The sequence below is a fragment of the Ixodes scapularis genome, unplaced genomic scaffold, assembly GCF_016920785.2.
Source record: "Ixodes scapularis isolate PalLabHiFi unplaced genomic scaffold, ASM1692078v2 PGA_scaffold0__279_contigs__length_252992795, whole genome shotgun sequence".
Lineage (NCBI taxonomy): Eukaryota > Metazoa > Arthropoda > Arachnida > Ixodida > Ixodidae > Ixodes > Ixodes scapularis.
Window position 1 is genome coordinate 168,905,349 of NW_024609835.1, and position 144,179 is coordinate 169,049,527.

Sequence of the window (144,179 nt, forward strand, 5' to 3'; positions counted from 1 at the left end):
GTAGGAGGTTGTTGTTCTCGACGTATGGCTGGAGCCGGTTGAGTATCACGTGCTCGAATAGCTTCCCAATACATGAAGTGAGAGAGATGGGCCTCAGGTTCTCCAGTTTGGGTGGTTTGCCGGTCTTGGGGATCAGGATGATATCGGCATGTTTCCACTCTGCCGGTAATGTGCCTTCCTCCCAATGCTGATTAAAGAAATTGGTGAGGGCTTGGATGGAAGGGTCGTCTAGGTTTCGAATGATACGGTTTGTAATCTTGTCCGCACCGGGGGTGGTATTGCGGGTAAGAGCCTGGATGGCTTGATTCACTTCGGCCAAAGTGATGGGATTATCAAGGTCTGCGTTGGGGGCACCACGGTATTCCATGGGCTGAGAGGGCGGATGTTGTTGCCCTATGTACTTGTCCCGCAGAGCGTCGAGAATGTCCTTGCTTGTCCCTGGATATTGATGTAGGAGTTTTGTGATGATATGCCGGGTGGCTGACTTGCTCTTGGTGGGGTCAAGCAAATGGCGCATCAGAGACCAGGTTTTGGCGGTGCCCAGGGTGCCCTGTAGGCTGTTGCAGAACTGTTGCCAGTTCTGTTGCATGAGGTCCACAGCGTAATCAGCGGCCTCCTCTGTGAGCCTTGCTATCCGAATCTTGAGGGTCCTGTTGTGCTTCTGCCGACGCCATCGCTTGATCAAGCTTCGTCGAGCTTCCCGCAGATGGAGTAAGTGGGGGTCAACGGCTTGTCGTTCGTCGGTTAACATGATATCTTTGGCATAAGCGGAGACGTCGTGTTGTAGAGCGCTCACCCATTCGTCGAAGGAAATGATCTCCGAAGTGGAAGTGGTTTCTCTCTGCTTACGAAACTCGTCCCAATTAACGAGTCGTGTCTTTTTGATGTAGGAGTTCTTGCGAATGAGGGGGACCGTAGTGATGAGAATGAAGTGGTCACTTCCGAGCCTTTCCTCGGTGTTGCACCATTCAGCGTCTGCGAGCCTCTTGGTCATTGTCAAGTCGGGGCACGTGTCACGCGACACACTGTTGCCAATCCTGGTAGGGCAGGCAGGGTCTGTGTGTACTGTGAGGCCCTGTTGATGGATGAGCTCCCACAATTTATTGCCTTTCACGGTCGCCTGGCCGTATCCCCAAGCTGGGTGCGCCGCGTTAAAGTCGCCCAGGATGACGACGCCGTTCTGCTTGGCTAGTTTGAAAGTCGCGGCGAGCAGGTAGGCAAAATTCTCCTTTCGTCGACTTGGTGGACTGTAGACATTGAGCACGAAAATACTCATCTGACCCCTTTTTGCAGGCAGGATCTCGATAAGGTTATGGTCGATGTTACTGCCATCAATTTGGTGCAGAACAGTGGTGAGTGATTTGGCAGTGAGAGTGGCGATTCTACTATCGGCGGAGGTTGTGTGACAGTTGTAGCCGGATTGCGATGGGACCGATCCGGTTTCTTGAATTGCTATGACATCAGGGGGGGTTTCGGCATCGCATATGTATTGACGAAGAGAGGCATGTTTTTGTTTGTACATACGACAATTCCATTGCCAAATGGTTAGGTTGTGGGAAGTTTGTTGGGCCTGATTATTCATCATGACCGGGTGTATGAGTAGGAAGGGAGGGGGATTCTAGGTTGGGTACTAGTTTTGCTTTTTTGCGGTTTGCGTGGTCAGTATCTTCAGTGTTAATGAGAGTATGAAGGTGCTGGAGCGCCTGTTTCATCTCTTGCAGCTGTTGTTGGGACTGCTCTTGGGACAGCTGCATTTGCTGCTAGATCTGAATGATTTGCTGTTGCATTTGTTGTTGTGACTGTACGAGTGTTTCTCCTAGTCCTGTTTCTATTTGCGAGGGCATGGGGGCAGTGGTTTCGGGGATTACAGCCACTTCATCGGAAGCTGACACTGGTGAGGTTGTTTTTTTCCCCGATTGTGGTTTGATTGCGGGTATGACTTGGGAGGGGTCTGGGAGTGGCGAGGATCTTGAAAGGGTAAGGAGTGTTCGGAGTTGCCTATTCTCCTCTCTAAGTTGCCGACTCTCCTCTTTAAGTTGTTGATTCTCAGCCCTTAGTTCCTTTAACTGGTTTAAAATTTCGGTTAGCTTCTGACTAACATCCGGCGCGCAGGACGAAGAGGAAGTGGTCTGCTTCTTTTGGTTGTTTTGTGGGAATAGCCGCGCTGCCCAGCTCACCCTGTTGTTGTCTGTTGGTTGACAGAGTGCTGCTGGTGCCTTGTCGCATTGTGGGTTGCTTGATCGTGACCTGGAATTGGACCTTGGTCTTGAGGAAGACCGTTGCCTCGGTCCTGTCCTTTGTGATCCTCTGGAGCGGGAGCGTGACCGGAAGTTGACGCGAGTGTCCTTTCGTCTTCGGTGATGGTTCGAGACAGATGTTGGTGGGCGGTGAGCCAGCTTTTTAGGGCACTCCTTGGAGCCCGTAGGGTGGGCGCCTGTGCATAGAGCACATCGGGGCGTACACTCGTGGCCTTTCGTTGGGTTGGAAACACCACACATCACGCACTTAACAGTGTCCGGGTTCGGGCAAACATCAGCGCGATGACGGATCTCGTGGCATATGTAGCAGGCGTGACGGGTAGGTAGATACCAACTGCATGGAAGTGCTGCGTGCTCGAAGATGACATATTTTGGTAATTGCTTGCCGGTGAAAGTAATAAGAGCTGTCGATGTTTTCCCGATCATTCGGGCTGAAAGAATTTCATAGCCAGGCGAGTAGAGATTGTCGATTAGTTCTTGGCCAGTGGTCTCGGGCGGGATGCCACGCACCACGCCGTGAGCCGAGTCGTCGGGGGCGGCAATATAAGCGGTAACTTCATATTCGTTGTCACCAAGACGCAGGGTTGGAATGTCTCTGATGTGTCGGGCCAGGTCTTCACTTGGGGTGCTTGCGATGGCGATATTTTGTATTCGGTTCATGCGGACTTGGAATGTTGTCGAGTTTGGTCGGTCGCGGGTATGTTGCCGAGTTTTCTCCGCGATGGCGCGAGAGAGGTGGATAGTCTCGAGGTGGGCAAGATTTAAGGCTCCTCGCGGGCGAATAATAATTTTGAAATCGTCTCGAGGGAGCGGAGGTAGTCTTGGTTGTCTAGTTAGGGCCCTCTGCGACGTCGGTTGAGAGACTGAGATTGTGGCCTCGGTATTTTGTGGCTTGACCTTTTTGGATCTTCGCCTGCGTATTTCTACCCAGTCGTCTCGTTCGGGTTGTTCTTCTTGGAGGGGGATGCCCGTAGCATCGCTTGCCTCCATGGCCGTTGCCATGCTTGGGTTGTGAGCCGGAGGCGGCGTGGGGCGAAGGCGCGTGCCTAGCGCACGAGCACCGGGTAAAATGCTGCGTACCTGATTAGTAGGCTTAGCGTGGCGGCCGTCGCTTGGGAACTTCGAGAAGCGATATTTCCGAGGGAAATTCACTCACGCGCTGGATGATGGTGTGCACTTGTTCCTTGCGACGAACTGCGTTGATTGATACCAGAATTGCTGTTGGATTATACCTTTTGCCGGTGATTGAGATCTCTGAAAGCGGGAGCCCGTGAATGGTACATCAGCGCCAGTTGGCCCTCGTCTTCTTTTTTTCCATCTGCACGATGAATCCCCGCTGTTCTCAAGGAAGGAGACTTCTACTAACGAGATTAAGCTGGCGAGACATCGAATCTATGATTCGAATCCCTCGTGCCATCAAGCGCCGAAGCTTCCTTTCCAAACGCGGTTTGCTGGATATTTCCAACGTAGAAAAGAAGCCCTTTAGGAAGCTATCCTGCTTAAAAAAGGACCTGGCTGCTCTGCATGCGGGCCTCCAAATACCAGCGCCCGACAAATCGGCGCAGGGTGTTGCCAATCTGGCGAGACGCTTTGCATGGTTCTTCCTCGACTGGCCTATCCCAACCGTCTGTTCGTACTTGGATGAGCGTTTTTTACAGAACTTGTCAGTGTTCTTCAGTTCTGTGAACCTCATCGGTGGGTCACATTAACGTGAGGTTCGGCCACCTGCTCGCTGACATGAACAAACATAGGTGGTTAACCCTGGCGAAACTAGAGCTGTGCTCACAGGCGAGACCCTGCATGGTTTGTGTAAATTTCGCGTTTCCATTGTTTCTAGCACAGCTGCTCTGTCTGGTGAAAAGTTACTTTTTTCTATTCACCAAAGGTGTACATGGGCAGTGTCAGGACAAGTCACGACGAGCGCGTTCGTAATCTGTGAGTATTAGTAGGCCACTTTCATGAGCCCTCTTTGCTCTACTTTAACCTCTGCGAGAAGCATCGTCCCCACCGCGCATGCGTGGCCCGCTCTGAGTTGGAGCGTATAGTTAGCGGAGTGAGCGTGCGCTCCGCTTCACAAGTTGTAGAGACAGACAGAGGCAAAAGACAGCGACAAGCCTCAAACCCATGCAGCATGCTCGTGATGGCACCTTTGGCAGGCGTTTAGTCGTTCGGTGCTCGCGAAGTAAGCACGAGCGATTGCAAGCCTGCCAAAGATACCCTCGCGTGCATGATGCTCGTGTTTGAGCATAGCCTCCGTTACTCTACAAAGCGTCTCAACTCGCGAAGGACTCTGGTTTGAGGCTTGTCTTTGTCTTTTGTTTCTGTATGTCGCTTTAGTGGGACTATGGTGCCTGGAGCGCGTCTTCGACTGGTGTGTTTAGCGTCCTATCCCGCCCATGCATCAAAAGTGGTCCCGATGTGGCAACAAATGACGCGAGTGTCATGCTGTTGCCTGTCGCGATCCAGGCGGTTGGCCGTAGAAATGCTGGCAAAAAGCACGAGCGAACGCGAGTGTCGCTGTCGTCACGGCGTCCCTTTAGGCGTCCCAACTTCCGGCTGCACTAGCTTCCGTGAGGTGTCACAGTGGAAAGCGACCTGCAGCAGAACAGGCATCTGCTACATACACCATATTTGTTGAGACGCCACCAGGGTCGCGACCGGTGACAGCATGACGCTTCTATGACGTCATCAGGCGGAAATTGAGGGACCACTTTTTTGGCCGCGGTAAACACACCAGTCGGAGACGCGTTCCAGGCACCATAGTGGGACACGGGTATTAGCGTGATCGCTTAGATCTCAAGATGGCTGCCCTTACTCAATACACGTCGATGTTTTTGACCGTGACCTCAGCTTGAAAGAGGTCGAATCAAGAAGTACAGCGTACGCCCCGCCCGTAAAAAGTAAACCATTCGATTTGAGTTCTATGTAACACAAAACAGCATAATCAAACGAAGTGAACGAGAGTAATGTTTCTTGTCGATCGTGGAGTGCTGCGCTGGCTGGAGCGTGGCTTCTTTCCGGTGGCTTCAGGGATGCTCAGGACTCGTTGATTGAGTAAATAAATATATATTTACAAATGACGAACAACTCTTTACAAAACAAAACAGGAAAACGTCGCGCTGCTGATGCCGCTCGCGGCAACCCAACGCCAACAATGGCGCGCCAAGTTCCTTGCCGCGCACGGCAAGGCCTCTGTCTCGCGAGACAGAATACGCGGAGCCCTCGGGACCGCGGGAGAATAACGTCTTGCTCCGCGGACGGGCTCGTTCAGACTCCACTTTTCCAAAAAGGCGCACCGACATTCCGAAGGGAGGCCGGACCTCCCTCTCTCCCCCGAAGTCGCCGACATGGCCCCGACAAGGTCGCCTCCCCAATTACCTCGGCGGCAAGGGCGACCACCCGCGAACAGAGGTTTGTTTACTTCCCACGCGGGGAAATCTGCTTCCACTTTCGGGAGCTGGCCTCCGCTTGCCGCCAAAGGGAAAGACAAGACATCGGGCGCCTCCGAAGGACGCTTCGGGTGACCGCGCCGCCAATTCCCCGAGCTCTTTCGGCTAAGCCCCTTCGGCCATCCCTACACGTCCCCCCGAAAACTGCGCTAGAACTTCTGGACTAGCCAGCAGTCACAAAACAGGATGGCCGAAAACCCAAAAAGAACACAAAAACAACCCGCTTAAACTGAAGCGAAAAATAAAACAACAAAACGCATGGCTAGAAATTACCAAGCCAGGCCCCCTTAGCACCGAATGCTACATAAAAAATGAGAAAAAAAAAGGACAACACTTCTTACTATACTCCGTTTCTCAGCAGGCCTCTCGAGGACCTGGATCGCTCGGAACAACCGACACCTCTGGTGCCGCAAGAGCTTCCGCAAACAAAAGACAAAAACATCAATAAATCCCCATAAACCAACAGCAAACGAAAGACTGAAAACGCTTGGTGAACACTGAACAACGCAGGAACGTTCGATTGCACAGAACCGCGGCAGTGATTGCCTCCCGAACTGACAGCATTCCCGTATAGAGAGAGCGAAAAATAAAACACAGCCACGCTCCTCTAGCGCGACCTGCTAAATGAAAATTAAAAAGAGGAACAACACTTCTTTCTGCTCGTGGAGGCAGAACCTTGATCACACACTCAGCTAGACTCCAGCGACACCAAGAACGCTGCAAGCCGTTGCCGTAAAAAAAAAGACAACAAAACTCGAAAAGCGCGGCAAACGCTATCAGTAAGTGTGAGCTGCAATGGCACCTCGCAAGGGCCGCGGCAGTGATCGCTTCCCCACATGCACGCCCGCTGACACCGCGTGTATGAGCGCGACAAAGCGCTCCCTTGCCGCCATACAATCACCCCCTACTCGGGCACCTGTGTCGACTGTCACGAGGACAGCGTAGCTCGCCAGAGCTTCATTAGGCCCACCAAGGCGTGCTCGGCTCGGCCTCTCCACGGAACCGCGTTCGGTACTCGCTTCGCAGTCGGCTCGGTCAGAGGAAGGACCAACTCTGCGCCCATGGCGCGCCATCGCCGTCCCCGCTCCAACATTGCCGCCCCACGGCGATTCGTGCTCCTGCACGTGCACCTCCCCGCGCCGCCCACTTGGTGGCACCCACGGTGTCACACCCTCACCACAAGGCCCGTCGTGGGGACACCGAAGTCCAATCTGAACAACTGCAGTAGTCCCCCTCGCGACATCGGCATCTACCAGCCTCCCCAGTACCGGGACCGACCCCTGGCTCTCCGGGAGCTCCTCCCTTCCAGCTGCCCGAACGCAGGAAGACCCTGGTTCGCAAGCGGCCCGATCGCCCTCAGACCCCACGGCAGTCTCCGGTCCCAATACGGCACGATCGGCCTCGAACCCTACGACAGTGTCCGGTTCCTGGAGAGCGCAATCGGCGTCGGACACCACGGCAGTCAGCGGTGCCAGTACGGCACGATCGGCATCGAACCCTATGACCCTGTCCGGTTCCTGGAGAGCGCGATCGGCGTCGGACCCCCCGGCAGTCTCCGGTCCCAGCACGGGACGGTCGGCCTCGGACCCCACGACTGCCTGCGGTCCCGGTACGGCTCGATCGGCCTCAAACCCTACTTCTTGGACTTCTTGGAGAGCACGATCGGCGCTGGACCCCACGGCAGCCTTCGGCTCCTGAACGTCACGATCGGCCCCGGACCCCACGACTGCCTCCGGGTCGCCTCGCGCGTCCGGTTCTGTCTCCTTCACCACCCGAGCCTCGGGCGCCGTGTCTTCCGCTGTCCGATGCTGCGGCTCTTCACGGCGCTGCCCTAGGAGCCGCGCTCTCGCTCTCCGCTCCTCCGCCCGGAGTTCTGCCTGTCGCACCTGCCGCTCCAGCTCCTTCGTTTTCTCCCTCGCAAGGGCTAACCGAACGCTCATCGGAATCGCTTCCCTATGCGACCTCTCGTCGCCTCCGTCCCTAGGGCTCCCCCTCCTACGCAAGCTACACTCCGCCATGCAACTAAATACGCGGGTGTCAGCCGGCGACGAAAGGGAAAGCGACCACGTACCTGGCGGTGCTGTAGAGCCCACGAAAGTCGTTGACGCCGCCGAACTCGCGAGTCCCGGCGTCGATCACCGCACGCAGAGTCTGTTCAGTGAGACCCGGCTGCCGCCGCTGAAGGCCTCCGGTGTCGCCAAGCTGCTTGTTGACAGCTGCTCGTTGTCTCGGCAAGTCCTGGACACCGCCACACTCCGCGCCAGCACTGGCCTCGTCGTCTTCCTGGCACACGATGTTGTCGAAGTGGCCGACGACGTCCACGATCCTGTCGGCTGCGCCAGTAATGTTTCTTGTCGATCGTGGAGTGCTGCGCTGGCTGGAGCGTGGCTTCTTTCCGGTGGCTTCAGGGATGCTCAGGACTCGTTGATTGAGTAAATAAATATATATTTACAAATGACGAACAACTCTTTACAAAACAAAACAGGAAAACGTCGCGCTGCTGATGCCGCTCGCGGCAACCCAACGCCAACAATGGCGCGCCAAGTTCCTTGCCGCGCACGGCAAGGCCTCTGTCTCGCGAGACAGAATACGCGGAGCCCTCGGGACCGCGGGAGAATAACGTCTTGCTCCGCGGACGGGCTCGTTCAGACTCCACTTTTCCAAAAAGGCGCACCGACATTCCGAAGGGAGGCCGGACCTCCCTCTCTCCCCCGAAGTCGCCGACATGGCCCCGACAAGGTCGCCTCCCCAATTACCTCGGCGGCAAGGGCGACCACCCGCGAACAGAGGTTTGTTTACTTCCCACGCGGGGAAATCTGCTTCCACTTTCGGGAGCTGGCCTCCGCTTGCCGCCAAAGGGAAAGACAAGACATCGGGCGCCTCCGAAGGACGCTTCGGGTGACCGCGCCGCCAATTCCCCGAGCTCTTTCGGCTAAGCCCCTTCGGCCATCCCTACAACGAGTATCACTTTGCAACCAGCACGGCGTCGGTAAAGTCGTCGCGTTTTGTGGACGTCCTATGGCTATGCAGTCAGATGTACGGGTGCGCGTGTTTGAACGCCGATTATATCTGTGCATGCGCCCTCCTGTCCAAAAATGCCACTGAAAGCTGACCACGAGCATAGCGCTCGCATGCTGCACCAAAGAAACCATTCCCCTCTCAGCTTTACTTATTCGCACTCGCTCGCAACTTTTGAATTGTTTAACTTTCCTCAAGAAATGTTTGCATTGGATTTTCTTGGTAGATTTAGAAACTAATAGAAACTTGAATGCAGCCTTCTTAGAAGTGCAACCCATTGTGCCGGTAGTCTTCGAGGCCGCCTTATTTTGGCCAAGTGTCTAGGGAGCAAGAGAGCTATGTCATTGTTTGTCGCGGATGCAAGTCTAAATGAATTAGACACGAATGCTGCGTCAATACTGAATATGAAATGGGTTCTAGTCACAAGTCTCGCACTAAAAGCGATGCCCAAAATATGGCGGCCGAATATGTTACCCGGTGGTGTTTTGGAAAGAGTTACCAATGACGGTCAAAAGAATATTCCGCGTCAATTTTTTTTTTTTTTTGGTGAAAACCAGACAGGCATAAACAATGCAAAATTTAGCAAACACAACCCTGGACTTCTAAGCAATAGTGGTAGATTAGAACAGTTTTCAGAAGTTTCGTTTTGAATTCTGGCGTAGCGGGCCTCGCATGCACAGTTTGACGGCCTCAAACCTTAGCAGAATTAAGGAACAACTATATATATATATATATATATATATATATATATATATATATATATATATATATATTAATTTACGATACCCAGTTTTTTAGAACCCTACAATGGAAATACGCTTATCTTAGAGGAGTAACAAGTCCCATACCACATGTTTTGGTAGTGTTTAAATACTGCCGCGTTGTAAGAGTGTTTTTCTTTGTCTTTTTTCTTAGGCCGTCAAGGACAAGGGAACACTCTTGAACAACTGTTGGGGTTTTGTTGACCGCACAGCATGCCCATATGCCGTCCATCAAAAAAATTAGAAGAAGACCACAAGACGGTGCTCGTCGTGAAGCACCAGGCAGTGATGTGCGCAGACGGCATAGTTTGACGGCTGGACGAAACCTACAAAGACCATGGGCCTTTTTTTGTTTGTTTGATATTAGAATGCATAAACTTATCACAGTAAATCATGTTCAAGCTTTTGTACTGAGCGAAATACCTGTCCAACTGGGCTGAAAGGCACCTAGAAATATTTTAATAAAAAACGTTTACTAACGACTCCCATTTTACTTCTCAGATGTGGATGTGAATATTGCATCTAACCAAATTACAGTGTTACTGTTGAATTCAGCATTGTAAGGGTAGACTATGTTGCGTGGCCTTCTATTGCAAGAAAAGACCGTAGCACAAGTGAGGCAGAAACTGGGCAGGAGCTTAAGCTGAAAAACGCACTTTCATAAACACACAAAAGAAATAAAAAAAAGTGTATAGTCAAGCAAACTGGTTTCATGTCACCCCCAAGGCAGATACATACACTGCGCTCCACTGTTAAAGGGGCACTCAAGTGGATTCTGAGATCGTCTATTTATTGTCATAACTCAATCTGCGGGCTCTAAGCATCCTAGAAATCCCAAAATTACATTCAAGGGCGGCCGATTTTCCTATTAAAAATCCAATCAAAGATCGCTGTTCTGCGCCTTGGCGCACGCCGTCAGGGGCGCTGTCGGACGGGAAGGCAGCAGGGAAGGGCGTGCGCCATCCAATCACGAGTGACGGCTTCCCGGCGGATTGATCCTTCGAACCGGCGGAGTGATCTTCCGAATGTGCGCGTATTTGATGGATTCTCGTTGGGACTCATTTTGTTTACTTCGGGTCTTGCGTCGTGCGGAGATGGACCTGCCAAATCTAACACCGTTGGAGGTGGAAATTCTTCGGCGGACGGCAGATATCAGCTCAATCTCCTACGACGCCACTCCTACGCGCGACGCCGATGCCTCGAACGCGACGGACTCGGACGACAGTTCGCGATGCTCAATGTCGACACCGGAGGAAGACGACGAAACCGACGACGCAACCCAGCGGCTTGGGAACACCAACTGGTAGGTGATGAGCTGTTTATTATACCTCTCATATGTATAGCTGATGCTGGTTTTCTGTTTTAAGGTGCCAATGCAGTTGCTGCGTGCCGATGGAAACCGTCGCAGAGTGTGTCTGCTGCCGTGACTACCCGGCCGCCGTTCGCAAGCAGCAGGGCCGGCAGAGCTGCGTGACAAGCCACCCGGATTTCCAGGGGCTGTGCCTCGATCCGGGTGTGCTACAGCTGGCCTTGTTGAACATGCGCTACTATGGTGAAAGAAACATGGGGGCAACCTCGAACAAGTGAGTACAACTTCGTGTACCGGTCGCGAAACTTGCTGTTCTGCCTCGGCCCCCGTTTTTCTTGCGTACGCATTGAAGCGGCGTGATAGCTTTGAATAGAAATCATCATTAGCGTTCAACTGCTTTTGAATGTTTTTCGCTTTGCGTGTCTGCTTTTTTCTTGTTTGCCGTGCTTTTTTGGTTCCATGCCCATGCCTCCCAAGCCGCGGGCCGAGGATAAGGACGGGTAGCTTTATGACAGCGTCTATTCGCCCGGCAGCTGGGAGAATAATTTTTCGAAATTCTACCGACGATCGCCTCCCATTGGTTGTCTGAAATCATACAACTGCCGGTAGAATGCTGATTTTCTTGTTCTTCCAACATCTCATGGAAACACGTTTCCTGGACAACTTTTCCTGGACATGTATTGTCGACGCTGACGTTTCATCGACACTCGTTACGCGAATTGCACGCTGTAGGGACACTTCATCGCGCGTGTATCCCTCGGGCCAGTGTTAAACCCCCCCTCTTCGCCTCGGCTTTCCCTTGGCGACAGTCAATGGTCCAATGGGAGTCAACTGCCGGTTGAATTTCGGGGAAATTATTCTTCTGGCTGCCGGGAGAATAGATGTTATGTGGCTTTATAGACTGACATGGAGTCAGAGTTGGACTACTGTCTCTCGTCGGTTCTTGAGGCTGCTCAAGTAGTCAGACATTGCAAGGAAAACGTAGTCAACAATTCAAACGCAAAAAAATACAAGGGGAGTCACACAGACGCCGGCAACATCGGATTTCAATGGTTTGTTTATGGGCAAAGGCGAGCTTCTTGCCCGCACTCCATTGCGCATGCGCGGCGCCGGTGGCGTCTGCTAGGGGCGCTCCAGTTTGTTTATAAACATGAGTTGGTGTATAGTTAGTTGTGCCGATCATTTGTTTGTTTGCAAATACATCACATGCACAGCGAAAGGAAACATAAAAGAGAACCATAATGTATGATGGTTTTTCCGGGGAAACAATCACAAGAGAGGTGTAGATTTCAGAGTAGCGAATATTGCTTATTACATCTGATTAGTCTGGTCATTGCCTCAGGTGTATGGCTGGTGGGTGTTCCTCACATTCAATAAATGTGGACATTGTTTCAGGCGCTTCCGGTTCGCTGCCTATAGGCAGTGTGTGCTTTGGCTGTGGCGAAGACTTGGACAGAAGAACAGGCGACCACTGCCCTCCTGCATGGTCAAGGCAATTAGAGGTCACTTTGCCAGCGCCACCTACTCCGGGTTTCGGTACCCCTCCCTTTAAAAAAATAAAAGCGCTAAACAATGCATTGCCCAGCAGTCGTTCTTCGCCCAAATGTAATGTTAGGCGTTAGAACCAGATGACAACTTATTTTTGTCCAGTTCAATGTCATTATCGATTTTCATGTTTCAGCGAGAACATTGGGAGTTTTCATTGGCTGCCATCTTCTTGGCGCCTTTGAGCACTTACTGCTATACTCCGTGTCACCTAACAACCGACTGCTGTGGATGCTACGAGCCATTGAGGCGAATCCAAGGCACTTTGAGAGTTTCCCATAACCTTTGAGAAAAAGCACGTTTTTTCAAGATAATTTTTTTTACCGACTTGACGGATTTTGTGAATAACACATTATTTTTGGAACAACGCCACTAGATACAGACGAAGGGAAAGACTGGAGAACACGAGCATGGACAGATTGTTTTCATGTAAAGCCTAGCCAAGTGCTGTGTTCTCGGAGCCAAATTGGCTAGGAAGACTCCGAACACTAATTAGGAATTCTTGCTCTTATTCCTGCAATGCACCTACAAGTTACCCAGTAAAAAGGCATCTTTACTTGACATTCTTTTCAGCTGAAATTGGATCTTTTGCTAACACACAAAGGAGCCTCGGGAAGATCCTCTTCCTTATCGTTCTCGCGGCGAGATAAGCTGCGAGCCACGCGCTTTCCAAGACGGAGCCGTGTCGCCGCGTGGGCACATCACTCCCGCGTAACAAGGCGAGGAGAAAACGTAGTTCGCTCTTTTTCAAACAATAATAGCTGTATTACGTCACCTACAGCCAAAAATTTGACGTTGTTGTCAAAATATAATGTGCATGTGCCTAAAAAGAGCAATAATAACAACTTTAGCAATCTTTTCGCAGTTCGCTATTTCTATTGGTCCAATTCTATGGAGGTGGTGGAGACACGGGATGGACCCCGCAAGAGGATATAGTGCCTGTGTATTTCTATTGCTGTGAGTTTACTAGGGCGCCTTGCCATTTAGAACTGGTCATTTTTATTGACTGAAGCCCAACAAACAATATGCTTCCAAAAACAAGCTTCCCCAAAAAGCACTTGAGTGCCCCTTTAACACGAACACGAAAAAAATCGCTTTTATTTGCAGTTTATTTCTTTGACAGCTATTGAAAAAGCTGAAAATTTGTCGCTCAGATTAGTGCCCCAAACGAGCGCTTTATTCCAGACCAATAGGCAAATGTCAGCCCCTCGAATTTAAGGTGAAAAATGAAAACAGGATATTGAATGCTCCCGCTAACAGTGTCGCGCAGTGTACATAAACACCAAGGCGAACCGAAGCATACAAAGAAGAAAAGACTCATTTCATTGGGGAAAAAAAAAGTAGAGATATAAATGGAGCACTCGCTTTCGTTAATTTTCACTGTCTTGCTGCCTGAAGTAACCAAACAAAATATCTGTCCGTTTGCCGACTGCTTTAGTCTTTGGTCTTTAACCTTTAATTTTTGGCTCTGGAGAGCCGCGGCATCGCGGAAAGCAGCAGCCCGTACCACCGAGGCCCGCGGTGCCGCGTCTAGGGAACATGGTAATGTGATGAGTATATACGTGCAAGATGACGACGACATGGGTTGTTGGTATTGGGGAGGGTGGCAGTCCGATTCGCAGAAGTCCAGACTTCATGGAGGCGGGTTGGGCGGGTGAGCAGGGAGCTATAAGGATCTTGCACGCCGTTCGATCAGTGCATGAAGGAGCACCAGGAACATAATGGCGCTATTGCTCACTGGGGTCCACTGGTGTCAAAGAATCATACTCCAAGGAGGTAGTCCAGCCGAAGTAGAAGCTGCCGCCTCCGAGGAACCGAGGCCCAGGGCTCACATTGAGACACCGCCGTTGCCCGGTATGTCACCCTCTCAACGTCGTCGTCGTCATCTCGCATAGAAATATCGAGCCCGCTGGCTTAGACAAGGCAGCACCTGTACCCACCGTTCAGGGGCCTTGAAAGGATTGCGGCCAGCGATTTCTCGAAGCAGCCAGAGGTACTTGACTACCGTGAAACGTTTTCTGGGGGACGCCTTTTCAAACAAAGTCTGCGCAGCTTCTTAGTGCAGCGAGGTTCATAAGGGTCAAGCGCGCTCCCAAGCATGATTTCAAATAGCGAGCACCCAACTTTCCAGAAAAGCACCATCTAGTGAACCTTTACTGAGAGTGGAACGTACCTCTCAAAATGGTGACGATAGCGGAGCTGACGCTCCACGCTCAAATCCCAGAGCGGGTCGCGCATGCGCGATGGCGACTCCGCTTTCCATAGAGCGGAGCGGGAAACCGAAAACGGTCTACTAAAACTCTCTATTATTATGATTATGCAAAAACGCTGCCAGCGGAGTGTGTGTGTATGTTACTTGCGACTCTCTGTTTTGCATTTTTCTTCCTCCGTTCAGCTGGCGTATCTACAAGTGAAGCAGAGAATAGGCGAAAAACAACATACAGGAATGACGCAGACTAAAAACTGTGTAATTTCTTTCTCATCTTTCTGCCTCCACGTCGCCACACAGCCAAAATATGTTTTTTTTCACAAAAGGGTGCTCGTGGAGCGAAAGCTCGCGCTGCAGAACCCAGGGAGCCTGGGTTTAACCCCACCCCTGCCCGTGTCCATTTTAATGAGCATCGCACCGGCGTGCAACCGTGAATCACTACTGCGTAGTGCACGTAAAAGACCCCAGGCTAGCGGTTGTACCACACTGGCTAAATTGCTTATCTACAGGCAACAATGTCGCCATGTTTTGGAATGTTCTGCCGTATAAACAACTGACGACCGATTTGTTTGTCGAAATACGCTGTGGAGGGAAAAAGATGAGAAAGAAATTACACAGTTGTTAGTCTGCGCCATTCACCTATACCCGTTTTCACCTCAAGAACCGTAGTAAAAAAAGTTCGGCTCCTCGCGGAGCATTACTAATTTGCCTCGTTATGCTGAGAATTGAGACATATGTAGGTGTATTTTAGATTAGAGATGTGTTCTTTTATCAAGACGTACACGTTACAAACGCAAAAAGTACCGCTCCTGCGTCCGACGACCAAATCTTGTGAGAACTACTTCGCGCGGCGCACGAACATTGAGCTAAACTTCCTTTTTTCTTGAGGTGAAAACGGGTATAGATTGCTTCTCTTGTATCCTCTGTTTTAGTTTAAATCTTATCAAGTGCGTTTTTCTTTGCATCTACGCAGCGCAGCAAACCATTACAATAATCGTAAAAGCCGGTAGGTAATGATAAATTGCGTTCTTGGTTGACGATTGCCGTAGAAACAGATTTGTTTCTAGGATTCACTTTGTAGAATTTGTTTGTAGGTTTTACCACGGGGACGACGGTTCATTCACGGCTCCATCACCTCAAGCCCGGTTTGCCACGCAGTTCAGCCACCTTACCACATACTTCGAGAGGCGATAGTGTTGCTGAAAATCAACGTCGTCTATGTCAAACACAGTGGCGTGGCTTAAGTACGTACGCCGACGGCGAAACATACACAAAAACGCTGCCATTTTGGACGCGCCTCCCTCATCTCCCGCCCAACTCGCCCAAACTCGCCTAGGTCGGAGCTGGCAAGCTTTTCCTATCCGCGGCGGCTTTTGCCACGTCACAATGAAGTCTGAGCATCTCGCCGCGAGTTCTGAATATGCCATTCTCCGACCGCCTCAAACCCTCCGTTCTGACGTCATGATCTAGAGAGTGACGGCGCGTGTCGTCATGCATGGCGCCGACCAATCGCGGCGAGCGCCGAGTTCGGCGGAGAACTCGCCTTGATCTCTCCGAGCCGAGCTTAGCCCCCCTGATCTCAACTGTTTGCTCTCTCTTCCGTTTGCGAAACCGATTCACCGGTGACGAGAAGCTAAGCTTCTCGTCACCGTTGAATTGCTGGCCACCGGGGATATGTCGAAATCTCAATGCTGTCGGCATACTGTCGGCGCACTGAGAACAAAAAAAAAAAAAAAAAACAGTACAATGTTTCAGCTGTTCACCCGGAACGAAGACTTTATTGAGGATAACCTCCTTTCTCCGCAAAGTAATCGCCGCTCACGAGTTGCCGTGCATAGTGTAACAAATTAAACGTCTTAGTATAAATATTGTAGCGTGAAAATAAATGAGTTGCCGATGGTGGTACGCGGCGGGCCGCTTGCTGTGCTCCCCTTCCCTAAAACCGGTCGTCGTCACAGCGGAGACGGGCTCGACTCGCTCCGGCCTTGGGGGCCCGCCGGTTCCTGAACACGTGCACCGCGCATGCGACGAAGTCCCCCGGGCCGGAGGGAGGAGGGAAGTGGTTTGGCGAGTTTCGCCGCTGGGACAAGGCAGTCGGGACTCGGGAGGCAGGCCGGTAACCGGACCGTCGTTCCACCAGCGGAAAGTTTTGTATCCCTAACCCTTGTCATTCAGTGTCCTACACTTACGGATGTTACAAGTGGTGGAGGTGCGGGGTAGGTCCAAACTCTACGATATGACAGCGGTTTCAAAGCTGGTGGGGCACCTTCAGTCGACGCCATCGACACCACGGACGGCCTAGAAGGAGCGGCCGACTCCCGGGTTCTGCGGAGCGGGAGGATCATCAACACGGCGGCGATGGCCACGAACCAGACCCCAGAAGCCGGAACACCGGGAGCTGCGGCGTTCAGGTCTATGTTTACGCCACCGGTGTTTCAAGGCAATCCGGAAGATGACGTCAGCGACTGGCTGCTGTTCTACGAGCGGGCAGGGGATTTCAACGGTTGGGACGGAACGCGCCGTGAGCAGTACCTGTGCGTTGCTCTTGGTGGAAATGCTCGAAAATGGTACTCCACGACACTGCGAGGGACCAACGCACCAACTACCTGGGAAACGTGGAAGGCAGCGCTCAAGGAGACCTTCGGGAACCGCAGCATGCGGGAGTGGGCCCATCTGCGGCTCAGCCAGCGGTTCCAGCTGCCGTCGGAGCTACCGGAAGAGTACTTCTACGATGTACTCCAGCTCTGCGCTCGAGTCAACGAGGCCATGACAGAGGAGGAAAAGCTCCGACAGCTGACCCGCGGCCTCAGGCCAGAAATGCTGGAACGAGTCGTTCTGGCCAACCCGCAGACCACGGCCGACTTCCTCGGCACACTCCAGCGTCTGACCCAAGCAAGCGAGATGGCCAAACATAATATGTGGGCCATGCCGTCCCATCCACTGCCGGGATTTAACACTCGGCCGTCGCAACACGCGAGTCAGGAGGTACGAGCCAGCCAAGCTTTCTCGGGCCCCCAAGGAGCAACGCCACAAGGGATGACAGCACCGGGCTTCTACCAACAGCCGTCTGCGCCACCGCCTGAGGTTACGTCGTCGCCAGATCTGCAATCGGAGGTGGGCAACTTCTTCAAAACTCTGACCGAAGTGCTTAGACCGCTCACCGAGCACAATGCCAGAAGGCCCACATTCCCCGCGCGCACGACACGCGCCGCCAACGGACAGCCTATCTGCTTTAAATGCGGAAGAGTCGGACATATCCAGAGGAGCTGCCCAAGACGCGACGTTCAGTCGGGAAACGGACCCGCCCGGGACTAAGGCCGCCTCCCGGGGAAGCAAAGGGTGAGCCACTTCTCGCGACTCTCGCAAAGAGCCACCTGGCTATGCTGCCGGCAACAGTGCATGGCGAGAAGACGTCTCTCATTCTCGACACGGGATCGGCAGTAAATGTGATTTCGGGAAGATTTCTCAACACGATCAAGGCCCCTTTGAAGTGCAGCCCCTCGGGTATAAGTGTGAGGGTGATCAGCGGCGCAGTTATAGTGCCGCGAGGCGAAGTTGAACTTGAGATAACAGTCGGGGTCAACAAGCTTTGGGAGCGTTTCCTCGTAATCGAAGGGTTTGACTACGACGTGCTTTGCGGCCTGCCATTTTGTCGCACTGCGGGCGTGGTACTGGATTTCCCTGACAAGTGCATTTATTTGCTGGGACAAAAGTTCGGGCTTACCGGTCATGAATCTACCACTACAGGAGACGCGCCCGTATACTGCTGCGAAGAGGTTTGCATGCCGCCACGCTCTGAGGCCGTGGTGTTGGTGAGAGCTGACATGAACGGACTGGCCGTGATTGAACCTGCGACTGGCAACCACTCTAAACAGCGTCCAGTGATTGCTCGTACCATCACTGAACTTTCCGGAGGTATCGGATGCGTGCGAGTGGCCAATCCTGGCGGTTCTGAGCTTTTTATTGCTAAGGGCACAAAAATGGGAAACGCGATCCCTATCGCCGATGTTCAGCTGGGCGTCGCCGCTCCACTGACCTCGGAGACACCTGGAGCCAGGGAAGGCGTGTCGTTCGGAGAGACCTTGGAGCCAAGCGAAAGAGAACACCTGCAGAATCTTGTGAGTGAGTACAGTCATCTCTTCGCATCGCCTGATTCTCCGCCTGGAAGGACTCATGTCGTGACTCATGGCATCGACACAGGCAGCGCGACCCCACTTCGACAGAACCCGTACCGGCACTCCCCGTATGAGCGAACTGTGATCCAGGAGCAAGTCTACGAGATGCTCGGGAACGGCGTGATTCGCGAATCGTCCAGCCCTTGGTCATCGCCAGTGGTACTCGTCAAAAAGCGGAATGATACCTGGAGGTTTTGCGTTGATTTTCGACGAGTGAATGAGCTCACCAAGAAAGATGTTCACCCGTTGCCAAGGATCGACGACATTGTTGACGCCCTGCAGGGAGCAAGGTACTTCACGACGCTTGACTTGGCCAGCGGATATTGGCAGGTCGCCATCGATGAAAAGGACAAGGAGAAGACGGCGTTTTCGTGCAGTTCAGGCTTGTACGAGTTCAATGTAGTCCCATTCGGGCTCTGCAATGCACCGGCCACCTTCCAACGCATGATAAACAAAGTCCTGTCGACAATGCTGTGGAGGGTGTGCCTCGCATATCTGGACGATATCGTGGTCTACTCCAGGACGATCGAGCAGCACCTGTGTGATCTTCGGGACGTCTTCGGGGCCCTCCACGAGGCCAACTTGCGCCTACAGCCCTCCAAATGCACATTTGGTGCCGAGGAGATTCGATACCTCGGACATGTGATCAACGGAGTGACTGTTCGACCTGATCCTGAGAAGCTGAGAGCTGTGAGCGACTTTCGAGTGCCGAGGTCAAGGCGCGACGTACAGAGTTTTCTCGGCCTCTGCAATTACTACAGACGATTCATACGTGACTTTGCAAGCATCGCTAGACCCCTCACCGACCTCACGCGAAAGCAGGTCACTTTCCATTGGGATGATGACTGCAATCGGGCATTCGAGGCTCTGAAGAGGTGCTTGACCACGGCTCCCATTTTGTGTCACTTCGATCCAGACTTGCCCACTGAGGTTCACACCGACGCCTGTGGGTATGGGATCGGCGCGGTCCTCGTTCAGAGAAAGGACGGCCAGGAGAGGGTGGTGGCGTACGTGAGTCGACATCTCAATCGAGCGGAGCAGAACTACTCTACGGTGGAACAGGAGTGCCTCGCGGTTGTGTACGCGTGCCGACAGTTTAGGCCGTATATTTTCGGAAGTCATTTTACGATTATCACGGATCAGTCTAGCCTGACGTGGCTAATGAATGCCAAAAATCCTAACGGAAGACTCGTCCGATGGAGTATTTTGCTGCAGGAATACAACGCAACCGTGACGCACCGCCCGGGCAGAAAGAACATGAACGCCGACGCTCTCTCACGACTACCAGTAGAGCAGCAGACCAACGACGATGAGAGCGAGCACCCGCTGCTGGCCTTGCGAGAAATCGACGTGCCAAAAATGCAAAGAGAGGATGGCTTTTTCAAGACGCTCATCGACCACCTCGAAGAGCCGGAGGCACCCGTCGCAGCGAAAACCAAGCGCGTTGCCCGGGCCTTTCACCTCCTCGATGGAGCACTGTATCGCCGGGCAAGAGGGTTCGAGAAGTTCCGGTCAGCCTTGGCTGTCCCCCGCCAGCTACGTAAAGAAGTCTTGTTATCGTGCCACGATGATTTGACCAGCGGGCATTTGGGAGTCAAGAGGACCTGGGAGAGAGTGCGCCAGAGGTATTACTGGCCGAGGATGTTTCGAGCCGTGCGCAGCCATGTGCGGTCATGCCCTGATTGTCAGACGAAGAAGACGCCACCCTTGATGACTGCAGGAAAGCTACAGCCGATACCGCCCAGCCCCAAGCCATTTCAGCAGGTAGGGATGGACTTCCTGGGGCCCCTTACCAGGACGACTGATGGCAATCGCTACGTTCTCGTCATCACGGACTACCATACCAAATGGGCGGAGGCGGTCGCAACTCCCGATGCGACAGCGGCAAGCGCCGCAACACACTTTTTGGAGCGTGTCGTGCTTCGACACGGAGCTCCCCTAAGCCTGATCACCGACAGGGGAAGGCACTTCGTTGCGGATATGATAGAAGAGCTCTTCCGATTGACCGCCACGAATCACCACCGGACCACTGCCTACCACCCGCAGACGAATGGGTTGTGCGAGAGATTTAACCGCACCCTCTCGCACATGATAAGCATGTACGTGTCGGCTGATCATCGGGACTGGGACCGTTTTCTGCCATACGCGACCTTTGCCTACAATACCTCTGTGCATGACACGACGAAGTTCACGCCCTTCTTCCTTTTGCACGGACGAGAGGCAACGCTACCCCTTGATGCGGCACTAGGAGTACAGTCCGACGAGGTGCGGGCCCCAAGCAACCAAGAGGTGCTGCAGAGGTGGCAAAGAGCCAGAGAGCTTGTTTCCACTCGTGAGCTGGAAGCACAGCGGAAGAACAAACAGAGGTATGACGTCAGCAGAAGGGAGGCCACTTTTCGCACAGGAGACCTGGTCTACATTCGGACGCCCATCCGCAAACGCAATCGGACCACGAAGTTCCTGCACCCTTTCCATGGACCCTTCAGACTGCTGCGCCAGACGGGAGCGAACAACTGGGAAATCGTCGACCGCACCGGGCGCCGGAAGGACATTGTGAACGTGGCACGGCTAAAACCGTACTACGAACGTCCGGGAGACCCCGACGGGGACGGTGAGATTGGGGAGGATGGCTCGGCGGGGCTTGACCAAGCTAGTGATGAGAGTTCGGAGGACGAGTTCTTTGATGCCGTGGACGTACCGAACACTCCGGAACCGTCGAGAGCTCAAAGTGCAAGTGCTAGTACAGTGACCACAAACCCGGCAGATCATGGACTCCGACGCAGTGCAAGACTTGAACAAAGGAAGGGTCAGGTGTGACAATTGTATGTGCACTAAGTCCTCCGTTGCCGCTTATTTCTTCTGGCATGAAGTGCTTGTGTGTTCAGATGCTGCGCTTGCGGTTTTCTTTGGTGTATAATTTATGTGCGTGAAATTCTTGGTGTGCGTCGCGGATGTTAATGCTGAGATTGGGACCTCTTCAGCTGAACAGGGAGGAATTTGTAGCGTGAAAATAAATGAGTTGCCGATGGTGGTACGCGGCGGGCCGCTTGCTGTGCTCCCCTTCCCTAAAACCGGTCGTCGTCACAGCGGAGACGGGCTCGACTCGCTCCGGCCTTGGGGGCCCGCCGGTTCCTGAACACGTGCACCGCGCATGCGACGAAGTCCCCCGGGCCGGAGGGAGGAGGGAAGTGGTTTGGCGAGTTTCGCCGCTGGGACAAGGCAGTCGGGACTCGGGAGGCAGGCCGGTAACCGGACCGTCGTTCCACCAGCGGAAAGTTTTGTATCCCTAACCCTTGTCATTCAGTGTCCTACACTTACGGATGTTACAATATGTACCAACATTCGTTCACAAAACGTTTTCTTACTCACCATAAAAACACTTGCAAGGCTTATGTACCGTCATATGTGTTGGATCCCGGACTTCTGAAGAGTGATGCGTTCGCGGAATGTTGCCGTCGGTTAGTTTAGTAGTCCCTCTGGACTATCGCTTTGCTTGACGTGCTAATAGGTTGATGGAGAGTCATTAATATAACAGACAGATCGAAATGAATGTTCAGCAGAACCAAGCAGAACTATTAGCCCTCATTAAGCGACGCCGCGGCCATTTTTCTTCTAGGTACTGCTCCTCCCTCGGCGCCCCTGCTCTCCCAGTAACGTGACCTGGAATTCCCCCTTTTATAAACAATAGTTAACTTTAAACCACGGTTCGCGTTCGAGAAAACGGGCCCTGGTGCAGGTGACAAGGTTGGGCGAAATTCCCGTGAGTCAATACGTACGTCACAGGTTTCGCGCGTCAAACCACGTGTGAACTGGCCGATTTCGCGAAATCTCGGTTTCGCTAAACTGAGGCGCGTTAAAAAGATCTCTCGTGTGAACAAGGCTAATAGACCTTTCCGGAAATATGTTGTGGCCCCTGTGGCTGCTTTGGCCATTGTAGCGTTCAAATGTACGGCACATGAAATTATCCAAGAAGCGAAGACGAAGTTGACGTTGGTTTGAACAGTTGGTGATTTTAGAACGCAGAAAACGCTGAATGAAAGCAAAATAGAGAATGTGACGCCTTTTGTGTGTGTTTAAAGCACGCTGTTGCCAGCCTCTGCAACACTTTTGAAAATGCGATTTCGCCGCATGCAAGATGGCCGTCTGGTGTAGAGTGCCTTCATACACACGCGCGCTTTCCTAGTCTGGTGGCCGCAGTCGCGCCGCAGCGACCAAGCGGAGAAGCACGATCCAGCAATTGTCATAGAAATCAGTGGGGCGAACCCAACGTGGTAGGGAACCTTAGAACGATAGGCTGGAAGCTGAAAGTGACCCCCAATTGGCTGCCGTAATGTCGCACATTTTTGACTAGACACGTGACCCTATGGTTTTACGTCTAGGTTTTAACGAATTACCGCGCACAAATAATTGCGTATTAATCTTTAATAACAGTAGTGAAAGGATAAGATATGTTGCATTTCTTTTAAGTCCAACATGTGCTTCTACGACAAAACTGGGGCAGCTTCGCAATGCCTCCGCTAGATGCCGTCAGCTGCAGTGCTGTATTTTGGGTTTTTATCGAAGCTAGACACTGATCTCTGGAGCTAACAGTATAGTAAAAAACATTTTTTATGTTTTATACACCGTTCGCAATACAAATCTCCGCTCAGTTTTGCGTAAAGGCGTCAGGATTTGGTACGGTCGCGTGTCTATATAGTGGTCAAAATTGTACAACATGGCGGCGTCCATGAGAGGGGGGGGGGGGGGAATACCTGGTGAACGGTATACCACTTTATCGCCCTAAGCAACTCTACCTCGCTGGGCGAACCAGAGCCGTGTATAGAGAGAGTTTAGTCAATGGGAGGAGCGGGGCAGATTCAGGGCGTGCGCCAGACGCAGAGAGAGGACTTGGCATGTCCTTTTGGCCAACCAGAAGCCGAAAAGAATCTTCTAACGATGGTAGCGTGAAACAGTTCTAATAAGAGCGTAAGGGTTAAATGAAGTAATTTCTAATGATTGAAAATATGATGCACGTGCTTTTTTCCATTGTGGTCATGCAAAAAGATGTAAGAAACGAATGCGCTGCTCAAACTGTGTTTTTCTCAGAAGAGTGTGACCGCTCGGACGTCAGATTCCTGTACCTCGGCATGTGGCGTACGGATTATGTCGATTGTTCCGCTAGTGACATCTTCCACTGTAATTCTGGATGACCGTGACTGAAAGATCACCTGCAGCATATTTTCAGTCATTGAGAGTTACTCCGACGCACTTGTTAATTTTGTTTCTAGTGACCACCACCAGGGTATTATTTCCGGCTTATGGTCGGCCACATTCGAATTTGTCAAGACGCCCTGGAACTCGCCGAGCCACCTTTCGGCCAATGGCGTCTTTTCATTTGCCTTCCATACTTCCCAATGAATGGCCAAACTCTCTCTAAACGGCTCTGGGACGAATCACTGACCTCTGTGATTATTTGATGGATCGCGTTTGCCCAGCTCCGCCTACGTACAGGAATCTGGCCAACGTTGAATGTGGCCACGATCGGCCGTCTTATTAATAGAGTTATATTATCCCTAGCCATAACAGTAATATGACGGACAGCGCTGTGGCGGCAGGCTCTGAGTCTAGTAGACTGTACTGCGGGTGATATTTCGTGCTTGATTGAAGTTGCCCGACGAAGCAGGTTCTTGAAGCTCAGTGGATATGACAAAGGAAGATCGACTATTCTGTCATGTTGTGCGGAGCGCTTTTCAAATCGTTCCAGTCACGAAAACACAACAACTTACCAACGGTAAGTATTCAGTGTTTTGTGGCTATCCTGGTGCACAGAAATACGTTCGGTGAAAACATTTATTTGTACCTAAGGTTTTCACGAAGTCGCCCCGACATCCTTCAGCTGTGAGTGAAAAACGTGTTCCCTATCTAGCGGGCGGTACATTGCGCAACCATACTGCAATGGTGTGGCAACAGATAATATAACTCACCCAAAAAGATGGCCGACCATGGCTGTATTCGCGGAGCGGACAAACACGAACCAACAAATAGTCATAGAGCTCAGTGAGGCGAACAACCCCCATCAGTTATGCTCAGTTTTACCTTATTTTATACCTCAGCCAAGGCTAGAAGTGCGAGTTCATAGCGTTGGCAGCTGCCGTCAATGCACAAAAGCTTGTGCTGCCGAGATGTGCCCTATAGCAAGGAGCTCGTGCTTGTAGCCTTTCCTGCGGTACCTCATAAATTCATAAGGTGAAATAGAGTATAGCTGACGTAGGCCAGCTCAGTAGAGCTCAAAGATCGTTAGCGGCTCAATGGCAGTTGGCGACGCGGTGTAACTGCGGCCGGTCGCGATCGCGTCAACTGTCGTAGAGGTATTGTAACAAGTGTATAAGTGACCTTCCGTAGAACGATCCAGGGAGGCCAATATTTGCTTGTTCGTTTGGCTGTTCTATCTAGGCTAGGGTCACGTGGTATGTCAAACGCAAAGATAGAAATGAGTTCTATGGGTGTAGCTGATCGCCCGAACCCTTCAGCAAGCCTTAGGCTGACGAGTTTTAGAATAGGTAGTTAGGGATCTTAACTCAGGACAACCTCTGTACGTCATGTATGACGAATACCAAGTGACCCAGTTTTTGAACTTATTACCGAATAGTCTTTAAAGTTTGTGAGAAGTTTGTTTCTTAATATCTTCCCGACTAACGCATAAATTAAGAGGGCAAGTGCTACCCTTTACCGCATAGGCCCTGCCTTAACTTACTGTGGAAATTTGTTCTTTCTCATCATCATTATAAAATGTAGTTAAAAACAATTTGCGCGTCGTTTTTTACTTGCAAAAAATGATGTAAAATATTTTTGTTCCTCTACGTTCTTCTTCAAGCTATTCAACTTTTTTAAAAGCGTTAAATTGTGAAGCATCCGTGATACCCCTAGCAGTTGTTCGTAAATCCGAGCATCTAAACTTTTCAATCAAAACATTTTCGTGTTAAATTCCCCAAGAACACGACATATTTATTGTCATGCCTTTATTTTTCCTCCTAAATGTTTCACAAAATATGGCACTTTATTCACTGCTGGGCAGTGTTTCAAAACATAAACAATTACTTAAAGCAGAGCTTGCTCACAGCATGCCCATCCTTACACTAAGAAAAACAGTACATTTCATTCATCATCATTGAAAGCAGTGAAAGTCGAACACGTATCAGTATCCTTCCAAGGTCTTGCCGAGGCTCGAACCTGCGCGCAGCGAAACCACCTTTGAAACCCACGAGATCATGGCCACATCTTTTTGTGCTGTCGTGCTGGAAAACAGACTAGAACACCAAGCGCAGAAAGTACCCTACACGGCCGATACGCCCATTTAACCGACCATCACACATAGAATTTGCCAGCGCAGAGTTCCCGTTCAAAAAGAAACCTGCCCTGCCGTCACAATCCGCCGAGTCCGTTGCTGAAAACCTTCTTGAGTACCTCCATGAACACGGCGCGCTCCTGAATCTCCGAGCGGAGCCTGAGTTCGCGCTCCTGGCGCTCGATCTCGAAGCGCGCCTTCTCCAACGACAGCTTGTCCTCCTGGAGCCTGAGCTTGGCCCTCTCCAGCTGCACTTCCTCGCGGCGGATCCGGAGCTCCCTGTCACGCAGCGCCGATTCCCTGAGCTGGCGGGATAGCAAGAAGGTGACCACCTGCGTAGGAAAGTCGGCGGCCCCGTTTCCCATCCTGGCCGTCGACCGGATGGTCTCCAGGAGGTGGTCATCCTCCGTGGTACGAGCTCGCTTCACCGGACTGGCCTCCTCATCTCTGTCGTGTTCGCTGCTCCCCGCGGGGTCCGGGACTGCGGTTAGGCCATCGAGATGTGAACGGCTTGAAGCATACAGAAGATCATTGGTTTTCTTTCTATTTGCCTAACTGGATAAGAAAGGCAAAGGAGCATTAGCGGAAAAGGCGGTGTACCAAAGAGAATCCGCTGGGTTCATTCTTCTCGTAAGATAAACAACTACACGAATACAGCAATATATGGAAGTAATACCTTGAGAACGAATCCCATCGGAGGACTTAAAAGAGAAGCCGATGTTCAGATCGAAAACTCGGATTTATAGGGCAGAATTTATCATGAAGGTATATCCCTAATACAATTGCATCGGCTATCATTTTCGAGATGAGAATAATGTTAGTTCATTTCAAAATATCCATTACAGTTCGACATAATGCGTTGGCAGATGTGCTTGGCGTTTTGAGTGATACTCTGCCTTTGTAAAATCTTTTTTACAACACGATAATGCTGGTTCGCTTATTTCAAGCACTTTTCTTATAGCACATCCCAGCGCGACCTTATGGTGCGTTTACACTTGCGAAAACATCGCGGCCGCTGAAGCGGACTCGGCGGAAGCGGAAAATAGGAGGTGTTCTGTCACCGGTGGCAGTTGCTCTCGAAGCTTCGCGTCTGCAACAAGAGGGCGCGAAATTTCTCGTCGTCAGCTGCTCTCGGCAACTACTGGCAAGCTCTCGGAGTCGCTCGGAGTGCGTACGGTACGAGCAGGACGCGCTCGTTTCACCAGACGTGAAAAGCCGCGCGGAGGTGGTCAAGTTCTACCGCAAAGGAGCCGAGGCTACGACGATTCGGTGTTTTCTACTCGGACTGTAGCAGGACATTCAGCGCAAATAAAAGAAGCAGCGGTGCACCGTCGTTGACGGCGGTTCGCCCCGCATCCCGGATGAACGTACGACCCCTTGTTTCAAGTGGACTCTTCCCGCATGTAGAGCTGACTTCATTTGGGGATCCGCTGGTTTTTCTTTGTTTCTTCGTCGTTCCAGTGTTATTTCTTATGTATGTAGAGCGCTGTGGTGTTTGAATTATGTGTGTTTTGTTCAAGCTGCGAGGTGCCGGACTACACTCTTAGAAAAAAGTAAAGTAAAAAACGACAATCAGAATGTTTGAAACAAAATCAAGCAAGAGGTACACAATGGAAGTCTTATCGGCACCGACATTACAATGGCCGCCCTCGCCGAGCTTTGACTTCCCCGACGTGCCGTGATCGTTCTAGTGGCGATCGGGTCCCGAATCATACCTCTTCGGGCTATATTTGCTGTTAAGATACTTTCTAGGTGTCGGCGGCGTATAGCGTGATCGCCTTCTCTGTTCTTGAGTATCGGGTTTTATTAGCATGAATCACCACCAGCTAGCTTGTTTTTAAGTATTGTTGCAGTTACTCCCCCAGTCTTCCCCAATAGTAAGTGCGACGGCACTGGCCATGGGCGGCGACGCAGCGGACGCAGCCATCTTTAGCACTATTGGGGCGAACTACTTAGCTAAAAAGGTATTTTCACACAATGGATCTTGTTGGCGAATCCTGTGTCGCGAAACGAGGTTTCGAGAAACAGATTCTTCATATGAACGCGACCGAAAATATGGCGCGCCTCCCAAAAAAGTGGCGCGTGCATGCTCTTTGCTTCTGGACACGATGGAATACATTTAGGTGATGACTCTGGCTAGGGTGCCTACATGTCTGTCTGTCTCAGGGTGAAGACATCCATTGTTGCCCTGAATCATGGTGTAAGATACACTCTTTAGGTGAAGACACGGCAGGGCTGAATGCGAGGGGCGAGGAATCAGATAGCGTTCGTGCGACGGGCATCCAAGAGGCTGCATCGTTCCGCGGCCACCGTGCCCGCGGCTGGCAGTGTCGCCGGCGGCCAAACGGCGAAACTGTGTGACAGCGAAAAAAAATAACTCGTTGCCATGACAACCCGGTACACCGTGGCATACCATGGTCTTTCTGCACGTGCGACAACCTCGCTGGAGCTCTGCGCGTGTGGATCATGAGGCGGCACGAGCTGTCTTGTGCACTGCTGCCTGCTTCCTGCGTCTTTCTTAAACTCTCAGAAAAAAGGGTATGGATAGTCCTCCCTTAGGAGTGGAACGGTCTTGTAACCTATGTTTTTTTAGAAAGGGAGAAGCTTTCCTCCCTGAAGCAGGGGAGGAAGTTCCTCCGTCACTTGCATCTCAATATGGCGGCCCCGAATCGAGCAAATCGAGCCCAATAAGGCTTAACGAGGACGCTACGTCTCTTGTACGGGACGAGAGGAGCAGCAAATAAAAGCGTAACACGAGCTTTCCGCGAACTGTGTTTATTTCCGAAGCCAGATTCCCCCACAGGTACAGAAACTTGCGTTTCGAAAGCAGTTACTCAGTCTTCTCGTCGACAGCACTGCGATGTGAAACGGGGACAACGGATACCCAGTTACTTCGCGCACTTTGCGTCTTACCTTTGGTGTTCCTCGAGTCACAATTCCTTCGTCAACCGCACATCACAAAGAAGAGCAAACTCAATCCGCGAAACACAAAGCCGCTCTCGAAAGAACAAACTCGAAGCCACTGTTTATCGCGTAGCGTGAAAGAAGGTTAAATCGCTAGCCACCAGATGGCGGGGTCAAGCAGAGTAATTGCAAGTAGCTAGGATAGGTGGCGCTAGGTACCGCCCAATTCATGTTCTACAAAAAAAAAATAATTTGCTTTTCTCAGGCCACTACTGCGCTTGGGGATCCTTCTACTATACACGCATTACGCTTATTACAAGCTTCAGGTGAACATACATTGAGCACATACACGGCATACACAAATATCAATACAATGGAACACCACACTAACCCGGACACTACACCCGTGCTCAGAGTTTTCGTCTTTTATACTGGCCGTTTTGAACGTACGGAACTTTTCGGCGACTCCCTAACAGGGTTGTAAAGTACCTAGGTACAAGTAACTGAAAATCGGTATCTAGGTACTTTCGTTGTACCTGAGGTACAAACCTAGGTACTTTCATTTCTCAGTATCAGTATCTGTATCTTAGGTACATTTTCCAGTAACTTGTAACTAAATGAAGTTACTTTTTTCAGGTACTTTTCTATTTACTTCGTCAAAATCGTTGAAAATACAATTTAACATATAACTGAAAATAAATTATAATTACAGTCGTAAAGCAATTTAACGTCACGTAGTGTTTCCACGCAATAAATCGAACTCAAATTTTGCACTTTACAAAACTGAAAATGTTTGTGAAGAAAAAAAACTGGGAGGACGATTAACCTTCGCCTTTAAGAGTTGAACGCGATAGAGTTATCGGGCCCCGTTCGCATGGCCTTCTCAATCGCTTCTCATGCTCTTGAGTCACACAACGACCTAGTTCTTATGATACAACACTCCCGGCGCGATCGAGGAGCTTTTGCCAGTGCTTTGATGCCATTTTACCCGCAAGGTTAATTTATGCGTTTGCTCGGCACGTGCTAACAACACTCAATGCGATAATGCCTTTACCCTGACACAGACAGACATCGAGGCACTCCAATGACGGCAGGATCGCAGTGCCATTCCCAAGCCCTCCGTTGCCTAGTCGGTAGCATGTCTGGATCGCAACCGAAGGGTCGTGGGAGCGATCCTGCGTAAATTCTTCAAATTTCTTTTTTCAGGCAAATGAATTAGTTTATCATGTAGGATCATTTGAAACATGCGGCGACCATTAATTCGTGTGTCTTTAACCACCTTCGTTCCACGCGTAACGTCACGTTTCACATGAGCGTTGTGGGTTGTTTGAAATTCCTGCGCGAATTCATGTGGCTGTGACGTCACGACTCTATCGACCATTCACGGATTCACCGTCACGCCACCGACGCCACCGCCATCCGACGGATTTTCTGTGACACGAGCTCCTAAACGCGCTCGCGATAAAATATTAACTTTCTTCCTAAAAACATTGACACCAATAAAGCACGTTTATCAAACTTGTTTTTGTGTACATCCCAGTATACAAAGGATTTACTTCCAATAGTAATGTGACAAATTTGAGGAAAATACTTGACGTAAAAATGAAAAGTATCTTTGAAGCAACTGTACCTGTACCTAGGTACATTTGTAAGCGAGTAGCTAGATACGCACCTAGGCATATTTTCGTATGAGTAACTGTAACTGTATCTTGGGTACATTTTTAAAGTAACTTTTACAACCCTGCTCCCTAAGCACTAAAAAAATATTCCCAGCATGTTGATTTTTTTCCCAGCAATGTCATACATCTGAAAGTATTTTGAATGGCTCAGGGGATGAATCTCTTATTAAAAAGTAAACGCTCGATCATGCCGTAATTATTTGAAAGCCAATAAATCAAGCCGCTCCAATGCGGTTCGAAGCCATGAGTTTGTTTCCCCACGCGGCTCGTCGTAGCCTGTATTTCTATTGGTTTTTCTATTTGTGCTGTTCGCGCAAAGCTGCAATTGCCGTTTTGAATTAATTTCTGTAGAGCGGATATTCACTCAGCTGGAAGTGATGCTTCACGGGCTGAGAAATCGCTTTTCGATCAACTTGAATGCAGCCAAAGCCGCGACTTGCGGCAGGTGTTAAGTGTACGGAGCTACGCCGTGGCGAGCCCGAAAACTTCTAGCGCTCATCCCAGCGCGCCACTTGGAGGGCAGTTTCTCCAGGAACCGTAGTATATTTAAACAGCAAAATAAAGGGTAGCTTTTTTTTTATAATTAACCTACTATTGTTTTTTAATGCTAAAATTCCACATTGTAAATATACGTACTTTCCGTCACGATTTCGTACTGTTGTCATTGCCCCAGAGCACAATCGCTCTCGGGGACGAGACAACCGAGAGTCACATTGGCCGCTGTACGATAGGAGCTTATACTGTTCAGACCAGCGTTCCAACATGACTATCCGCACGTTGATCGATTGCGTGTAACCCCTCAAGTGGCATTAAACTCTTTAATGTAAAGCGAAATGCCAACCTGCGACACCCCGCCCCCTCCGATCACGGCCCGACCAGCGGCATCAATGCCCGACAGGTTAGTGTTACGCCATATCATCTTGTTGTTACACCACTGACACGCGAACACACGGTCACATCGGCGATAATTCCAGTCTTCTGTTCACAACCCACAACACTGCCATCACGATGTTGCAGCTATGTTGCTGACACGCACAAATACAGAACCACGTTGAACGCCGGTTGCACTCGACATCGGAAAACAGAACCGAACTCAGCACGGAAGGCACCCAGGTAACTGAAATAATACTTAAAAAACAAGGGAGCTGGTGATGATTCATGGTAATAAAACCCGAGACTCAGGAACACAGAAGGGGACGAACACAACACAACGTCTCAAACACAGCTGAACGTTTATTTTTCAGACCTTCGTTTAAAAAGGCGAGCCCCCCCGGTGCCCCCGCCCGACATCCACAGTCCCGAAGGTCAAGCCGCTTCCTCCCGTCCAGTCCACGTCAGCAGCCCTTCTCGCACACACAGCCATCCACATGCCCTAGGCGCCACAGAGTCGATGAGAACGTCCACGCAGTTGACTTATCACCCTCCACTGTCACCACTGCTAATCCCCCACTCCCTCGCAACGCTTCCTTGCCCCCCGCCGACGAATCGTACACAAGCACAGCACACAGATATTCCCCTTCCCGTCCCCCCCCCCCCCCCCCCCATTTACAGTTGCCGGCGTAAACACAAACCTCGAAAACACATGGGGAGAGCCACCCAGTGAGCTCAAATGCGCCCCAAAGTAATCTCAAAGCCTTACAGTTCGTGCCGCTAACCGCCGGTCCCCCCTTTTTTATGTACTTCCTCATGTTTAATTACTGTTACCAACACGCTCGTTTTGTACTTACTTATCCCCGACCTTCCCAAACCCCCCCCCCCCTCTTTCCCTTTATTTCAGTCTCCTTCCAGTGCCTTAAAAAAAAAAAAAAAGATTATTTTGTTCTTTGCTTTTGCGTTGGAACTCACCCGTAATGGAGGCGAAACTCCGTTTCTGATATAGGACCAGGTTAGGTTGTCTAACGAAACGGAAGGATTGTTTATGCAGATGCAATGCGACTAAAGGAATATTGAGGGAAACCATTAGAATAGGGAGTATTGGGAACTGCATAAGCAATCCTTCCGTTTCGTTAGACAACCTAACCTGGTCCTATATCAGAAACGGAGTTTCGCCTCCATGACGCGTGAGTTCCAACCCAAAGGTTAAGTAAAACTTAATCCTTTTTTTTTAAGGCATTGGAAGGAAACTGGGATAAAGGGAAAGGGGGGGGTTTGGTAAGGTCGGGGATAAGTAAGTACAAAACGAGCGTGTTGGTAACAGTAGGGTGATTCCACGTCAGTTCATGCAATGATGGTCCGGGTCATAATTTAGATATTTTTGTTAAAAATATATATGAAAGCCATGTTCTTGGGAGGAACATTCAGCTAGATATGAACGCAGTAACAATTTTTTTCGCTGAGAAATAAAATAGAGAAGCTTGAGGCGTGGAAATTGAGAAGATTTCACAATGCTACTTTGCACAGTCGTCATTTCCTTATCGAATCATTTCACGGCACCATAACTTTTTTAATAGGTTTTAAAAAGGTTATACAACACATACATAAAACATTAAAAATATCCATAAAATATTTCAATGCAAACAAAAATATCAAAGATGGCACAAAAACGCGTTTTAGAGACATATTCACAATTTTTTTGCAAATAAACCATCTTTCATAATACTTCACAAAACATATCAAAATGCGCGTATTTAAATATTCTTTACGAACATATAAAGATAATATGCCCACCCTTAAACATATTTTTGCTATCAACGCGGAAATTCGGCTGATTTCTCAAAATGTGGCAAGATTGGGCGTCGATATTTAAAAAACCTCCATCTTTTATTTTCTTTAAACTCCCCTTGGCACTTTGCAGTGACTTGAACTAACCTGTGATGGCAAAAGATTGAGTAAAATATGACCTCCAAGCGGGAAAAGGTACGACAAACCTTCACTCGGAGCGAGCCGACGTCTTCGTCATAGCGGCTTTGCCGCACAGCACCAAACGTTTGGGCGTTAGTTATGGCATGTATTTTATATTATTAAAATTCTTTTTTTATTCGCGGTGAGTATTAGTGACGTGAAAAGGAGCTTTGAGCTGGAATACCATTAATTAGCTTACAATTCCCAGGAATAAAACGGCCCCACTGTGCGAATTCGCTAACTATGCATAGATAAGCTTAAAACTCTCAGTTATGAGAGTGGCCATGTATACATCCGGCCTCTCGGCATGTGATGACTTCCACAGATGAGAAGCCTGGATTCCTCTCACAGGTTTTATGGTGGTCCACTCTGCTTGCTTTACCGCACGAAACTCTCGAACTCGAAGACAGTTGTGAGCACTGCGCAGAGTGGTTTGACGCGTTTTGCTAAGTGCTGAAGGCATGTAGTTCCCACCAGGAACGCAAGCGATTGTACGTGCTTCTGCCACCAATCATCCTGAAGAAAACAATATTGCGTCTGGTGTCGGGTGCGACTGCCTACATGATTGATCAAACATGAAAACTGAAGCGCAAATGTGGTGTTTGGGCAACCCCTGATCCCTACATGGGGAAAAAGGCGAATGCCGAAGACGTGGGGGTTGCAATTGAGTACTACACACGCGACGACCTCGCATGCTCTGTTCAAAGCCCCGACAAAAAGGACGTCGTCAAAGCCATGATCAACGACATGTTCAAAGTCGTAAAAAGGTTTATGACCCGCTCTATTAAGGAAGCTTAGCAGCTGTTTAGGAAGGACCATCCCCAACCCGAACTAGGCATCTCCAAATTTTATTCCCTACGACCAAAATGGGTAAAAAAAAAAGTCCCGAGCACGAGGTGTGTGCATGCATATATTGCGTCAATTTTCAGTTGCTTTTAACGGCAATAACAAATGCCCCAAAGAAGGCATTTACTGAAGACGACCTCAAGCGCATCTACCTCTTCTGCGCTCCACAGAACGATTGCTTTCTGCGCCGTTGCGAAATTAGGTAGCGAATTTGCAGAGTGGGGCCGTTTTATTCCTGTGAATTGTAAGCTAATTAATGGTATTCCAGCTCAAAGTTCCTTTTCACGTCACTAATACTCACAGCGTATAAAAAAAGAATTTTAATAATATAAAATACATGCCATAACTAACGCCCAAACGTTTGGTGCTGTGCGGCAAAGCCGCTATGACGAAGACGTCGGCTCGCTCCGAGTGAAGGTTTGTCGTAGCTTTTCCCGCTTGGGGGTCATATGTTACTCAATCTTTTGCCATCACAGATTAGTTCAAGTCACTGCAAAGTGCCAAGGGGAGTTTAAAGAAAATAAAAGATGGAGTTTTTTAAATATCGACGCCCAATCTTGCCACATTTTGAGAAATCAGCCGAATTTCCGAGTTGATAACAAAAATATGTTTAAGGGTGGGCATATTATATCTATATATTCGTAAAGAATATTTAAATACGCGCATTTTGATATGTTTTGTGAAGTATTATGAAAGATGGTTTATTTGCAAAAAAATTGTGAACATGTCTCTAAAACGCGTTTTTGTGCCATGTTTGATATTTTTGTTTGCATTGAAATAGTTTATGGATATTTTTAATTTTTTATGTATGTGTTGTATAACCTTTGTAAAACCTATTAAAAAAGTTATGGTGCCGTGAAAGGTTCGATAAGGAAATGACGACCGTGCAAAGTAGCATTGTGAAATCTTCTCAATTTCCACGCCTCAAGCTTCTCTATTTTATATCTCTGCGAAAAAAATTGTTACGGCGTTCATATCTAGCTGAATGTTCCTCCCAAGAACATGGCTTTCATATATATTTTTAACAAAAATATCTAAATTATGACCCGGACCATCATTGCATGAACTGACGTGGAATCACCCTGCAGTCGCTTCATCTCGACGAAGACCAAGAGATCTGTTTCGCGTTATGGGACGCTGGCGAACTCGTCAAAAAGGTTATGGACACTTCCGCCTTCCTGCGGCAATAGGAGAGCGAAAAGTATATAAGGCATTCTTACATCCTTGACCTTGAACGGAGCCTGATACATGACACAAGAACCGCCTTACCACCCAAGGAAGTGATGTTCCACTTCGATTTTGCGGAAAAATGGACAGTACTCTTTGCAACCGAAGTGCAGAGTTTTCATTGAAAAAAAAAACTCAAGTGTCTCTCTCCACAAGTGTGGTTACGTCCACGCAAGGCACGCAAAGCTTTGCCGTTGTCACCGATGGTACATGAAACATGACACAGCTCACGCTCTTTTAGCCACATAGGCCATAAAAGAGTATGTTAATGTTCATTTCCCAGTCTTTTTTGAAATAATTTTTGTATCAGACGGAGCGGCGGCGCATTTCAAGAATTGCTTCAAATTCCACGAATTGTCTCGGAAGCCGCACTCTTCGGCAAGATGGATCTTTTCAGCCACTGGACACGGAGAAAGCGCTTGTGATGAAGTAGGTGGAAGAACCAACGCTCACCAAGTTGAGATCTTCGCTCAACTCAACGATTGCCACCGCAAAAGACTTTGTGGAAGTGCTACGTAAAAAAGTAACAAATGTCTGCATGTTCCACCTGTCTGTGGAACGGGTTCGAGAGTTTCGTGCGGTAAAGCAAGCAGAGTGGACCACCATAAAACCTGAGAGGAATCCAGGCTTCTCATCTGTGGAAGTCATCATATGCCGAGAGGCCGGATGTATACATGGCCACTCGCATAACTGAGAGTTTTAAGCTTATCTATGCATAGTTAGCGAATTCGCACAGTGGGGCCGTTTTGTTCCTGTGAATTGTAAGCTAATTAATGGTATTCCAGCTCAAAGTCCATTTTCGCGTCACTAATACTCAGCCCTTATGAAAAAAAATAATTTTAATAATATAAAATACATCCCATAACTAACGCTCAAAACGTTTGGTGCTGTGCGGCAAAGCCGCTATGACGAAGACGTCGGCTCGCTCCGAGTGAAGGTTTGTCGTAGCTTTTCCCGCTTGGAGGTCATACGTTACTCAATCTTTTGCCATCACAGGTTAGTTCAAGTCACTGCAAAGTGCCAAGGGGAGTTTAAAGAAAATAAAAGATGGAGTTTTTTTTAAATATCGACGCCCAATCTTGCCACATTTTGAGAAATCAGCCGAATTTCCGCGTTGATAACAAAAATATGTTTAAGGGTGGGCATATTATATTTATATATTCGTAAAGAATATTTAAATACGCGCATTTTGATATGTTTTGTGAAGTATTATGAAAGATGGTTTATTTGCAAAAAAATTGTGAATATGTCTCTAAAACGCGTTTTTGTGCCATGTTTGATATTTTTGTTTGCATTGAAATATTTTATAGATATTTTTAATGTTTTATGTATGTGTTGTATAACCTTTGTAAAACCTATTAATAAAGTTATGGTGCCGTGAAAGGTTCGATAAGGAAATGACGACTGTGCAAAGTAGCATTGTGAAATCTTCTCAATTTCCACGCCTTAAGCTTCTCTATTTTATTTCTCAGCGAAAAAAATTGTTACGGCGTTCATATCTAGCTGAATGTCCCTCCCAAGAACATGGCTTTCATATATATTTTTAACAAAAATATCTAAAATATGACCCGGACCATCATTGCATGAATTGACGTGGAATCACCCAGTAATTAAACATGAGGAAGTACATAAAAAAGGGGGGGACCGGCGGTTAGCGGCACAAACTGTAAGGCTTTGAGATTACTTTGCGGCGCATTTGAGCTCACTGGGTGGCCCTCCCCATGTGTTTTCGAGGTTTGTGTTTACGCCGGCAACTGTAAATGGGGGGGGGGGGGGGGGGGGGGGTACGGCAAGGGGGTATATCTGTGTGCTGTGCTTGTGTACGATTCGTCGGCGGGGGGCAAGGAAGCGTTGCGAGGGAGTGGGGGATTAGCAGTGGTGACAGTGGAGGGTGATAAGTCAACTGCCTGGACGTTCTCATCGACTCTGTGGCGCCTAGGGCATGTGGATGGCTGTGTGTGCGAGAAGGGCTGCTGACGTGGACTGGACGGGAGGAAGCGGCTTGACCTTCGGGACTGTGGATGTCGGGCGGGGGCACCGGGGGGGGCTCGCCTTTTTAAACGAGGGTCTGAAAAATAAACGTTCAGCTGTGTTTGAGACGTTGTGTTGTGTTCGTCCCCTTCTGTGTTCCTGAATCTCGGGTTTTATTACCATGCACCCAGGTAGCCGGCAGCAAAACCTGCCTGTTTTCAACGCAGTTCCTGCGATTTCTATAACGTCGAAAACGTCGACACAGTTCCGCGTGGTTTCGCTACTGTAGGACTGTAGTTCCGTGCCGCGTGAGTCCCGCAATCCGGAGACGGCCATCCTACCCCATAGAGATTATACATACTAACTCTAGAGGAAAAGGTCCGCCATTTTCCCATGCACTCTGGCTGCCGCAAGCGGCGGAGCATGCAGGCAGACCCTCAGGGTCCCACATGGTTACCAACTGCCTTCGATTTCACAAATATATCATCAGATCAGTGTCATGATCTTCAACAATCCACGAACTTACCGGTGGAAAGATATTCGCGCTCCTTTCGAAGCTTTCTTTTTGAATAGCGCGCAGACGTACGGCCTCGCGTCAAAGCTAAACTAAACCAGATACCCGGCTTCGCCGGTGGGCGCGGGTGGGCGCTGTTGAGGAATACGAAACTGCGCAACTGCCAGATTTCTGAGATTTCAACAGAAGGGAAGTTAATGCAGCGTAAAGACTATATTGCTTTTTATAAGCGTTAGAATAGCTCAGAATTTAGTTTACAACGTTAAATTATCACTGTTGATATTGCTGAGAGTTTTCAGTCTTCGCGTTTACCATCGCGACTATCGTCCTTCAGCTGGCAACGTTGCTTTCTTTTGTGTTCTGTCGCTCTCTTTCGCGATCTTTCACTCGGGACGCCGGGTGTAGGCGCACGGGATTTGCCACTCCTCCTCACCCACCTTTACCCCCCTGTCCTACCCAGTGTACGTGGCGTTGCTGGCACTGCTCCGGAACTTCGCTGTTTCTAGCGGTTTCGTTCGCTCGTTTGGTAAAAATAGTGATAAAAACGTCAATGCATCCGAAATGTTCTGCACGTTTAGACTAGAAGACGGAATTACAGGCGGCCTTCGCTGCCGCTGAAGCTCAATCAACTCAACAGCTATTTATTAAACAACGTGCGCGACCTGCTCGAAAAACGAAACCGAAAGAAGATGAGTAGGGAGTGCGAAAGCTTTCTCCCGTCTGCCTGGAGAAGGAGAAAAAATTTTCGTTCCTCCCCTTTTCTTGCGCCCGCTTGGGGGCGCGTAAGTAGAAGGGAAAAAGACGCGCCGTTGGTACTTTTTTCCTCCATATTTTCTTAGAGTGTACAGCATGTCGGACGCAGCCGCTCGTCGCAAAGTGATGGGGTTCTCATTTGTATAGAACTGAAATGAACATGACACGGATTACACTTCATCGTAAGGTACATACGTTTTATTACGTGAGAAACTTTTGTCGAGGAGGCGACGGGGATCGAAATGTAGACACGGGCGATCATTTTATCTACGCGATCAGGCTAACAACTTCCAGGATCACGAGAATTTATTTTCTGTGCGCCTACTTGTTGTTTAGCAGGAGACACATCGCCACCAAAGCAGCAGCGCTGCCGTTGATGGTGGTGATAACGTCCATGCCGCGAAGAGATTGAATGTCTACGCTACCTCCTTCCTCGTCCTGAAAGGTGAATGTTTCTTGAGCCGTGAGGGACGCCATTGCTACAAACCAACAGGAATCGCCGAAAGAACGCACTGCGCAACGCAACTGACGGCAAGAGCTGATTGGCTTGCGACAGAAAAAATGTATCGCTGGACGACAAAGATTGCTCTTGGACCGTTCCAAAAAATCCACCGTCGACGAGCGGAGAACACCTCCCGGAGCGAGGATACGCTATTCGCCGAGGCAGCTACGCCCTCGGAATCACAAGTGCAAACGGGCCATTACTCCTTCCTGATAAACAAAACGATTACGGCCTGAGTAGGTGAGCATCTCGTGGACAACCACAGGCCGCGAAACAGCCGCTAGCGGTGGTAATAAGCTCTAAAAATGCGACTTGTCTACTTTAAGCCCTTTTGGCGTTTCTAGAGTAAAAGGTGTAGCTCTTGGTGACTGAAAACTTGGCGCATGTGAGGCTTTTGTCACGTCCATATTCAACAGCGAAATAAATGAACGCACGTTCAAACCAGAGCAAACTGCGTAATTGCGATCATTGCTGCTGCGAGATTGAACACTTCTATATCACCCTTTAAAGGAATACTTAAAAAAAAAATTTTAATTTATCCGTCCTGTTCCGAAATAGACAGAATATGATCCACAATATTTGTGAATGACAATTGCACGTTTGTATTTGGAGCCTGATAACTGTCTTTTCGTTATAAACAGTCCACTCTGGCGAGCGCCCGGAGAGCAGCCAACGGAGAGCACTTTACACCCGGCGCAATCGTGACGTGATTTGTATCGGGATGAGCAAAACTGCGGCTAGGCTGACTTCGTCAGGATGCCCTAGCCGTTCCAGCCACCGAAGAGATCGAGGCACGAAAGCGATCGGGCCAGCGCAACTAAGCGCAAAGCTATTTTTGCGTGAATTTTGAGTCACTGGTTAATCTTCTGTAACCTCGTAGAGGGAGCAGAGCGACGTCTGGGACACACTAAAGTCACTGGATCTGGGAAAGTAGCGCCATAGCCTTCCTACCTGCTAGCCGGACACAAACACAAACATAGAGACAACAAAAACTCTCAAGGTGATTGGCTCATCGCTGTCGGTTGCCATGGTGATCACCATTTTGGTCACTTTGAAAGCATCGACGCTTCGAAAGGGTTGTTAAAACCAGTCGTACCAAGATCGCTATACACCAAGTCATATTTACAAACAAACCGGAGCGCCCCTAATGGACGCCACCGGCGACGCGCATGCGCGGTGGACGGTGGGCAAGGAGCTCGCCGTCGCCTCTAAACAAACCATTGAATTGCGTTGTTGTCGGCGTCGGTGTGAGTCCCCGTGCTCTTTTTTCGCGTTGGAATTGTTGATTCTACGCCCTCCTAACAATGTCTGACTACTTGAACGGCTTCAGCAAAATTAACGGGGCTCGTTACACCGCAAAACTTTGCGTGAATAATGAGACGTGCGGCGATTCATTTCACGTGGACGCCGCAGAATGGGCGCTAAAGCCTGACTCCCACGATGAGATTCATCTCGCTATTTTCAGTCGCAACGTCGCTCGGGCTGCAAAAGCGTGGATTGTAGCTGAGATGGTGGACGTTGATACTGAAAACCGCAACTAGAATCAGGCATTACAAGTCGGTGAGGGCCACTGGTAACAATGATCAACATCTTGCATCTACTGTTAACACTTAGCCTACTTACCCCAACCAACCTTCCAAAGTGTTTTGAGGCCTGCACTTACTTCTTATCGCAATTAGCGGGTCAACGTTTGGTTTACGGGCAGCTGTCGTTTGAACGAGCTCACGACGGAAAGCAGACAAGTTTGAAAGAGCAGACGACAGTTAGAACGGATGCGCAATGGAGTGCGGGCAAGAAGCACCGCGTCCCGCGTCAACAAACCACCGGAATGTCACGTCGTCGATGTCTGTGCGAGTCTGCATACTCTTTTTCGCGTTGGAATCGTCGATTCTACGTCCTCATAGCAATGTCTTACCACTTTAATCGCCTGAGCGAAATTATGAAGGTTCGTTACGCCGCTAAACATTGCGTAAATAATTTGACGTGCGGCGATTCATTCGCATGAACGCCGCAGAATGGACGCCAAAACCGTGATGAGATTCTTCTAGCTATTTTCGGTTGCAACGTCGCTCGTGCTGCAGAAGTGTGGAAGGTATACGGCGATGATCGACGTCGATGTTGAAAATTGGACGCGGGAACAGACCAAGCGTAGCAAGTCGGGGATGGCCACTGGTACCAATGATCAACATCTTGTGTCTACTGTTTGTACCGAGACAACTTAAGTCTTTTGAGGCCTGCAATTACTTCTTATTGCAATCACCGGGTCAAAGTTTGGTCTATGTGCCGCTTTTGTTTGAACGAGCAGACGACAAAAAGCCGACAAGTTCGAAAGGGCAGACGAAAGTTGGAACGATCAGGCGGCCGTGTGAATTTGAAGACGCACTGAACCCGCAGGTGGTCCGGACAACTTGGCGGTTTTCTCTCGTTCATGTTGGAACACAACTACATCTGGCGAGCACAAAGTGTTGCCCGCACAAGCAATTGTAGCTCGACAGCGTCTGGTTTGCCCTTGTCACGGTACTAACCACGTTCTCGGACGAACGGAGGGGGCAGAAACACATGAAAACTGATCTCCAAACCTTTCCAGACTCTCTTGGTACAGTCCCCGTCGCAGCATTTCAACGAGAAGGCAGGTTTTTTGTGTCTGGTTTCTCTCAAAAGAACGCAGGAATGCATGTCTCGCACCGCGACTTCTGCCCACCACCTCAGAACGGAAGTGCGCCCGATGCGCCACCACCGCGGCGTGACGTAGGATAGTTGAGTTCGTGTGTTGAGCATCATCGTACTGAAAGCGTTCCTCGGCCAATACGATCGCCTTTGGCACTGTGCATGCAATAAACGTATCACTCGTGATTATTTCCCTAGATCTCTTATAATTACCTTGCTCTTCTTGTGTGTTTAAAGACAGTAACATTATTTTTCAATGACCCAAAACACCGACGCCGCATGCGATGACGTACAGCTTCGTACCGCCATGACACACAACGTCAGTGCTTGGAGGCATTCACAAATAATTTCACTGCCTCGAAACGCGCAAGAAAAGCAACATAATTGTAAAGGATTTGGGGAAATAAGCGTGAGTGATAAGTTTATTTCATGCACAGTGCAGAAGAGGCTCATAATAGTCGAAGAACGCTTTCAGTACGATGAAGCTCCATAGCAATTTTGGTACGACAGATTTTAACGACCCTTTCGAAGCTTCGATGCTTTCAAAGGGTCCACAATGACGATCACCATAGCAACCGACAGCGATAAGCCAATCACCTTAAGAGGTTTTGTCATCTGTATGTTGGTATTCGTTTGTGTCCGGCTAGCAGGTGGGAAGGCAATGGCGCTGCTTTCCTAGATCCAGTGACTTTAGGACACACAAAAGAAAGTCCTGTTGAGTGGAGAGTTCCTCACTACCCTCTTCTCTGGCTTAAAGCATGTCGGGAGAGCGTCAGGTTCAAAGCATGCATTGCTCTAGGCGAGACAGTTGTCGTCACTACCTGTCAAGGTTCCTAGAAGGGCATTACAAACAAGGCTTTAGCGACATCGATCAGGTGCTCTTTGCGAATCATTTCATTTGTTTTAACATTCACTTGCGTGTCTTTTTTAACGAGATATTGGTGTGTACGATGTGATGCTGCTCCTTGGAATACGTATAGTCCAAAAAGATAAGCGCCACAGTTTTGTTGTGGTATCTCTTTAGATGTCGCTTCTAAAATAGCGACGTCGAGGTCTGCTGATTGGCCGACGCCGTGTCGCACTTTTAGTTTACGATCTAACCGCGGGGAAAATATTCGACGGTGGTGGTGGCCTTTGCTCCGTCCGTTGGACTAACTCCCCAAATATGCGGCTTTGCTCCCTGGACGCGGCGTACGCCATCTGTCGGTAGAAGTACTCACTCGTCTGCGAAGTGTCGGCGGAGATTCCCAAAACAGGTTTCTGTTTTAATTTTTTTTAACGAGGTAAGTTTAGTTTTTACTTTTTCACTGTACATTTTCGGTGCCTCCTTGAATCTTTCTAGTCAATCGCAGCGCAATACGTTCAGAAATCGCCTTTTGTGGGCTGTCTTAAGTGTTTTAAATGCGTTAGTTTACATACTGTATAAACGGGGGTCTCTAAACCGGCGTTCGGCAAAATAAGCTTCGGTAAAATGAATGCCTACTCATCTTGTAATGTCGGAATAAAAATGACAGTGGGTCATTCGGTTGTTCCACCGCTTGCGCGAGCTCCCTAGTGTTCATAGAAGTTTGGAATCAGCTTTGAGTGTGCGCCGTAGTCAAAGTATGACTGAAGGCAGCGAGCTCGTGCTGGAGGCCGAGAGTGCCAAAGGGACGCACTGAACTCGTCCTGTTAGTGACCTTAAACATAAAATAAGGTATAGCGAATCTCTTCCACACAGCCTCGCCATTATCTGGCTCTAAGCGCTCTACCGTTTTTTTTTTGTTTTTGTTTTTTTGTTTTTTCCTGAGTAGCTAGATTACGATGTGGCCCAGTACCGAGAGGCGCCGAGCGAAGTTGTGCCATGCCAGTGAATATCAAAGTATTGGTACGTACTGGGAAGGAGATATAAAGAAGGTGCGTACACTCGTGGGATTACGTCAGGGTGTAAAATTTTTTTTAAATATCGAATAAAGCAAAACAAGAAGAAAACCCAAGTGCACGTTTAATGCGTGTGCCCCACAATTATTATCGGTGCTCGCAAGATACGCAGAACATACATTTTATCAAGAGCTTTGTTTGCCGAGCTTCAAAGGCCAAGTGGTATTACCAGATTAGCGACATAGCGGGGGCGTGACGGGGTCGTATAGAGGGTTATCTGACGGCACGGACTCCGACGTTCTTTCGTGATGGAACATCGGTGCTCAGTTCATGCAGCCTTCTTGCAATGGGGAGTTCTATTGTTTATTTAGGTTAGAACCCATACACAATTGACGTCTCACATGTGGCCATTGTGGTGGCTTTGCTGCTGAACGTGTATTTCCTGCGCCCTACCCCCGCGGAGAATATGAGCTGAAACTCCAGCTCTGCCCTTGTTCTGCGTTTTACGTCCCCACAAACTGTATTATCTCTCAATTTGTCAAATTGCTCGAAGTTTGGAACCTCGGATTCGGAATCTATTCCTAATTCGGACCGCACTTGTTTAAAAAACTGGCAGGCACGCCTTGAAGCCTGAACGACTGTTTGTGCTCACATTGTTCAGAATAGTACATGTCGCATCACTGAAGTTTTTTTTTTCTTTAAGAACAAGCAGCAAGAACCACTAGTAAAATTTGATAACGTCACGTGGAAGCTACGCATACACTAGTGCGTAAGCCAGTTACCTGCGTCTTCTCGCAACACATGATTTAGATGTATAGCGTGCGGTACTGTGAGCTGGAGCGGCACCGTTTAGATCGGGAAAGCACGAAAACCGGATACGTTAAGCTACTGGGGGAAAACAAAACAATATTTGTTTCCCCTATCGTCGCAGTGTGGCAGTTGGCTTTTATAAGTTAGCATGTAGGAGGCACCCCATTCGGCAATTTACCCCCTTTGGGTTGCATTATAGTCTGAGTGAGCTCATTTTTGCAGAATGTACAGATTTTTTATGCTTGTTTTTGAAGCCAATACCCAAAGAAGAATAGCTAGTCACGTTGCCTCTGAAGTGTACAGGAGTGATCACCCGAAAGAAGCCCTACCCCGTAAATGAAAACACGTGTCCAGGAGGCTCTAATAAATTCTAACTCAAGAGCCGTTTGTTATGGACGCCGTCACTGCTCAAATGTTTGCAAGATGGTAGGTGCGCAATCAGAAGACGATTCCGTCATAAGCAGTTCATCACTATGTCCTTCTTGCTAGAAATATTATATTACCTATGACTATAAAAGAAGTGCTACCAAGTCTAGGGCACACGAGTTCCTGAGACTCGACTTCACGTTCAGGCCCACTCCTGCAATAGCTTTCCTTGTAATTTCTTTCACACAATCTTAGCTAAGACTTTGTCTCCAGCAATTCGACCCAATTATTCAAGCCGTTCGTGGTTTCAACAGTTCCTTGCTCAAAGGCTCCAGATAATGTGCGTCACTTTCTAACACTGGGGAGTGGTTAATCGTCTACTGTCGACTCACTTTCTGGACTGGGAGAATGTTCGGGCGTCAATTCCTCCTGGAGGATGACCCTCGGTCTGATCTTGTCAAGGTCAAAGTCGTCGTCGTCGTCATTGTCGTCGTGCGGTGCGGCCGTTCCAGACGCCACGATCCCGATTCGAGAACTGTAGCCTCCTGCGCCGCTCTCGTACTGCTGCAGAACCTGGGACAACCAATGCGCCGCTCTCAGCTATCAGATCAGGGCAATAAAACATTCCGGAAATATATCGTGACCCCATCGTATGCTTGACGAATTATGACGATCTGATATGCGGCACGAAAAAGGTGACACTGGAATAAAACACAAGTAGAAGCGCAAGCCAGCCTTGTGCACTAAAAATGCAGTTGACATTTACATACAAATACTCAACCCACAAGGGAGTGCACCATCTTATTCAATATGAGCTAAAACGTGGCACAGCATGCAGCGCGTAGTATTCGCAACTCTCAGCTATGGTGAAACCGCGGTGTGAGAATCGCGCTTTCTAGCTCCTGGAAGATCGGCCTCAGACCGAAAACGCACGCTTCCACCTTCCTAACGTGGAGGCATGAGACAAGGCTCCTATATCACTCGTATTTCACGAAACTAGAATTACGTACGCGTCACAGCCCAACCTCGTGCTAGTGTTTTACAACAATCATACAAATGACAGCCCTTTTTATACTAAGCAGTACGCCCCTATAGACCGTGAAAGTTACCAATACAGCTTTCCAAGAAGGACTCAGCGCAGGGACAAAAAAAATGTTTTCCTAAAAATACTCACTGGGTTTGAGACCGGTCTCTCCTTGCATCCTTGTAGCCCTTAACGAGCGAGCTGTGATTTCGCAAGCTGCAGCGTACGTAGACGCAACTTCAGACACTGCTGGCGGCGAAACTATCGTGTTTTTTGTAATCTTTTTCGCGTTTCATGGCGTATATAAATTCTTGAGGCAATTGAGAAAACCTTGTGCTATCTCTGGTAGTGTAAACAAACTGTGAGGTATTTTTGTCGAGTACTCGTGCAACAGTAAGAATGCGACTACAATGTCTGCATTAATTTACAGTATTGTTTTACACCGCCACCCACTCAGCCGTGCCAATCGACAAAGTTCTTAAATGTAGAAAATAGTTGTCCACAAAAGATTGTAGAAAGGCCTGGTATTCGCCGCGCACATAATGTGTATTTACCGATATATACGACAGGACTCACACGTGAAAGCAGACTTGTGCTTGTTACTTGAAAAATGTCATGAATTACAGTTACAAATTACCGAGCCTCAAATGTAATGGATCACCGCTACAAATTACTTTCGCTGAAAAGTAACGGATTATTTTACTCGTTACGCTACAAATTACTTTCAGTTACTTTTTCCTTACACTTCTCCAAAAAACAAAAGTAAAAATTTTGATATTTTTCAAGAATGTTCTGCAACACTACCTCTCAATTCGTATACGCCCGTATTATATCAGTCATTGTAAAAATAAAATATATTTATTTAAAGGACAACTCCGGTCCATACTTTCGATTTTGGGATTATGACTGTTTTTAGTGCAGTCAGCGTCCCTAAATTGCAAGGTGTAGCTTTTTTCTCGTTATTGTGCGTAGTTTTAAAGATATCGACGCCTCAAAGTTTTGTTTGGGGCGCAGCCAACAAACCCGCAACTAGCCGCTTCAGGCCCCGGCAACACTGGAAATCATCCGCTATGTGAAAGTGACGTCAGGATCGTTTCCGTTCAACGAGTACGCAGGCCGAGCGGCACCTATCTCTGTTACGCTAGCCGTCTAAATATAGGAGATAAGCTGATTTTGTTTTAATTCTGAGTACGTGGTAGTTATCCAGCATATGTAGCAAGAGTTAGTGCGTATACCCAAAAGCTAGCGACTGGAAAACGAGTGAACTCGTTCGGTGCCGTACTCGGCGGCTTCTGCCGTGTGTGCGGTCTTTCGTACTCGTTGCTAGGCCTAAATTGTCATCGGGGCTCCGTGGATGGAGCGGCGTTGCTCTAAGCCGCGCTGCCAGTGACGTACAGTACTGGGGGCCATCTCGCTTTCGCGCTGCGGGTCAGTCCCAGACACGATGCTTTGAGGTTCTCCGGCGCGGGCCGCGGCGCCCGAACACACGTGGGCTGGGCTGTAGACGTCTCTCTTTTTTTTTTTTTTTCGTTATTTTTTCCTCGGGTGCGTAAAAGCCGAAGTCCAAAGTCCACTCGTCCAACAGCGTTCACCCACACCTTCTCCAATTTCCGGTCCGTCGGACACTTGTGAAAAAGCACCTGCATGTTGCGCAGAGGGTTGTTTGAGCAGCTCACAGGGCTACAAGTTGTACTCGGCATATTTCGAGGAACAGCTGGGCAGTCCTGGGCGCACCGAGTTGCTCGCTAAAACGAGTCTTGGAGTCCTCACAAGCAAATGAACAAAAGGCTATACCAAAGCTAGACGGGCTACAGATAAAAGCAACGGCTAAACACGCCAATCACAAGCCGAAGTAGCGGTGGTAGCGGCTCAAAGAAACGCACTCCGCGCAACGCCCGGACTAGCGCCACTAAATAAGCTACGCTTCAGAGTAACGACTCTTAGCCATATTGTGGCTTAAAATCATGGTTGCCAGTTATCTGAAGCTTTATCTGAAATCACAGGAAACTCTTTACCGCCGTCCACAAACGTTTATACAGTTTGCAACAGAGCAAAGCAATATTACAAGAGCTTCCTTACACCGAATCTAATGCTGAGGAAGTCGCACGTTTGAGTCATGACGATATGCAGTGGCGTCTGCCCTGCACAAGCCCCAGAATGGCGGCGCCCACAACAATGTCGTGGAACGCAGTACCGATACTCTAAGCGCAAACCGGAGGAAAAAAAGAGAACGATACTGACGTCACGGCCCAATGTTGCTTTAGCGATTGGCAACCCGCTGGCCGCCCGCTAAGGATCGGCGGCTCGCAGCGGGTCGCATTTTTATTATCGGCATAAGTTGAGAACGCGGCGGCCCACGGGCGTAATATTTTGGCTGGGGTCGTATTTTGTGTCACTACAGTGATACCAGTAATTTGTTTTATTTTGAGTTTTGGCCGGAGTCGCCCTTTAAGAGAAAAGTGTAGGTGCACTCTGTTCACCTGTAAGCTGACAAGGCACCGAGAGCTGCAACCACACCCGCCATCCCGCTAACTTACGGCATCCGAAAATGATCTATGAAATTGTGCAGATAAAGCTAGCGGTGCGCATGCTCAGGCGCCGCGTCTACCTCCGCTACGAGATTCGGAGCTAAAGAAGCGTTCTGCGAAAGCTACGTTTTGACCCGGGTGTTTCGCCTGTTATTCACAAGAAAAGAAAGACTTGGTTCTAACGTTATAATGTATAGCCAATGCAGAATACAGGTGTACCAGATTACCTTGATGTGTTTTTCGTAGATTAGAGTTTGTTCTTCTTGCTGATGACAATGTGTGTTTCCTTTTTTTTGGCAAGCAAAGTATGCATTAAAACTCTAGGTTTTCGTTCTCCTTACTGCATTGAATTTTGAACATCTCATTAAGAGATGGCCATGGAGACGACAGACACTCTATGACCGAAGACTCGACCAGTCAGAGAAAAATTGGCAGTTATGGGTTATGGATCGTTCATCGGTTCTCACTTTCATGCTAATTTGAGAGGAGGCCAGGGGAGGGGCGGGCATAGAGAGCGAGAGAAGCGGTGGCCATCGGTCTCACAAAACAATAGAGGATCACACCACTTCTACGCGTTCTCTCTCTCTCTCTGTCAACACTCTTTAGATTATCTAACCGCCGCTCCCCTCCTTCTTTCCTCCTTTTATGTTGACAGTTGACCGTAAAGTGAGGGGTGGAGTCGACCACCATACCCCGACAAGTAAACCAAAAAAGTATCGTCCGTACCCTTGAATACGATGTGCTTAGTCTCGCGCCGCGTGCTTTTCAGCCGTGCTTCAAGAGCATGGCCAAAATACAGTAGCGCACATCAAAGACAAAGATAATTCGACAACCTCGCGCGAAGCTACATCGTCTGTTACGCGATATGTGAACCCGCGAATCGAGGGGGTTCGGACCCGTGTTTGATGCTAGTGCAGGCGGCGGGGGACATCGAAGAAGTTGGAAAAAGTGAAAAGGTCTAAATGGCAAAAACAAATAAAGGCGAAGAGATTTCTCCTGCCCTAGAGAAGCCGAAAAACAAGATGGAAGCGACCGAGAGCCCACTCGGCGTTGTCTTACTTGATCTCTGTCTTTCGTAAATTGGTACGTGCCTTGCCCGTTCTTCGTGGTTCTAGTGGCCGGTCATACAAAAAATCGTGTCCGCGATAGTCGCATTTGGTAAATCATAATCAGGAACATGGCGGCGTGCTAGGAGCGTTTTTTTGAAAGTGTATGAAGGGCTCTGGCAGCGCAGTGGTCCCAATGCCACCTGTCGAATGCTCGACAATGCTAGAAGCGCGTTGGAGACAAACCCAAATACCTGCGCTAGTTTCGCCATACTCAATGTTTGCTTCACAGGCAGAATGCCACCTTGATGGTGTAATATTCAACAGTAGTGAAGGTTGTCACACCACCGCCGTGACTTTGCGGCTACAAAAACAATTCCTTCCAATTCTCTAAAGTGTTGAAAGCAGCACAGAGGGCATGAATGCTCGAGGTACACGCACTGTCCAGCCCCTGTGAAGGAATGGTGGAGTGCATGGTGTCCAACCTAAATTTTCATCGGTTTGGTTCGAGTTCGGCTTCATAGATTTCGCTTCAGTTCCGGTTCAGTTCCAGGAAGCCAAAATATCGGTTCAAACCAGTTCGAAGAGCTAGAATGATCACTCATTTTTTGTGCTGTTTTATTTCCGCCGTGGAACGACCAACTATATATATATATGTGTATATACATATACATTTTTTTTTTACGTCCGTACAATCAACTTTTATTTTGAGGTACCAAATACAATAAAATTGTTTGATTTAATTTCGACGCTACAATAAGACAGAAAGCAAAATTGACACTCAAAAGATCATGTTTATACCAACGATTATTTATTTCGTTACCTTATTCACATATAGTTCACCAGAATCAAAAGTTTGTCACGAAGTATAATTTCTCGTCTAAAATACCTATCATTAGGACAACTTTACGTCGCACCAGTTAAAGGTTAATCGTATAGTTGTGCTCATCAACTAAAAAATGAATTAGAGTGCATAAAATCACGAAATGGCCACCTTGTCGCCATACAAATCGTGAAATATAGTTTGCCAAATATCTTTTAGCCTATATACATATGATGATGACCACGCAACTGAGCTAAAGGAAATAAAATTTTCAAAATGTGACTTAAGATTTAGGACGAGCCCTTTCAGTCTACTTTTTTATAAAAACAATTAGCGGCAATCAGAAAGGTTGTTTTCCTACCAAACATTGTTTACATCCAGCAAATTGGTGCAGGCAAAGGATCACACAGAAAGGAGCGATCAAAATTGGCCATCCTAATCTGTACGAACATTCGTGTTCAGATAGAATCTGATATAAAATATACTGGATAAACTACCTTGCTGTTGAGGTTTTTTCTTGACACGATGCCGGTGAATTCAATTTGCAAAGAAGCACCGCACTTGCTAATTGTTATGCTTATTTTTAAATAGAACTAGAAACGTTTTATTGTTCCACTTGACATTGCAGCGGCTTAATTGGAAACTTCCTCCCGGTCTGTTTATGTAATCCTCATAGTTCCGCCAAGCGCCCCTGTACACTTTGTTTTCGTCTAGCCCGCAAACACATAAAATTGCTGCCAATCAGATAAAAGATGAAGTACTTCATTGGAAACTTCCTCCCGGTCTGCCTGTGCAATCCCCATAGTTCCGCCAAGCGCCCCTGTGCACTTTGTTTTCGTCTAGCCCACAAACACATAAAATTGCTGCCCATCAGATAAAAGATGCAGTACTTCTATATGGTTGAGAATACATACATATGCCAGGAAAACAACTTTTCAATCAACTTCAAAATCAAAAATTTGATTAAGGCTCTCACAAACTACCTATACACTCGACTCGGGCTCATGACAACCAAATACGTGATGGTGCGCAGTCGCACGTCATGTGACATTATGGTGTCAACAACGATAATAAATCTACCAATTTTCTCAATTTATATCGGTTGGAGGCAGTGAGTCACTTGACGACGTCCTGTGACATTGACCGAGAGCATGTCTTGACACTATGACGTCACGTGATCACATGAGACGTGAATAATCATAGTGCCAATGCAAAAGCGCTACGAAAACCCACGATTTCACATATGCAATAGACTTATTACAACACTCGAAGCGCCGGATCGCGGCGTAATGCCACGTTATGCATTCTGAGAATCAGTGGGTAGCAAAATCCATTGGTAATTACAATTTCGACGTCCACCTAAAAAAGCAAAATATTTTGAATGATATTTTGACGTTTGTTAGCCACTTCATAAAACGTGAAAAGATTTTGAGAATCATTTTGACGTCCCCCGCCAAAATATTCGTTTCTCCTTATATTGGCATCTCGAACAAATGTATAGAGCTTTGCAGCTTCGGAGTTCAAACTGGAAGGTGATCGAAAGTGGCGGTCAAACAAATATCATCTTGCTTAGGGGTCGTTGCGGTTCAACAAGCAATTTCTGAAAATAAATGTGCAGGCGACCGCAATTTTTAAGTGATGTGGAATGCAAAAAGTTATTAAAGTACAAAATCAGCTATTAGGCCCCACGTAACGTTTGCTTGGTTGTACCCAAAATTACAGAATGTGGCACCGTTGCTTTACTCGATTTATTTAACGTATTTATTTAGACAAAGAAGCTGGATCTCGTGCACTAAAATATGCACTTGGAAAATGCGTGCATCTCGTACAACCTCGCCAGAAACTTTGTTCGTTCGCACCGGTCGAGAAACATCAAGGAGGCAATGTTTGCATTCACAACTTTGTATTTTACATCTCGATTGTTTCATAGTTGACCCGCTTGTTATGCACGAATTACAAAAAAATCTAAACTACACAGTGAACTTACAAAACTGTGTTAAAAACAAGGCCGTTGTCAGATGCAAAGCGAAACTATAGTCATTAAAGGCGCGCGTGCACGATACGAAAACATAAAAAGCGTGACAAAAATTTTTTTGTTGGTAGTGTAGGCGCTTACATTTCTTACGTGCAGACGAGACAGAGAAATATCCAGCTCGCCTATGTTGCAGATTCAAGATTTATGTGAGGCGCGTGCCGAAATGACGTGCGAGAGCCCAGAACATCGCTTCAGGCGTGTCACATCCGAAAGGATCAACTGTCGAGCCGGTTCCACACATACGCTGAAGAAGACATTTTCACTGCCAACTAAAAGTGAAACTTCTTAGGAACGCTACACGTGACTCAATGTTGCGTCCAACACAACACCGACACCACCATCAGAAACTAAATAGAACGAAACGACGAAACCGCGAAAGGGCCACCAGTGCAACTGCTGCCTTGACGGGGGCGGGGGACGTCGAAGCAATAAGCCTCACAAAGCCACTATTTTGACATTTTACGGAAGTGACGTCATAGACCTCGAAATTATATTTATGATATTTTGAAGGTGGATGTCGAAATAGTCCAAACTCCATACACGCTCAGCTCTTGGGCCACAGGTTCCCAGAGTGCAACGCGCGCGTTGATGGATTTATGAAAGTACGTCTATTTTCTATATGACGATTTCATCAATACATTAATATACAGCTGCCATTTTTGATTCTAAAATATTCATTTTGTAACACTAACAAAAAAAAAAAAAAACTACCGTGAACCGTTTCGAACCGGTTACCGTTATATCTTTTTCTAATTAAATTACGGTTGAGTTACAAGATGGTGGCAAAAATTTCGGTCCGGTTCAGTTCCGGTTCGGCCAAAAATAACGGTTCTGTTCCGGTTTTCGGTTCGGTTTCGGTTCGACGCTCTGGTGGAGTAGCACATGATAGGAGTAGAAACTGTAAGAGATGGGAGATCGCAGCGCGCGCGGGCTTTGGAGAATCGAGCTCTGGTTGAAATGATCAGTGCATAGACGCAAAACTAGCTGCCTTTGTGTCTACTGAGCGTTCGAAGGCGTTCGAAGGCGTTCGAACATATTCGGAGAGTGAGTACAGACAAAGGAAGCTAGCTTGGCGTCTACTAATCATTTCAGAATGAAGCCCGGCTTTTTGGCGTCACCGCGAGCGCTCGCCTCTTCCTCTCTCCCAGAGTCTACCCGCATAGCCACTGACGGGATTGAAACTGCAAAGCGTCTCTGCCCGGCCTTGAGCACGCGCTGCTTGCCTTCCGTCGTGCTTTGGCTGTGCGTTCACGCTCGGAGCTCAGGACACGCCGAAGTATCGTGGAAAGTAGGAAGTTCCCGTTGGAGACGGGGACGACAGAATACTTCCCTGCCGTTCTTATCCCGTATCCGTCTATAGGATGCTGTAATATGAACAAGCTGCGGAGAGATAAAAAAACAACCACCGATTGCGACCGGCTTCAGGCTTGAACCGCCGTATCTGCCTTAAGGTTTCAAACTGCTTACACATATCGTACAAAAGGCAGTCTGGAAACAGGTGTCACCTCAAAATCGGGGGTTCGAATTCCGCGTGCCAAGCTTTTCTCCTTGAACATATTGCCATGCGGCACTCGAAGCGCGAATCTCGCGGTGACTCGCGTTCGAATCTGTATCAGAGTGTTTTTATACGATGTACAGGGTGTCCCCCCAAAACATTGACAGTGCTTTTTTCACCGCAAAAATAAGCTGTGCATCGCTGAATGATTACATCTGCTTAGATGTTGCGCCAGAGGTCCGAACCAGATGCGAAAATTTGAGCACAACTCGTTCCCTTATTCAAAAATTATAAGTGATTTTCTGAAATTTTGAATGTGAAAATGGGGTCCACATTCGCTGCTTTTGCTAACTGGCGCCATCGAGCTTTATGAATTCGAGAGTTTTGTCGACCGGCATTTTACTATAAAAAATTTTAGAAAACCACTTAAAAGGTGGTTCGTGACATGATGCATAATTTGACAGATCTCTGTCAAATGTTTACTTTTAAATTTTTTAATAATAATAATAATAATTTGCTTTGCTCTGGAGCAGTTGATTTTGCGTTTCAGAGCTGGATTTTTTAGCACTAACAAGGGTACATTTTACTGGCCTATATAGTTATACACTGGCCGTGTGACGCCGTGATTAATACATATCAAGTAGCTTGGCGAAAAGCAGTACATTGAACATTTTCCGATTTATCACTTTTACAAAAATAGAAAGAACACTAGAAGTATATCTTATATAATAGTGCACAATACTTGCAGCATATTAACTGCACTTCTGGTATACCTTTATTGTATGATTGTTAAAATAAAGTGGGGCCCTGAGCTCGTACATGTCCTCCCTCCTGCAGCAAGAAAAACCCATTTGCCCATTCAGTTTTGGCGTTAGTGCTATGCCCATATTTGCCAGACACACATTATTTTGAAGGAGGGGATAAAAGAAACGTTAGTTTCTTTTATGATACTAAGAAATATTGTTCTGGTCAATGTGAATTCTGCAGAGAAGCCTTGAACAGTATTGTCCAATGGGTCTTTCATATCACAAGAGGCAGTATTACTATTTTGTCGCTACCGACTCAGTCTGGCAGGTATGGTATATATGTACATACAAAGTAAGTTTTCAATATTAGAACGGTAAGCTGCCTCCTGAATAATACATTTTTCTTTAACAAAACTGCAATATTAGTACCCATCTTTTATCGCTTTCCGTAAAGGCGTATATAAAAAGAGCAACTTTTAGTCGTAGTTGAGTAATGCAGGCGCTCTAGGGGGGTTTTACGAGAAATAACGCGGGGCCTGCGTCATCAGCATTTGTGTAACAATGAAGCGTCAAACCTTTATCCGAACGAGTATGTGCCCACATTTTCCTAATTCCGTATATTTATGCGTGTATTCGTCCATTCGAATTGGAGGAACTTGGAAGGATGGCGACGACGACGACGGACTCGTGGCCCGCAGAATGGTTTCGCGCCAGACACCGCTATACACCAATAGAGTGTTTACAAACACGCCCGTGTTTCCTACAACAGGTCTGGGCACTGCACGTGCTCAGAAACCAAATTCGAGTGGAGTGAAGCGTTTGCGCTTGCGCAGTACCGACAACAGCGCCACCGCTGGAGCGTGACGTCAGTGAGTTGACTTGGGGCCCTAAACTCGTCAAATACAAAGTTGGAGGCAAAGTTGACGGAGCGCGCCGATTGGACGATCACGACAATGACTTCGCGTTTTTCTCGTCGACGTCCAATCGGCGCGCTCCGCCAACTTTCGGCTACAACTTTGTATTTCACGAGTTTAGGGCCCTTGGTCTCTATTCCGTTTCACAATAAGCTCGACCGCAGCCAACGCTATGGTCTCATGGAGGCGATCACGTAGCCGAAAAAGTGCATTGTGATGGCGCTCGTCGTCTTGGTGCGTCTGTTACCACCGGGTAAATCAATCATGCAAAGAAAAAAGCGCATCACCACGGCGCATTCCCTGTGCACGTTTGGTATAGCCGACGAGAGCAAACGCACGAAGACAACGAGTGCCGTGAGGATACACTTTTGGCGCTGCTTAATTGCATCTTTCGGATTGTGGCGTTTGTTTTGGTCGGACTACATGTGAAACGCTGTGCAGCACGGTTTGTCCTCAATCGGAGATGACAGTCTTTATTTCGTCACCACCAGCACCACCTGTCGTCATCGGCAGCCGGCCACGGGGAGTTATCATTATGAAATCGTCCACTTTCTCTGAAGATCCTCGGTCGAGGTGCTTAAGACCCCGGAAATCAAGAGATCACATCTGAGGATGTGGCAATGAGTTCAGGAAATCCAGCTTTCAGCGGACACACATTGCTCCAAGGATTGTCTGTAATCCCTCAATTTTACCAAAAAAAAAAAATAATAAGTCGCCCTTTGACTGGAACGTTTTTATAGTGTTATAGTGTTTATAGTTTTATATTAAAGAGTCAGTGCGTCGATTTTAACTCTGCATACAGTCGCAGCCTTGATTTATTATATTGTTTGTCTTGGCACAAGAAAGAGAAAACACGCAACCATCCTCGAATATACTGCGATTCAACAAAATATTTACCGATCGGCAGCTGCGTGTGGCTGCCGATCAGGAAATGTAAACCTAGGTCCCACGTTATTTCGGCGCCATCTACTCGATGTAAACAAACCCATTCCCTCGTCGCTGTCACGCTCTCCGTCGTCCTTTTAGTGGAATTGGATGAACTGTGTTTGTTCGACGAACAAAGAATCTGCACCACCGTTCTTTCTTTTGAATCGCCGTCGCCCGCCCACCGCGACCTCAGGCAATGCAAAGCCGGACCATAAAAAAGTTGATAATTCCGAAATTTGAAACCATGTGGTCCCCAACCCCCCTTTTTCGTGACGTCACTGCTCACTTCACTTGAACGAGGGTGGAAGATTTAAGGGACGCAACAAATTTCGATTTGTTTTACTCTTGTAAATAATTACTAACGCACGTACGCAAAAAAAAATTATTTTTTTTGTTACTCGCTTTAAAGTGACAACGACCGATTCCGCCAATTAATTGGCAACAGCGCGTGCCTTGTTTTAATTACGCTTCTTGCTTGAAGATTCACTATGATGCGTTTTCATCGCCAAAGAGGGATCCGTTTGAGCCTGGTATCGTTTTCGCTTGTCACTTCCTGTCTATTTTCAGCGTTGAATTTTTTAAAACTTTGTTCCTACCTGTTGCAAGAGCTGCTCCTTAACGGCGAACTCCTCCTTGGTGCAGAACCGCTGGAGACTCGGGTAGTCACCCTTGATGAACTGGTCGAGCATCAGGATGGTGCGCTCCCGGCACCTCCTGGAGCTGATCGCGAGCACGCTCTCTAGGTTCCGCGAGATAGACGCCCAGGCCGTGGTGGGAGGCGTGTCCTTGAAGGGGTTCAGGTTCACCACCTCCTGCAGCAGCTGAATGTCGTGCTGCCCGGCAAATCGCAGGGGACGCTTCCGCTTGTCCGAGGGCAGGTCACCCTGGTCCCCGCTGCCGCTGCAAGATGCGCCGGAGCAGGTCGCTTGTCAGTCCAGGGAAACGGTGAAAGTACACGGGTATCACCGATCGGGCGCAATAATATTCGGCATATATTCACGAGTATTGTACTGCAGTATCACGTCCTAACGAAAGCTAACTCACATTTCGTGTTCTATCTTGGCGTGAGTGGCACAGCACGTGGCCTTACGCCCTGTGACGTCAGGTCACGTGAAGTCACAGACTCACGGGACTTGCAAGCAAGGTCCTAGTTTCATCTCACGTTATTGTGTCAAGAAAATTGTTGGATCTACACTCCGTTTTATACATAGCGTGTAACGCTGTCAAAGCTAGCCCGGCGCATTGCGCTGCCTGAATGCACACCACAAAATGGTACATCACCTTTGAAGTAAAACGATTAGAAAATGCGGTGCGTTCAGAAATAGTAACTAATGCTTATTTTAGTATCCTAATAAAAGAAAATATACTGTTGATGAAACATCTAGACACTGCAAGTACTTTTTGTTTGGTTTTCCCTTTTAGTCACAATCGCGCTTTCCTCATCCAGGCATCCCGGCAAACGTCTGCTCGATCGGATGGCGCCAGTTTTGAGAAACGTTTGCAAAATTACGGGGTTTTATATTATAAAATAACTGAAACGTCCAATTTTGTGAGTTGCTATCTGCTAAATTCCTAAAATGTGTACATCGTTTCTATACCAAAATATAAAAGAAAGAAAAAAAAAAATGAAGCCCCATTGGTGGATTCAAACTTCGACCGTCCGTGCAATCCTGATCGCAAGAGCAGCTGGTTGCTCCCCTGAGCCACGCAACTTTCTTTCTTTTTTTTTCCAACGCCCTATTTGCCTATTTTTTTCAAGCGTTGCGCACTAAGTATGGAACGCAACATAGTAACGACGGGTGTTTGTCAAGGTGCAACCTGACCTCACATTACGTGACTACGTCGCGTGACGTGACGTCAAGTGATACAACAAATCGACAACATGAAGTCATGTGACTGTGTACCACTTGTCGTGACATTCTTTGATACCACGACTTCACACTCGGAGTCACGTGACCCTGAAGTGTATCATATGATAACTCAGAACGAGCCAATGAAAGGAACATCTTGAAAACCCACCATTTCTTACATATTGAATTTCCACAAATACGTTTTAAAGATGAATAGAAATACAGCAGCACTTCTTTTTCAGTAAGGAAGTAATCCCAATTTTAACCTGCCCGTTTCTGCGGTCCTCACTAGTGTGCTTTTTTTTAACCCATACGGAGGGTCTTATGCAGATGCATATTGTCACGGGTGGTGACCAATAAACAAGAAATAAACATAAATAAATAAACGTTTAATGTGGCGAACGCGTGCCAAAAATAAAGAAGGAAACAGAAGAAAGCGGAGCGTCGCGGGCGTCGAAGTCGGCGTGTCAGCAGATTCGAACGCTGGGGCGAAACTGACTCGACAAGGTCGCGGGCGGCCTCTTATCTAGAGTGCGTCGCAATCTCGAAGATTCGGCGAAAGCGGCTCGAGCGCCGCGTGATCGGGCGAGAATGAACACGCACTTTCTAGAAAACAAAAGCAGGAATAAATGATAGAAGTTACGTGCGGTACATGAATAAACGAGAACTTTCTGGAGGTTCGTGACCGAGCGTTGCTTTCTCAGCCCTGGGCGCGGCATTATCCCCCCCTTTAAAAGTGCATCGTCCCGATGCAGCACAAAAACGGAAACAAAAAAACAAAAGGAGTGCAGAATTGCTAGCCGGACGTTCCTATCGTTCGTAATACGGCTTCAGCCGGACGACATGCACCACCTCGGGTCGCGGCTGACGTCTTGCAGATGGGCGCGTTCCGTCGGGTAGAACTTCGTAGTTCAGATCGCCGAGGCGTCGGATGATCTTGTAGGGCCCAAAGTAGCGCTTCAGGAGTTTTTCGCTGAGACCGCGACGACGAATCGGCGTCCACACCCAAACTCTGTCGCCGGGCTGGAAGAGGACGTCGCGGCGACGAAGATTATATCGGCGAGCGTCGACATGTTGCTGGTCTTGAATTCGTAGTCTGGCTAGCTGGCGGACCTCTTCTGCCCGTTGAGCAACCACCTGGGCGTCATCACTCCCGTCGTCGACTGACTCGTGCGGCAACATAGAGTCTAGCATAGTCGTCACCGTCCGGCCATACACCAGCTGGAAGGGCGTCACTCCTGTGGTCTCTTGCGCTGCTGTGTTGAAGGCGAACGTGACGTAGGGCAGCACTCCGTCCCAGGCCTTGTGCTCCACGTTGACGTACATAGAGACCATGTCGGCGATTGTTTTGTTGAGCCGCTCCGTCAACCCGTTGGTCTGCGGATGGTATGCTGTTGTTCGACGGTGTTCCGTGTGGCTTAGACGCAGGATCTCTTGGGTCAACTGTGCCATAAACGATGACCCTCGGTCTGTGAACAGTACTTCGGGGGCGCCATGGCGGAGGACGATGGACTCGATGAAGAACTTGGCGACTTCGACAGCAGTCCCCGAAGGAAGGGCTTTCGTCTCGGCGTAACGAGTAAGATAATCGGTGGCGACGATTATCCAGCGGTTCCCCATCGTCGACGGTGGAAAAGGACCCAGCAAATCCATTCCAATTTGCTGGAAGGGCTTGGTTGGCGGGGTAATCGGCTGAAGGAGACCTGCTGGCTTTGACGGTGGTTTCTTGCGTCGCTGGCACTCATGGCACGATCGTGTGTAGAGATGGACGGTCTTCGGAAGCTTTGGCCAGTAGTACTTGTCACGAATCCGGGCAAGGGTCCTGCTGTAGCCGAGATGTCCGGCCGTTGGGTCGTCGTGGCACGCTTGAAAAATTTCTTCTCGGAGGCTGGCGGGGACAACCAGTAGCCAGGGGGTTTCGCTGGTTCCGAAATTCTTTACTGAAGAATTCTCGGTAGGTCCCGACAAAAGACCCGTGGGACAGAGCCTCCTCGACCTTCGAGGTTGTCGATCACGGAGCTAAGTTCCGCGTCGTCGCGTTGTAGTGCCCGCATGTCGGTAGCGTTAACTGCGCCTAGAAAACGGGCGTCGTCATCGTCGTCCGCGCCGGAGATTGGAGGTTCGACTGGAGCCCTAGACAAACAGTCAGCGTCATTATGCTTGCGGCCGGACTTATGCACAATGGTTACGTCGAATTCCTGCAGTCGAAGGCTCCAGCGGGCGAGGCGTCCGGACGGATCCTTGAGGTTTGCGAGCCAGCAGAGGGCGTGGTGGTCTGTGACCACGCGAAACGGGATCCCGTACAAGTACGGGCGGAACTTGGTTATCGCCCAGACGACAGCAAGACATTCTTTGTCGGTCGTTGAATAATTTTGTTCTGCTTTAGACAGCGCCCGACTTGCGTAAGCGATTACTCTCTCTGCCCCTTCTTGTCGCTGAACGAGTACCGCACCGAGACCGGTATTGCTGGCGTCCGTGTGGATTTCAGTCTCCGCCGACTGGTCAAAATGTCCGAGGATAGGGGGCGACTGGAGCCTTCGCTTGAGTTCGTCGAACGCTTGCTCTTGCTCCTCTCCCCACTGGAACTGCACGTCGTCTTTCGTCAGATGCGTCAGCGGTGCAGAAATTTGCGCAAAGTCACGAACGAAACGTCTGTAATAGGCGCACAGTCCAAGGAACCTTCGAAGGGTCTTCTTGTCTGATGGCTTCAGGAACTCGGCGACAGCGGACGTCTTGGCGGGATCAGGGCTTACACCCTGAGCACTCACGACGTGGCCCAAACATTTCAGCTCACCATAGGCGAACCGACACTTGGAAGGCTTGAGGGTCAGCCCAGCAGCTTTGAAGGCCTGTAGCACGGCTCGCAGTCGTCTCAGGTGCTCGTCGAATTCGCTTGCGAAGACCACAACATCGTCGTGTTAGACGAGACAGCTTTGCCATTTCAAGCCGGCAAGGACGGTGTCCATAACGCGCTGGAAGGTTGCCGGCGCTGTGCACAGCCCGAACGGCATTACTTTAAACTCATACAGTCCGTCCGGCGTGACGAAGGCCGTCTTCTCACGATCTCGTTCGTCGACCTCAATCTGCCAGTACCCGCTCTTCAAGTCCATCGACGAAAAGTATCGGGCGTGGCGTAGCCGGTCCAGGGTGTCGTCGATGCGTGGCAGTGGGTAGACGTCTTTTTTTGTTACGGCGTTCAGTCGGCGATAGTCCACGCAGAACCGAAGAGTCCCGTCTTTCTTTTTCACCAGGACTACCGGTGAAGCCCACGGACTGCTTGAGGGCTGGACAATGTCGTCGTCAAGCATTTCTTGTACCTGCTGCTGGATGGCTTCCCTTTCTTTCACGGAGACCCTGTACGGCGGCCGATGCACAGGGAGTGCGTCGTCATCAGTAATTATCCGATGTTTCGCAACCGTCGTTTGGCGCACTTTTGACGACACGGAGAAGCACTCACTGAACTTGGCAAGAAGGTCACGAAATTGTCGTCGTTGTGGGGCTGGGAGGCATGGGTCGATGTCGAGCTCTGAGGACGTGATTGTCTTGTTCTGCGTCGGAGAGGCGTCTCGTGAGATCACGGCGATCACGACTGGGTCTTCAATTTCCTCGACGTAGCCCACAGCTGTACCCTTTGTAAGGTGCTGCGACTCTTGCCGGAAGTTGGTGACAAGGGCTACAGTACGCCCGTCCTGGAGCTCGGTTACGCCTCTTGCAATGCCAATCCCTCGTCCGAGGAAAAGTTGGACGCTTCCTCCCAGCAGTGCTACACCGCAGGTGGCTGCTTCGGTCCCGACGGGCACAAAGACACTCGACAGCGGCGGCAGGTTTACGTGGCTGGCGAGGACTCGCACTGCAGCTAACGTCGGTTTCGTATTTTCCACCGATGGGACAGGCTTCCGAAGCGTCAGCTTGTTCTCCGCAAGGTCGATGATGGCGCCGTATTCACACAGGAAGTCCATTCCGAGAATGACGTCCCTCGAACAGTCTTGCAGAACGACGAACTTCACAGGGTATGTTTCGCCGTGAATCTCGACGCGAGCGGTGCATCTCCCGACTGGTGTAATCAGGTGTCCTCCGGCGGTTCTTATTTGTGGTCCATCCCACAGCGTCATGACTTTTCGAAGGCGGCGAGAGAGCCTCCCACTCAAGACTGAGTAGTCTGCTCCGGTGTCCACGAGTGCCGATGAGTCGAGGCCGTCGATAACAACGTTTAGGTTGTAGGACACCGAAGCAGGAGCGTCGTTGTGATGCGCAGCGTCGCGAGAGTGGGAGCGCTCCGTCGTTCTTGGAGGCTCTTTACGTCGGTCGTCTTCGGCAACTCCACCTCCAGGGGTTGCCGCGCCTAGTTTCCCCGGCGAGGAGCGAGGGGCGACAGGCTTTCACGTCGGGGTCGGTGCATGGGCGAAGCTGGACGTCGGGGCGAAGGCGACCGGAACTCTCGGCGGGACGCAGGCTCGGGCGACTGAGGTCGTCGCAGGTACTCGTCGATCTCCGTAGGGCGTTCACCATTACGGGGGCGTGGGTCGTTCGGGTGGAACCCCCGCAGCCCGAGTCGTCGGTATGGGCATTGGCGGTAGGTGTGGTTTGCTTCTCCACAGTGGAAACACAGTGGACGTCGGTCGGGCGTTCGCCACACGTCGGTCTTCCCAGGTGCGCGGGACTCTTGGGCGGCGTACTGCACCTGGTCGTCGCGGCGGTGGTCGTGCTGCGGCGCAGGAGAACGACGTCGGGGCGGCGCAACATAGGCTGGAGGAGGAGGCGGTGGCCGTCGGGCCACTGCGGCGTAGGTCAGGGCGGGCTCTTCGGGTGGTGCTACGCAGGCAGGAGCCTCCGGTTGAATTGCCCGCTGGACTTCTTCGCGCACCATTTCGGCGATCGACAGCTCAGCCGGCTGGTTGGCAGCAGGCAGCAGCTTGCGGAGCTCCTCCCGGACGATGTCGCGGACGATTTCCCGAAGGCCGTCGACACCGGTGGCGTTCAGGTCTAGTTGGCAAGATGCGGCGGTTCGAGGAGCAGGCACGCCGGCGAGTCGATGGTAATGGCTTGCTCGGGCCGACAGTGCTCGCTCGATGTTAGTGGCTTCAGCCACAAAACCGTCGACGGTTGTCGGGGGATGGCGGACAAGGCCCCCAAAAATTTCAGCCTTCACGCCACGCATGAGGACGCGAAGCTTCTTCTCATCGGCTGCCTCCGGATCGGCTCGGGTACATAGGCGCATGACATCCTCTACGAAGCTGGTCACGCTTTCGTTAAGGCCCTGCACCCTTGTTTGGAGAAGGTCCTCCGCTCGCTGCCGACGGTGGTGGTTGAGGAACGTTCGCTTCAACTCCGCGGCGCAGGACTCCCACGTAGTGAAGGACGCTTCGTGGTTTTCAAACCAATGCCTCGCAGTTCCTTCAAGCGCGAAGTAGGGATTGTGGAGGCATTGTTCAGTCGTCCATCTGTTGTGGCGGGCTACACGTTCGTAGTGTTGCAGCCAGTCTTCAACGTCCTCGTGGACGTCTCCGTGGAAAGGCGTTGGAGTCCTGGGTGCGATCGGCAGGTACACAACGGCAGAAGCGGCCGGGGTCTGCGCCTGGTTGGCCATCGTCGTCTTCGGCTTGGTCGTGGGTGGCAGAAGTCCGTGTTCCGGGGGTAGGCCTCGGATGCGGCGACTTGACCGGGTCTCGATCCGGTCTTCGTCGGGCCCTCCGGAGCTTGGGTTTGGACTTGTACTGCGGGAACTTGGAGGGCTGCGCTGTACGGACATGCGACTACCCCGCACCTCCACCAGAATGTCACGGGTGGTCACCAATAAACAAGAAACAAACAGAAATAAATAAACGTTTAATGTGGCGAACTTGTGCCAAAAATAAAGAAGGAAACAGAAGAAAGCAGAGCGTCGCGGGCGTCGAAGTCGGCGTGTCAGCAGAGTCGAACGCTGGGGCGAAACTGACTCGACAAGGTCGCGGGCGGCCTCTTATCTAGAGTGCGTCGCAATCTCGAAGATTCGGCGAAAGCGGCTCGAGCGCCGCGTGATCGGGCGAGAATGAACACGCACTTTCTAGAAAACAAAAGCAGGAATAAATGATAGAAGTTACGTGCGGCACATGAATAAACGAGAACTTTCTGGAGGTCCGTGACCGACCGTTGCTTTCTCAACCCTGGGCGCGGCAATATTATTTAGGTTATCTGTACGTGGTGACATAAACAATGGCATTACCATAGCCCTCAGTTCGCGATGACTTAATTAATTAAAAAGAAGCGTTGCATAGAGTTCCCAATAAAGAGTATTCACTGAACGTCATATTTGAGGGCGATATTTAGAAACCATGTTCAGAACGAGCTTATATTAGTAGGCTGCGAAGACCGGCAATCTGGATGCGCACAATTAACGTTGAAAAAGAACTGTGGAAGCTCGCAGTTACCACGCACTCAGCAGTTCCGCACAAAAGAAAAAAAACATTGGGGTGTGTGTATGACGTTTATACACACCAGAACTTAGTCTGCCTCAACGGGCGACTTGTCTCCCAAGTGAGAAATTTAGCCAGTGCGGTACAGCCGCTAACCTCGGCTATTTAACGTGCACCACGCCGAGACCCCAGGCTAGCGCTTATATCGCACGGGCTAAATTTCTCCTACACAGTTGGGACACAAGTTGCCCCTTGAGGCATACTGTATACAGTTCCGCACACAGCTATGTAAGCAAGTGAATACCCCCTATAAATGGACATCTCCTGTCAGTATTGCTACGCCGAGGATATCGCAATGCATTGAGGGAACTTTAGTCTTTCTGAACGTGCTCTGCGCCTCGCAGTGGGCCTGCACTAGCAGAGCACTAGACGGTACAAGACATCTCGTGCAATGCCCTTTGGCTCACTTCGACCAAAGTTATGGCGCCCTCTCGCATGCGCCGAACGCTTGGTGGGATCGGTCTACTCAGAGCCGTTTATTGAGAGAGTGGCCATACATTGGTTTGAATACGCGAGCATCTCGGGGCCATCCACAGGCAGCGAAACCGCCCCTAGCGGTAATCGTGTGCTCTAAATATGTGACACGATTAATTTAAGTCACTTTAGCGTCATTAGAGTGAAAAGGTTTAGCTCTCGGTGACTGAAAGCTTTGCGCATGAGAGGTTTCCGTCACGTCAATATTCAAGTGCAGAATAAACGAACGTGCGCTCCAAACCAGGGTCGCTAAACTCGTCGAGCACAACTTTGTGCCCGAAGTTAGCGGAACGCGCTAATTGGACTCTCGCGACGCCGACGTCGCGCCGAGCGAGGTGTCAATCATTACAACGCTCATTTCTTTCAGAGTGGCAGAATGTAGCAAAGTTCATTGAGGAGCGTGTGGAGCGCGTGAGGGGCGCGAGGAGCCCAGTGATTAAACGACTTCGCCGATCACGTAGCGCCCGTTTGTCCCTACATCCCTACGCCAAGCTGAAGTTAATTAATTAATGCGTTGCAGATTGTCTCTAGGCGACATTTTGACGCTCCAATCCCTGCAAAGTTTGTGTAAAAAAAAGTGATTAGAAACCTCGTTTGTCGAAGTTGTCGCTGACGTCTAAGTGACAAAAAAAGTCAAATTTGGGGGTTTTACGTGCCAAACCTACGACGGGCATCTGGCACGCCCCAGCGGAGGACTGAGGATTTAATTTCGACCACCTGGGGATCTTTTGACGTGCTACCGAAAGCTCAGTTACACGACGCCTTCTCCGCAATAAGCCTCCGTCATATTGCGGGTACCTCGGTCGGGATTCGAACCCGCCACCTGGGGATCCGTAGGCCGGCGCTCTCGCCTCGGAGCCACCGAGGCGGCGACGTCAAAGTGACGTTTCCGAACTTAGCGAGAGCCGTGGTTTGAGCTCGAATTCTTCGCTTCGGACCGAGGCGAAGTTAAACTTTGTCAGCATGGTGGTGCCGTACGCTGCGGCCGAGCTTATCTTCCGCCACCGTCGGCGTCGCTACCGAGACCATCGGGACGACTTTCGACTGCCCGACGGCGACTTTCGGCGACAGTATCGGCTATCGAAAGCCGTTGTTCGTTGACACTGTGACGAGTTTCGTTCGGCGCCCGGACTTCGAGGCGGCGGGCAATCGCGTCTATCATGACCGTGGAACAAGTTCTCTGCGCGCTCCGGTTCTTCGGAACCGGTAGCTTTCAAAGCATGGTAGCGACTGACGAGAACCTGTTAGTCTTCCTCATGACTGTGAGCCGGGCTGTCAGAGTTTTTGCGGCTGCCATCGTTTTTTTTTTGTTTTTTTTTGTAATATCCGAAGAGGTACTACAAAGCTGGTATACAATTCAGAATGCTAGATAACAAACAAGAACCGGGGAAATTCTTGGGTAGGGTCGAGTCTCCCGGCAGCAGGCAGAATTATTTTCCCGAAATTCTACTGGCAGTCGTCGCTCATTGGCGGTGAAATCAGTTCATCGAACGACGTGTCATCAACAGATCGTTTCAACGGCACGCGAAGTAATCACATGAAGGATAGTTTCTTCAGTTAGAGGTATATACACATTAAACATTTTCACACCTTTATACATGTAAGTGAGGTGTCCCTAACTAACACCCAAATAAGTGCAGCGATAGTAAAAAAAAATGTAAACCTCACACCCTTAAAAATGTGTGATTTTTTAAACACGTTTCTTCAAACATTTGATAATGCACACCTTTTTATAAAGATGTAAAACTACAATACTTCTTCTCGTAAAGGTGTAATTACCACAGTGCATTTCTTTTTTCGGGTGTACACAATGGCCCGGGGTCAGGGACTCAATAAAATTATTGAACAAATAAATTACACAACCGAGTCGCCGAAACAGCACGTCGCTACTTGGTCAGTGTCCAGGAAATTTCTGCCCAAAACTGGCTCCAATATTGGCCGGATGTACGGTTTTGCGCCTCGTCCCGACATCCGGCAGGTATGGGCGTATTGATGCAAATAAACGATATATGTCTAATAGCACTGGCACTACTGATCTCTCAGTAGGCTGGATCGCGGATAGAGGCCTGTATTGCTGGGGTCGAGCGGGACCACCGGCAGCCATCGCTTGACACGAGCTAATGCATGCTATAGGACAAACGGAAAAACTCCATTTTATTACGTTAGTAGGTTGTCCTCGACCATGAAACTTTTATCGTAGTTTCCACAAAAAAACAGTTAATATTGTCGCAAGAATATTAAACGCGTTAGATTACCAATATTTTTTTTAAAATAAAAGTTGTGTGGTTGAGGGTCAAGGACAATTTTGTTGGTCGTTAACTCAGACGTGTTTTATGAGACAAATGTTACCGAGATTTATTGTGGAGTCATACGTGATCTCGGAGTAATCAGAGCTCAGCAAACGATAAGTTAGAAGGTCTTTACTGGGGGCATTCGCATCGTTTTAACCGCATGTACATAGTAGTTATGGTGAAAGCTTTTTCTTTGAACTGCTGTGAGGGCTTCCGTGACAAAAAAACTCGGAGCGTGCCGTTCAGTTGCTGAACGTGTCATTTATTTAGCAACCGAAGCAAGCGACGACGGTAAAGTCGGTAGTGCTCCGGCCGATTTTTTTTTTTTTTTATGTCGATGTCTGAACGTTTGACGAATGTTTATTTGATCTCCAAGTATCCGATATAATGATCGCAGCCCGTCATAAAATACTCGCCCTCGAGCACCGCGTACAACCTCGACCCCAAAATTCTTCTAAACTCTGTGTCCGAGGCGATTGAGATGCATGGGGTGACGAGCTTTCAGAACGCGTCCGGAATACCCACCGGAGGCTTTCTCAACCTCCTCCGGCTCTACCTGAGATCCTCCCCCGTCGAGTACGAGGTGGAGATCTTCATCCAGAGGTCTGGAGTGTGCATTGGCTCCTGCCTCGCAGCGATCCTTAGTGAGATCTTTCTCTTCTTCGTGGATCGTGCGGTGCAGGAGGATCTTGCTCGCTCCGGTTCTGGATGCAGGATATTCAGGTTCGTGGACGATTACCTCGTCGTTCACCCATCATCCACCTCGGACGTCTCTGTCCTGCATGCCTTCGCTGCCAACGCTGGGGGTCTTTCCTTCACAAAAGAGGATGCTAGCCAGGAGGGGCTCCAATTTCTGGGTCTCCGCCTCACCCGTCCTCCCACGGCCTATGCTGGTCCTTCCAACAGCGCTCTCAAAAACCTGTCCTTCCTTTCGCCAGCCATCATTCGAAAACAGTAAAATCCGGCATCGTCAAATCTCTTCTCTCCTCCTCCTGTAAAAAGTCCTGTCCCCACCTTCTCAAGGAGAGTCTCTCGCGCCAAACGGCTAGGCTTCAGGGGGCAGGATACCCCGCGGATCTGATTGAAAACAACATCAAAAAGTTGATCGTGCAGTCCGGGAGCCGCCCCCGCAATTCCCCACCCAGATCCTTCTCCTCCCGCCCTGCTTGCATTCCCTACGTCCACAACACATCCCATCGTTTGAGTGCGCTTGCACGCAAATTCGACACCAGGGTCCTTCTCACCTGCGAATTCAAATTGGGTGGAATGTGCAAGCGCGTCAACAATCCCGAACCTCCGCCCTCCTGCACTAAAAAACACGCCCAGTGCTTCCGCCCCTGCGCGCGAGAGAAAGTGTACACGATCCCTCTTTCGTGCGGAGCGGAGTACATCGGTCAAACAGGCCGATGTATCAACGACCGTCTCCGTGAACACGCGAGGGAGATCACGAGCCCGCCCGAAGATTCCGTGCATCCGGTTGTTGTCCACGCAAAAAAAAATGTTCCTCTTGCACACCCCATTTCACCCAAACAACAATCATAGGTGGACACCGATCTCGATTCGGAAGAGAAATAATAGAATCCGTAAGTATCAAGTCAGCGACAGCAAACCTTTCCAGCCCTTCCCTTTCCCTCTCGGAGAGAGAGATTAGCTTCCTGCGAGGGAGGGGAGCCCCCCAGCACACGCGGCACTAGAACTTAAAGGTTTGGGAAAACAGTGGCAAACAAAAACAACCCCGGAAAGCCGCCCTCTGTTCTTACTTCTTCTCGCCTTCTGTTTTCGCCTGACCCTCTGGTGCTCCGGTCCGTCTTGCGCCTTCCCCGGAGGAATTCCGATGACCCCCTCCCCCGCTCTCCGCATCGCCCCCGACGGCACGAAGCGACGCGAGGTGTCGTCTACGAGAGAGGCGACACGGACCAGACCACGCCGTGGACCAGACTCCCGACCGCCCGCTGTGTTCGCCCCCGCAACGGTCTCCCTGTGTTTCTTACACCTACCCTCATCGCCCTCCCCCCTTTCCCCATCGCCTCCCCAAGTCGAGCTCTGAGCGGCGAGCCGCCCCAGTAAATCTGTAGTTGCAAGTCGAAAGCTGTGTCGTCTGTTTCGTCCTCTTGTGTGTTTCTTTCGTTTTAATTCAAAGCTTCCCACTTTTGCGTGTTTCTCCTTTACCGCTCATTCACACTCGAAGCGGATCCGCGTTCGCAAAGCGGTTGCGAACGTGTTTGTATAAAGATCCAGTAAAATTGCACGTGCACTCGATGACATCAAGTGCGCGTGTAATTGTACTGGATCTTTATACAACCGCGTTCGCAACCACTTTGAGAACGCGGATCCGCTTCCCGTGTGAATGAGCGGTTAGACTTGCGTGTTGTCTGTTGTCAAGCACTGGCCGCCGGTGATGCCAGTGACGGGCTCCCGATCCGCGATCCAGACTTGGACTGTGAGAGTTCTAATGCATTGCACCCACAGAGTGCTGCACGGAGAGCCGGCCCCGAACGAACTTGCCGAATGCACCGAGTGCAGACTGTATGCTGTCGCCAGAGATGTTGTAGAAGAGTACCGACTTTAAACCGAAAATAGCGCCTTTTTGTTCGACGTGATGCGTGGAAATGCGAGAGTGCCCAGTTGCTGCCATCGTTTATCTATAAACGTTGGTTGGTGCAGAGTGGAACATACATTTGCGATGACTTCCAATTAAGCAACTCGTCTGTCAGCGATATCTACAGACGGCGAGAGTTTCCAAAACCAGCTGACTACAAAACGGCATACACTTGAGACAATGGACCTTTTCCGAGAAGCGTTCTGCGCACGCGCGAACGCCCGGTGTTAAGCGGCGGAAGTCGGTACGAAAAATCGAGGAAATTCGGAAGGAGGCTGTTGATTGGGTTGTGTGTGTGTTTATACAGCCTAGAACTTGGTATGCCTCACAGGGGCGACGAGTCTCCTAGCTGTAGATGAGAAATTTAGCCAGTGCGGTACAGCCGCTAGCCTGGGGTCTTTAACGTGCATCACGCAGTAGTGATACACGACCGCACGCCGGTACGATGCTCATCCAGATAGAAACGGGCAGGGGTGGGGCTCGAACCCAGGATCCCTGGGTTCTGCAGCGCGAGCTTTCGCTCCACGTGCTCCGAGCTGGTGTGCGCTAGACCACTCGGCCACCGATCTTTTTTTTTTTTTTTTCTTTATTGCCGACATCGACACAGTGCAACCAAGAAGTACAGTGCTGTAAAAATGCCGTCAATCACTTACCGACTGACGTGGCATGGTTAAAAAAAATTTACATTTAACAGTTTTTCCATTGTTGGTAACCACTCCGGGACATTTGATCGAACCTTCCAAACTTCGACAATATAACGGACAGACTAGCGAGTAGAACATGTAATTGCAGCATATATATAATTGAGTTTCACAAAAAAAGAAAGTGGACGGAAAGAAAAACGCGACGTTTGGGTCGTGTGTTTCTTTCCCCTCTTTAAAGTCGCATTGGGCACGCGTTGCAGCTCAGAGAGCGAAGGAACTGGTAGCGCAACTCCCGTAATCGATTGGTAGCGCAGGTAGGTCACTTCCTCAATTTTTAGTTCGTGCAGCCACCGCCTGGTGCCGTCGGTATGTGGAAAAGGTCCATTGATGGCACGGTACGCGCAAGAGCTTGCTTCGTTTTAAGCATTGTATTATGAGTGAACCACTGAAAGGATGCGGCTTAAATCTAGTTCGTTGGAATATCTAGCAAAACGTTTGGTAAGACTTTTCATTTTCTCTGGTGAGGGCGTTGAGAACGACAGCTTTCTCAAAAAAAATACGACGGGGCGAGATCGCTGCCGTTCAAACATGAATTTGCTCAAGCCTCGGGCAACGTCTCCATGGTTAGCTTTCCCGGACGCTAAGTGAATGCGTCACAGGTTTCTGCTGTGGGAGCTTTGTCGACAAATGTTCCACCTTTCACCCGCACACGGATGATGTGAGATATCGGGGCCTCTGTGTTTGTCCTGGGCCTTTCATTACACACTGGTAGGTTTCAGCGTCTCTACGGCAACATAGCAACTCAAATTTTGCAAATAAAGCACGGGCCGTTGGTTCCTCCCCTCGTGCAATATCAGCCGCTTACATTTCAAGTTCGCGTTTGAGTTTGTGGCCCGCGGGACGCGATTTCAAGCAGAAAATCTATTTTTTCTTTCTGTTCCACTGGGCGAATGTCTCATCGTAGCAGACGAGCCCCCGTCATCTGCTCTCGCTCCTCGTCTGAGCGAGGCATGACGGGTTCGAATTTCGGCTCAACGGCGCTACAGAGCCCAAAGACAACGCACAGCGAGCGGCGTGAACATTGATCTCTATGTCTATTTGCTGGATCGCGTTTGGCCAGCTCCGCCTATGGACGGGAATGCGGCCACCGTCGGCCATCTTTTTGGTAGAATTATATAATCTCTAGCCATCATGGTAACATGGCGGACAGCGCAATGGCGGCAGGCTAGCACAAAACAACCGTGGATCTAGTACACTGTACCGTGGGTGATATTTCGTGCTTGATTGAAGTTGTTCGACGAAGCAGATTCTTGAAACCCGGCGTGAACGGCAGCCTCACCTTTGAGGACCCGGCGAAAGTTCTACGAAAGCGCTGCACCGGGGGAAAGCAGCGCAGCTCGCATCGAAAGCTGACTCCGTACCGGCGTCTGCTTTCGATGCTTCTTTCGTTGAGACTTTCGACGCGTCCTGTGCTGCTTTTACCCGGTGCTGCAATTTCGTGAAACTTTCACCGGGTCCTCAAAGGTCGGGCTACCGTTCACGCCGGGTTTCAAGAATATGTTTTGTTAAACAATTTCAATCAAGCACGAAATATCACCCACGCTATTTTGATGGCAGCCTGCCACCAAAACAACCACACCACTGTCTGCCCCGGATGGGTGACAGTGGCAGCTTACATAGGCTAGAGGTAATATTACTCTACCAAAAAGATGGCCGCCAGCGGCCGCATTTGCGGAGCGGGCAAACGCGATCCAGCAATTGTCATAGAGATCAGTGGGCGTGAACCACTGATCTCTATTGTAGTAGGCTGGATCGTGGATCGGGAGCCCGTCGGTGTCGCCACCGGCGGCCATGGCTTGACACCAGGCAATACACGCAAGTCTATGGGATAAACGCACAAAAGTAAGAATATTGAAGCCTGTACGCTGTGCTCGGAGGCGAGTATCTTATGGTGTGCTACGATCCTTATGTCGGGTGTTTGGAGATCGAAGTGGTAGTTTTCAAAAGTTCGAACGACGATTAAAAAATCAAACATACCGGAGCACCTGCGGGTAGCTGGCAAGCTTGCTCTCGTAGTAGAGTAAATAAAGGAACTTGCCGTCAATAAGACCGTCCTTAGGGAAGCCCAGAAGTTGATGAATGACAAAGAAGTTCCATCTCAACAGCGGCTTTCCGGGAGTGAGCGAATTCCGCGTAGCAAAACTTCCAGCTTGTCGTCTGCTAAACCCAACTCAACGAAACCGCCACCGACTCCGCGGTAACTCTTGGTAACTCTCGGCTCCTTGAGCTGCACTACAGCGGAGTAACCGCTCATTCACACTAGAAGCGGATCCGCGTTCGCAAAGCGGTTGCGAACGCGGTTGTATAAAGATCCAATACAATTGCACGCGCACTCGATGACATCAAGTGCGCGTGCAATTGTACTGTATCTTTATACAACCGCGTTCGCAACCGCTTTTCGAACGCGGATCCGCTTCCAGTGTGAATGAGCGGTTACTCTCGACCACAAAATATTTATTTACAAGAACTGCGAGGGCTGTCAGCTTTAATATTTGTGCGCAAGCTATTTGACGGGCGTATCGAAACGCATCCAAAAAGGTTCAGTGCCAACAACAGCTTAGAAACGGGGGAAACGGCACTTTTGCTCGTTCTTCCCACAGAGTCCCGTGCATTGGCTGGTGTCAATCAATGGCCTCCGGTGGCGACACTCGGCCCCAGCTGCCGAGGCCGCGGTCCGCGATCCAGCCTATTACAGTAGAGATCAGTGGCGTGAACGCTCGCCTCACCGGGCTGTCTCGTGCTCTCGTGCACCATCTAGGGATCGCGGGAGATTTTTCGTCAAAAGTTGCGAAGTTGAGCGCGCGCAGAGAAGAGGAAACTTTGTGGCATTCTTTTGGTCACTTCCCCCGCTCCGTCAGAAAGCAAAGAATGTTTTGTTCCACGAGTTTAGCGACCCAGGGCCCACTTGCTAGAAACAGTGTCTCAACTGAGACGGGGAAAGAAAGCACTTCCAAAGCCAGCGCACGAGCCGAGCGGGACTCCGCGTCTCAAGACGCTCGCGCACAATAAGTGTGTGGGCGCATGCCTTTCACTCCTCATCTGCACACCGAACGGCACCACAAACTTTTAAATGCAATAAAGTGATATCCACTGATCTCTATTGTAGTAGGCTGAATCGCGGACCGCGGCCTCGGCAGCTGGGGCCGAGTGTCGCCACCGGCGGCCATTGATTGACACCAGCCAATGCATGGGACTCTATGGGAAGAACGAGAAAAAGTGCCGTTCTCCCCCGTTTCTCAGCTGTTGTCAGCACTGAAACTTTTTGGGTGCTTTTCGATAAGCCCGTCAAATAGCTTGCGTACAAACATTAAAACTGACAGCCCTCGAAATTTTTATAAATAAATATTTTGTGGTCGAAAGTCACTCCGCTCTAGTGCAGCTCAAGGAGGCGAGAGTTACCTAGAGCTACCGCGGAGCCGGTTGCGGTTTCGTTGAGTTGGGTTTAGCAGATGCCAAGCTTGAAGGCTTTGCTACGCGGGATTCGCTCACTCCCGGAAAGCCGCTGTTGAGATGGAACTTCTATGTCATTCATCAACTTCTGGGCTTCCCTAAGGACGGTTTTATTGACGGCAAGTTCCTTTATTTACTCTACTACGAGAGCAAGCTTGCCAGTTCAGCCGTAGGGCTGCGGTACGTTCGATGTTTTTATTCGGCGACCAAACGTTTGACAAATACCAATTCAATCTCCAAACACTCGACGTAAGGATCGCAGCGCACCATAAAATACTCGCCTCCGAGCACAGCGTACATGCTTCAATATTCTTACTTTTGTGCGTTTCTCACACAGACTTGCGTGTACTGCCTGGTGTCAAGCAATGGCCGCCGGTGGCGACGCCGACGGGCTCCCGATCCGCGATCCAGCGTACTAAAATAGAGATCAGTGGTAATATCACTATCACTATCCCTGTTTTCTTTCAGCCAGTCCCAGCTTAGACGCTGTTTTAGCGAGCAGGCCTCGAGCAAACTGTCACCGATACTCCATCTGCACAAACATTAGCACTGTAGACAAAGGCATGGGCACGAGCGCGTGGCTTTAGAAAGTGCCTGATATGCGTGAGTTCTCGTACAAACAAAAGCATTTCGCTGAGCTAGGCTCACGCGCCTGTGCCTTTTGTCTTTACTGCAGACATTTGTGAGATGGAGTAGAGAGGCCGAGATTGAACGCTTCTATTTCACGCTTTAAATGTCGTTCGCAATATTGTGGCGTCGCGGTCTTCTGATTGGTCGACGCTGGGTCGTATTTTTAGTTTACCGCGGGGGGAGTTTTCGCCGCTGGTGGAGGCCTTTGCTTTACTTTGCTCCGTTCATTGTCCAAACTTTCCTAATATACGGTTCTGGGTCTACTCGCTATGCTTTTTTCAATCAGAATGCAATGACCACATATCGCTAATACTAAAATCACTGGATCCGGAGAAAGCAGCGTCATTGACTCCCCTGCCTGCTATCCGGACGCGATAGAACACAGAACGCCGGCGCCCAGCGTTTGGCTCTGGCATTAGAACGCCTTCGGTGAGTGCAGTGGAGACAAAGGCGGCTAGCGTTAGGTCTGCCCGTTAATCAATCGAACCAGAGCACGCCATTCTGACGACCCCGAGCGTTCTCATCTCCTCTTCTTCCTGAGTTTCTCGGTGCATTAAGCAACCTGTCAGTAGCGATATTACATCCGTTTTCACAGAGATGGAGAGATAGGTCAAGGGAGATACCGCCCATTCCATGAACCAAAATGGCGGCCATACGAGGAGCTTAGCGCTAAGTTCGCAGGATCCAGTGACACTAGGTAATTCCAAAGTGAATGAAGAATCACTATAGAACTAGCGCAGCGCTTGTTAGACGCTGCGAAATACGTCGTTGCTACAGTCAAACAACGAGGGAAACAAATATCTTTGACTGAAAACAAAAATTGTATAAACCACAAAGTTTTTTATGTTTATTAATTTTTTATGCAAAGAACACGAAACAGTATATTACAGGGACCGAGAAAAAATTAAAACAAAAAACAATATTTTGAGATGCATAAATAAACAACGCACGGCAGAAAGTTGCAAATCCGTGTGAACACAAACCACTGTTGCAGGTGTAACCAAAAAAAGGTTACGATATACATTACTCATCGCTTGCAAAATAGAGACACGCGTTACGCACCTTCGTCGCATCACAATAAAAGAAGCAAGTTATTGTTACCGTAACCGATGACAAGTAACGCACGTTGCCCCTTTCCGTTACTTCTTTATTTATAAATTGACTGTAACACCGTTCCTTTTTTTTTTTTTTTAGGACAGCGTTTTTGACGCTGGGACGGAAAGCGTGGCCGTTGGGGTTTTTCTAAAGTGGTATATTTGCGTGGGGAAAGACCAGCCAAATTTGAAAGGCAAGCGGAATGAATGCAATAATGAATTAATTGGCGCCTTAACTTGACGCACCTGACGCTACGAGCCAATGGAACCAATCAAGCAGCGTCAAAAGCGCAAGTCATTGTGCCTATTTTTATTGTTTCAGGGATGAAAGAATAGTTTCAAAAATATCACGAACACCGTGATGTTGCTCTCTTGACGCTGTCTGATTGATGAACTTAAAGTAAAAGGAGGTATAGAAACAAAAACAAATTTATACTTTTTTTCAGGACTTGGGAAGATGTAACGTGTGACGTGAAAATACCCGTTACTTGAAAGAAGTACCGTAAGTACGTTACCCATTGCTGTGTTAAAATGCAGCGTGTACGTTACTACGCTACGGAAAAAAGTGGCGCGTTACCGGTGACTCCGTTACTTCTAGCGCGTATACACGAACTTTAGACAACACACCAAGAAATGTTACATTTTTAAGGTTCTAAAAACGCTGTTTCGGAGATATGCACCCTTGACATATATCTCCAGCGTCGTTATTTCTACCAAATGCACAGGGAGACAGGGGGCTGACACCAGCAAAAGCCCCCTGTCTCACCAAATGTGAGACAGGGGGCTGTTGCATTGAACACGTTTGATTTCTGAAGGGTTTAAAAAGGGTGCAGAAAAAGCTGGAGTGAGGTAATACCCAGTTCAAGGAATGTTCACCGAGCTGACAACACCTTTAGTGATGATCTTGAATAATTTCCTTACCTATCTTTTTTACTTGGGTATAAATTCCTTGAACCTAGATATATTATGCATTACGCGAAACATTGACGAGACACAGGAAACAATGCAGCTGTAAGTGAGTGTCTTTGAATTGTTGAATAGCATATGAGGCGGTAGAGCAGTCACTATGGTCCTGATTCCTTTGAATGATCCCTAGCGTGTGCATTTGCTGTTTCTGCGGATGTGAGAGCTGTATGCGGTGCGTGTGGTTGGTAAATTTGCTACTGGAAGGAAATATTCATAGGTTGCTGCTAAAGTCACTAGCACACTATTTTTCGGTCTTTCCCAGAATACCAAGAGTGTTGGTGTAGCATCCTAAGGATGTTAGCCGTGGGACAAGTGGATTTACACCTGTAAAAGTGTGATACCTTTTAGTGTGAAGACAGCGGTGGTGATAGAACGACAAAGTTTGAGGACATGACTATACCTGAATAAAAAAAAATAAAGCATCAAACTGGTTGTTAATAATGCTTTACGCAGATTTAGACCCAATATTTGTAAAAGCAGGAAATCGTATTGTGGCCGCACGTGACATATTTTTAGTAAAGGTAACTTTCCAGCAAAAGAGAAATCAAGATTCTGTTTCTTGCTATATTTTTGGAAGTAATACTGACGCTAGTTAGAAACCCCCAGATCTTGAACTTACGATTAACTGACAATAATAAGCGACTCAAGGCAAGATACTACAAAAAAAAAAAAAGTTTGATAGGTTAATAATCTGACGTGTAAAAACTACGTGGAACTGTTAACACGGTGTAGATGCAGTCGCTTGCTCTATATGTGAGAGCTGTAAAGCTGCTCATAATTGGCGTGTGATGTACTTTCGCACTGCGTAGTCGGTTTGTGTCACATACGATTGCAAAAGAAAAAATGCCTGTAATGGTACAGAATAAAAATAAAATACGCACAGAGAAACAAGAATTTTTTTGGTAGCAGCTATTTTTTACTATTATTTACAACGATAACAACACGAAAAAGTATCCCCAGTGTCACCCCCCCCCCAAAAAAAAAAAAAAAAAATGACGGAACTGTGCAAAATGAACGATTCGCACAAACGTCCTTCGGGGGGGGGGGGGGGGGCTTTCTTACCACTACTGGATTTAATAGACAGTCGTATTAAAATACCTCGTAACCTGATGGGGAATTAGACAACATGATGTTCACTGGCGTGGCATGTCCCCATGCACCCTGAGTAGCCTGCTCGTTCACTTATGTTCCACCTACAACCGCGCCCAAGAACAGTGATCTCTTACCCTCGGCGGGTACTGGGGGACTCCGACGGAACGCTGGGTTTTTCCTCGGAAGCCATGGACGTCTTCCTTCCGTGTCTCCAAGGCCCCGACAACTAGAATGTGACGGCGAGGCGGTAGGGGATGCGTCCGCTTGGTCCAGGCTCTTGTTTGCGTGTCGTCGAATGGAACGCGTTCTTCACGAGACTAGAAGACATGACCGAGATTAGCCCGCGTGTAACTGGCGTCGTCACGCGCCCTATAGGCGCGCCGACATTTGAAAGTGAGCCTTCTTCTGTCGCCGTTGTGGCCGCGCCAGACATTTTCGTCCGAGTCATTTCACCGTCCATACGCCCCCTTATCGGACCGAGGTCAACGTTAACCTCGCACAGTGACGCCCACAAGTATTGAAGAAAGAGGGGCGGTAGATGACTGCGGATTTTAGCGGCTTGCACCCCTTCCGTGAAAGGGCAGAGCAAAAGCGGCGAAGTGAACGAAGTAGCGCAAGGGCCTGGGGAGTTGTCTTTATGTTTCATTTTATGAGGTTAGCGTACATTATTTTAAGCTTTTACAGACAAAACACACACACACACACACACACAAAAAAAACACCATGTGCGAGCGAAGCCCAAGGGGGAGCATGTTGCTTTGAACGGTGGTTGCACTGCACGAGCGCGCGTGCTTCGTGTAGGCACGTACAGAGCGAGGAGCTCGCTCTTGTAACTGCTAAAGCCCTTTCATGTTTCAAAAGTAGCGTAAGGTCCGTCGATGCACGAGGCACGTGCAGCGTGCAGCCCTCGCGAAGGTCATGGTGGCACAACGCAGCGCTGAGCTAGAGTGTAGCTGAGCTGAATTTCAGACGCCATGAATTCCCCAGAATTGGCGCGCGGCACGTGCCTCTAGCATGTCTACAACGATGAATGGCGCCACTTTCCCCAGGATAGAGGGGCTTTAGTAGAGAGTTTTAGTAGATCGTTCCCATGACTCCGATAACGATATCCCGATACTTTGCCACCGCCTCCCTTGCGCATGCATAGTATCGTTATCGGGGCTATCGGAGGTATCGGAACGATCTACTAAAACTCTCTAGTAACTCCTGGTACGCTCGTACTTAAGGGGATCGTGAAACGATATCGGGTTGGAATGTTCATGGCTTCATAGAGTTTTATTCGTCCTAGTCTGGCCCAAGTATAGACCCTTAGCTGTCAAGTTTTGAGCAGCGCTCCAAGTGAACTAAATATATTATTTGTGGTGCGCGTTTCGAACACGCCATCATTATGCTTCCTCACCACAGTTTTTATACTCCGTTCTATTATAAATGCCATCGTAGAGAATGGCACAAGATTTAGCTCCGAGCTTCCAGTGTCCCTCCCAAGCATGCGCGCACGTGCTGTCCGAGCATTATTCAGGGGGACATGCTTTTGTAAGCAGCTTCGGCTTAGCTATCACGAAACACCACGAAGTGAAACATACGTGCTGATGGACGGCATGAAAGAAAGCAGTAGTAATAATACACTTGAAAGAAATGTTTAATGGGACTCTGAAGCCGCGAGCTGCATACAATTTTTTTTTATTTTATTTTATATTTGTTTTAGGCGTTTTGGTATCGTGCGTGTATACATATACTGCCAGATGCTCGTATTCGAACGTGGCACGTTCATAATCGGAGGTAATAGTGCCGCTTTTATGACCATAACGCGTGGATGGTGCAGCCAGCGTAACACGGTCGCGTCTTGCGTGAAGCACTGGATATCCTGACTTAAGCGCGAAACACATGTACGACGAAACCGTCCGATCCGACGTCCGACCGCGCAATACGACGGTCGGAGGCGAGGGTTTTCAACGCTCTCCGATGCTACGAAAACCCTCTCCCCCCCAAGGTTATTCCGGCAGTCCGCACGTCGGATCGGAAGGTTTCGTCGTACATGTGTCTCCCGCTTTATCCAAGTATGGCCATCGTTTGATTGTGAAGCGGGCGCTCCTATCGAATGCCAGCGACGCGTCGCCATTTTTTGCTCATGGCGCATCCCCAATACAGGCGCGCACGCACTTATTAGCCTGCTGTGGCTGCCGGAGAGGCCCCGCCGTATGCGAGCACGCTTCTATTGGCCTACTGTACATGCCGGCGCTGCGCCGCAGCGACAAACTACAGGGTGATTCAAGGAGAGGCCAGGCTCTTTAAATCGACCGCGAAAGTCGGTTTCTTAACCTATTGCGCTACGACTTTGTGCAGCGTTGCCCACAGATGGTGCATTTTTTGTGTAAAATTTGCAAAGAGCGAACTCACCTGAGGAAAAAGTAAGGAAAGAAAAAGGCTTAGCTCCTATAGAAACGCAGTGAAGCCACTGGTCTTCAAACAACACGGCGCCGTTTCGCACGGGAGACAAGAGATGGCGCAAGTGGTCGCGACGTCAACTGCCGCCAACGAACGAGCATACGACGCCGAGAGCCGGCATCTTTAGCAGACAAGGAACTGCAGTTCCTTGTTGTTACCGCGCCTGTTTTTGTTCCTGCGACTGCCACCGCCTGCGTAACGCGCGCCGCTTTTGAGTTGAAAAGATTGTCTTCTAAAGACGCCGGCTTTCGGCGCCGTATGATCGTTCGTTGGCGGCGTTCGTTGCACCATCTCTTGTCCCCCGTGCGAAACGGCGCCGTGTTGTTTGAAGGCCTGTGGCGTCGCTGCGTTTCCATAGAAGCTAAGCCTTTTTCTTTCTTTACTTTTTGCTCAGGTTAGCTCGCTCTTTGCAAATTTTACAAAAAAACAAAACAAAAAAACACCATCTGTGGGCAACGCTGCACAAAGTCGTAGCGCGATAGGTTAAGAAACCGAATTTCGCGGTCGATTTAAAGAGTAATGCAGATTCTTTGGCGAGTTGGTACTGAAACTTGGAGAACATAATAGCGCTTCATGACAGGGACGAAGGGTAGGTAGCCTCCCAGACAACACCCGACATCCTCAGGACGTCCTCGAAAGGTACAAGCGTCCTCAAGGTTTTCAAGACGTCCTCAGGACATCCTGAGAACGTCAGTCGCTGGATCATCCTAGAAACGTCCTTCCGAGGACTTATTGAGGAGGAAGGATACAAAGTTAGAGGTAATATATACGTCCTCAATTTGATTGCGTTTTTAAGCAAATAAATGAATGAAATAGCGGTAGTATACACAGTTCACGTTCACTGCTCAATTAAATTTCACATGCAAATTATTACATGTAGTTGCGTTAGTTTAGGACATCTTTTAATTATAGTTTTGATCAAACGATTCTTTAATAAAACCAGGACGCCCTACAATTATTATTAGTTTTGTATTTGCGCAGTATTTCGAAATTCAGTTCCATTGGCAACATTCAATCTAGGTGGCGCAAGCTACCGCCTGCCACAAGGTGTACCGTTAAGGCAATTATCCACCCATCCGAGAGACTCAAGCAAGCTAAGCCAAGACAGGACAGAAACAGAAATAGCGCCGAGGGTGATGATGGCTTGGTAATGTGGATGCTTGGGCTGGATGGTAATTCATGTTTGGATGGAGCAGCGCGGATACAGTCATACTCACAGGCACACAAGAAGGAAACAAACTCGCAGCGCTGATTAACAACTCAGTCATATATTTCTTCTTCCTCATATCGTCATCTTCTCCTCCTTCGCCGTTAATGAGAACATTTAAAATTTTTAAACACCAGAAACCAAATAGCCAATAAACATTAATAAACAAATAATAAATAAATAAATAAATGACAACTAAAAAGAAATAAAACTTAAAAAATTAAAAGAAATAATTTTTTAGGGTTAATTTTTTAATTATAATTTATTTTCTAAAAATATTTTTAACTTTATTTTTATTTTTTAATTTTCTTAGTTTTATTTACTTTTAGCTGTCATTTATTTATTTATAATTTACTTATTAATGTTTATTGGCTATTTGGTTTCTTGTGCTTAAAAGTTTAAAATGGTCTCATTAACGGCGAAGGTAAGATGATGATGTCGATTTGAGAAAGAAGAAATTATATATCACTGAGATGTTAGTAAGCGCTGCGAGTCTGTATATCCGCGCTGTTCCATCCAAATTGATGATGGCAGCAATGCAAAGCAGGAGACAAAGGTTAGTGTGTTTTTAAATGAACTCTTCTAAATGGCGGAAAGCAATGAACGGCAATTTTGACGGGAAAGATGCCGGCGCGAAAACGAATGCTTCGAGCTTTTCAACTGTGCGAAAGTAGACTCGGTAGCAAGGGTATCTTCCTCGCACGAACATTAATTGTGATTTTTTTCTAGACCATCTTAGCTTTCTGCTGTGACTGTCATCACAAATCAATGTTTTAGGAGCAGTGAAATCAAATGTTGACTGCGCAAACAGAGCTGACGTGGAGACCATCATCAAAGTATGGCTGCGCCACGCTGGAGAGAAACTGAAAAAGCTGCAGTCAAAGGCCGGAAGTGTTCGACATGATGGTAAGTTTCTCACATTACCTGTTTTTATTATTAATGCCTATGGAATTGATTTTTTTTTCTGCAGATCCCGCGGACTATTTGGACTAGTGCTGGCCAAGATGCGAAGCCAGACTGCGCGTCTGGTGCAGACGTTGAAAAAAGTCATGTATAACATTTGTTCTGCAATAAAGTATTTCTTGAACAGTTACCTTTGTTTGCAATAATGAATGGCACGATCATGCTCATAGTTACAGGCTAAGAACATAGCGCAAAGAAATACGCAGAGGAGAAAACCGACAGGATGCTGGAGGGGAGAGGTTTTCTTCGAACATGGTTAAAATTGAGCACAAACAGAAAGGAACAGAGAAGGGGGAAGAGAGAAGAGACAAGCGCAAACTCACAACTTGGTGCATTGAAGGTAGAAAAAAAAAAAAACAGCCCTGGGTTGTTCTGTTCTTTTTTCTTACTCAATACATCGAGTTGTGAGTTTGCGTTTGTCTCTTCTCTCTTCCCTCTTCTCTGTTCCTTTCTGTTTGTGCGCAATTTTAACCATGTTCAATCATTACCAACTCGCCCAACTAACCACTTTACTAAGGTTTTCTTCTCTCCTCTTCAGCATTCCGCCAGCTTGCTTCCTCCTTTCCCTTGCCCTATGTTTTTAGCCTCTCACTGACTAGTGATCTAGAATTTGTGTGTGAATTTAACTTTAAAATAGTGCACAACAAAGCATTCTTTTTCCTGCAGGTAGCTCTTGCAGGCATCTTCAGGTTCAAAATCCAATTGGAGAAAACCTAGAAACAATAAAAATGAAAGCATCCTAACAGCTCAGTGAACAGCTGCACCTGCAGTGCATTGTCCTAAAAATGTACTAGAAAAATCCTTGGCTGCCCTCCTGAGGACGTTCTGAGGATGTCCTGAGGCCGGACAATAGGACGTTTTTAGGATATTTCCAGGATCATTTGAGGACATCCTCAGGACATCATAATGTCCTCCAAAGGCTGTCCTGAGGACATCCTAGGGATGTCCAGGTGTTGTCTGGGCTGGTATCTCCCTGAATCACCCTGTAGATTGGCAACGACGCTCCGCTAATTTTGGCTTCAGTGCGTCCCAGCGTGTACCAGATTAGCGGTACTTGTTTATAAAATACATTTGGCGCTCTTCAGTCTTGCAGACGTATCGCGCCCCCTGCCCGAGAGTAACTGGTCTGCACTCGCCAGGACCGCCAATAATTCAGAAGAATCTTGGTCGCGGCGAAATTGCGAGAATAAAAGGGGACTACTTCTTTAGGTCTTGCGTTCGCAAAGCTTGATGACGTAAATGTGGCAAAAAATTGTATTGTGCATATGTTTATACAGCCTAGAACTTGGTCTGCCTCAACACACGCTTAGTTCAGCACGTTAGAAACGTGCTGGGCGAGGAGTGGCAAGGAAAATGACCCAGGAGAAACTTTTGGGTGCGAATAAATGTTTACTTTCTTTCTCTCTCAATAAGTGACGAGTCCCCGAGCTGTAGATGAGAAATTTAGCCAGTGCGGTACAACCGCTAGCCTGGGGTCTTTAACATGCATCTGGCAGTAGTGATACACGACCGCACGCCGGTGCGATGCTCATCCAGATCAAAACTGGCAGGGGGGGGGGGGGGGGGGGGTATAACCCAGGATTCTGGGTTTTGCAGCATGAGCTTTCGCTCCACGTACTCCGAGCTGTTATGCGCTAAAGTCACTGGATCCTGGTAGAGGCACTCGATATGGCAGCGTAGCTGCCAGAGTAGCGCCACACTTTTCCCTGTGCCGCCTCTCACCGTGATTGGTCACACGCGGTACCATAGCAACGAGCTGAGCTGGCTCGGTTTCCTTAGCAACCGAGTGACTACTTGTCACGTGACCTCGCAAGAGCCGTGATGTCACCGGTAAGATGGCAGCGCCCAGCGCTGGTGGATACGAGTTTGTTCGGTGCGCGGAAGTCGTAATGGGCCGCTGCTTGCCGACGATTTCGGACTTCTTCGTGCTCTCTGATGCAGGTATAGCGTGAAGATCTGAAAGAATCTGACTTCATACCTTTTCTGTGCAAGATCGGTCTGGATATTACCACCTGTGCGACAGCATCAGTCATATCGCCGTAGCGGTGCTCGTATTCCTGGATGTGTTCGAGGATCGATAAGACATTTTGCATGCAATTTTCGCATACTCCTAGCCTTGTTTAAACATTGGAATGTCTGAGAATCAATGCGAATTGTATGCGTCGCATGTTGGGCCTTGGGGAAGTTGTTTCAGCCCCAGGTAACCCCGTAATCACAAACTGTTAGCGAGGAAGCTCCTGCGATCTTCACGTTTTGTACTATTCAACGATCTTACGATATCGCTTTTAAAATAACATTTTCGCATTTTCTAGCTTCCTTTGATGGTTGGAATTTCTGAGAATTGAAACGAAAGGTATACGTCGTGGGAGGGCCTAGGGGAAGTTGTTTCAGCCCTGGGTCACCGAATAATCACAGCAACTTTAAGCGAGGAAGCGCCTGCGACCTTTAACCTTTTGTACTAATCGACGATTTTACGAATTGGCAGTTCTGAAGACTTTGATAAACGCCCTTTCGTTGCAATAGCTTGCATTTGATTGCAGTGTTTTTTTTGTTTTTTTTTCGAGTGACAAGCTGGCGTTTGCTCAAATGACGGATATGAAATGACCTGATCTATAAGAATGCATCAACACACACTATTAAATTTATATGCTCAGAGGTGCGTTCGTCTTTGTAATTAACAAGTTACAGACAATTATTTTTACGAGTGTAATATTTATTTTCTATAGCTGGGCCCGTTTTTGTACTCATTAATGTCCGTGTGCTATGATGCTATCATCATGTGTGTATGGTTCTAAATATCCTCTTTGCAATGCCTACAAAAGCCAAAATGACGACAGCCGACCCCAGCTCACGCATTTGACACGAAAACTGCGTCACTCGGGCGTATGCGCTCGTCAACAATCAATTCGTCGATGAATATTTCAATTCGCGTTCGTGGCCAATGAGTGCACATGAGTGCACTTGCGAATGACAAGTTCTATGGTGTGCTTAAAAAGCACGGTGGAAGCTTGGGGTTATCGCACCGGTGCCCTAGCATGTCACGACCACGTGATTCCACTGTTCCCTTTTGAGTTGAGGATTAAGGCTAAGAAAAAAGGAAGTTAAAGAATCATTTCATGGCCCCTTTAACACGGGTATGCGTGCTACACCAGGGAAAAATATTGACATTTTGCATGCAGGTAAACTTTCGGACGACCACTTGGCCTGTCGGCAAGAACACCTCATATCCAACGTCCGTCTCTTTTGATGGTGTTAACAATCCTCTGTAGACCACCGTGCTGTCCTTCTTGGTTTATCCCCGTCGACTGTTCATCGCCCAAACGAGGGTGATACCGTCGTCGACGTCGCTGCCCGCCACTCGGTGAGATAATCTCATCTTGAATGAATGATTGGGTCTTGAAGAAGTATGGTGCTAAGCATACATTCTCTTACTATGGGGCAGACGAGCAGCAGTCATGTCCCAAGGCAATCGTCCTGTCGTGGCCGGCGTAATCGGATTTTGTTCCATAGGAGCGAAGTCCGAAAGTACAAGGACGGTACGTTCGTCCCACGAAGCCGCGCCATCCCGGTGGCGCGGAAAACCACTCGCCTTGTCCGTGCACGCTGCAAATCGTCTCATTTCACAGAAGAAACGGGCACCGCTCCTCCAGGGGCCCGTGCCGTACCGCCCTGCAAAGCGTCTTTTAGGTCTTTTACTACTTTTCAAGTAACGAATGGAGATATCAACTAGATAAAGGTTGCCGCCCGGCGTCGCTAGCAGTACGGTTACCATAGAAACCTCCCAGGCCCAAAATGGAGATCACTATAGGCGCTTCTGACGTCGTACATCTAGGTAATTTTGCGTCGTGTCGCTACTCTGGCAGCTACGCTGCCATATAGAGTGGCTCTAGGTACTCGCTTGCGAGCACCGCATACCACTCCTCTTTGTTTACTAGACCTTGTGAAGCTTTTCCATTCTTCTTACAGGCCCAGATCATGTGGCATCTCTTTGCCTTTTGCCACCCGCACCACGGGCAGGCTGCCAACTTGATCTGTCCGAGTACCAAGTGTGTAGCTTGTCTGGTGTGAGAAAGGTATCCGTCTGTAGCCGTCGTAGAGTGTGTTCCCCTTCCTTACTTAGGAACTTGTGCGGTGCTGGAAATCTCCTACGTGCAAGGCGGATGTCCAGTAGACATTTGGAGTACGACTATCCGTCCTCCACGCATGAGGCAGGAATAGAGTTCCGGCTCGGAAGAGAATCTCGGGCTGTGGCGTGAACCGCCGAATTCCTGGATGCCCCATATGGCCTGAAGACCAGACGATGCGAACCGTCTCCGGGGGTATCTTCTTAATAACCTGGCCGCCACCTCCCCCACGAAATCCGCGGCGATGTTGCGAACCGCGCCCTGAGAGTTCGATAGTTGCTTTTGGTTTGCAAGTGATAGCCAGTGCGATGGCCAGCTTCTCGGCTTCCACACCACAAGACACTCCGAAGAATGCTTCCGTGACGATCTTGCTCCCGTCCGAGGTAGCCACGGCTGCCGCAACCCTCCCTCCCCCCCTAAAAAAATAGAAATAAAAAAAAGGTCACGCATCGTCGACATAGAGGATGCCTGGTCGGCTATCTCAGGTCCGAACGAGAGCCTCGGACCTTTCCATACGTTATTCCACGCTCCGGGGCGGGTTCATGTTCCTCGCAGTTTACTTGTTCGAATACCGGCTCGAATATGGTCTCCCAGCTCGTTCTGTTCTCGCAAGGAGGCAGCGTCTCGGTTCGTGCAAACCCCAGCTTGTCGACCAGCAAGCAACAGCTGTCCGTTCCTCCAAGTCTTCGGACTTGCACTCCAGTCTGGGCGCTAGACAGCTCCTCGTAAGTGGTGTGCACTTCAAATTTAAGTAAACGTTTAGTGGCTGCATATTCCGGCGGTTCCAGGGCATTGTATGCCTTCCGCAGCAAAATATCAAGTTTCTTTACCTCCTTCTTGGTTAGGTTTAAATGTGGAGTTTCATACAAGACCCTTCACACCACAAATGCGTGCACGAGCTGCACAGCCTCCCTTTCTCTAAATCCGTGTTGCCTGTTGTGATTTCTCTGCAACATGCCGTTGATCTGTACCATCGCCCTGGTGAGCTTGTCAAGTGTGCTCTTGTTGCTCCTTCCCTGTGGAATAAGCCGCCCCAGGATTCGCACCTCCTGCGGCTTGGGCACCTCTTGTCCGTCTATTTTGACACTGATCTTAGTCCTTCCCGTGGGTTCCGCATGACCAGCAACTCCGACATCTCCGGCGAGCACTGAAGCCCTCGGCTCGGCGCGTGCACTGCCGTAATATTGGCCGCTGCTTGCATCCTCTCCTCCATTTGACCGTCGCTTTCGGACTTGCAACCGGTCGTAATACCATCGGCATATATCGCTGGACTATTGATCGGGTCCGATGTATAGTCCCCAGTAAGAGAACCACTTGCCGTTTCGAATGAAAACTTCGTTGTAAGTTCTTCCCGCGCAGCTGATTCGACTGAGTTCTAGTATACTTCCATGCGTTATCGAATGCCCCTTCGAGATCAAGCGCTAAAATGCACATTGTTTGCGCACGCGTCGTGCTCTCGATTACGTACAGCCACAACAACACACCTTCCGTCGACATCTGCGGGTGGAATTTAAACTGTGTATAAGCGAATAACAAATTCTGATGAATATGGTTGGTTAGTTTTGCAATTATTATCCGTTCAAACGCCTTTCCCACGCATAATGTCAGAGAAATTGTTCTGGGTTTTCCTAGACTTAAGTCTTTTTTGGGGTTTAGGAATAAGTCATACCTCAGCTTTCTGCCAACTTTCTGGGGTAATACACGTCCTACAATGTTCCTCATTGAAGTGGCGCAACAGCTCCCGCAACGATCCTTCATCTAGATTGAATAAGTGCCTCGCTGTAACCTTGTCCGGTACCGGCGCAGAATTCTTTATCGCCGTCAGTACTGCCTCGAGTTCCCCCAGCTTTATTAGCCAGTTCATCGTTCGCTCCCCCTGATAGCCTGGTTGGTCAAACGGGGGGTCCCAGCACAGGTACGTCTCGGCCGGGCGCTTTGCAATTCCGGTGTCTTCAATCCTCTCCTTATGTATGAAGGCAGTGATCTTGTTCTGTGCCACCGTTCTTTACCCGTCCGTATTCACCAGGGCCCGAAGAAGTTTCCAGGTTTGTGCAAGACCCAGGCTGTCTCGCAACCCATCTCACATAGAGTACCAGTTTTGTTTTGAAAGACTCAATGCATACTCCTCCAGTTTCTTATTCAGTTCCGCAATGTTCTTTCGCAGATTTTTGTTGACTTCTTGTTTTTTCCACCTCTTCGTTATACACCTTCGCGCCTTCCACGGGTGCTGCAAATGTGAGCCGACTTCCGTGTTTTACTCAGCTGTGTACACCACCGCTGTATACCGCTCGAGGTTTTGGACTAACTCTCTTGTTCATACCTCGATAGTTTCAATAGCCGCCAAGCTTCGCGCTCTTTTCTCACGCCACCTGTCCCACTGTACAATCCTTGCTTTGCCGTTCTTCTTCCTGCCGAAGTCCCTGGTCTCCCAGCTCGTACACAGAATGTAATGGTCGTTTCCGAGGTTTCGTCCGGTGTTCACCCATCTTGAACTTCGGATGCCTCTCACCATCGTCACGTGGGGGCACATGTCCCGGCACGGGCTCGCCCCGGTACGTGTTGGCGTCTCAGGGTCTCTAAGCAGGAAGAGTCGCTCCTTGTCAATCACTTCTGCTATTCTTCCACCTTAGGCGGTAAGGTGGCGGTACCCCCCCGGCTTGATGCGCTGCGTTGAAGTCATCCGTTATAACGAGCGCCTCCCTACCTGCTTTTGGAGTGAAATTAGTGAGCAGTTGCTTGATTTACAATCGAGTGATTATAGGGTTACTATACACACAGAGCCCATGGAGTTTGTCTTTCGTACTCCCCGAGGAAATTAAGGTCACATAAAGATGCGGAATGCCTATTATTAACGGTGTTTGCACCTCCAGCAGATGTTTTCTAAGCAATACCACTGCCGCAAACTAATCTGCATAGTCACCCTCGTACGCATTAAAAAAAGAGGAGCAATATTTAGTCCTTGCGGAGACCAAATCCGTTGACACACCATAAGTTTCTTATGCGACTAATTTGCTTGTAATGGAGAAAAGGGCAACTTTTGCGGCCCTCTCCTTTGTCCTTCAAAGTTGAACCCCCAGGACTAACCTTTGCAGCCTTGCAATTAGGTCACTGGGAGTAAATGTTGCGCCCTTACCCCAATAATGATTAAATTGCGCCTGTGCAGACCCAGGAGGCGCGAGCCAATAAGAGTAGCTGCTGGGAAGGGTCCCCGTCGGCCGGCTTACGTTGCCACGTGTGCACAGAAAATGCAACGACTCTAACAGAAGGCGCTTCTGCCAGTTTCTCTCCATTCCGAGGATGGCGCTGTTGTTGAGGTCGATGGAGTGGTTTGCCTTTTCGACGTTTTCAGCCAGCGCGCTTCCCTCCGTATTTTTCTTCACGATGTCGTAGCGGTGGCTCCGCAGACACTCTGGATAGTTCTTTGTTTCCACAACGTACGATGCGGGGCAGTTACCGCAGGGAATTTTGTAAACCAGTCCCTGTGGTCACTCCCTCGGGGGGCGATCCTTTCGTAGTAAGAGAAGGGCGCCGATGGTCGAGACTGGCTTGTTTGAGACCGCTATGCCGTACTGTCGTAGTACTCTGGCAAGAAGCTTGCTTGTGCCTTTGATGTAGGGTACACACACGCGGGTGGGAGGAGCGGCGGCGTCTTGGGTTGAAGGGGTGCGTCGAAGTTGCTTGATTGTGTTGTTTACGAATCTAGCTGGGAAACCATTCTTCCTGAGGTCTTGTTTGACTGTTTCGATATCTTTTCGGAGGGTCTCCTTGGAGGAGCAGATCGTCATCGCCCGTCTCACGGGTGCCGAAGCCACGGGAGACTTATGTGTCCTAGGGTGGCTCGATGAAAGGTCCAGGCGGCGGGACCTTTTTACTGCACAGACATCTAGGAATGGGAGACAGCCGTAGGACGCGCGCTTGATCGTGAATATAATAGCTGGCTTGATAGAGGTTATATGTGTGTGGAGATGGTCTATCTCACTGGTCTTTACAGCGCAAAAGCAGTCGTCGACATACCACAGGAAACACACAGATTTTGGGGGAAAAGCGTCCAGGGATTTTTTTCTCGATCGCCTCCATTGCAATGTTTGCCATAGTGACGGAGACCGCAGCATCGAGCTCACATCGGGCCTCGAACTGCCGGACGACGAGAGCCTTGTCTCCTTCGACGTCGTGTCGCTTTTCGCAAGTGTGCCTGTTCCTCTGGCAGTGTCTGTGGCGCGGACGAACTTCTCGCCTGACACGAGGCTCTCCAAAAGAACGTGCCTTCAGGAGGACGAGATATGTGTCTACTAAAATTCTGCATAACCATCACTTATTTTTCTTTTGCTTGCCGTTTTACAGACAAACCAGTGGTACGGCTATGAGTGCTGCGGTTTCCGTAACTGTGGGAAACCTTGCAATGGAGGCGATCGAGAAAAGAGCCCTGGACACTTTCTTCCCAAACCCGCGTGTTTCCTGCGGTATGTCGACGACTGCTTTTGCGTTGTAAAGAACAGTGAGATCGACCGTCTCAACATATATCTAAACTTCATCGAGCCAGCTATTCAATTCAACATCGAGTGCGAGTCAGACAACTATCTCCCATTCCTAGACGTCTGTGCAGTGTGAAATCCGGCCACCCGGACTTCCATGTGTATAGGAAGTCGACACACACCTGGACTTTTCATCGAGACACCCTAGGACACATACGTCTTCCGAGGAGACCTTCCGGAAAGAAGAGGAGACCTTCCGGAAAGAAATCGAGACAATCAAAAAAGATCCCTGGAAAAGTGGGTGCCCAGCTAGATTCATAAACAACACAATCAAGCGACTTCGACGCCCCCCCTTCAACCCAAGACGCCGCCCCGCCACCCGCGTGTGTGTACCTAACGTGAAGGGCACAAGCGAGGTTCTTGCTCAAGTACTACGACAGTACGGCATAGCGGTCTTACACAAGCCAGTCTCGACCATCGGCGGCCTTCTCCCCAACCAAAGGATCGCCCCCCGAGGGAAAAAGCACAGGAACTGGTTCACAAAATTTTTTGCACTCACTGCCCCATGTCATACGTTGAGGAAACGAAGAATTTTCAAGAGCGCCTGCGGCGCCATCGCTACGACATCGTGAAGAAGCATGTGGAGGGAAGCGCTCTGGCTGAACAGGTCGAAAATACAAACCCCTCCATCGAGCTCCATCGACCTCGAAAACAGCGCCATCCTCTGAATGGAGAAAAACTGGAGGAAGCGCCTCCTGTTAGAGTCGTGACATATTCAGTGCACACGTCGCAATGAAAGCAGGTCAACGGGGGCCCTTCCCAGCAGCTAGGTTTCAGGGTTAAGAGAGATAATCCGGTGAGCACCCGGGGGTGTTCGGGATCGTGGGCAGGCCGTTTCGCGGGACAGAAACAGTCACCCGTGATGAAGGGGGCCGAGTTGGCCCCGAAACGTCGGGATCTTTGCGTTTATTAAAGCGCGGTTTGAATTTAAAGCTTAAGTTTTAGAGCATTCCTAACCAGACGGACGCCCGTCAAAACTGTTTACATACGCTCATGACATTCACATTTGATCAACACGTATTTCACATTTGCACACGTATTATACATTTAACGTAGACAAGGAATTAGAAGACAGATTACACACACGCACAACGCTCACGCGACGACACGCTAATCTAATCGCCACCCCTATAATACTAGCCATGCGCCTTTTGATACTGATAATTTGAAAGAAGTTTGTTGGTCAGTGACCACATCGACCGTGAACGATGTTAGAAATATGGTGCTGCTTCCGCAAAGTATTGTTCCACAATATTGTTTCTCGACATTCCAAGGAATGTAAATCTTACTAAGAAGTAACGGTACATACAGCGATCATTGGCGGCTGTCTATTAAAGATCATCCCCATAGGCTCCTAACAGCCATGTTCTCGCTTTCCTGCATAGACTGCCCCACTTTACGCATGCACATCTCCGTGGCAACCGCCTCGTCTCTTGCGAAAGAAGAACGTAGATTTAAATGGCTGAGTAATGCATGTCACATTACTCAGCCATTCAAAAACCCGGCCTCCATTACTCGTTTATTTTTTGCCCGTTAAGTCTACGCTTGAGTTCGATCTTGTGGCCCGGAATGTTTTATCAAGAACAAAAAATGACCATTGAAAATGTGCAACACAAACTAACATGTATTGTTTATTATCGCTACTGCCAACGCCGTTTCTATTTCGACTACAGTTCTCTGCTGAATAAGATTTTTTTGATACCTTTGACGAATAAAAGAGCAGAGCGCGACTTAGTTTTTCTGTTCAAATACGTAGATACCGCATCTGAAAGTGCTTCGTTTTTACGTGATGTAAACATTCATGTCCCTCCTCGTTCCACTACTACCCGCAGTACTTACAGTAATTACACCGCCTGTAAACCATCTCCATTGTATTGGATACAATCTCTGTTTATCAATATTGAAAATGCCGAACTTGATATATTGCCGCGCGAGCAGCTGGTCGAGCAGGTAGCGCGGCCGTAAACTAACGGTTATCGTGCTTTCTTCCCACGCGAAGCGCCAGGGTTTGCTTCCTGGGTGTTACTCGTATTTTAATTATTCTTTCAGTTTAATGTTCTCTGAATTCGATAGCATTGTTGCTTCTTCTAGGTCTGAATGTTCTACGCTTCGAACCTTCTACGCCGATTATTCCAGAAGCTCACGCGTGTACATTAAGGGGCTTCGCGTGGCGAGCCAAATTCAGCCTCGCACCCGCGTTCGATCCTGCTGTTACGGCGCCATTGACGCCCGCGACGCTTTATTGTTATCTTCTGTTTCCTTTTTGTTTTGAACACAAGTTCGCCCCGTTAAACGTTTAGTTTACTTCAGTTTCCGTCGCCTCATCACTTGTCATTCGTGACAATATACAGCGACCTTAAGGTGTTCAGGAACCAACTGAAAGTGCTTGTTGCCGAAAGAAAATTGGGTTGTGTGTACGTTTATTCAGCGCAAACTCAACGGGCGACGAGTCTCCCGGCTGTAGATGAGAAATTTATCCAGCGCAGTACAACGACTAGCCTCGGGCCTTTAACGTGCATCACACAGTAGTGATAGGCCCGTAGCTCTCAAGATTTGAGCAGCGCTCCAGTCGAGCAAAATGGAATACTTGGCTTGCATTCTGAACATGCGTCAATACGCTTCCCCACTGCGGTTTCTTTATACTCCGTTCCATCCTATAAGTGCCAGCGTAACAGAGGCTAGAAGAGCGAGCTCCGAGCTTTCAGTGTCCCTGCCAAGCGCGCGCTCGTGCAGTGCGAGCATCGTTCAGGGGAACACGTTTTTCCAGGTAACTCCGGCTTCGCTATCACGTAAAGTGAAACATGCGGGCTCAAGGAGGGTATGATAGAAAGCAATACAAATAAAAAGCTGAAAGGAATGTTTAATGGTACAGTGAGGTCGCGAGCTGCATAATTATATTTTATTCTATTTTTTCAATTTTTTTAGACGTTTTGTCATTGCGCGTGTACAGATGCTGACAGGTGCTTGAATTCGAACGCGGCGCGTGGAAAAGCGAACGCTACAGCGCCGCCTGAATGGTGCTGCCAGCATAACATGGTCGCGTCTTGCTGACGCGCTCGCGGCCCCTACCCGAGAGCAACGGGTCTATAAACTACCGCACGCCGGTTCGATGCTCATCCAGATCGAAACGGGCAGGGAAAAAGATTGAACCCAGGATCGTGCGTTCTGCAGCGCGAGCTTTCGCTCTACTTGATCCTATACTTCGTTTCAGCTTCGGTCCAAACGCAGCCAAAGCTACAAGCGCGAGCTCCGGGCTTTCAGCATCCCTGCCAAGCACACCCGCTCGTGCAGTGCGAGCACTGTTCTGGGCCACATGCTCGCGCTTGTAGCATCGGCTGCGTCTGGACCGAAGCTGAAACGATGTATAGGTAGAGCCAACGTTACTGGAGAAAGATCACTTTCGCAGCTCCCTATTCTCGCCTGCAGAGGCGAGTGGCCCAGGTGGCGGTCACGAGAACTAGCGGCGCTGCAGTCGGATCTTGCTTCCCTGTCTCGCGCGTCGTCTTTTGCCACCGCGTTGAGAGCTTCCTGCTCTTTTTCTTTTCTTCCTTTTTTTTTTTTACTTTCAAGCGTATAATAGCAAAAAAAAGTGAAAGCCGTTTACAAATCCCTGTAACGCCGAATTGGAGCGCAGCTCTTGAGGAGGAGGAGTGAAGGGTACTGAGGGGAGGGTAGACCCCTCCCCCTTCTCCTCCTCCTCCAATCATTCTTTACTATGCTCCGGGGGGGATGTCACGTGACTTCGGGGAGGGGGTCACGTGACCTCGGGGAGGCGTGACCTGGGGGTGACCTCAAGGCCACGTGACCCCAAAGGTGACCCCCACGTGACCTGGAGGGGTCACGTGACCTCGGCGGGTCACGTGACCTCAGAGGGGTCACGTGACCTCAGAGGGGTCACGTGACCTTGAGATGACCTTGGAAGGGGTCACGTGACCTTGGGGGTCACGTGACCTCGGGGGTCACGTGACCTTGGGGAGGCGACCACGTGACCTCGGGGGTCACGTGACCTCAGAGGGGTCACGTGACCTTCAAAGGGTCACGTGGGGTCATCTTGGGGTCACGTGACCTTGAGATGACCTTGGAAGGGGTCACGTGACCTCGAGGGGTCACGTGACCTTCAGGGGGTCACGTGGGGTCACGTGACCTTGAGATGACCTTGGGAGGGGTCACGTGACCTTGGGGGTCACGTGACCTTGGGATGACCTTGGTTACGCCGACGCCGACGGCGACGGCGACGGCGACGCCAACGCCGACGGCGACGCCGCTCAAGCCGGGAACGGGCCCCTAAGAGCTGCGCTCTAAAAAATGAAAGCCGTTTACAATTCCCTGCAACGCCGGTTAGAGCGCAGCTCTTGAGGAGGAAGAGGGAAGCGTACTGAGGGATAGGCGACTCCTTGAGGTCACGTGACCTCAGGGGGTCACGTGACTTCTGGGGTCACGTGACCCCCGGGGTTCACGTGACCTAAGGGGGTCACGTGACCTCGGGGGTCCCGTGACCACAAGGGGGTCCCGTGGCTTCAGGGGCTCACGTGACTTCTGGGGGTCACGTGACCTAAGGGGTCACGTGACCTTGGGGTGTCACGTGACCTCGGGGGGTCACGTGACCTCGCGGTTACACCGACGGCGACGCCGACGCCGCTCAAGCCGGAAACGGGCCCCTAAGAGCTGCGCTCTAAAAAAGATGATGAAGTGTAATACACCACAGAGATCAGAGTCAGCGCATTGTGAGTGTTCTTCCTTTGAGTGTTTGAAATTTATTTCTGTGTGCGTCTGCTTTCTTGCGCTGTGAAGTGTTAGTATGAATCAACAACTCGCCCAAGCTCAAGCATTGCTATTCATACTTGGCGGGCTAGGCGATCCGGAAGCAAGGCTAGGGTGCCTCCATGTCTGTCTGTCTCGGGGTGAAGACATCCATTGTTACCCTGAATGTGCCAGCGCGTGACACTCTCGCGCACTCGGTGCGTGACTTGGGCGGTAAAATTGCGTCTATGCATTAGCCAAAGCTACGCGCTCGAGCTGAGTGACACCGGATTGCGCGCACTTCAAATAGCATAAAAAAAACTATTGGGCGGAAAAATGGCTGAGATGTCACCACTCAAGCAAAAGCGCGCGTGTGTATGAAGGCACTCTAAGCAAGGCTCGACCGCAGCGCTGCTAGTTCTCGTGACCACCCCTGAGCCCACGTCACAGGTGGAGCTGTGAAACTGAGCTTGCTCAGGTAACGTCAACGTTACTAGATTACCTCAGTTGTGGAACTCAAGCAGAAGGGGGTATCCCCCCTCACTCACTTCAATCCGCCAAGTGTCGTTCGAAGCGCCATCTAGATTTTCGTTTCATAACTGTGCGTTCCAAAGAGCAGAGATGAAGCGCCATCTAGACGCCGTGCTTCGAAACGTACGTAGCGATCCCAGCGATCCCGACCCGATTTCACCGTGCCCGATTCCCATAAAACACGCTGCAGTTTCCAAAGCAGGTGTCCGGCGGCGCGTCGAGCGACACTTGGCGCAACACCTCCTAGAGAAGAAGGCCAGAGCGCTCTGAGAGGTTACGTCACAATGGCGGAGGAAGGAAGTCCATGGCGCAACTACGTGAGAATACGCTACCGACGTGAAAACAATGTCCCTTGACAAGCGGCGCGGTGGTGTTCGTTCATGCGCGTTTATCCGACATTAATATACGTTTTAAAGGTGCAGTCTTGTACAATTTATTATATATATAATATAAACGTATTATATAACGCGCTACCAAGGTTGAGAGTACCAAAATTATATTTATGAGTATTCCCGTAACCGCGGGACTACGTGCAGTTCCGCAGCACCCCACACTTTTCGAAAGGACCGGCTGCGATGCTGCTGATGCCACATGGCTTCGATTCTGGTAAATTTACGTTGTGTGTGAGCTGCTGACTGTCTGAAAAGGAACGCTGAGACATCTCAGAAGGGAAGCAAACCGAAAAGAAATCCAGTCGTTGTCGCAGGGAGCCCACACCAGCAAGAGATGGGTCGACAACGTTAAGCCTTTCGTCGCCGCTGCTCTCGTCGCCGTTGCTCTCGTCGCCGCTGCTTTCGTCGACGTTGCTCTCGTGTGTGGTGCTTTTGAGACTTGTTTCCCGTCGTATTTCTGTCATCACCGTAGTCTCGGGTAGTTTTTTTGTGTGTTCGCTTGATACTACGGCATTTTGCGTGCATTTGTGAAACAAGTCCTGCTACGGTTTGAGTGATGTTTGACAACTAGCCAGCGAAGGCTCTGGTCGACTAATCGATAGACCTCTCTCTCGACAGAGAGAGGCTTCTTGGAGTTCGTATTCTAATGTGTTCGTCACGGATATTGTGGGACGTATGGATACGATCGACAGGTGAGAAACAACTTATTTACGGGCTTTTTTGTTCATGTAGGACGCAAGTAAGATGCTGCAATCGTTTTTTTTTTATCGCATGATAAATTGCAATTTTGTTCCTTGTCATTATTCGTATGCAGTTGCGTCGACATTTGTAAATATGCGCGCTAATCTAGTTTTCACTGGAAGATGAAAATCAAGTTTGTGTGATTATTGAAAGTGAGTTGTTTGTGATTCTGTGTTTATTTATACTAAAGTTATTTTATTGCCTTTTCCGCGTTTATACTAGAATCCTAACTGTATTAAGGTGATAGTATTCTTATATACAAAACAAGTTATGTTTTGTTCTAAGGCAGCTCGAGCCCATAGGGAGAAGTAAATTAGTAGACTTAGTAGTAAGTTTAGTACCCCTGCCACAGGGAAACGTTAATATATTTTCATTCAGTGATGTAGGATTTAATCAGCTCGCGGTCTTGAGTGATTATACGAGCGCCGCAAGCGGATTTGTCGACCCTATAATGTCATTCGATCGAAATTACATTAATTTTGCCATGTGGCCGGGGTATGATGCAAGAATTCAGTGACTGCACGCGATAACGTCGCTTACATGATCGTGAGAAACTGTTGTCTTGCCTTGTCCGCGTTGACTATGTCTACCTGATTTTTAACTGTTCTGTTTTGCTGTTTCAAAATCACTGCGTGTCTCGCCATTTTGTCAAAGTATTTCTGTATAAAATATGCATTCCTACAACAATAATTGCATGACTCAATGTCTTCGACTTAATTAAGACAATCACATTTTTCGATAGACGTCTTGTACGCATACCTCGTGCCATTTCGTACCGATTATTTAGCGGTGTAATATTTTGCTCGTGTAATAAAATGTTTTCTAGAGCCGTTGCTACCTGCAGCTTTCATTTTAGCTAATATGACACGCGTATGTGACTAAAAACGCGTTACGACGGTCGATCTACGCGCGTTGCATTCGCTTCGACGCGCGCCCCCGATGGCCTTCCTTTGCGACGTCACGAGAAGAGCACTACGGCCTTGTCTTCTAGGAGGTGTTGCTTGGCGAGCCGTGGTGAGTGAGGGGGGGGGGGGGGGTGGTACTGTTCGTGTATGCAGCGTCTATGAGCAGTTCCGTAACTGAGTTAATCTAATAACGTTGGGTAACGTTCGCTAGAGCCACTTTATGTGGCAGCGTAGCTGCCCGAGTAGCGCCACGCTTTTCCCAGTGCCGCTTCTCACCGCGATTGGTCACACGCAATACCATAGCAACGAGCCGTGATGTCACTGGTAAGATGGCAGCGCCCAGAGCTGGTGGATGAGAGTTTGTTCGGTGTGCACAGTCGTGATGTGCAACTGCTTGCCGACGATTTCGGACTTCTTCGTGCTCTCTTATGCAGGTATAACGTGAAGATCTGAAGGAATGAGACTTTTACCTTTTCTGTGCGAGATCGCTCTGAGTATTGGCACCTGTGAGACAGAATCAGTCATATCGCCGTAGTGGTGCTCGGCTTCCCGGATGTGTTCGAGGATCGATTAGGTTTTTAGCATGCAATTTTCGCATACTCTTGGCTTTGTTTCAATGTTGGATTGTCTGAGAATCGATGCGAAATGTATGAGTAGCACGCTGGGCCTTGGGGAAGTTGTTTCAGCCCCAGGTAACCGCATATTCACAGAAACGTTTAGTGAGGAAGCTTCTGCTATCTTTACGTTTTGTACTAATCAACGATTTTACGATATAGCCTTTAGGATAAGATGTTCGTCTTTTTCTAGCTTCCTTGGAAAGCTTGAATTTCTGAGAATCGACACGAAGGGTATAACTCGCGTGTAGGGCCTAGGGGAAATTGTCTCAGCCCTGGGTCACCGAATAACCACAGCAACTTTTAGCGAAAAAGCGCCTGCGATCTTTAACCTCTTGTTCTACTCGACGATTTTATGAATCGGCAGTTCTGAGGACTTTGATATAACGTGCTTGCGTTGGAATGAATTTCATTTGATCGCAGTGTTTTTTGGTTCATTTTTTAAGTGACAAGCTGGCGTTTGCTCAAAGTTCGTATATGATATGACCTGTAATATAACAATGCATCAACACATACTAATAAACTTAGATGCTCAAAGATGTGTTCGTCTTTGTAATTAACAAGTTACAGACATAATTATTTTTACGCGTAAAATTTATTTCCTGTAACTTGGCCCGTTTCGTGCGCATTATTGTCAGTGTGCTATGATGTTATTATCATGTGTGCATGGTTCTAAATATCCTCTTTGCAATGCATACAAAGGCCAAAATGACATCAGCCGACGCCAGCTCACGCATTGGACACGAAAACTGCGTCACTCGGACGTATGCGCTCGTCACCAATGAACTCGTCGACGAATATTTGAAATCACATTCGTGGCCAAGAAGCGCACTGACGAAACGTATCATCAATGGCGGATGCTAAGTTCTATGGTGTGCTTAAAAAGCACGGTGGAAGCTTGGGGTGATTTCACAGTTATTTATTTATTTATTTCAAAATACTGCGACCTCGATGAGGTCATCGCAGGAGTGGAGAGAAAACATACATATACATTCAAAAAGACAATCGATTAAAGATGTACACACCCTACAATCAAAACTTAGAAAACCTTGAAAAATGCAATATCAAAATATTACAAAAACAATCACATACACTTCAAGTACAGATTCCAGGCACCATACCAGAACACCTACTGTATTTCTAACACAAACTTATCAAAATCGAGACAACGAATGGATCCATTTATGTTATTCCAGTTTTCTATCGTTCTAGGAAAAAAAGAATATTTAAAACAGTTAAGGTGGGCTCTGTATGGTACAAGATTTAATGGATGGAAGCTTCTAGTGCGTGATTCAGTAACAAAACTAACATATTTTTCTCGATTAAGTGTACAGTTATTATTCACTATTTTATGCAGGAGCTTGAGCCGTTCTACAGCGCGTCTAGAATCAAGAGGCGTAAGTCCTATGTCAGTCATGGCAGATGTAGGAGAAAAATTGCGGTCATATCTATTACAAATAAATCTAGCTGCCTTTGATTGTATTGCGTCAATCTGCTTTATATCACCTTTTAGATAGGGATCCCACACCACACAACCGTACTCTAAGATAGGTCTAATCAAGGTCTTGTACGCCGTTATTTTAACATCCCTAGTTGAAGATTTTAAAGTTCTCTTGACGTATCCTAGCCTTTGCAGAGCACGAGAACAAATAGAACTGATGTGCTTATCCCATTTGAGACTAGGCGTGAAAAAAATACCCAAATACTTGTATTCGTGAACTTGACGCAGAATTATATTACGAGTACCATAGCTAAAAACAGACGGTTCCTTCTTATTAGTAAATGACATAACTACGGATTTCTCAAAATTAATTTCCATCTGCCACTTTTTACTCCAATTCAAAAACCGTTCAAGAGAGTCATTTAGTAAGGCATGGTCATCTACCGAGTTGATTTCGTTGTACAAAACGCAATCATCTGCATAGAGGCGAATTTTAACTTGAAGACCATTTGCAACGTCATTAATATAAAGTAAAAACAAAAGAGGACCTAAAACTGATCCCTGTGGGACACCGGAACTAACTGAGACATTGCTAGAATGAACATCCCTGTATGAAACAAACTGTGATCTATTTTTTAGGTAATCTTCGATCCAATTAACTAATGACGTATTATTTAATATCGCTTGTAATTTCTGAAGAAGCTTATGATGTGGTACCTTATCAAAAGCCTTAGAATAATCTACAAAGATGGCATCAAGTTGTACTCTTTTATCTAAAGCTAAAGCTATGTCGTGAGTGAATTCAAGAAGTTGGGTTGAGGTGGAGTAACCACGACGAAAACCATGCTGTTGAGGGCAAAGAATAAAATTAGTCTCGAGGTACTCAGATATCTGTTTATAGACAATATGTTCCAAAAGTTTGCATGAAGACGATGTGAGCGAAATGGGTCTGTAGTTTGTGACCACCTGTTTGTTGCCTGACTTGAACAAGGGGATAATTTTAGCCGACTTCCATGACTGAGGCACTGTTGCAGTAGAAATAGATTTTTTGAAAATGACAGATAGGTATTTTGAACTCCAAAGTGAATAACGGCGAAGAAAAGAATTTGGAATTCCATCAGGGCCAGGGCTTTTCTTACAGTCAAGTTTCATTAGTAGATTGAGGACACCCGAAACACTAATCTCTAAATCAGATAAAGCTGGGTATATACCTTCAAAGAAAAACTCTGAATCATTGCCGTTGTCACGACTGAATACAGATTTAAAATAATCATTGAAACAGTTCGCTATCTTTGTCGGCTCACTTACAGATTCACCTTCAATAGTAAAACTCTGTGATACACTACATCTTGGAATAATAGATCTCCAAAATTTGGCAGGATTTGATTTCATAAATTCAGACAAAGTTACATTAAAATATTTGGTTTTAGCTGTTAACATCTTTTCTTTCAAGGTTGTTTTCAGATATTCAAACGAGGTATGAACAACTGATTCTGTGTTATCTTTCGTTGAACGACGTCTCCTCTTCGTTTGCCGCATCAACTGCAGCACCTCTCTCGTAATCCAGGGGTGCGCAGGGTTCTTTTTCTTTCTAGTAACAGGTACAAATTTGTTGATGCATTTTTCTATAAGGGAGTTGAAATATCTAAGCAACGTATTGACATCAGCGTCTAGACTTATGGCACAAAAATCATCAAAATAAAAACTAAGTTCATCAATAATTGACACATCGTCAGCTCTGTTGAAATCAAGGAACGTGACGAATTCAGGGTTCGAACGCTTGACACGAATGTTAAGGCTGACAAGGACAGCTTTGTGATCAGAAATTCCCTCGGCCACCTCGCAGTCATAACCTAGGTTTGCGATACTATGGGTTAGAAAAACAAGATCAAGAACAGAATTATCTCTGGTGCACGTTTTGACAACCTGATCTAGGTCGAATGACACAGCTATATCTACTAGAGCATCACAAATGGCCCTGTCGCGACAGCCAACCACTAGCGTTTCCCAGTTTATATCGGGTGCATTAAAATCGCCCAGCAAGATAAGCTTGAAATTCGCCAGATTGTATTTGTGAATGTAGTCATATATATCAAAGATCGTTTGCAGGCCCGAACTAGGAGCGCGATAAACCGCTCCGATAACAAGAACGAACTTATCAAGCTGCACCTTACACCATAAAGACTCTGTGTTAGGTAAACAGGGAAGAACCGAAAAGCTAATACCAGATTTAAAAAAAAGCGCGACACCACCACCTCTAGAAGACCTATCGCATCGTACCACGTTGTAATTAGGAGGTGTAAATTCGCAATCAAGAATGCCATCGTGTAACCAGGTTTCCGTAACACACATCACGTGCGGTGAATAAGAAGCTGCAATGCACGAGAACTCTGTAAATTTAGGGACAAGGCTCCGAGCATTAATGTTTAATACAGACAATGGTTTATTCGGTAACTGTCAGTTCGATCCGGTGGCAAGAACCGGAGGAGGAACTTTTATCAGCGTTCTATTTGTTGAATCCCACGAGTATCGGTCGTTGTCAACAAGAGCGTAGTCGTAACGTAGACGGACCTTTGCGCCATTTCTTCGGAATTCGGCAGTACTAAGCCAGAGTTGTTTTCGAATGTCTCTAATACGAGGTGAAAAATCCTCGTTAATAAATATCCGTGTGCCTTTAAGTTTAGAAACATTTTTGAGTATCCGCATTTTGTCACGGAAGTCCATCAATTTAAAAATTATAGGTCGTATTTTACCTTGTGCGGGGATACCAATACGATGACAGCGTTCTATGGCATCGCAAGTCACAGACAGTTTTCTGGTCAACAGTTCAGTTACACTATCCAGTAGTGATGCAGGGGTTTCATTAACAGGCTCTTCTAGACCATACACGACCAAGTTGTTTCTGCGAGAACGGTTTTCCAAATCATCATTCTTATCTGTAAGTTGACAGACAGCTGTTTCGAGAGCGGCACTCTTTCTTTCTAGACACTGCAACCGTCGGGCGATATCAGATATCTGGGACGAGCCAGCTTCGATTGCAACAAGTCGAGATTCGTAGGCGGCAAACTTAGCATCCAGAGCCTCTTGTCTGTTTTTGATAGAAGTAACGTCCGCAGCAATTTGTGTTTGGCCAGTTAGTAATTGCTGAAGGAGAGCTAGCGTCTCGGGGCCAGGGTTAGATTCAATATCGCCACTACACAACAGGATAGATGAACATATCCTAAACCATGACAATATATCAGAACAAATGCCAACCAGTGGGCCCGGTAGCAGCAAAAGAAAGCGATCATCGGACTTAAAACCGTCTGGCAAAGAAACAAACTCTACCTGTAGGGTGAGACAGAAGAAACTCAGTGGCATATTCGTCTCGCTGCCACCAAGCCCACTGAAGAGAAGAGACTGCGTCGATGGCTTTATGGCATCTGTAGCGGAAGTAGGTGTCGCTGCGGTGCTTCCGTAGAGGGTCCAATCCAGTGTTGCTAGATGAAGTGCAGGCCGGTCGTCAAAAGGTGTCGAATCATCACACGATGACGGGGGTTCAGGAACCAGAAAGCGGGAACTGGCGAACCCGTGCGGCAACAAATCCGCGGTGACGCGGCATACGGAAGCCGGGGATGACCAGACCGTTCCGAAGACAGCGATCTGTAGGGTGAGACAGAAGAAACTCAGTGGCATATTCGTCTCGCTGCCACAAAGCCCACTCAGACCTTTTGAGCTTTTGAGTTGCGGATTACAGCTAAGAAAGAATTTAAAGTATCATTTCGTGGTCTCTCCAACACGGATATGTGTGCTACACCAGATAAAAATATTGACGTTTTGCATTCGGGATACTTCCGGACGACCACTTGGGCTGTCGGCTAGAACACCTCATATCCGGCGTCCGTCTCTTTTGATGGCCTTAACAATCCTTTGGAGACCACCATGCTGTCGTTCTTGGTTTAACTTTGTCGACTGTTCCTCGCCCAAGCGAGTGTGAGACCGTCGTCGACGTCGCTCCTTGCCAATCCGTGAGATCTCATCTTGAATGAATGATTGGGTCTTGAAGACGTATGATTTAAAGCATACATTCGCTCACTATGTGGGGCAGTCGAGCAACCTTATGTCCCGAGGCAATCGTCCTGTCGTGGCCGGCGTTTTCGGATTTTGTTTCATAGGAGCGAAGTCCGAAAGTACAGGGTGCCACAAAAGAAAATTTACACGGTCTTTTTTACCGCAAGAATAAACTAGGCATCGCCGAACGCTCATTCTCCGCCCAAAGGTAGAGCTAGAGGTCACAACCAGATGCCAAAGTTTCAGCCCGGTCCGATAACTTAATCAAAAGTTATGGGATTTTCTGAAAATTTCAATGGGAAAATGGAGCCCATTTTTGCCCGTTTTCGGTTTCTGGTGCCATAGAGCCCCGTGTTTTTGAAATATCCGTCGGCCGCCATTTTCCCATTGAAATTTTCAGAAAATCACTTATAACTTTTGATTAAGTTATTGGATCGGGCTGAAACTTTGGCATCTTGTTGTGACCTCTAGCGCTACCTTTGGGCGGAGAATGAGCGTTCGGCGATGCCCAGTTTATTTTTGCGATAAAAAAGACCGTGTAAATTTTCTTTTATGACACCCTGTACAAGGACGGTACGTACCTCCCATCAAGCGGCCGCCATCCCGGCGGCGCGGAAAACCACTCGCCTTGTCCGCGCACCTACGATACTCAGCAGCTCTCGTCGCCCGGCAGCCCCCGGCCTGCAAATCGTCTCACTTACAAAATAAACAGACATCATTCCTCCAGAGTCCCGTGCCGTACCGCCATGCCAAGCGTCTTTTACCACTTTCCAATGGACGAATGGAGATGTCAACTAGGAAAAAATTGCCACCCGGCGTCGCTAGCAGCACGGTTACCATGGCAACCTCCCAGGCCAAAAATGGAGATCACTATCGACGCTTCTGACGTCGTGCATCTAGATAATTTTGCGTCGTGTCGCTACCACGTGGTCGCTACTCTGGCATCTACGCTGCCATATAGAGAGGCTCTACTCCTAGGTGGTGCGCGCTAGACCACTCGGCCACCGATCCCCCCCGCCCTTGTTACCGAACTTAAAATATTGTGCGTCTGTTACCTTGTGTTCGAAACCTGCAGTTGTGTTTTTTCTTTTTTCCTGTCCATATTTAGATATTTGTGCACCAAAAAGGAGACCTGCATGGTCGTTTTGGGCACGTAAAATAAAATAAATAAAATTAAAATTAAAATAAAATGAGAGAATACAAAAAAACGATGAAGACATCAGAATGAACCTTTTTCGTCTTTTGAAAAGTTTTTACCACGCGTGGTATGGGGCTATTGTGATCATAGTTAAGCCAAAAAGAAAATACAAACGCTACCAAAGCACGTTCCAAAAATGCAAAGGAGAAGGACGCCAGGACAGCGGTCAAAAGTTGCATGGCCAGTGCGTCAACGGAGGCGGTGCTCGCGACCACGACCAACTCTATACTTATGAACACGTCATCTGAGCACTCCCTATGGAAGAGCCTGCTCCCGGCAGAGGGCCGAGTTTTAGCGCCGCCTAGTGAAAGGCGTTCCCATTAGGCGGTACAAAAACTTGGTCCTCCTACCATATGATCTCTATGCTCCTACCTCGTCGGGCTCTTTTGCTATCCGTGGGTGCGTGCCAGCTGATCGTGCTTTCTGGTTTCAAGCGCGTTCGCGATATAAAATGTTTTTCTCTATGTAAAGGATACTGAAGGAGTCGAATTCGTTAATTCGCTTTTTGTTTTTTAGTTCGCGCAGTCAATACCAGATGATATTGGTTGCGACCGCGCACCGCCAACACCATAGAGGCCAAAACAACCTCGTGCCGCGCGGAAATTACGAAAAAAAAAAAAAAGTTCCAGGCCTTGCAACGAGGCGCCGCTGAAACTCGGCCCTCCGAAAGGTGCGTGCTGGAGTGTTTCCAGATGGATTGGTTGTAAGTAAAGGTGTATCCACACGACGGACCGGGCCGCGGACCGATTGATCACGTGATGCGCGGCCCGCGGGCCGCCCGGCTGCAATGAGCATCCAGACGGCGGACCAAAAGAGCAGACGACAGAGTGAGCGGGCCGGTCTAACCTTCGACCTCACAGCTCCACCAAACGCATGCAGCGAGCTGCTTTGAGGCTATTTGTAAGGAGCCAAGATGGAGGTTGAACGAAAGAGACGTTTGGCCGCGGTGGCCCTGGCGTTGACTATTGAGGACGAGGCGGACTTAAGTGAACCGAAAAGGGCATGCATCTATTGTCCCACAGAGCGGGGAATTGCTCCACGAGCGCGATGAAGTAAAAAGTTGCATCGTCGCACCATGCCGCGATCGTCGCACAACAAAAGGTTCGTCTTCTTCGTCTTCAACAGTTGGCGCCAAAAGAACACGACTTTGGATTTGGATTCCAATTCAAACAACAAAAGTCAGCTTGTTGCCAGATTTAGCACTTCAATTTTACTAAAAACGCCGCGGTCCGCCGCTAAGGTCCGGGCGAGAAAAGTCGCTTGGCATTTCTCAAGCGCGGGCCGCGGACCGCCGGCGGACCTCGAAAACCGGGGACGTAAAATCACGTGTTGCGCGGCCCGCGGACCGAAACAGCAATTTGGTCCGTCGTGCGGATACACCTCAATGAGTCGGTCGTGCTCGCGACAGCGCTGGCTTCCAAGATATGCTGGAACCACCGTGGCTGGAGCAGAGACTGCGATCGTTATAAAATCAGCTCCAACCCTTAAGCATGCCCCCTTTTGCAGCATATGATGCTACGATTGTCTGTGGATACCTCCCTCTGCGTTTCCAAATAGTAAGTGCGTGACTAACGCTGGCCATCGGCGGTGCATGCAGCAGACCCCATCATCTTGTCCGCGCGTTTGGGGGACGAAACCATACAAATGTACCCTATCCACGGTGGAAGGAACACATTTAGGTGATGAGATGTCCGTCCGACGCGGCGGCCACATTATGTTCGGGCACCGAGCGTGCTTCACTCGCGCAGCGATTGATGGCGCCAAAGTACGGGGTCACTCCCAAACCGTGCTTCTTCCACCCCTACTTCAGGCGAGCGTCCTTCGATGGAGCTTTAAACAAAGGCACTCACTCTGCACAGTTCTGGTATCCCGAATTGCAGTTGGGAACGGAGCGCTTTTTTCCCATCCTCACAGCATGGCTTCTTCTTCGGGTTGAGGCTCACCTTCGTACGCGATAGTGGCACCTGTGATCGACGCAGCACCAAAGCAAAGCACAAGGCCAGCCACTGGCCACACACCACCACCACACCACCACAACGCAAAAAAGGTGAGCACGTTACGCGGCCCACAGTATGGGCGCCGAGAAGGGACCCCATACCGCAGCGCCCTCCGCGGCGGCGCGGAACGAACTACTCCTGGTTCGAGGCCAGCTCCGAACACGACCTCTTCGCTCGCTCCCCGCTGGAAGAGCGGCGAGTGGCATTACTTAAATGTGTTTCTTCCACCGTAACCCTGTCTTCGAAGGATTAAAGGGTTCTTTCGCTCGGCACACCTCTCGGTTAGTCCGGGTCGAGTGCACTTAGTCCTCAGGATTTGCGCACGGTACCCAGCTGAAACCAGATGGTTCCTTCGGGGAGCAAACGAGAGTTCAGAGGGCCGAATGCTGCAGTTAGTTTAAGTATAGCCCTTCATACTGACGTTTCTACACTTTCCAAGTTTTTGGAGCGTGATAACCGCAGGAGGGTCAGCCACTTGCGCCGCCAACAGATTAAGTCCTGCTCTTTCTCGCCCGATCCTACTGCGTTCCAATGCCACACACTCAATTTCGGTTGAATTCGCATATTGAGTCTGTGTCCGAGAAGCCCGTTTCAGATGGGGTTGGTGTACTCCCTCTTGGCCGCCTTCGCTTAAGTTCTTGGCTGTTTCGCATCTCCAGTCTCTCGAGCCTCTCGTTAGACTTGCTCTCCAATGTCTGCACTCACGCCAGGAATATCTGCAAGTGCTGTTTCATCTGCCGCATTCGCTCCTACAGCTGTGCGACTTCCATGTGTACGTTTTGAATTAGTTTGAAAAATACGTCTTCCAGTAGAGTCTGCGGCGGTGGGATCGCCTGCTGCTTGGGAGTACCCGCCTTCCCCACTTCTCTTCGAATATAAGCTTTCTTCTCCTTCAGCGCTTGAACTTTCTTTTCTAGCTTCTGCTCCACTTGCGACATCGATTGAGGAGGCCATTTGATAGTGTTGGCCAGATAACTTCCCCCCATTGACGCTTGCGTCCTTCCAGTATTCAAATTTGCTGTGCCTCTCTCCTTGACGAAGTTCTGAGAGCTTATCCTTCTCTTTGACGTCACTGATTTGCGCGTCTCGCTCCTGTAGCGTTACCGCTCATTCACACTGGAAGCGGATCCGCGTTCGCGAAGCGATTGCGAACGCGGTTGTATAAAGATCCAGTACAATTGCTCGCGCACATGATGTCATCGAGTGCGCGTGCAATTGTACTGGATCTTTATACAACCACGTTCGCAACCGCTTTGCGAACGCGGATCCGCTTCCAGTGTGAATGAGCGGTTAGGCGGTTCGTGGACCGCTATCAAAGCACGACCATCACGGGCAGAGTCTCGTGAGTAACTGCTTAATTCGGGCAGAACAGAGAAAAGGAAAAGAAAGAAGATGTATTGAAGAATAACGCGATAGATCGGAAAACGCAAAGAAGAAGAGGTGAAAGATAAACACAGTACGACACAACATCTCCGTGACCTTGATCTGCTTTCTATCGATACAGCCGATAACGTAGAGCTACACGCCGCTTGTCGCTGTCGTCTTCTCAGGCTCCAGCTCCTACTTTCCCGCCTTTTTGCCGTCATTTTGGGCAAATCAGTCGGAAGAACATCGCCTTGCCTTCTTTGGCGTACGTATACGATGTGGGCTAGGTATTTACGATTGTATTGCATTGTATTGTATTTATGTGGCGATTCCCTTTGAATCGGGCGTGTACTAAATAGACACGCCAAAAAAATTAATAAAAAAGTAAAAAAAGAAGGTTAGAAAGCGGAGCGTATCCACTAGTTTCAACTGAGGCACCCTAGTTTCAACAATGTACTGCCCACCAGGCCTCGAGTCTCCGCTTCGAGCACTGCACATACGTGTTCTCCTCGGTAAACCCGAGGGCTTGCTCGATGCGAGCGCTGACGTCTGCTGCCGGTGCGAGTGCCGGACACCCAAGTACCAAGTGGTGTATAGTTTCTTCCACTTCCCCACAAACACTGCATAGGGTGTCGGTCACGTTGCTGTCGTATTTTTGTCGATAGAGGCGGGTACGCAAGCCGCCCCCTCGGGCCTCAGCGAGGAGCCTGCTGCCCAGCGTATTACCACACCAGAGGATTGGAGCAATGGTGGTCTTGAAAGACGCGTAAAGGTGCATGCTTGAGTGTTCTTGCATGTCTGCTCTCCACCGGTTCGCCTCGACGGTCTTAATTTTCTCTCTCACCTTGGCAACCCACTCTTTCTTTGTCGGAGGCTCGTCGGGCATTGAGAAAGCCCCGTATTTTGTGCCCAGTCGGATGGTACGGCGTCTCCATGTTGTGTGCGCGCCTCTTAGGTGAATGTACACGAAACTCCGCCGTGCCCAGCGATCTCCATTCATGTGTCGCAATCGGGCGTAGTATTCCAACTTGCTGCTAGCCTCCCGTGCCTCAAAGGAGGACCAGCCAAGGTCTCCTTGGACCAGTTCGTTTGCGACTCTTCCATGGCATCCGAGTGCCTGACGTCCGATTTCCCTTTGGCGCCGCTCAAGGTATTCTCGGATCTCGCTGGGGGGCACATGTAACGGCATTGGCGAAAGTCAAGCCTGGCACAGCGACAGCTTTCCAAAGTTCGCGGGTTAATACATACCGATCGCAGCTCCAAAGGCTCTGTCGACGTAGCACATTTCGCTTCCTCAGCACTGACGCCTTGAGAATTTCATGGTGCTCTGCTAGGTAGTCTTCTGCACTGGTCAGGGTCCCTCCAAGGTATCTGTAGCGGCTACTAACAGAAAGCGCAGTGTTCTGGATGGTGAGAGATTCAAGGCCCTCGCATTGCCCGGAGAAAAGCACCACGGCCGACTTGTTGGCATTGAATTGCAGTCGAAGCCGAGCCGCTTCCGCTTCGCAGGCGATCAGCAGTTTCTTCATATCTGAGACGTTGTCGGCCATCAGTACTAGATCATCCGCGAAAGCGAGCCCGGGGAGCCGCCATTCAACCATGTCTCCGTGTTGCATGTGTCGCAAAGTAAAGCCAATACCTGTGCGTTCTAGCTCCTTTTCCATGCCGGATGTATAGAGCATGTACAGAACGGGGGATAACGGACAACCCTGACGTAGTCCCCTACGCACCGGAACGTCACCAGAAAAGGCTCCGTTGAACGTTGCCATAACTTGATTTCCATCATAAAGCCGCTTTATTAGCTCCCCCCAAGGTTCCGGCATGTCGAGCTGCTGGAGCCGCTTGATCAGCAAGGAATGGGGAACGCTGTCGTAAGCTTTAGCAACGTCCAAAAAGCAACATATAAGGTTCCGCTTTTCCAACCGAGCGATCTCAATGCATTGGGTCAGGGTGAACAAGTTGTCATCCAGTCGACGATCTCTGCAGAATCCATTTTGTAGCTCGGTGAGAGCACCAGCGCACTCGGCCCAATATGAGATGCGCCAATTAAGGATGGTTGCAGACACCCTGTAGGCTACAGCTGTTACAGTGAGTGGGCGGGTAGTCACGCAGATGTTGTTTGTTGCCGCCTTTCTTAGGAATGAATGTGACTCGGCCACGCTTCCAGTCCCTTGGGATGGGTTCATCGCCGCAAACTATACGGCTAAACAGGTGCGCCATTTGGGTGCGGGAATCGGGTCTCAAATTCTTCAGCACCTTAGCCGAGATTCTGTCTAAGCCCTGAGAAGTGTTGCCATTTAGCCGCGCGAGTGCACGGTCTACATGCACTCGCCCCACTAGTAATACAAATTCATCATTAGATGCTGACAATGGAACGTCCTCTATGATTCGGCTTTGAGTTTTTTAGTTTTCTGAGGAAATTTCTACATCCGCAACTCCGAACAGAGTGTAGAGCTGTGTCTCAAGAAGTTGTCCGATATTCTGAACTGGATACCCACTGTCGTAATCTAGCAGTTCTGGAGTACTGTCTTTGCCAGCCGAAGATCCCAAATATCTCCAGAACTTTTCGACGACCTTTTTTTCTGCATCTTTGATGTCCGCCATCACCTTGCAGTCATGGGCTTGTACTTTTGCTTCCACAGTGTCCTGCGTTTCTATCTTGCACTTGCGGTATTCCTCCCATAGTTGCAAGGTCACGGGATGTTTTCCAAGAGTCCTCAGTGCTTGCCTATGTAGCCGATTAGCTTCTTGTCGTACTTGGATAGACCTCTTAATTTCGACATCCCACCAAGGGACAAGTTTTCGTTTTCCTCGTGCGCTCTTGACGGTGGAGTGATTAGCGATAATGGTCCTGAGCTCTATTGCAAAGTCGTCGTAGCTTAGTGCGTGCATACGTCGGGTGCTCTCGTCAAAAGTTTGGACGACAGTGGATATGTCGTCTTCGCGTAGGTGAGTTACAGCTTTGCGCTGTGAACGGCTCGGAGTTCCTCGAACAGTGCCGAAGTGCAGGAAAATGCTGTTGTGATCGCTGCTGACGCTCCACGCACCTTCTTCGTCTACAACCACCTTTTGAAGATTGCTCCCAAGTCTTTTTGACGCGAGCGCATAGTCTATGCACGTCCGGCGGTCTCGCACCATCCAAGTGTGCTGTCCCTCACAATCTTCTCTTAAGTTCAAGATCTCAAGTTCGACGTCCTCCGCCAAGTGTCTCATAATGGTCCCGTTATTATCTTCCCGTCCATCCAATTCGACCAGGTGGCCATTAAAATCTCCCATTATCAGCACAGAGAGACCTGTGGGCAGGTTGTGTATATCTCGACGAACACACTCGATGACATTGTTATTCTCTTCTTGGCGGTTGTTTCCCACGGAAAGATAAATGATGCAGACGGCTGTCAGCACGTTACCTATCTTTCCGTGTACCCATAAGTGCTCCCTGCAGTTCTCACATGTCCGAATCCACGGTGGTCCGTGACTTGACCAAAGCAGTAGTCCTACGCCTCCCCCTCGCCTCTCTCCTTCAACTCGATTGCACCCAGTCCAGCACCAGGCTGGATCTATAGGTGGTTCTTCCATGTCCCTCAAGTGGGTTTCCGCTACACCGAATATAGAAACGGACTTCGTAAGGAGAGTCGTGTACAATTCAAGCCACTTGCGTTGACGGCGCGCACCATTCATATTCAAAAAACCTACCACAACACTTCCTTGTTTTTGCTTCTTGGTTGTTGATCTTCTTTTCGGAACGTAAGCAGGACCAACTGCGTCTTGTGCTCCCGCTCGCGGCCTTTCTATCACTTCTGATTTTGCATAGCTTCGACCTGCTGCTGGACTACTTGTTGCACGAAGTGTAGCAACTCCAGTGATGGGGGAGCAGGAGGGGGTCGAAGGAAATTCTCGTTGATTGAGAAGCTTGGCCGGAGACCCGGCACTGTCGAAGGTCTGTTGATCTGAGAAGTTGCACTCGGAGCTGGGAAGGACGGAGGAGATAGGAGGCGGTGGAAGTCTCCGCGGAACAAATTGTTCGGCGAGCTTTCCGACACAGGGTGTGGTCTGTCCCAATAATGAGTGTCCCTGATTGGCGTCATCGTAGAGGCTTGTCTTTGCGGGTGTCCAGGGCATACCGTGCACGCAGGAGAACTCCGCATTTCGAGTCCCGCCAATGGTGGGTATTCCCTCTGGTACTCTGATGCCGATCCTGGGCCGATCAAATGCGGTGCTTGCTTGTGGCCAGGGTTCCCGGGCTGCGTATGTGGTCTCATGGTGTGCCAAGGGACGCGGGGTGCCCCAGAAACCAGGCCTGGGCTGTCTTGTTTCACATATTGCGCGCGATGGGCTGGTGCTTGCTTCTGTGTTGCCTGCTGTTCACTGACGGTCTTATTTGTTGGTTCCTTTGTTGCCGGAACCCTAAAGAACAATTTGCCACAACCCCCAGCCGGTTTTTCACTACATGCACCGCTTGTGAAGAATAGTGAAGACCATCCTTCTCGAATGCACTCGTGTCTTCGAAGTCTCGGGTAAAGTCTAGAAAGCGTGCTTTGATGTTCTTGCAGAGGTTCTTTAGTTTGGCATTTAGCACCAAGGTCAGAGCCTGAAGCGCTTTTCCTCTGCTTCGAATCTCCGGAACTGAGCAGATGGCTAAGGCGGCCTTTCGCTTCGTCCACCTCATCCCTAAGCATTCTACTATAGCATCCGGTTCATCACCCTGTAAAATATTGTTCACACCAACATGAATAATATACATTCGTGGAACCGGTCTTGCTCTCTCTCCGTATGTGTCAATCAGGTCGTGAATCTGTTCTACTGTGGCTTTTTTGTTCAATACTATCTCCAGGCTCTGGCGATCACCGACTTCCTCAGAGAGAGCTCGCGCAAAAAGGGCTGTCTCCGGCTGTCTCCGGCAACCGGATTGTTGTTATTGTTGCCGGAGACAGCAATTGCTGTCTCCGGCAACAATAACTTCTCGGTGCACCCCCGTTGGAGGTCGAATTGATTCCTTTGGGATACCCTGCTCTGTGACGCTACTCGAAGTCTGTGTCATGCGACACGTTAAACTTTCGGCGGACTGAGGAGAGTGATTAAGCCCAGCTTCGTTCTCTTCATCTGCTTGGGTTTCAGCAAACGCCTTCCTGGCTGAGGCGACCTGGCTCAGCGTTCTCTTGGGCAGTGTGTGAGGGAAATTTTTTGAAGCAGACCTATTTTCTTGACATCTTTTTCCCATGTCCGGTTTTTTCACATGCTGTAATGGCTCTGCAATTGTCATGCCCTTGTCCTCCAATAAATCCTCAAGAGGTATGGGCTCCTCGCACGGTACTCGAGATAAATCCTCCTGGTGACCTTGGGAAGTTTCCGGGGGCGGCACGCGCAAGTTCGTCAACTGCATATCCAGGAGCCTGTTAAGTCTCGTCTCTAGGCCTTCAAAGTGGGCCATCAGACCCAGCAGGGCTTCCTGACCATCCAACCTCTCTCGCTCCTTCGTTTCAAACCTGTCTAGTCTCCCTGTTAATTTGGCAATATGTTTCCTATCTATGTCAACTTGGTGCAGTCGTTCTGTGAGTGTGCTGATTTGATTTTCCAGCTCTTGAATAATATTTTGTTGGGATCTTTGCGCACAGTCTACTGAGGAACATATGGGACAGTTACAGCCAGTGCTCTCCTCCAGCTCAACCATGTTCGACTCCAGCAAAACGAACGGCACCTAGCGGGAAAACACTGAACTGGCCAGAACAGGTCCCTTCGCGATTTCTGTTGGTCTCTTTAGGCTTCCGTGTTCCCATGTTGTTGGAGGTTTGCGCGATAGAACAGTTCTACCGGTGACTGTGTCGTAACTGTAGTTTCGCCTTGTGACCTAGGTTGCTCTGCACGTGACCTGCGTAACCGCGTGAGCCAGGCAATCTGCGTTTCTCAACGTTCCTCAGCACCATGGAAGGACAGTGGGGAGTCCTTTCCTCGTTTCCTCGAAGAAAGTCAAGCCTCTGGAAGTTTGCTTACCCCAACACACCGCCGCAAGTTCGAAACGTGGAAGATAAAACGCGGGGGAACCAATTTTGAGTCCAATGCTTACTTGCTGGTGTCCCAGCGTTGTGCTTTGGGCTGGCACATGGCACGGCACGACCTGGATTCCACCGCCATATTTTCCCGATAGTGGCGTCTCCTATAGGTCGCTGGAGTCGCGAATACGATGTGGACTATGCGATGTGCCTTCATGTCCCGCTTCGCTAAGCGTGGTGCCAACTGCCGGTTCCCCTCTCCCATATCCTCTCCCGCCGCCATTTTGTAACCGCTACATTTCCACTGAAACCTGCGAGCAACATTGACATTGTGCGACTTGAGGCACAGACAAGACTGGGTAGCCTCTTTTGCGAACGGGCTGTAAACTTCGCTCGCTAGATGGCGCAACCTACTACCCAATACGAAGACTAGACTCACTACTATTTGCCCACCCATTCTGGGGGGCTATGTTGCACGTTTGGACTCCCAGGCGACTAGGGAGAAGGAAGTGACGTAGGTGTGAATGAACGTATCTTAGCAGCACCACCATAGAGTTCATACAGCACCACGCAACGCGTCCTCAGCGACTCCACCAATCAACATCCAAAGAGCGTTGTTGACGTCACTTCCTTTCTTCCTAGTCTCCTGGAAGTCCAAAACGTGCAACATAGCCCCCCTGGACCAGGGGATGTGAAAAGGGATGTCGTGGCCGCGGCTGATGTGCGTCGCGTAGTTTACATTCTTTAGTCGATCGCTTCGCCCTTTAATGCGGCAAGGCTGGCAAGGCAAAGGTGGGTCGCTTCCGTTGCTTCCAACGAAACACAAGGACGTATTGGTGACTGGTCTGAAGTTCTGCCTCTTGCACAGTAGTCAGCTACGAGCTCGCTTCGCCAACACCTTTGGCTTTGCTTACTCGGTGTTGTTCAGCGTGCGTTCCTCAGTGTGGGTGCTTAGTCTTTTCTCGTGCGTGCCACAACGTGTGCCTCCGTGTGTATCAATTACGTGCACAGTTAGCAACCAGCAACGTTCCTCGGCTTTAGACTCATCTGATTGGCGACTCGTAATAGTTTGACGGAGATCTGCTAGCCCGATGTCGGTCGATGTGTGTTCCTCAATGTGGGTGGTTCGTCTTCTCTCGTGCGTACCCCTACGTGTGCCTCAGCGTGCGTCGATGACCTCTCGCAAAATTACCCAAGCATAAAAGAGCATACAGGAACGTAGTGGCACGCGCTGCGCGTTCCGCCGCTGGCAGCAGCAACTGCTTAATGCAAAAATCTAAAGTGCCACCTCGCACCTGCGTCCGAGAATGCTTTTTATTAGAGAGTTTTAGTAGATCGTTCCTATAACGATACCCTATAACGATACGATAGCGATACGATACCGATACACAGAACAGGAATGCGCGTTTAGTAGAACATTTTGAAGACGATACATCCGATACGGTAGAGTGCCTTCATACACACGCGCGCTTTTGCTTGAGTGGTGACATCTCAGACACTTTTCCGCCCAATTGTTTTTTTATGCATTTTGAAGTGCGCGCACTCCGGTGTCACTTAGCTCGAGCGCGTAGCTTTGGCTAATGCATAGACGCCATTTTACCACCCAAGTCACGCACCGAGCGCGCGAGAGCGTCACGCGCTAGCACATCCAGTGCAACAATGAATGTCTTCACCCTGGGAGAGACAGACATGTAGGCATCCTACGATACGATCGCTTGAGGCGCTCCCTAGTGGAAACGATTTGCAATTTCCAAAACGAAAAATAACGAATTAAAAGAAAGATGCTTCACTGAAGGATAAATAACAGTTCTTACATTTAATAGAATTAAAAGAAATATTTCACTCAAGGATAAATAACAGTTCTTACATTTAATAGAATTAAAAAAAACATCAATTATGTTTTATAAGTTGCAGAAATTACAGAAATTACAGAAATTACAAAATTGCAGAAATGCAGCAGCAAGTTACATCTAGCCAACTAGAGACAAGCCAATTTAGCCCCCCCCCCCCCCCCCCCCCCCCCCCCCCGTGGCTTGTCACTGAAAGCCATAGAAAGCACGGGTGGCACGGGCATGAGCGAGTGACCAACCTGAGCCATGGCGACGTGTGTTTTCGAGGATACATTGGCCTTAGTTGTTTTGAGGTGGGACGAAACTGAAGATTTCTCCTTTCCGGATATGAAGTACCCCGTTACGCGGAGTTTTAGGTCCTGGCGAGGCTACTTGGATGTGCTCAACATAGATAGTGAAGCTTTCCGCCATCAGTTTCGTTTTGAGCAGATGGACTTAACGGAGCTGTGTAGCGCCCTGCGAGTCCCTCATACAATAAGGACGGCCCAGAACGTCGCCATCTTCGGGCAGGAAGCTCTGTGTATTCTTCTGAGGAGACTCTCCTACCCCAACCGCCTCTGCGACGACCGTGGTGCTAAACCATTTGACGTCCACGTTCGGGCAGCTGATAGCGGATCTGTCAGCTCACACGTGGTTGAACCGTGCAAGCTTGGACGAGTTCTCTGAGGTAAGCATATTGTAAAGTTAAATTAAAAACACAAAAAAGAAAAAAATTGCAAGTGCGTTGTTGATTTTGCTTTTGCAGGCGATCCGCGCGAAGGGGGCACCTCTTCAGAATTGCTGGGGTTTCGTTGATGGAACGGCCCTCCCCTTCTGCCGACCCACGCAGGACCAGCGACTTTATTTCTCAGGCCACAAGCGTGTGCACGCCATCAAGTATCAGGGCAGCATGTGTGCCAACGGCATCATCGTGGAGATGAATGGCCTTTACCCTGGACACCGACACGACGCCGGTAAGTCAATAGCAATAACTCGGAAATCGGAACCTACAGGTTCTTGGAAGGAGCGCTCATAAATAGAGGAACAGCCTCTATCACAGCCAAAATAAGTTGCAACGCCACAGGCATGACCCGTGCTACTATCAAGGCAGCCTGTAGAGTTGTTCTGCAAACTGTGATGGGCGCCGTGGCCAACACAGAGTTCCTTCTACACTGGCGGCTCACCTTTACATTTCCGTGTCGTCTGCTATTGAGGAAATGGTTGCGACATCCCTTCCTTTCGCCAAACCTCAAAACCCACGCACAATGCAGAATAAATCTTTGTTGCAGACCTTCTCGAAAGACTTTGTGCTTATGATAACACAATAATTGGTAAACGATTTAGTGGCCGAAACACATAGATCGCACTATGTGGTTCGACCTCAGGATATGTATCGGTGTTGCGCGGGCGCTCGAGCAGCAGCTCGGAGCCTGGCGCGGGCTCATGACATAAAGCACGAGAGTCAGTTCTCTTCTGGTACCGAGATGTGTGGACTCACAATCAATACATGGTGCCGAAACCCGACTGACACATTCACTCTCACGGAAGAACAAAGGGAAAGCTTCGAGGCGGTAGTTCACAAGTTTCAAGATTATTGTGCACCGAAAGCTAACGAAACATTCGAACGCCACGTTTTCCGCAAGACGATCCAGATGGAAGGTCAGTCATTTGAAAACTTTTTGAGAGACGTTAAACTCAAAGTGCGCTCGTGTAATTTCGGCGACCTGACAGATTCTCTTGTGAGAGATCAGATTGTCGATGGCGTCAGAGATCACAAACTGCGGGAACGTCTGCAGAGGGAGGATGACCTTACCCTTGAGAAAGCAACGAGAATCTGCAAAGCTGCGGAGAATTCGTCGCAACAAGCGAGGATGTGGATGGATCAGCACCCGACACCAGTAGAACAAGTAGACGCCATGCAAAAGAGTGAAAAAAGTGCGTCACGTCTGCGATGTCGAAAGTGCAACCGATTTTACGCACCACGCCGATGCCCAGCTTTCGGCAAGAAATGCAATTTGTGCGGAAAGAAACACCATTTCGCGATATGTTGTGACGCAAAGCCTCAAGATGAGCAAAGCAGTCGGCGAGTGGAGGAAGTAGAAATACCGTCAGAAGATAACTTTAAGATACTCCAGGTCGGCGAGTCCAGGAAAATCGCTGAGAAAGACTGGTTGATCAAGGTATTGATTGAAAAGGTGCCTCTGCAGTTCAAGGTAGACACCGGCTCCCAAGTCAATCTTCTCCCGCTGTCACTCTTCCGAAGCGCCAACTCCAGGCAGCACCTGATACCAAGTCCGGCAGTGTTACAAAGCTACAACGGCAGCGCTATCGGCCACCTTGGAAAAGCCAGACTCATGCTCAAGTTCCAAGGAAAAGTTGTTTCCGCCGAGTTTTTTGTCGTCAAGAAGAACAGGCGTGCACTTCTAGGATTGCCTACTTGTGAAGAGTTAGGCTTGGTGAACCGTGTGCACGAGATCGCCACCATCACGAATACTCAATCCCAAGTTCAGCGAGAATTTCCAGCACTGTTTGAAGGCATCGAGAAAATCCAACGTCCATACAGCATCTCTTTTAAGGAAGGCACAGTGCCTGTCGTTCAACCTACCCGTAGGGTACCTCAAGCCCTCATGGAGCCGCTGAAGCAAGAACTCAACCGCATGGAGCAGGCAGGAATTATCACAAGAATGAAGGAGCCCTCAGACTGGGTAAGCCCCCTAGTCTTGGTGAAAAAGAAGAACGGCAGTTTAAGGGTATGCATGGACCCACGAAGAATCAATGAGTGTCTGAGACGTGAGCATTTCGAAATGCCGAGAAGGGAAGATATACAAGCTGAGCTTGCTAGCGCCACAGTGTTTTCAAAGCTGGATGCGCGGGCAGGCTTTCACCAAATCCCGTTGACTGACGAAACATCGCGAGTTTGCACATTCGGCACCCCTTTTGGACGATACCGATTTTTGAGGTTGCCATTTGGATTGGCTTCTGCGCCAGAGGTATTCCAGCGTGCGATGTCTGAAATTTTTGAAGGACTGAAGGGGGTACGTGTTTACATTGATGACGTGCTGGTCTGGGGAGCTACGCAACAGGAGCATGATGATCGGCTGCGATCAGCTCTGAAAGCTGCACACAGCGCAGGCCTGACGCTAAACTCAGAGAAATGCCAGTTTGGAATTCCAGAAGTAATTTTCCTTGGGGATGTAGTGAGCAAAGAAGGTATCAGGCCTGATCCGAGTCTTTTAGAAAATATCGTGAAGATGGATGCACCCACAAACAAGAAAGCTCTCCAGCGCATGCTTGGCGTTATAAATTACTTTGGAAAATACTTAAAGAGTTTATCCGAACGTACAGCAAATCTTAGACAACTTCTTCGCGAAGATATACTTTTTGAGTGGACAGCCGCTCATGACAATGAGTGGAAGCAATTAAAACTCATGCTGACCAGTGCTCCAGTCCTCGCACTTTTTGACCCTAGTAGACCCACAAAACTGTCGGCTGACGCGTCTACAGATGGACTCGGAGCGGCCTTATTGCAGCTGTACGACAAGTCGTGGCGCCCTGTAGCGTATGCCTCCCGATCACTCTCGGACAGCGAATCACGATACTCTCCGATTGAGAAGGAGGCGCTTGGGCTGGTATTTGAATGTGAGAGGTTTCACCACCTCACATATGGTAGACACATCCTTTTCGAGACTGATCACAGCCCGTTGGTCGCTTTATCAAAAAAAAAAAAAAGACTGGGTGATGTTCCCCCTCGCCTACAACGTTTCTTTTTGAGACTGATGAGGTACGACTTCACGCTACAGTTTCTACCTGGCAGAAAGCTTGTGCTAGCTGACGCTTTGTCAAGAGTGGGCAGCATAGTCCTCATCACAAGCAAGGCTTGGAGGATGTTGAAGTACACGCTGTGGGAATGCTTGCCGCACTTGTGAGCGAGACAACACAGGACAGACTCAGAACTGAAGCACAGAGGGACCCTGAGTTACAACACGTCCTTCAATGTCTAGAGAACGGGTACCCACTGCAAGGCAACTTCAGCTCACTAGACCCTGAACTGTCGGTGGTCAATGGAATCATTCTTAAAGGAACGAAGGTGGTGATCCCTTCGTCACTTCGGCGAGTTATGTTAGCTCGGGTCCACCAAGGGCACTTAGGTGTAAACAAATGTAAAGAAAGGGGACGCCAACTCATGTTTTGGCCCAAAATGGCGCAGGACATTCACACCTTTGTTGCGGAATGCGCGACATGTTAGAAGTTTGCATATCAGCAACCCCGCGAACCACTAATGATGCGCGAGCCCCCTTCTTACGCATGGTATCGTGTTGGCATTGACTTGTTTGCCTATGGAGGTTACTCTTATTTAGTTGCGTTTGATGCGTATTCAAACTACCCAGAGGTTGAAAGACTCCAGGACACCTTTTCGCAAACCATCATCCATACATTGTCAGGCTGGTTCGCAAGGCACGGCATTCCAATAGAAGTTTGCTCAGACAATGGGCCACAATTTTCATCTTCCGGGTTTAAACGGTTTTCCAGGGTTTATGACTTCCATCACGTGACATCAAGCCCCCACTTTCCGCAATCCAATGGTCTTGCTGAAAAAGGGGTTCAAATTGCAAAGAGAATTTTAAAGAAATGTGATAATGCAGGGGATGATTTTTTTCTCGGTCTCTTGAACTATCGGTGTTCCCCTTTGATAGGAGGACAGTCTCCAGGAGAGTTGCTGTATGGAAGAAAACTGCGAGCACTACTTCCTGATTTCTCATCGCACCCGAGGGAACCTGTGTGCAAGAGGCAACAAAACAAGCCTGGAACGTCGCTGAAGGACCTGAAGAGCGGTGACGTTGTCCGCATGCGAGGAAAAGGCGGTTGGTTTGAGAAAGCTAGGGTAACAAATTGTGCCGGGCCACGCTCCTACACTGTCCAAACCGAGCGGAACAGGATCTACAGGAGAAACCGCCGTCATTTGTTGAAAACGTCGGAGGCATTCAATGATTGCCTGGATGAAGATGCCGCTTCACCACAGCAGCACTCCGACGCCCACGACAATCCGCAGCCTTCACAGACTTCGCAGTCTCCACAGATTCCACAACCACACTGTAACCCAGATACAGACCATCGTTCCACACATCCATCCCCAGCATCCGGTGAAACTTTGACAGATGAGGCTCCAGCACTGAGAAGATCATCACGAAGCAGACAAGCACCACGTCGACTAACCTACGACAAAACATTTGAACAGTTTCCATAGTTTCTTTTGTGTGTTTATTCTTTATTTAATGCTATCCGCATTCTTTGTATGTTATGTTATTTTCGTACTTATTTTCTTTGTATTTCTTTTCTTTAAAGAGCGCAAGATGTATCGGTGTTGCGGGGGTGCTCGAGCAGCAGCTCGGAGCCTGGCGCGGGCTCATGACATAAAGCACGAGAGTCAGTTCTCTTCTGGTACCGAGATGTGTGGACTCACAATCAATACAGGATACACCACGTAAAGGGCGTTCTCGTGTTAAAAAGGACAGGAACCGCCAGCTTGCCAGAGCTGCATCGGTGAATAGACCTTTTCAAAGCACGATGCCGCTGTCCACAGCACCGGGGAGGCGACAGCAAAGTAAGGCGAGCCACTGTGCTATACCTCTTGCTCTCTTCAGTGTCACGGGGGGCAGGCAAAGAGGGACTTTTGCAAAAAGCCTATTCTTTCCAATTGGAGTGGGAGCTTCAAGATGACCCGACCATTGAGGCATCCATTTGAACAGAACTGCTGTTTCATAGGCAGAGAACACAGAAGTGCAGGGTGGCACAACGAGCGCAGAAAGGGGTATGTCTTGGCCTCATCGTGCATCACAGTTTGCAGAAGAGTGCGGCAGGCGGCTTCGAAAGTACTGCATGCCACACATCCTGGCTTTTCAGCTCATCTTGGCCGCGATAGTACATTTTGTAGATTATGCCACCTGGTAGCAGGTAACGAGAGGAAAAGGAGGTAGAAGAGCGCAGAACCACAAGATCATGAACGGCACGAGGAGAAAACGATAAACCGACACCATCGAAACGGACGTGCCCGGGATCTCTACCATAACATTGGTGCCGAAACCCGGGAAACGAGATGGACCGCAGCCGAAGAACCCGCGGCATCTTCCGCTCAGCCGTCAGCCGAACACTAACCCAAATAGACAATCTTCTGCAAGACGAGAACACGACAGAGCTAGACCTCTGACTACAACTGGACTACCTGCTTCAGAAAGAAAGCGACCTAATCCGCCTTGACCGTGACATCCAGACGTCCACCTCAGATGACGATCTTGAGGGCGAGGTTGAGGGAGCAGAGGAGTACCGTCTTCGCATCAGTCATAGCCTCACGCGCGTCCGACACGCCCTCGACTGTCAAGTCTCTGTGCCACAATCCACGAATATCACGCCCAACGTCCCTCTCGACAGAGCCCAGTCCGGCGGTCTTCCTCCAACTCTGACCTCAAGGAGCCACAGGACGGTCGCCCTACCAAAACTGCAGGTACCGACCTTTGCCGGGAGCCGTCGCGACTGGCAGGGGTTCTGGGATCATTTCAATTGTACGATACACACCAATTCAGAACTCCCGCCAATTGAGAAGTTTAAATACCTTCTCACGTATCTCACAGATGACGCGAAGCGAGCCGTGGAAGGAATCCGACTCTCAGAACAAAATTATGACCTCGCGGTACAGACGCTACAAGACCGATTTGGACGACGGGACATACTAATTGATGATCACATTGATCGGCTTCAGAGTTTGCCTGCGGTCAACAGTTCAACCAACGCAGTACAGCTTCGTAAACTCTATGATGCGATACGCTTTCGAACAACAACTCTTCAAGGGCTGGATGTCCCGCCTAGCAACTACGCTGTCGTCCTACATCGTGTTCTCATGCGGTGCCTTCCTGCTGACCTGGCTATACTATACCGACAGAAGTTAAGGGAAGCAGCACTGACATCATCAGCCGACACACCTGACATGCCCCCGGAGGAGCAAGTCCGCGTCATCATGTTATTTCTACAGACTCAAGTGGAGATTCGAGAAGATGTCCAAATGGAACACCCAAGTCACTTTCTTCGGTATGGGTCATCGTCGATACCACGTCAAGAATCCGTACAGGCGAGCCGCCCTTCCGCACTCGCACTCTCGACTGAGGCTATTGGCTACCGAGCTGCCATGTGCCCTTTGTGTGGTACCACCCAGCACACGTTGCAAAACTGCCAGGCTAGACTTTCAACACAAGAAAAAAGAACCAAGCTTGCGCGAGCACGCTGCTGCTTCAAATGCGGCAAGCGAAATCACATCGCTCGTGTTTGCCGTTCGTGCAGGAACTTGACATGCGCAACTTGTAGAGGTCACCACGTGACTATACTCTGCGATCTATCACGTCCCACATCAGCCGCATCAGAAAACCCAGACCCAGGAGGACTTTATGATGGTAGCGCAACAGTCGTGAGCGCCCCAACCACCAATTTCCGCTCTTCTGCTGTATTGCTGCAAACTGCTAGAACGTGGGCCCTAGGCACACCGAGACACCTCCTACTTAGGCTGTTACTGGACAGTGGGAGTCAGCGCACGTTTATCCGGCAGGACATTTCTGAAAAACTGGGCTGTGAAGTCGTTGACCAGGAGGAGCTTACTATATATACATTTGGAAACACAGCCACCAAACCGTCCTGTCGACGAGTGGTTGTCACCCTCCATAGCCATCAAAGCAACCAGAATATATCACTTGAAGCACTGGAGGTTCCAGACCTGTGTACAGTATCACACCAGCAGCTAGATGACAATCTACTGAGGCAACTTCATTCCAGCGGACTTCAAGCCGCCGATATCATCCCTGCTGGGGCTCAAGGCAGAGTGGACAATGACGTCGGCGTTCTCATAGGCTCAGACTTCTACTGGCAAGTGGTCACGGGACAGATCCAGCGCATGAATGACGACCTCACCGCCGTAGAAACCATATTTGGCTGGATGGTCCAAGGAACCTACTCTCAGGCCATCAACGACCAGATCCAGGTGCACATCCACACCATCGGTATCCTGGTGGCCGAAAAGGCGGAGCTTCAGTCGGCGCTCTCTCAGAGCCAGCAAACCGCCAAGCAGAAGGCCCTGGAGACGGAAGAGCTGCAAGGAAGACTGAAGGCGGCTAGAGAGAAAAACACAGACTTGAAGCGAAAGCTGAACTCGGTCAGCAACCAGAGCCAGGTTCAGGAGAAGAGTTTCCAAGAGTAATTCAGGGAAATCGAGAAGCTCAAGACGGAACAGTACAAATCAAGCAAATCAATCGAAGAACGGAAGCAAGAACTTTCTGAGTTGAGCAACAAGCTTGGCAAGAAGACGAAGGGCAATGAAGCCCTGCAACATGAGCTTGGCGAAGTCAAGAAGGAGCTGTTCTTGGGGCAGCTTAATGCTCAGCAGCTCGAAGATGCCCAGGCCTCTGAGGATGTGCGCAGCCAGCTGGAGGAGCTCCACTAAGAGAAGTTGGGTATGCAGAAGAAAGTCAACAACCTCAAAGATGCGATGGAGCAGATTGCGGCAGAAAAGCGGCAGATGTCCTCTCACTACCAGTCGTACGTGGACCGGCTCTCAGCAGCTGGAAACAAACAAGGCAATGCTGGAGAAACGAATACCCATGAGTTCTCCACTCGGCACATAAGAGTCAGGCAACGACGTCCCCGCGTATTTAACCGGGAGACGTTGTTATCGTAAATAACGACACGCCACCGCTCCTATGGGAACTTGGAAGAATAACAGCAACATTTCCTGGAAGAAACGGCATACCAAGATTGTGCGCTGTTCGCCTTGCAAGCGGACAAGAAATTCGGCGCCCTATGCAAGGTCTTCTCCTTCTTGAAGGCAAAATATCAAACTAAGAATTGGCACCAAACGAACATCGAACCTTTTGTTTGCTACATGTATTGCGTTACAATGACTTCACTCAAACTGTGTGGGGATTCGGCAGAGTGTTTATTCAACTTGTTTTCCTTTTGTATTTTTGTATCCCCATTGACCTTTCATGAGTTCGTGTTTTCTGCGCTGTTCTGTACCGTCTTAAACTTCCTCATCTCGCGGTATGGGAATGCATGGTCTCATCTCCAGGCCGGCGCGGGAAGTTGTTGTAGATTATGCCACCTGGTAGCAGGTAACGAGAGGAAAAGGAGGTAGAGGAGCGCAGAACCACGAGATCATGAACGGCAGGAGGAGAAAACGATAAACCGACACCCTCGAAACGGACGTGCCCGGGATCTCTTCCATAACAGTACGGAAGAAATACTAGGGAGTTTTAGAATAGCGCACGCTAAAGCTTTGCGTACGCAAAGAATAGCGTCGTCGCCACTGCGCATGCTCCGAACGCAAACCAGGTTTTGCGCTTTGCGTGCGCAATTTTAGCGTGCGCTATTTCTCGGAAATAGCGTGCGTACGCAAAGAGCCTTTGCGCTTCTCCTGGGAGGATTCGTGATGAGAAGTTGGCTAAAGCCAAGACGAGCACAGTTAAAAAAATGGCGGTTTCCAGGATTATGTCGGCGGCTGCTTTGGCGGCGCCGACATAATCCTGATGCGACGTCGGCGGTATCCTCGCGACTGCAATTTTCAATACGGGACGACATTGTACTCGGTTTGGCAGCGATCACCGCCAACTTGATGCTTGCGACGCGCGAACATTTCACGGCGAAGGAACGATTTGCGAAGGTCAGTACACGAGACCTCTCTTGCCGAGGCGACGCAAGCGGACACGACCGCTCAACCACTCGCGTCGCGTTCTCATGTTTAAACAAATTAAAATGCTACTCTGGACCAAAAAACTCGTTTTTTTTTTCTTCTAAAGTTACAGCATTTCGTGTGTGAAATAAAATATTTTACTGTATCTTGGTGGCGTCGCAAGCGCGAGATGCTTAAACTTTTGCGTCGCGGCGGAGAAACGCTATTCTAAAACTCTCTTGCGTCGCGTGCGCTAATACAAGCGCTAAATTTAGCGCTAGCGTGCGCTAAAATTGCGTACGTTATTCTAAAACTACCTACTATTTCATGCTTAAATGCTGAAAGTCAAGCTAGTGCTCTTCGGAAATAGAGTTAAACTCTTAAACTGGCGTGGAAAAACAATGTGACAGTACGAAGGGAGGCAAACACTTGTCCTATTGCTTTTTTGTTAAAGGGCGTTGTTGTATAAGCTTGGGACTGTGGAATAAAAGAAGACAAAGCTGAAAATGGATCAGGAATGGCAGTCCTTTACTCCTATCCTAACACGTCAGTTATGAATACTACAGTAAACCTTCTGCCACTGAATGCAGCACTTACCCTTGCGTGGTTACTTGTTTCATTAGGCTGCTTGCCAGAGTTGCGGATAGTTTTCCAGCGGGTTCGATCATGCAGACGAGAGCCTGCATGCGAGCTACCAGCTTGGCAGCTGACAAGATCATCGGGCATTCCAGTAAACCAATGTTTCGGTAACCATTAGCCCAGTTATTGACCACATGATGGCAGCAGTCACAATCGCTGAGGCAGTGCAAGACACTGGCCGAACAAGGGCAGCAAGCTGAAACGATGTCAAACTGGTAACCTGAGACTGTGCCTAACTGCCGTGGTGGGAATGATTTGTCCGCAGAAGTAAAAGTTGAGGGCTTTATGTGCCAAAGTAACGACGGGCGACTGGCACGAACCAGTGGAGGATTAATTTATACCACCTGGGTATCTTGATGTGCAACAAAAAGCTCGGTTACTACGGCAGCTTCTCTGCAATAAGCCTCCATCAGAGTGCTAGCCGCCTCGGTGGCTCCGAGGCGAGAGCGCTGGCCTACGGATCCTCATGTGGCGGGTTCGAATCCCGGCCGAGGTGACCAATCTGACGGAGGCTTATTGCAGAGGAGGCGCCGTGTAACCGAGCTTTCGGTTGCACGTCAAAAGATCCCCAGGTGGTCCAAATAAATCCTCAGTCCTCCACTGGGGCGTGCCAGATACCCGTCGTTGGTTCGGCACGTAAAACCCCCAAATTTGACTTTTCCATCAGAGTGCTGGCACCTCGGTGGGGATTCGAACCTTTGCCTTTGCCTCGCTTTGTAGATTAACGCTTTGCCTCGACCGAGGCGGCTGATGCGTCCACAGCTCTGATGTAAATCCCTTCGCGTTTGAAATGCCAACAAATTTGGATGTTTTCTAACTGGAACATTAAACAAGGTGGCTGTGACAGTGGCAACAGTGCCCTCTGATCTCTAAATTGGCAAAGCCAAACAAGGTCACACAAATCAATGTTTTGCTCTATGCAGTGAAGAAAGGGCGTGTAGATCTTTCTGTGGCTTATCGACGTGCAGGTGGTGATTGTCACTATATGCTACTCAGTGTTTTTGCGTTGTGTCTCGTCTGACTCCTTTTACAGGTATTCTGCGGCTGAGCGGCTTTTATGAAAGGCTTGAGGACCTCGTGCAGGGCAGCGTATACACGATCTACGGTGACCCTGCCTATCCTTTGCGGCCTTTGTTGCAGAAACCATTCATGGGTGCTAGCTTGACTGCCGCAGAGCAGAACTTTAACAAAAAAATGAGCAGCGTGAAGCAATCAGTAGAATGGGGCTTTGGGAAAGTGTCAACTCTCTTCGCTTTTGTAGATTAAAAAAAAAATCAGAAGCACAGGCTGCAGCGTGTGAGCGATATATATCAGGCTGCAACACTGTTAACAAACTGCCACACGTGCCTGTATGGCAGCCAAACCTCCACGTACTTTCAGCTGTCTCCGCCGACGCTGGATGAATATCTTTCACCTCGTTATTGACTTCGCATAATTTGAATTCTTTTTGTGCAATCTTTTTTTGTCCGAGTGCCTATACTCTGTTGCATGTTGCAACTCGAGAAGGTAGGGCGAGGGAAAGGGAGGCCAGGGAGGAGGAAGTAGATTGAACCCTGGAGAGGAGTGGGGAAACCTCCTCCTCCAGCGTTTTATCTGCTTCCTACTCCTTTGTCTTCCTTTTTCTCGCCCTACCTTCTTGAGTTGCAACAGACTATAGCATCTTTTATGACTATTTATTCCACGGGATGACTTTTTTGCAATTGTCTGGTTGCTTACCTGCTGCATTTCTTTTATCTGCTTCTTGTGTTCTTTTCAAAGCAGCAACCGTATTCCCATATTGTTTTAGTTTTGTGAACGATACAGGTTTATATGTTAAGTATATGCTATTTCTGTTATTCGCCAAGCGCCCTCAGCTTGACATAAATTTGATCAGCGTGGTGTTTTTCAAGTGTCTCATGTTCTTGCTTCGCCTGTCATTGCCAACATAGCATTTGCTGTCTGTTCAATATTACACTCAAAATATTTCTTTGTATAGTAAACCGAACGGGTCTACCTCTGCCGTTTTTTTTCAACTGCATTGTTTAATAAAATGAAAGATTTATTGCAGTATGTATTAGGATGTCATACGATTCGCTCACACTTAACTTTACTTCTTAATTTGACCATTCACTACTTTAAGGTAATGTTCTTGCAGTTGGAGACGAAGCCTCCTCTCCTCTGCTGCAGCCTCCTGTAGCACATAAAATTTTTCTCTTTCAAACGCTAAGCGATTTTCGCTTAAGGTCACCTGGCGCTCTTCAATGGTCAGGCGCCTCTCCATCTGGCGCTTTTCCATGGTGAGACGCCTTTCCTGAAGAGCGATCTCTAGTTTTTTTTTTATGCTGTGGTCCTCTTCTGCTGTCTTTTCCAACGATGCAAGGTGTTCCCTGTACCGCTTCTGCCTGGTTGCTGAAAAAATACAACAAAGGAAACAATGCACACAGCATCACATAAAATACTTTTTTTTTAATTTTTTTTAACGTGTAGGTTAACAATTGACTGACTGTTTATTTTATTGGACCTGGCCATTCAATGAAGGTACTACACAAAAAATACTGGGTAATTCATGTGTGTTCAAACAGTGACTGAGATATGTCTGCCCAGTAAGCAAAAAATAACAAATGTAAATGACAGCCCAAAACTTCTACAGCAGATTTGGAGAATTTCTACAAATGGGGTTATGTGTATCCTCTTTCAAACGTTTCACGTATGCTTGAAGCATCTACTGAAAGATGGCAGTGCTTACCCTGCCCGCCCCAAGTCCTAAGTCGTGCGACAGAAGTAACCGGCACACGAGCCTGGACTGGTGGCAAGTTGGGTTGGACCAGCGGCACAGGGGTTGGAACCAGCGCTACAGGGGCTGGGACCAGCTCCACAACTTGGTCTGTGTTGCCTGGTTACACACCGCTGACTATCAACTTACTGCCTTTAATACTTCGTCTTCCTTTTTTTCCCCTTTACTACAGCCAGTGATGACAGCCATCCGCCATGTCCGGGCGATGCCCCCAGCAGGGTGTTAAGTGGCTCGTGCCACGTCCCAAGTATTGTTTTTCTTTCGGGTGGATTGTGACAGACTGTGCTCAACTGTGCTCACGCACAGTTGAGCACTGTCTTCGATGGCCAGAGCTTCAATTAGTTCACGTGCATATGCGTTCCGGTGCCGCCCTATAATGGTGATGTTGTTAAAATTAGGAGAGCACTTGCAGGACCGGCAATGTGCAGAAAGATGTCCTGCCGATGTTCCTTTAACAGAAGCCGCGTGCTCCCTAGCTCGATCGTTCACACACCGCCCCGTTTGCCCTATGTAACATCTGCCACAGAAGGCGGTATGTTGTACACAACGCCGCTTTGGCACGGGGTGTATTGTGTCCTGTGAGCAATTGTGCATTGATTCTTCTCTTGATTTGTTTTTCGATTAGTCCTCCGACACATGGAGTAGGCCTTGTTTGGTGCCGAGCACACAACCCGAATATCATGCCTCTCGGCAATCTTTTTTAGGTTGTGTGTGAGACCATGGATGTAGGGTATGACAGCTACGTTTCTTCGATTTGTAGCTTGCGATGAAGCCTCATTCCCTGCATGCTCGCGTTTCAACTTCTGGCAAATGGTGTCCGAGACGGTCACCAGGAGAGACTCCGGATAACCAGACTCACGTAGACGCTTCATCAGTGTTTCAAAACTCGGTTCAAGTTGATGGTGACATGATTTCTTTAAGGTGGAAATAAGAACAGTTGTGGCAACACTCCTTTTGATGATTTTTGAATGCCTCGAGTTGTATGGAAGGAACCCTTGGCACGAGCGCGGTTCATATCTCCATCACGCGTGGCCTTTAAACTGAAGCACCAGGTCAAGGAACCTGATGGATTTTTTAATGGGTAATTCATAGGTGAAATCCAATTCGGGGCAACATTCTTGGAAGCACTGTATAACATTTGCTTTGCACCCATCCTCTTCTTCATTCACTTCAGTGTTGCAGAGAATAAAAAAGTCATCGACATATCGGAAGATGGCCTTGATTCTGGTATCCTTTAGTTTGCTTTCAATGTTCCTTCCGCACGCTGCCAAATATACATCGCAGAGGTGAGGAGCTACCCGGGAACCAATACATACTTCACGTTTCTGTACATATGCCTGGCCTTCGTGTGACACTACTGTAGCTGTCAGGTAGCACCCTAACAGTTCCAAAAAGGAATCAACGTTCACTCCGGCCGCATTTTGAAAAGGTGACACTCCTTGCTTCTCAATGCTGTCCCGTAGAATTGGCATGATGCTCGCGTGTTAAATTGAATAATACATGTCTTTTACGTCAATAAAAAGCCAGAGGCCACATCTTTTCCATTTTCCTGTAGAAAAGATATTGGTTGTTTTGAGTTCTGAAGTTTGTAGGGGTCTTTGCACTGTAGTTGGGATACATGCTTGGCTAAATAGGTCGAAATGTGCGCCTGCCAGGTTCCCCTTTCCGAAATTATGGCACGAAAAGGGATGTCTTCCTTATGTGTCTTGGCCGAGAAAAGAACCTCAAGATGACCTTCTTTCGTTGTTTTGACTTTGGTGGTCAGGCTGCTAAGCTCATTCCTCTCGAGAGTCCGTATTACGGTCCGTTTGGACTCTCTGCTGTTCCTGCCATCAACTTGGATGAAACTTTTCTTCATAGCAGCTAAGGCTTTCTCACCATATGACCCAGAATCCAGGACGACAAAGCCACCTTCTTTATCCGACACACACAGCCTAACATCTTTGCTTCGTAGCTCCTGTATCGTGGCTCCAAAGCTTATGCCAGGGGAGGTCGGGGTTCTATGACGTCTCTGGTTTTCTAGGCAGTCGATTCCTTCACTGATGATATGTGCCGTTTTTTCGTCGTGAGTTCTGGCAGCGATGGTCCTGACTAGGACCACTTTGTCGATGGGTTCCAGCCGTGGTTGTAGAGCAAACTTCGGGCCTTGCTCAAGAACTTGCTTGGCCTTGGCAGAAAGATCCACATCCCCAATCATCTTAAGTGGCTGTCTCTGGGGAACCCGATTGGCCTCCCTTGCCAGATGGAACTTCAAAGAGGGGAGAAACCGGCTTTTCCAGATGGTCTCCGTCGCGCGTCTTGTCACCGACATATGATACCTGAAGACGTTGTAGTCTGAACATTGGACCCGTAGAACGTCAGTTAACATTCGCTGCTGACGCCATGTTTCTGAGCGAAGAATCTTGGTCACTCGCATGGCGTGCACCTGGGATAGTTGTATCATCCGGAAGAACTGCCGAAAGTCATCCAGAATAATCTTTTTAATGCTCCGCGCAAGCAACCGGCCTTGGCACGTAGTAGTGGCGATAAGGTGGGTGAGCGCTTGCGGGGCGAGAGACGAAAAGCATAAATAAGGCGTGCTCATATAACTAGAAATAAACTGTACTACAGTTTATTTCTAGTAAACAAGTGAGCTGTTTCTTCTAAAAACTGTCGCAATGGTCTTGAATGGTGAAGCAAGGCTCAAGATTTCTGTCGTGTACGTGAGGCCCTTGAGCTGCTCTTCACATGCGCTGAGAAACTGCATGACTGCACGGCAAGGATAGGTCAAGTTCTCACTTCCTCGCACATACTCCTTCAGTCTGATGAGTGTGCTGTATTCACCATTGGAGTCTGATGTGAGGGCTCCCTTGCAAGTGTCGGAGTTTATGGTTCTCATCACGGCACGGACGAGAAATCCGCCTACATATGCCAAGATGTGACCTTCCTCCTTTGTCGTCATGACGAGGAAGTCGTCCATGATGTCCTCCTCCACAGCTGCAGGTTTTTGCAGTGGAGCTCTTCAATTTGTTGAAAAGAGGTCTGCAAGATATTCTCCGTCATCTACTGTGTAAGCAGACGTTTTGGGCGTGTGAAAGAACTGACTAACAAAGATCATGCGAAGAGTGCACTTGAATTCTAATGCACTTGGCAGAGGTTTCTTCAGGCGAACGACAAAAAACACGTTCTCAAGGCGGTCAGCCGACCTGAGTCAGCCTACCCGTGAGCAGGTGCGCATAGCCATAATCGTTGAGCAGATCTTCTTGGAGTTGATAGACAACTGTTGTTGAAGATATGACCCCTGCTTGCGAAGGCTTCCAGTAGGCTATGACTCCCATCTTCATTTGCCTGAATGTCCGTGCAGTCAGATAAAGCGTGCGAATGGCAGTCGGATGCTGCTGGAGGTCAAGGTGACTGAGGGCCACGACAGGATGTCTTGACGACACCAAAGTGAACCATCTGGAAGCCAGCTCGCAGAACCAAGCGGTGCTTTCTGCCTCAAATGGGAGCTGGCCTCGGTCCACCCTGTACCGAATGGCAGCTGGTACGTTTCGAAAAAACTGGACAGCGATATTCACCTTCATTTTGGTGTAGTGCCCCTGGCTTAGGTGAACAACCGATAAACCAGGAGCGACCTTAAGGTCGTTTTCTCTGTCCACATTCAGCGACGTTTCTATGTGCTTGAGCTTGATGCTGTCGCTAAGAAGGCCGTTTTCTTTGACGATCTCCTCGCAAAGAAAGAAAAACTACAGCGCGAAAACTGGCATTGAATGTTCTTCAGCAAGTGATCCACAGCCGCCATAAAATAAAGGCGGCGTCCTTGAAGGGACGGGTGGCGAATGCTGATTACTGTATCCGCGTCTCTTGTGCTCAAAAGATTTAGCTCTCGCCACATAGCCCGGTTCGCCGCACCCATGTCACATGTCCCCACAAGAACGTTGAACCCCGCTTCAGATGCAAACTGCACGAGCTTCAGGACGAAGACTTTGAGAAGCTCGCCATCAAGCGACCGCCCCGTGAAATTGTAGGCAACTACCTGCTTCCACAAACTTGTTACTCCTCCAAACGTGAACACCAATGCGCGATTAGCGGCATCATTTTTTGGTCGAAGTGTGATGGCCTGAGGAAACAGTGCTGAGCTTGGTCGTGTAGAATGCCTTTGTCAATCTCCATTTCGTCTAGGAACAAGACGCAGTCTCGTTCACTATTGTGAATTGTGCCGGCCTTCTTCAAAACATTAAAAACCTCTTGGAAAATCTCAGGCAGAAAGACAAAACTATCCATTCTTTTCATGAGAGTTCTGGTGCTGGGAAGTGGATAGCCGATGGTTCGCAGCAGCTCGTAGCCCGTCGTGCCACAGCCAAACTTAACTCGGAGAGCTTGCATTGCGGTCAACATAGACCACGGCATTCCCTGTTGGTCTTTCTGGCGAGTACCTTTCTCTGGTCATCAGCCAGGAACTGCGGATCCTGACAAAGCATGCGAAATTGTTGCTTTGCGCTCTTTAGTTCTTTCTTCCGGGCGCGGATTTTTTTCTTTGCAGCTTCATGATGTAGTTGGAGGTTCTTGCACTTCTTGGTATTATCACTCATGGTTTCCTTTAGCTGAAGGCAACAGCAGTTTCCTGCTCGTGCTGACATGTTCTCTGGTATGGATTCTATTTTGGGTGGTAAGTCATGGTCAGGTGGTGACATAGTTTCGACTGCACCGTTTGGCGCCAAATTCATGCCGTCATCTTTAGAGACTCTGTCATCCTCATAAATACACTCATCTTCAGAAATGCAGTCATCCTCAGAAATGTGGTCATCCTCAGAGGTGCGGTAACCTTGCAGGAACATTGCCAAAGTTCTTGCTGACATATGAAGTTTCAGTTGACGTTTTGCAGGCAAGCTTGAGGAGTGTGTCGCTGGATCTTTGAGTGGTTTGTGAATCGATGAAGTAGCCAGACCTCTTGGCACCAGATCTACAGAATCAACTTCAGGGATGAGGTCATCTTTCACAAACGCTGCTGAAGGCGCTGCTGACATATGCCATTCATTTGAAGTGTTATTCAAGATATTTTTAGTTGAGGCCTGGATGACTGATTCATGAGAGGTTCAAAGCAGTCCATCGGTGCAACCTTTCTTGGAGGCAGTGCTTGGATTTAAGTTCCTGAAGAAAATTGTGTTGCTCGCAGTTGGGCTATCCTGATGTGGCTCCGTGGCTACCGGCCCTCCAGGCACATTCGACGAGTCCCCGGCTGGCTCGTGGGGTTGTTGCTCTGCAGCTTTCCTGGGGCATGCGAGCTTGTAGATTTTTGGAGAAGCTGGAAGAAATTGAATGGAAACATAGTAATTATAATTACTGTCATGAAAAGTAAAACCTTCACAATAAAATCTACATTAAAAGTATGGTAAGGAAAAGGGGTAATATTTTTGGCCTTAAATATTGTTGACAGCTCAGATAAGAATAAGTTTGTATAAAGAGCAGGAACCTTTTCGTTTGTCATTGTTTTATTTTGTATACATACCAAGGGACACTGAATAACACCGATTTGGTTAACCTAATTTCGCACCAGAACAGGAGTGGTTGGGATATTCTGAAAACTTGCAAACTGCAGCACATGGCGAGAGGACATATATCTGTTGTCTTTCCGCACACCGGTCTTGCTTGTTTCAGTGGGTTGAGATTGTCACTTTACTCACCTTGGGAGGAAAACAACGTTGACACGGCAGTCAATTTCACACGCTGTCACCCGTCTGCTCGCCTGTCCTCAAAGCAGGATTTTTCGAAGTGCTCCTGAAAAGATATGCCAGGTTTCTAAACACAGCACAGCATGAAAGAGTTCCTACGTCTGCTCAGAATTGTGATGGTACGTGGTTCGTGTATTTAGGGTGTTAATAGAAGTACGGAAGACACATGATGCGTTAGGGAATATTTCACTAATGCGACATAGACATCAGAAGAAAAGAAAAACCAAATATTTACACCGCGGCTATTTACAGAATGTCATTGTACGTGTTGTCTTTCTTACAGTTTTTTTTCCCTGGTAGCAGGGAGGGGTAGCGCCGAAGGAGGATGGTGGAGGGCTCGTCGTTGATGGGCTCGACGGCAGTTGTTGTTAGCCTGGAGCGTCTCGTTCCCGGGGATGTCGGTGAACCCGGTCGCTGGAGTTGTCTTGAGCGCCTCACGTATTCAAGTCGGCCTCAGGCAGGCCGGCGCCTTGACCATGAGAGGAGGCGGGGACAGAGTCGGGCCTCTGAAGCCTGGTCACGTCTACCGAGGTCCGAAGAGCTGTTCTCAACTTCGCCTTCCGAGTCCGAGCTCTGCTCGCGCTCTTCTCGAGTCCTTTTCAAAAACCGCGCCATTTCTTGCGCATCTCTTTTCTTCCACCTTTTTTTCTTCCTTGTCCTCGTGGTGGATCACCCATCACAGACTCTATATGGAGGGGTTTCATCTACAACATGCTGGACCAAAAGGCAATTTAGCGTTTCAGACGAATTCTGTGTTTGCATAAAACTAAGTAAAACAGACAGTGGTTGAACTTTTTCGACAGAGTACTTTTATGATATGGCCTCACGTGAGCTGCGTATTTTGATTATATACTTCTCTGCGAGACAAGACAATGAATACTTGTTCTCATGAGGCCGGTCCACGGTTATTAACGGTACATGTATCAAAGGGAGGCCTTTCCCTTTCCAAGGTGGCACATTTTCTGTACATCACTCCTTATAGCTGCTGTTCAGGAGCGATGTACAGAAAATGCGGACGAGTTTTTGGGGCAGTAAAAGGACGGCGGAGATCGCGCGTCCATCGCTTTCGCAAAGTAGCGCTTATGAAGGCGAACGGGGCGTCTCGCCCGCAGAAAGTGGTCCCCAAGTCTGTCACTGCCTCGACGGCCAAGATCTGAGCCGCGTTGTTTGATCTATATTTCGTCTCACCTTAGCATGGTGAGACGAGTGCTCGCGCCGCACGAGCGCTCGTGCAGCCACCGAGACGCCGTCCAGGGCCATAAACCGATCTGACCAGCCAGTCTAACTACGCCACCGCTACCGCAATGCATCGACGGAACTTTAGTCTTTCTGCACGTGCGACAACCGCGCTGGAGCTCTGCGCGTGTGGAGCACGAGACAGCACGAGCCCTCTCATGTCCGGCCGATTGCCTCCCGTGAACTAAAGCAATGGCGGCGTCACTCATGCGCCGAACGCTTAGTGAGATCGGTCTATTCGCCCGCAATTTTAGCACATCCGGCTAACAGTACTCCATGCTAAGCTGAGACGAAGTATATTTTCATCACTTCGCGACACTGCGCGCACTCAGGACCGACAATTTTTGTACTTACATTGCAGACTAGTGAGTTACTCGTCAGTTCCCAGAGAGGCCTCTCCTGATCTGAGACATCCACGCCGTCCTCCGTTCCGGCTTCGTTGGGAATCAGCACAACTTCGCACCATGTCTCAAACTTCCGCGACAAAACGGAATGCAGCACGCTGGCATCGCGCCTATAAAGGTCGCATAAGCGAGGATCCATTTCGCCAACCAAGAAGATAGCTCTAACGGGGATTAGCCCGGTTACAAAATAGCTGACGAAAACAACGGGCTAACCATGCAGTCTTATAACATTGGTTTGTCGGCAAGGGGTATTACAGAGGATGGCACCACTCTAGGCAAAGCGAACATGAAGGCACTCTAATGGGGGCCCCCCATAGAGCGCAGAATGGTACACATTCATTCAGGTACTTCTTTTGTTCCTGCTTTCCCGCAAATCTCGCATGCGTATCCCCGCAGCTTGGGACAGACATCCACCCAGTGTCCGGTTTCCCCGCAGTTAAAGAGGGCTGCCCTCGTCTTCCTGTAGATGAAGCTCCGTTTTTCTGCCATGTCGAATTTGATCGTGAATGGTACTCGGTTCCCCATGAACGAGACTTGCGCCGATTGCGATTTCTCGAGTCTTCGGGCCTCCAAAACCTCTGTGTCACCTCCACGTGTAAGGCGCTGTATCGTCGCATTATCCAGCCCTGGTCAGAAACCATGCATTCTTTCTCTAGACGTTTCCGCAAGTCGGGTAAGATATGGCTTGACTTCCAACTCCAAGCCAGGCAGGTGTAGTGTCCTGATCCTCTCAAGTCACGTGGCGTTCTCGTCGTCATTAGTGCAGTTAATTAAAATATTCAGTGCAGCAAATAGTCGAATCTTGTCATCCTCCTGTAGCTCCGTCGCTACCGGCCCTAACATCGCTTCGCCAGTCTGGCTTCCAATACTACGGAGCTCAAATGTCCGTTAATGGCTCAAGCTCGGAAGCTTAGGGGATATTAGAATGACGGCCTTAGCCTCCCTTAGTGCTCGGGTCATCCGGGTCGGCTCTGTGTACTCCTCGGGGCGTCTTTGCAGCCGGGGAGGCTTTATGAAACTATAGACCTTTTCATTTTATTAGTTACCTCAGCGGTGGATAGAGGGCGCTGACGCACTTGGCGCCATCAGGTTGCTTCAATTTGGTTGGTTTCGGCTTCAACGTGAACGCGGCTATGTTGCTGTTTTACGTTGTTTTTGCTTAGTTTTGTTATTCGATTAGTTTTCTTGTAGCACACAACAAATGAAACAATGGTATTGAGTCACCTTGAGGACTACGAGATGTATTTTAGCCTAAATTGTGGGCTTTTTGTTTACCCACTCCTTTGATATAGCTGATTATGGTCGGTTGCGAAACGCCTGACTGATGTACAGGGGAAATTACCATCGTATACAGCCGTACCCGATGACACCAGTTTCCAGAAAAACAATATAATGAAGAGACTAACACGTCTATGTAAATAAGCATATCGACAGTTTGATCAGCAATGTGCTGAATCGGCCAGAACAGATGAACTCCCGAGTTTACTACTCACTGTTCGGCTTTCGTGGGCACCCAACCTTTAGTGAACTTCGCGGAATAAAACCTTTCGTGTAATGACGCAGATAAATGGTATAAACAAGTAGTATCGTCTCTGCCTATTTTTTTTTTTAGTTCAGTACTCGAGCATGCTTTGACATGCCGAGTAGGAAGTTTCTTAAATTGTCAACCCTGCTAAGGTACTCATAAGCAGCCTTTCACAATATTGGCCCTAGAAAATACATTATTTTTATATGAACACTTGTTTACTCAAGATATAAGTGACAGGCCCGTCAAATTAAATCTGGCATTTGTCTTCCGTAAAAGTGGCCAAATAAAATTAAAAGGCTCAGGAAGAGAAATGCCTCGGATAGTTTGGCTGAATTCTAGCGCTAGGCACCACTTTACGAACCTGTGTGAACGAATATTAATTTTTTTGAACAGATTCGCTCTCTAAATTTAGGCGTCGCCGGCTACCAAAAGTAAACCATTATGCACCATCGACAATCCTGGACTAAAAAAAATTGTTATGCAAACGGCTCTTTTTTTTTTGGCGTAAAATATTGCGGATTTTAGATACGCACAAAAACTAAAACAGCGTACGCAAAAAAAAAAAGAAAACAATCAAAAAACGTCGTCGTTATTAAGCATGCGCCGAACCCAAACCGCGTTTTGGATTTGCAAATAAAAACGGCGTTATTTCTTTGTGCACGGTATTCAAAAACTCGCTACCGTTAAGTGTCTGTGGCAGCTTCTTACGCGGGAAGTGCCAACCTTTGTGTTAAAATTAAATTGAGTGGATGACACTGGTTATCTAAATATAATCAATAAATCACTTAAGTGACTGTTGAAATGGAAGCGAGCGCGGTGTACAATTTATTAAACTTCATATATAAACCGACCAACCGAATATTCATGTCGCAAAAAAAGATTGAGAACCTCATCAACACGTAGGTCTGATATTATGAACAAACAAGTCGCCTGTTGTTGAGTACCATTACTTCTAGCGTCAGATGAAGCACAAGTTAAACATTCGTTGTCCATCTCCTCCGCGAGTTTCCTTACATAATCAAAAGCAACTGTTTTCGATATATTATGAATACAAAGAACGATACTTTCAGGAAGTAACGATAGTCTCCTTTCGCTGACTATTCTTGACGCCTTCCGATCCTATATGCGCGATATAAATATACGCGCTTCTTAGTGGGAATGTTCCGTTACTATTACTAAACAAACCATAGTTAACATAAGAACCTTTGAATGCTCGTGATGCTTTCGTCATCGAGTAGACATATCGGACTACAGTTTCCAAAGCAAGGCCAAAAAGCGCGGTGAAACGCAATGAAAAACACGGATACAACGCATCCGCCAAGGTGCGAAGGGGAGAGCGGAGGAGCAAGTTGAAGCAACCTAATGGCTGCCGCGGTATGATCCTACCGCTGCAGGATCATACCCTCGTATCGAATTTCTAAGGTTGTGCACCCTCCTGCCTCACCGAAAGTTGGTCTAGCGAAGCCACGGGTGCAGCGTGTGACCCCATTATCGTGAGGACGAGCAGAGCGGCCGCCAATAGGTTTGAGCCAGCTCGCGGCGCGCCAGTCTTCTGCTAGGCTTAACGCGGCTGCCACGAAAAATGTCCGCAAATCTAGCAAAATTACATTCACCAACACAAAACCGGTACCGATAACTTAAAAATCTTTTAAGGGAAGGTCATGCTTCCGATGACCACCGGCAGTGCATGCAAAAACTAGGGCCACGAGAGCCGGTGGGAAAAAAAACGTGACTAACAGAGCGGATAAACACTGCGTCCGCTCGGGCCCGCCTTTTTTTTCATTCTAGTGAAACCAGTGAAGCAGTGCATAATTTCTCACGCCGCATGTTCAGGAGGACGTGCTTTTGCGAGTAGCTTCGGCTTCGCTACCACGTAAAATGAAACATAGGTGCTCGCGGAAGCTATGAAAGAAAGCAAAGATGAAAGGAATGTTTAGTGGGGCGTTACGGCCAAGAGCTGCATAATTCTTTTATTTTTTTAATTTTTTGGGTGTTTTTATTGCGGATTACAGATGCTGACAGATGCTTGTATTCGAACGTGGCACCTCCAAAATTGAACTTTACAGCGCCACACGGTGGTGCGCCAGCATAATATAGGCTGCGTTCCAAATTTTACTCAATCCCACTCCGGAGTAAAGGTTTGGTGCCGTGGCGTTTCAAAACTTACTCGCGCTTACTCGGTGACGTCAGAACTCGCGTTTAAGGAGCGAGTTGTTTATTCCGAAGTAATTACTCACGCTACCCTTCTCGATCGTGGGGTAACGTCAGATCAAGTGGAGTAAATACGTCATGTGATCTGTTCGTCGTCTGCTTTCTGCGCCGACAGCCGTCAAAGCTCCCTTGCCCCATTGGTTTTGGTGGCGGATGTTCGAAATGACAAAGAATGAGGTGCAGCCATTTGTGTGTGGTTATTGCGATTGGCTCTTTTTAACGCAGAAATTGACCGCCTCATATGCAGACCATGCACCTTACGCTAAGTAACGTTGCCTTACCCGGTAAGGTATACCTGTTGTTATTATCAAAGTGCGAGCGTAAACAGGAGCTTCTACGCATCCTCGTCTTCGGCGTTGGGGGGAATGCCGTATACTCGCGTGCAAGGCTGAAAATGTTCAAGCGCAGTAAACGATACGAAAATATTTTTGTTTCCCCCAGAGTGTCTCTAATGAGAGGCTAACGCTTGTAAAGCAGTGAAGGCTTCAAAGATTTCATGTATATGGTCAGTCAACAACCCCTCCCCATCTCCATCCAAAGAAATTGCCTATAGTGGTTTGGAAGTTTTCTTTGTGATTTTGTGATCAAATTCGCGTCAAAGCGGACGTATGTTCCATATCACTGTTGAGAAAGCCTTCTGCGCTGTACCACCACACCGTCTGGAAGCAAGTTCTGGAAAACGTAATTGGTGCAAATTACGATGCGTCGAACATTTGCGTTTAGGGCACCTAAGAGTCTATGCTGGAAAAAGCGGTGGAGAAACTGCATCATGACGTTGCCGGTGGGAGGAGCCTAATCTCCATCGCCAACAAACTACATCAGAAGAGAACTGCACCGTGACGTGTCCGGTGACGTCGCCGAACTATGGCGATTAAGTTGAAACTACAACGTTGTTTTTTTTTTCTCCCTATAGGGAATTTCGGAGAATCGCAACACTGGGGAGTGAAAGGTTTTTGAAAGCAGTACTCTTAAGTATTCGAAACGCCTAGAGCAGAGTAATTTAATTAAACGATTTTTGTTGAAATTTGGAGCATAAAATATTTAGTTCACTAAAGTTACACAAAAACTATTAACATTAGCTGCAGCCCTTTATGTTGCGCAGATAGGCAGTCGTCGCCTACAACACGAAGAAGCGGAAGTAAAGTCCTCGCGTGTCAGTTCACCAGATTAACCTTCTAAAAAATGTTTCGACAGGAAACCAAAATTGAGAGAGGGCCGCCACTGACAGTCCTCTGACCAAGCATGAGCGGGACGAGTTTTGGTACAGAATTGTGGACGCGCTGAACGCCCAAGGCCCGTCCATCAAAACGCTAGCAGAATGGAAGGGCCACTGAAATGCTCATGTGTGCCACGCCCCTGCACGGGATTTGGATATAGCATGTGCTGCTCGGCCGCGTATCACTACTGCGTGGTGCACGTTTAAAAACCCAGGCTAGCAGTCGTACTGCACTGGCTAAATTGCTTATCTACAGTGGGTAACAATGTCGCCATGTTCAGGCAGACTAACCTCCTGCTGTATAAACAACTAACGACGAGTTTGACTTTCTGACTTTGTTTGACTGTTTGAGTGCAACTTCTCTGATGCTGCTCTGGAAAGAAAAAAAATCTTTCCATTGCGGGTTAAATTTTCGGTGAAGTAGGAAGCAGAAAAGAAGTAAAGAGAATATTTCCCTCAAGTGGGGTTCGTAGTAGAAGAGCAGGAAAAAGAAAATCAGTTGTTAGTCTCATGGTGTGTATGTTTCTTTAGGTGTATGTTTATTCTAGTTCAGCTGGCCTTACCTGAAATGGTTGCTTTAAAATAAAGTATATATATATATATATACCAACTAGCTCAACTTAAGCCTGTTACCGTTGCCTGGCTTTTCGATCAACCAGATCACTTATAGGGGATGCAATCAAATGAAAACACAATCGTGTTCAATCGTGTAAGAGTATTTCGAATATTTATCCATCACGCCGCTGAACTTGCCTCGCTCAAAGAACTTCCTTTTTGTGAGCGCCTTCTGTGCTTGAGCTTGCTGGAAACACAGCAGCTTCAGTCCGAGGCAATCGATGATAGCGTTGGTGACATCAACAAGTATGCGACTCATAGAGCACTTGTGAACACCAATGTTTTTGTCGCTCCCGAGGGTTCCCTGGAAGCCGCCAGCGGCGTAGAAGCGTAGAGCTGTGAGGACTTGTTCTTCGACCGTCAGCTCACGGGACCCTTCGCGACGCCGCTGGTGCTTACCGCAAAGGTGGTCGCACACCCAGCGAGTCACCCCTCTGGTGAGCCGGTATTCGCCCACAAACCTCGCATCACTCGTCTCGAAAGCAACCCGGTGATCTCTAAAAACTCGATCTGCTGGTGAACCCAACAGTAGAGATGCAGAGATGCATATGTTAGGGTCGCTATCTTTTACGATGCAGAACAATCTCCGGCTTCGTCTCGAGTCTCTCGACCACTCAATTAACTGGATCGTCAAAGTGCATCGTGACGACATTTTGACGTCACTGCCAAGTGCATAATTTTAAGAGCCTACCTCGAACTGCATAGGGAAAAACAACATTTCAACGTCATGTTACGTGACCCGAGAGAATAGCCAATCAGTGCCCGATGCAGTTCTCTACATCATTTAGTTTGCGTTCCAGCATAGATAGATTGACTAGACTTACAGTGATTGTGCTTATTATTAAGAACACATTTTTGATGTCTAACTTAAAGGAGTAAGTAATTTTCATCTCAATATACAGCCCAACGAATGGTGAGCGAAAGGAGCTGGTGGAGCCACCTCACAAAACACCG

The 144,179-nt window shown here is 48.8% G+C and overlaps 3 protein-coding genes across 3 annotated transcripts; 1 reads left to right on the forward strand and 2 right to left on the reverse strand.

Moving 5' to 3' along the window:
* Window positions 1–16,907: 16,907 nt before the first annotated feature.
* LOC120849530 lies at window positions 16,908–17,864 on the forward strand. The gene has a single exon (XM_040221773.3). The coding sequence runs from the start codon at window positions 16,908–16,910 to the stop codon at window positions 17,862–17,864; it is 957 nt and encodes a 318-aa protein (XP_040077707.1).
* Window positions 17,865–26,125: 8,261 nt separating this feature from the next.
* Window positions 26,126–57,683, reverse strand: LOC121048564. Its single transcript, XM_040505033.1, has 4 exons — window positions 57,655–57,683; window positions 57,123–57,426; window positions 45,377–45,561; window positions 26,126–26,510 (listed from the first exon to the last, which is right to left on the reverse strand). The coding sequence occupies exons 1-4, from the start codon at window positions 57,681–57,683 to the stop codon at window positions 26,126–26,128; spliced, it is 903 nt and encodes a 300-aa protein (XP_040360967.1).
* Window positions 57,684–57,866: 183 nt separating this feature from the next.
* On the reverse strand, window positions 57,867–103,137 carry LOC120849525. Its single transcript, XM_040505030.2, has 2 exons — window positions 101,933–103,137; window positions 57,867–57,874 (listed from the first exon to the last, which is right to left on the reverse strand). Exons 1-2 carry the CDS (start codon window positions 103,113–103,115, stop codon window positions 57,867–57,869), a joined length of 1,191 nt encoding a protein of 396 aa, XP_040360964.2. The 5' UTR covers window positions 103,116–103,137.
* Window positions 103,138–144,179: the final 41,042 nt, after the last annotated feature.

What these genes read in the sequence shown, in the direction of transcription:
- LOC121048564 (XM_040505033.1), bottom strand. Translation starts at nt 57,683, where the DNA reads ATGAAACTAGGACCTTGCTTGCAAGTCCC. An exon ending in GGACCTTGCTTGCAAGTCCC is followed by an intron (nt 57,427 to 57,654) that starts GTGAGTCTGTGA and finishes CGCATCTTGCAG; the next exon opens with CGGCAGCGGGGACCAGGGTG. An exon ending in AGGAGCAGCTCTTGCAACAG is followed by an intron (nt 45,562 to 57,122) that starts GTAGGAACAAAG and finishes TGGTTGTCCCAG; the next exon opens with GTTCTGCAGCAGTACGAGAG.
- LOC120849525 (XM_040505030.2), bottom strand. Translation starts at nt 103,115, where the DNA reads ATGTGTGTTACGGAAACCTGGTTACACGATGGCATTCTTGATTGCGAA.
- LOC120849530 (XM_040221773.3), top strand. Translation starts at nt 16,908, where the DNA reads ATGGCCACGAACCAGACCCCAGAAGCCGGAACACCGGGAGCTGCGGCG.